Raw genomic sequence first — 144,179 nt, 5'->3', positions numbered from 1 at the left:
TATATATATATATATATATATATATATATATATATATACACCAAATCATGTACACATTTGAAATAGCCTAAGAGGTAAAAGCATAAATGGGACAATGCAAAACATGTAAGCAAAAGTAGGGCACTGTATAGTTTGAACAAAACTTAGGTTGAGAGAAGGATGTGTCAAGCTTCAATTGAGAAGCTATCTATATACACAGATTTTACCTTTGGTAGAAACTTTCCATCTTGAGTTTTATTCTTGAAATCCATGATTCTCCACTTCCAATGGTGCACCTGGATGCCATATGTCTCCTCGACCCCTTCACTATACCTCTTGAGTATGGTTGTATTGTGAAGGCCTACATAAATCATTTGCAGTCAATAGCAATCCCCACTATCATCTTGCACATTGTTGCATCTTAATGACTCTATAATGCTCTAGGGTTGACAAGCACCTAAAGAAGCCATGAAAGAAATGTAGCACACCCTACAAAAAAATTCAAGATTCGTTCATATACACGGTTATTCTTAGTGCAGCATAACTAACAATGCTAAGATGTATACAGTGATAGAAAATGAAACTGCTACAAATCTCTACCTAGAAGATGGAAACATAAACCAATATAGTGTGTAAAGTTATGAGAACATTAGAAATAGGTACAAAGCTCACTCCCCAATATATATGGTGAAAGAAGCATACTGATCTAAACAATGCTCTTCTGCCTAATCTTCAAAACAATGTTGATATATAAGGGTAGAACATTTCAAATCTAGATGATGATGAAGGACCAAGGAAGGTGTTTAGGAAGATACTCTAGAAGCATCCAGTGCTTCAGATCTAGAGGTTTATGCAAAGTTGTCAAGGTGAGGTTGGGTCCTCTATGGGGAGGGGAGGTTGGGTCATCTATGGAGAAGGGAGGTTTCAAACCTTTGTTGCAATAGGTATTTGGAGGGAAAAGTGGAATTGAAGAAGGAGATGTAGGTTTCATAGCTAGAGAGGAGAGAGGATATAGGTGGCAACCTTGGAGAGAGTAAAGAGGAGAGAGAGGATTGAAGAAAGAGATGCAAATCTCACAGCTGGAGGAGAGAGAAGATAGAGATAGCAGCCTTGCAGAGAGTAAAGAAGAGAGAGAGCCTTGAAGAAGGAGAAGGAGATGCAGATCTTATGGTTGGAGGGGAGAGAGGATAGAGATAGCATACTTGGAGAGAGTAAAGAGGAGAGAGAGAATGTTAGCATGTTTTTTGAAACACCCCCTTTTTGGGAGGGGGGGGGGATGAGTCAATAGTCTCTAGAGAGAGAAAGAGTAGAGTCTTACCCCAAATTTTTGGAAAAAGCTTCATTTTTGCAATTTTCTCCTTTCATTAATAAAGAAAAGACCCCTCCATCTTTAGGCCTATAAGTTTGACCACTCACTTTTAGAACCTGCCACACCCACCATTTTAGTCCACATGGCAATCCCCCATTTTCTCATTCCTTAATCTCATTTTAAATCCAATGGCAAAGAAAGAGGCCCTCCTACACCCCAGTCCCTTCCTAATGGTCAACGCCAAAAAGATATGGAAGAAGGCTTTGGGAGAAGATACTAGAAAGAAGAAACTCAATCAGCCAGAAACTTTATGAGATTAGGAGATGAAGCAAATTCTAGAAGGCAAGGGTAAAGAGCTAACAAAAATCAAATCCAAAAGATCCATGGCTAAGTGCAAGCCAGTCTAAAAAGAAATGGAAAACAACAGTCTTGCTAGAGCAGCTCTAGGGAAGAGTGCAGACACCAACTACGGTTAATGACCAGTGTAAGGGTACTTTCATTGTCGAGAAAGTAATTGACTTGGTCAGTACTCCACCAGAGGGCACGGTGGAAACAAATAAAACCAGTAGCAAGAACAAAGAAAGTTGACTAGTAAGTACAACCCATAGTCAGACAGTTATAGACAAGATTGCTAAAAAAGATAGTGTGCGTCTTGGGCTCAATTTGCGATAGTAGTGCACACACCGACTCAGTCGATTCAACTAGACAACTTACAAAGATTACAAAAATAGCCTTTGAAGGGAATATTGATTATGAAAAAAAGTAGATAGAACACTCACACTCCTATAATGAAACCAATCAGATTGACAGAAATACAATCACACATGGTTGTTTAGCTGCCATCCATTTAGGATGGAATATGACTGTGAATGCTATGGTCCAAATGATGGAGATATAGGGCTCAATCTCCACTTCAAAAATGGTTGCCCTGCAGGAGGAACTTCAAAGGACTAAGGCAAAAGCTGATGAACTAAAAAAATAAATAGTACAATTGAAGGAACGAGTGTTGCATTACCAAATAGAGTCGAACAAAGATGCACGGTTGATCACTTCCCTCCAAAGGAAGATAGAGCACTTAATGGCTGATAGTGCAGTCATGGAAAAATAAAAGAAGGTATTTGAGAAAACATCAGAAAAACTGAGGAGATTGTTGATAGAAAAAGAGCTGCATTTAGTACACTTAGTGAGATGCACAATGTTATGAAGAAGGCTATACTAGATAATTATATTTATCAATCAATAATAGATATCACTGAAGTAGATATCATTGAAGTAGATGGGGGGATTTGACTTTGAACTTGAGTGATCTACAAAAAATCATCAGATATATCCATCTTGACCTACAAGATAAAGCAAAAGAGTACACCATTACTCTGGTTAATAAAGAGTAAATGGAGTATATGAGGAATCAAGACCAAACTGATGAGGAGTATGAGAAAGATGAAGAGGAGGAGCCCAAGGATGATAGTGAGGGGTCCAACAGTAAAGGGTATGAGGATAAGGATGATGATGTTACACCACCCTCCCCTCCACCACCAGGCTTAGCAGCACGGGGGTCACAGACTAGTACAGGGTAGGAAACATATGAGAATAAAGACAAAAGAGCTAGAGCAGCACAAAAGACATATCAAATCTGATTTGATACATCCCACCAGTAGGACTATCATGACACACAAAAGCAGTTAAGGAAGGCACCAAATCGGTTCAGATTGGACAAAGGCAAACAAGTTATTGCAGATCTAGATTCAAATTTGGACATAGACCCAGACTTTTCTTTTGAATTTCTGACAATGATCAATAGTCCCTTGAACTTAATCAAACAAATCAATAGCTTCCACTAGAGGCCAGAAACACAACCAAATGGAATTATGAAGTTCTTAAACTTTGAAATCATCTTTAGAAAGAACATGAAAATGGAGAGCAATACAAGAAGCCCATCAGAGAATTGAAGGAGGATTGGAGTAATCAACTCCAATCTCAAGACTTAGAACAAAAATGTGGCAAGGTATCTAAAGAGGAAAACCATTGAATAGGAATAAACCCTTAGCTAAAAACAAGCAAGTTTTGAAATATTAAAAGCCACAAACAAGGCTAGGAAGAAAGTGCTATTGGATAAGTATATTCACCAATCACAGATTTTGAAAAGGCAACATAGCCTTGATTGTGAACAAGTTAAGAAGTTTGGTGGAGAATATCAAGAGTGACCTAGAAGACTCTACTTCCAGATACACTAGTGCATTGGCCAATCAAGCATTGATTGAACACTTACAGGTAATTCAAGTCAAATATTAAGAGGATGAAGAAGATGAAGAGAAAGATGAGGAGGATGGGGACAAGGAAGAATATAGATATAATGACACCACACAACCTAGCCTATATTCATTTACAAAGTCCAACAACAATGATGATGATGATACAAATGCTCTATACCAAAGAAGATCAACTAGAGGGGCTGAGAAAACACCAAACCAATCCAAGGGGAAGCCTAATTAGACTTTAGATAGTCAGCTTAATCATACTCCAAATAGTTAACCTTGGCAAACCCAAGAACTAGACTGACAACTAGTAAATTGATCATACTCAGCAATAGTATGCAAGGAAAAAGGAAAGTATATGCAAATAGAGTGAGATTTAGACTCTTAGTTTGAACCCCTTTGCTCAACACAACTTTTGAGTCTGAACAAGAAGATAAGGCAAGAAAAGAAGCTCCAAATTTAAACATATCTAGATATATGAGATGATGCTTACTCAATTTGGAGAAATTTGAAATGTTGTATATTGGATCCACGAGAATGGTGGCTTAGTGGAAAGCATAGCAACATCATGATCAAGAGGAATGTTGGCTACCCTTTCACCCTAATGTCATTCAAGTTTTGGACAAAATTCTAGAATATATGATTTCAAACATAGAAACACAAGGGAGTTCCTAGATCTAAAATCCAACACAACAATGAATACACAAATTTTGTGAATTCAATTGAAAGTCTATTGGGAAACCATATAGTTGCATGAAGGTAGGTAGGGAAAAAATGAAAGCCACACTTCACAAGTTACCAATTTACTAAAGGATACAAGATCAAAGGTTGGTTGCGCTATTGGAAAACAATGCATCAAGTAGTAGAGGTAGGGTGACTAGAATGACTGTGCGCAAGCAAGAACAAGTGCTCAAGAAATTGTTTCATGCAGTCTACGTCACAAGGATAATGATGGTGATAGAGAATGACATTGTACTTCACTAGAATAAAGCAGTGCCAAATTCCCCTATCTTGACGTATGTGTAAGGCCAAGGGTAAGTCAGACGGGCAGGGCCCCTAGAGCACATGAGCCTATAAAGGGATCAGGGCAGGTTGGGTGGAGTAGGCTATTTCCCATTACCCTCATGGCCTAAAACTGGTATCAAAGCTTCAATTGGAAAAGATACTTTGGGCATGGGTTTTGCATACATGCAACAAGGGGGAAGAATTCCATGGAGAGGAAGGTGTGTTGAGCACACACCGAAAAGGTCTCCTAAACACAGACACCCTATAGGGTGATCTCCATCAAATCCTTCTCTCTCTCGCTCAGTAGTTGTGTGCCAACCTCAGGGCTATTTTTTGTTTCTTGACCGCATGGTGTAGCCATTCATAGGGTGCTCTCTCTATCTTCTCCATTGCCCTTGTGCTTTGTAGCTTGCCATCACTCAAGTGAGAGGCCTTGGGTCCACACCCAAGGGCCATCTCGGAATTAATGTTTTTAGTTTTAGGATAGCCAAGGGTTGGCTCCCACAAAGCACAACCTCAGCTTCCACAACACACCATTTTGCAAGTTCAACAACAAGTTCTCTGCACAATCATTGTCAACAAGTTCTCCACATGGTCGTTGTCAATTAGAAAATTTGTAGGAAATTTTTTCATCAAAAATTGCAACGATTATATGCACATGAAATTTGCAAGGATTGGCAAAGATCTTGAGGAACTTTGCAAATCTTAAAGCTTCCTATTTTTCTTGAGGATATGATTTTCCCTTGTTAAGCAAGAAGAGGATTGAAAGGCGGTGGGTGTTTGGGAGTATTTAATGGAGATTTTGGAGAGTTGATAGCTTGTAAAATCCATTTCAACGGCTATTTTAAGCCAAAATTCTAAAGTAATCAATGCCGTTACCTTCAAATCATCTAGTGCGGTTTTGATTTTTGGCTCCAATTGAGCATGCGGCTTGGATTTGGAAAATCTTCTCAGCTTAGGGAATTGATTTGGCAGGGTCAATCAATCTCTTCATTTTGTGGTGATTGCTTGTTGCTTCTTGCACAGTGGTTAATTTTTACCAGGTATTACCTTTTCTTCTTATTTCATCACTACACCATGAATTTAGACATAGATATGCATCATCAGTTTGACTTTGAGCACCCTGCACACACCTGATGCATCTGCTCTTCTCTCACTTCCCATTACTCTCATGAAGGTTTTTTGTATGGCAGCAGGTATAGATGATAGTATAGTTTCTTGATTTGCAAGACTTTAGGACATTACAATCACGTATGTCTGTTACAGAAACAAATTTTGCATGAGTGAATGAAAATCTCACTAAGATATCTGATTTGGTAGTCCAATATGTACATCAATAGGCCATGGGCCTTGTAGATGAGAAGTATGGGGGTCTATCAAGCATTGTGCCTATAAATCCTACCCCTCTCATTTTGCATGAGTCCAATCTATATTTGTTCTCTAATCTTGCCTAGAAAGAAGTGGATAAGCTATATTGAAAAACACAAAACGACCAATCTTTCATGGGGAGGAAAAAGAACGCAACTATGATGCAGTGAATATCTTCCTAATTGAAATGGTATTTATGATCCACTTTAGACTTTGGATGCAGTCAAGCCACTTCAAACTAGTTTGATACAAGAAGATAAAGCTTATAAATGATAGATGTTGCTCAAGGAGAAGGACATCGTGCCGCATTCATGGGTTGCCTTCAAGGATGTGTTTAGAAAATAATTTTTCCCACTCATGAGAAGGAAAGAAATTGGATTTCATGGGATAAGGGCTCTATGCATCAACATAAAACACTGCTTGAGTACATTTCACACTATAAGGATGTTATTCTCAAGCTGGAGGGTTTAGATGCCTTCAAACAGGTGAGAGGATTCATTCGTGGGCTAAATCATGAGCTTAAAAAGCATGTTAAAACACAAGATCCCAAAATTCTTGAGGAAGAGAGTGTACAAGCTCATATCCATGATTATCCAAATGAAGAAAATTTGCATAGTATGCACACGCATGACACTATAGATGCACATGCATCTCATAATCATAATAAGAGAAAGTTTGTGGTTGCCTCATTTGATGCATCCAAAAAGCCAAAGGGGCCTCGCGGCCATCTGTCAATTGAGGATTTTTAAAAATATAAAAAAGATAAGTTGTCTTTTCATTGCTTGGGAAGTGAACATGGCTAAAAGGATTATCCCAAAGTGGACTCTACTACCCAAGGCAAAGAGAAATTTGTGCACATGGTGCAATTACTTCATCTAGAGTCCTCTTCTCACTAATCCAAGGTGGAGGTAACACACCCCAAAGGGGTGCACGAGTGCTATATAACAACCTCTATGTGTAAATTGTCTTTTGGTCCATATGAGATTGTGCAAATACATGGTTCTATCAAGGGTCACAAGGTGAGAATCTTGGTAGATGTCGGTGCATCTCACAATTTCATTGACTACTAGTTGGTGAAACGTCTCAATCTTCCACAAACCCCTAATACCCAATGTTACAAGGTAGCTATGATAAGACCATGATATTGAGGTGTAAGATACACAGCTTAAGGGGGTCCACTTGAGATCTAGGGGTATCTGTCGCCTTGGATTTTCAAGTTATGAATACGAATAGGGAAAATGTGGTTTTGAGTCACAAGTGGTTGCATGGATTAGGGTAGATATACTTGCGGTAGATTTTTTTCCCAAGTGCCAAGTAGATTGGTCATCTACTTTGGAACGATGTCAAATGTGCTAAAAGTGGATCCTGAGTAAAAGTCCAATGGACCAAAGATATCTCTCTTGAATAGAATCATAGTCAAGGAAAACTATGATCAAAAGATCTTCTAAAGAAGAATAATTATTAATACAAAGTCCTTTTGGAGAGGTGGTTGGATCCAAAAATTTTGTCCCTCAACTGGTGTCGAATTCTACTATCTCTCTTTCTTGCAGTTTTGGTACAAGTATGTGATGTGTGATTGAATCTAAGTTAATGCATGCTTTGCAATTTTCATGCTCAAATATTCTCAATGTTACACATTTGATTGATTACTCTAGTTAATCTAAAAATTTCACAGCTCTTTAAACCCATTTCTTTGACATCTCATCAAGGACGGCAAGTGTATATAGCCAAAATGTGGAAAAGTTGGAAAAATAGGTATGCAGATAATAAGCATGCTTATTAACTTCTTGCTCAAAATTGATCCAACTTCACAAAATTTTGATACAGCTTGTTACAACATGTGATCACAAGCCCACATACCAAATTTGAGTGAATTTGGACATCTAGTGTTCCCCCCTTTACACAAAAAGTCAAATCACCCTATATCTTACGTCAATGATCCAAATTCTTCCAAAAGCAAAAAAATACATCTTCATGATGCTCTTAACCTATGTATGAAGTCAAAGTCAAAAATTCATGCAAAAATTAAGCCCTAGATAATAAGCATGCTTATTGTCCTGCTTGATTTTTCTTTTGTCCAAATTGGTATTTTTTTGGGCTGCATCATGTTTGCATGGCTTTAGTAACATTCTTTAAGAATCAAAATAGAAAATGGAAATTTCAAGCTCTAATAAAAATGCTACACAAATATTTCCACTCTAAAGTGTACTTAACGGGTAAAATCGTGTTTTTGATTTACACGTTCAATGTAGACCTCCCCAAGCATAGCCCAAAGGAGCAATACATTGAAGCAGAGGCTAGAAGAGCTTTTAGACTACCAATTGGAAGAACGGTCCATCAAAGTGTCAAAGAAATCCTATGTATCTGAAGCCAAACTCAAAGAGCATGATGTTGCAATTTTCCATGGAAGGTTTGTGGGATGCATGTCTAACCTCACCATCCTATCTTATTGTAGTATTAGCGAAAACCATGATTAATTTGTCAAACCATGGGACGAAGCTGACTTGACTAGTGCATAGAGGCTACAAGAGATTGTCAATCTCTTGGAAAACAACTAACAACTCGCATCTAACTCAGGCTACACTCAAGTGACTGAAATCACCAAAAGCCAATCGCTCATCGGCAAGCAAATCACATCCGTTACAGCATCAAATGACATCCAAACGCAATGGAACTTCTAGGACAAGTTTATAAGACCTAAGCACACATGCCTATGGCCTCAAACCCCACTTTAGGTCAAGTTCCAAAATCGCGATTATTAACAGCAGTGGATTTTTGACCTAGTCGTTTTCGTCCCAGAATGCATCTAAATGCTTAGCAATGATGCCCCAATACCCCGTCTATGCTTAGTTTTCGTTTTAAAAGTGTAAATTCCTAGTTATGATGAAATTAGGCCGCGGGTCGACGACGCCAAAAGCTATGAAATACTGTGAATGGCTTACGTCAATGCGTAGAGCTCTTACCTGCGGTTGCAATGCAACAAACGCATTCGCAATGTGACAACTGGAGAGGGAGTAGGAAGCGTGAGAAGGAGAGAAGTGATCACCGTTAGCTCACGCTGTGTATTTCTTCTCCAAAAACTTATTAAAAACTTACAAAATTTGGTTTTTATACCTTAGCCAAGGTTTTTGGGTGGTCAAAAGTAATAATCACGAGTTCTACCAAAGCTCGGAATTGAATGGCTGATACAATCTGGAAGCTTGTAGCCCCGGCTCATTAATTACAAGGTTTATCAAGAAAACACGAGTTACAATATTCCCGATTTATCAAAATAATAATTGTTTTACAAGGAGAACTCCGAAAATTGGTGTCCACGCTAGCTTGCTGCTAACATTCCCCCCCTCCTCGCCTGTGTCGTCCCTTGACACATCTTTATGGGTTGAAGTAATCTTCGGGTTGACGGCGGGTGAGGCGGTCCTTCAGTGCTTCCAGTGCTTTTTCATATCTAATTTTGCGTTCTTTGTTTGGCATTTGCAAAAACTGCACAGTGACTTTGTTTTTTAGTTCCAGTATCGAGTAGCCTACAAATATTTCTGTGAGTTTGCTTATCACCGGCGCAAATATCTTCGTTCGCCAGGTGAAGAAGCCAGTGTAAAATGCCTCCTCAAAAGCTAGCATATTGTGTGAGGTCAGAAACATGCATCGGGCGTAAAAGCCATAAAGAACTTCTTCCGAGGGTTGCCCACTTATATCATAGCAGAGGCCCTTGTTTCCTTCCAAAAATGAGAGCCATGGGGGTCCTGTCTGCTCAGGATCATTGAAGACTTGTATGCAAGTAAGTAGCATCCTGAAAATTTTGTATAGCATTGCGTAGGAGAGATCTGGCAGACTTTTGAAGAATGTCATGGCGCTCGTTAGGGTTTTCACCATGTATTCTTCTGTTGCTTGGCCTCTCTGTGGAGCTGGCAGCCTAGGAAAATTCAGCCATGTTGGCCTCTTCTTCTGCAGTGCTTTGTGTGCTTGCCATGTCCTTACTCGCGGTACAAGACAAAATGTTGGATCTTTCTGTATGGCCGTAGGTGCTCTCGTGAACAGAATCAAGTATCTTGGATTCTTGTTCAGCCAGCTTAGCCTCCACTTTGGGTGGTCTTGATCTGCGCCATCTTTTTGCATATCTTGTATAATCTTTCCTTACTTGTAAGAGTTCAACCTTGATGAGAGGGTATGGCAGGGATTGTTGGTGCCATTGAGCATTGATTTGATTGGAAGTGAGCTATGTGACGTTGACAGAGTGTAAAACTCTCAACTCCCAATCCATAGCTGCCTTCCACTGCTCATCTACCTCCAAGGCGATCTTCTCCTTCAATGCATCTTCTTCAGCCTTTGACAGTTGGACCATCGGCACTGTGTCTTCCTCTGTGACTTGGATTTGAAAATCTTCTCCCCCACTTGGCTCTACTGTAGACTGCGTCTCAAATTTACTAAATGAGACCAAGGGAATTTCCACTTGGGGCGGCTCTAAAGTGCCTGCCTCTTCCTGTATATCTGGCCTTCCATCTCTGAGGATTTGGTTCACTCTTTTCAATTCTGCAATTTCTTTAAAGAGCTCCTCCTCTCTCTGGACCCGCATGAGTGCCAGGTCTCTGCGTTGTGACGCTCCAGCTTCAACTCCAGCTCTAAATCTTTGTTTTTCTTCTCAAGTGCTTTATACACCTCATCTGTTCCCTTGATCGAGGCCACGGCTGGATTTTCTCTTAATTGTCGCAAGAAAGTGGCCTGATCATTATTCTTTGTTCCGAATACTGTAGAGATGCGTTTGCTACATCTAATTGTACTTGAATCTTCTGAGCGGACAGAGAGGTGGTAAGAAGTTCAGTTGTCACCTCTGTCACAACTGCTCATCTTTCACTTTGCAGGCATCAGATAACTTAGTCAGGAGGTCTCCCAACTCTTCCATTTCCTTCTGTTGGCTGTCCCTGGCTATCTGATGCCATTCTGCTTCAGTCTTTAGCTCTTGTACTTGCCTTTGAAGATTAGTGATAGTAGCCATTCTGTCAGCGAGCTCGCCTTGAAGAGCATCGATGACCATTTCTAATTCTTTGGCTTTAGTACTGCGGTTAAAGGCTGCTGAGCGGAGTTTCTCCTTCATGATTTACATTTGCCTTGCATACTCATTCACTTGTAGAATGACTTCATCATTGGACTGCCACTCTTCCTGTCATGCTAGTTCAGATGTGACAGCAGCCTCTTGTGTCGCTTCTTGCTGTGTTGTTATTGCTGATGTTTCTATAGAGATGGTTGCTTTATCTTTGCCATCCTAAGGTTTTGAAACCTCGAGAGTTGCTGCCTGAGTGAAACAAGCTGTGTGGTCTCAACTTTTTATGTATCTTGCTCTTTATCAGTTTCATCCATCTCCTTGTGAGTATCCTCGGTTGTCTGCTCTGGTGCTGGTTCAGCTTCCTTTTCTTCATGTTTCTCGGTGTGGTCAATTTGTTGTGTAGCTTCCATTTGGTGGGTGAAATCAGACTCTTTTTCCTTGTCCTTCTCGGCCTCTTCAGTGGTCTCTTGGCCTGGTGGTGATGATGGTGGAGTGGGCATGGGCTGGTCCTTTTGTTTCGGCGGCAGTGAGGTTGGTCGGGGAGTTGCCTGGCCTTGCTCTTGAGTTGCTGCTTCCTCAGCTTTCTTAGCCGCTTCTTCGGCCTCTTTCAGCTTCAAGGCCTCTGCCTCTTGGTACATTCTTTCTAAATGATCCTTGGGATCCTCGGACTCTTTCCTTGAATGATGTTTCATTCGAAGTCCCTTCAAGCCGGTGGGTACCCACTTTTCTGGGTCTTTTCCCTACGCTTGCCTAGTGCACTGATACGCCTGTTTTTCTCTTTCAAATCTCGCTTGCTTTTGAGCTGGCTCCTCTTGGTGGGCAGCCACAGCTTTCCTCTTCATCTCTTCCCTCCTAGCTCTTTTTTCTTCATTGTCAGAGCTTTCATTGCTATGCTGCTCTGATGAACTGTCATCGGATTCATCACTTGATTTAAATGATCGCTTACCAGATCTGTAGATCTTGGAGAGGGTTGAGCTACCAAGATCCATGTGTTCTGATCGGGGCAGGTGGTAGGTTGTCATCCATGCTGATGGCATGATAGGCTATTCTGGTCAATACTTCCGGTGCGCCCAGGTATGTTATCTTTCCCTCCTTCTTGGTGGCCTTCAATGTTGTCAACACATACTGCGCGTGGTCCACAGGTTGTCTGGTGGTTGACTTCAGATCTTGTGTAAAAGTGGTGTCCACGGCGTGATTTGGTGTCGTGTACCTTGGTGGCCTTTTTGCCAAGAAATGGAAATGTTGGTGGTACAGACGGGGTGCCTCTTCCACCTGCTTGTGGATGAGATCAACAAATGTAGCCGCAGTTGTTTCCTTTGTAAACGTGTCCGTTGTTTTTCTATCTCTTGCCTGCATGGTCATCCCTTCAGTGGGCAATCTAAGTGCATCTGCTACTATTTCCTTTGTAATTACAACCTCTACCTTATTTCCTTGGTTGTCTGAGATTTGGGCAGTTCCATCTTCCTTGATGGTGGACAGAAGCTCATAAGCTTTCTGAAAGTCTACTCCGCAGGGCTCTTGTTCATAGAAGTGTCGGAGTCCCAACCTGCGGTTAGCCTCTTTGGTTTTTGGCTTTGCTGCGACATCATAAACCTCTTTCAGCAAGAGCTGCAACTCCACCGGATGTCATTCATCACTCTTAAACCTGTCAGACTGTGGTGTGGTGTTCGGGGTCTAGTTGATACGGGGAAAGCTCTTGCAGTTTCTCCTTTTGGTTTAACTTTTTCTTGGCTTTCTCCGCGGCTTGCATTGCTCTTGTTCAGTGTAGGCTTGCAGTATATGCCAATTACATGCTCTAAGTGAAATATGGGTTCATTTGGATGTACACGGTGAAAACGGTACTAGATTTTGGCTTTAGGTCTCTGAAATAGTAGATATAAAGATAATTTGAGATTTTGAAATCCAAATTGACTCAAAATTGGCTAGTGGGCTTATCACAACATGTACTTTGGATGTATGATGACAAATTTTCCAAATTGCCCCATTTTGGCCAAAAAGTAAATAATTGCAATTATTAACTTTTCTTCCAAAATTGACATTTTTTGGCATGGACTGGTTCTAGGCATGGTGTAGACCTTGGGTATGAATTATGAGGTGATTTGGATCAAGAAGAGTTGTCCATAACCCAAATTTTGTCTTACACAGACTTCTTTGCGTTTTCTGGCTATTTTGCCAGTAATGGGTGGTCATTTTGGCTCATACTTGATTTTTGGCATGTAATAGGTGTGTACACATGATAGGTGAGACGAATTGACAATTTCCATGCAAAAATGTTGCAAAAGTAAATAATCGCGATTATTTACAACAGTGACAAAAACTTTGCATTTCACATAAATTTTGACCTAGACGTGTTTCATACACCTAATACAAGTCCTAAATTGGATTTGGTCAAGTTTGGTCATGCCGGCATCACACTGTGCTCTGTGGACTCTGAAATCACCGTTTTTTGTGACTACTCTGTTTGTTGGGTTGGTCGGTCAACTTTGAGGCTTTGGACTTGTTCGTAACATCATCGTGAAGCTACGTGTCCAATTCTGGCTCATTTGGAGTCAGTTTGGCCTCGTATGTCGAATTTGACGCTTTGTAACCTTCGAGCCGTTTTCCGCTTTTCGAGGGCCTTACTTGATGGATTTCTCCAAACCAATCATATATATTGTATATGAACCTCATTAGCAAGCCATCTGTGGAGTCAGGTCGGAATTCTGGCCTTTCCCAAAAAACCCTAATTCTCTACTAAGGACCCTGTTGACCCCAGCCGGATGATCATCTGATGGTATGGAATGGTTCTATTATGTTAGGGCATGGTATGGTTCAAATCCCATCCGATTTGGTCAAGCTGGCAGGCCGCAATGGTCACTTTTAGGTCGTAGGTCTTCGTGCACTGCTCGGCTTCTAGGGTTTTTTCTAGGGATTTAGACTAGCTACCGGCCGTACAAAATGGATCATTGATTATTAAGGAACTTACCCCTCATGTCTCATGTGAGATGGCGCTGAGAAAGGTCAATTGTGGGCTCCGGAAATGACGCACGAAAGAAGCCAAAATACTCTCTCTACAAAGCTCCAAGTGGAAATGAGGTGGTTTTAGCCTACTCTGGCTATCTATACCCGGACTTCCCAAACCAAATTTCCCCAAATTCCCCCGTTAGTCCTATTAGGCCGTGAAGTCTATGCTAGGCTCAAAAATTTCCCAAATTGGATTCCTGTAGCTCATTCTGCAAAAATTTTGCAGAAGTAGGCTTGGTCGCCTAATTTAGGCTTTTCGCTTCCATCTTCTGATTTTGTTGAAAATTTTTGTGCTTGTCCATCTTGTCTTTTTTATCACCATCGTGTCTTTCTTTTTTCCATCTGAGCTTTCCTGCTAATTATTATTACTTTTTGACCTTTTTATTGAAAAAATCAAAGAAAATAGAAAAATGCTCTAAAAAAGCAAAGTGAAAATTCCAATAATTAAGAAAATCCCTTGAAAAACACAGCTTTATTATTTTTTGTCGGATTTCTCCATTTTTAAGCTTTCCTATCAGCAAAAATGATGAAAAATACCCAAAAAAGGACTATTTTTTATGATTTTCTGATAGTATATACACAATTTACACTCATCGGGAAGATATTATCAGTGACTTTTCCCCAAATGATGAATTTTAAGGGCATTATTAGGTAATTTTAAAAAAAAATTGCACGTTAACGTGAAACTTTTCCCTCCCTCTTCAAACATTGCCCTTAATTACTTAGTATTTAGTAGTATCCTTCCACCCCTCCTAGATGGCGTTCTCTGGGACGACTGTGTGCAGGGGTTGAACAATTGTGTATATGCATAGCCGTGATTGGCTCTACCATGATATGAAGATCAATGCAATTCAACTCAATATGATGTGCAAGAGTTGGGTCTTGAGTAAATAACTCAAGGGTTTCCGATGTCGAGGTTTGCTGCTGGTGTCTTCCAAAGAGCAAATCCTGTAGCCTTTGTGCTCTCTGCTTGATAGTACCACCAGGGTGTTTAAGCACGCTGATTGATTGAGCTGTTGGTAGCACTTTAGACGGTTGTCGAGCTTTTTCTCACCACCCATCGGTAGCTCGGTTTGCTTGGTGCATAGTGTTTGAGAGTCTGTTGAGACTTAACTCGCCACTATTTGATTGGTTTTATGTTGTGTGGAGAAGATAAGTTCTCCTTTTTCTTCCAATTTTTTTTCATGTTAGGTTCCTTATTCATAGATGCTCAATTTTGGGCTCGAATCCTTGGAACCGTCTTCTGTTTCTTTGGTGAAGTTTTAGGTACCCACATCTGATTTGGTTTATCCACAAGTTGTGCTTTTGGTACCCAAATTTTCCTGACTCCTTACATGCTACTTGTAGCATTTGTTTGTCGAGGGGATGGAGAAAATTTTCTTCGTGGATTGGTCCTCTGATTGCACCTTTTCCATTCCTCTTTGCTTGGTGCAATGGGAACAATGGGTTGTCCTCCTCTAAGTGATAGCTTTAGCTTATTTGTATCCCAATCTTTAGTGCTTTGTATGTTCACATCCAAGGAATACCAAGAATCATAGTCTCATTCATGTGTTCATCTGGCAAGCATACAAACTGATGAGGACAAGAGCATCCATGTACTACCATGTTCAAGTTGACCACTCCCAATGTTGGAGTCGGATTCTTGTTGCATCCTTTGATTGTCGTTATTCCTGCGGTCAATGCTTGACTTGTAGCTTTCTTTTATGTGGAATAACTGATTGCATTCACTCTAGCTTCTGTGTCTACCAAAGCATTGGTGCTATGATTATTGAGTTGTACTTTGATGCGCAGATCCATTCCATCTAACCAGTCATCATCTGTTGAAACTACATCTTTAGGTAATTCCTATTTTCGATCATCTATTTCCAAAGTGTTGATGGGAATCGGTATCTGCTGCTGATTCTCAAGAGCAGCTTTACGCTTGAGTACCCAAAGTCTAGCTTCCTCTTGGGCTTCATCAATAACCTACTGTCGCTTCATCTTCCTTAGTTTGGCTGCATGTATTCTCTCTAGCAATTCATTGGTTAGTGGCAAATTGTATTTCTTTAAACGACATCCACTAATCCAATTAGCCATTGGTTTACCATCCAAGGTTGACAATTTTACTGCTCCACTTGGAGATACATCTTCAATGATAAATGGTTCATTTTTGTTTTTCTTAAACTTGGAAATGTGTTGCTTAAGGGATAGACTAGAACTAAGTCCCCTTTCTTGAAAATTTTGGTGATTAAGTGGGAATCAAAAAACTGTTTTTGTTTCCGTTTTTGTGCATAGATATGAGCTACAGTAGTTAGCCTTTGCTTGTCTAGCTTTTCCAAATCTTCAAGTCTTTTTGACAATTCATGTCCAGTCTAGTCCACTCAAGAATTCTATTGGCATCAAGACCATAAACAAGATTAAAGGGTGTAGCATTTAAAGTTGTTTTGAATGAAACTCGATAAGCCCATAGAGCAACATGGAGATTCATTTCCCAGTCGGTCCTTCTTGAACTAACCACTTTGGTCAATACTAAGCTAAGAATTTTATTCATATGCTCAGCTTGTCCGTTTGCTTGTGGGTGATAGGGAGCTGATTTGTTATGGATAACCATAAACTTATTTAGCAGATACTCTATTACCTCGTTGAAGAAATGAGTTCCCCAATCACTGACAATCTCTATTGGCAGTCTATACCTTACAAATACATACTCATATAAGAATGCAACAATGGTTGTGGCATCATTCTTTTGAGTTGCTTTAGCCTCTTCCCATTTGTTAAATAGTCCGTAGCTACAATGATATATTGAGCTTGGGTTCTATAAGCAGATGGCTATATCGGTCCCACAAAATCTATACCCTATTTTGCGAAAGCTCTGGCCCCCATCATTGGTCTTAAGGGCATGCTGTCTACTCGTGTTGGCATTTTTTCTTGTTGACAAGCATCACACCTTTGAACATATTCTTTGGCATCTACAAAAAGTGTTGGCCACCATATGCCTGCCATCAATATTGCTCTTGCGGTGGTCTCACTAGAAAAGTGACCTCCAGCTAATCCAGCATGTGCTTGTTCTATAATTGGAATATACTTGTTTTCATTTGCACAAAGACGCAAATGTTGATCTTTACCTCGCCAATATAATTGGTTCCCAATAAGAGCATAGTCTCTTGCTTCCGTTTCAATTGCTCTTTGACGGCGTTTACTCATATCCTCAGGAAATGTTCGAGTTGATAAGTAAGTAACCAGATAGTTACTCCACTTAGGAACAGGTGACATTTGAAACAATGTTACTTGAGGAATGGGTTGTTGTTTCTGACATTGAGGGCAATCTCTTATAAAAAATCGAACATCTCTCCTCATAGTCGGCCAAAATACTCCAAGTCTTAAGATTCGTTGCATAGTTTGGTCTTCCGCAAAGTGAAGTCCCACTATGGTAACATGTGCTTGACTTAGGTATTGATCCCTTTCTTCAGGGTTAATGCATAAAAGCAATATCCCGTCTCGATTTCTTTTATATAGCCTTCCAGCTAGTAATTGATACGTAGGCGATTGCTCGATTAAATCAACTGTGATAGGGAGTGGTGAATCCACTTGAGCTATCGTCATTAATGACACAATTTTTTCTGACCATCTTGGTATCATTTCCACGGAGAACAAATAGGCACGTGGTAGACCATCATCTACCCCTTTAGGTGATTCCTCCGAAACAATCCTGGACAAATGATCTGCTCGTTGATGTATAGTGCCTTTTTTAACAACCACAGTGACATCAAATTCGAGAAGAATGATGAACCATCTCACTATTCTTCCTGTGCTGCATGGTTTGTTGACCAAATATAACAAAGCTTGGTGGTCCACAAAGAACACAAACTTGTTGGCCAATAGGTAATGTATATACTTTTTAACGGCATAGATCATTCCTAGTCCTTCTCTTTCAGTGGTGGTGTAATTTTTTCCTGCCATATTTAGCATAAGAAATAGGAAAGTCAATTTTTCCTTCTCCTGGCTGGGCTAGTATACAACCAATAGCAAAATTTGAGGCATCTACGTGTACGTGGAATACCTTATCCCAATCGGGTGCTTTCAATATTGGATTTGAGGTGAGAGCTTGCTTAAGCTTCATGAAGGATTCTTCACATGCCTCGGTCCATTCAAAGTGCGTAATCAAGCTATACATGGGTTTTGCAATTATAGCGTACATGTAGATGAACCGTCGGTAATATCCACAATGTCCCATGAAAGCTTGTACCCCTTTAACTGTTTTTGGTCTAGGCAAATTAGCAATGACATGAATCTTTTCAATATCGGTAGCATTGCCATTTTTAGACACTATATGTCCAAGAATTTTCCCTTGTCTTCCCATGAATGTGCACTTTTTAGGGTTTAAGCAAATCCTGTAAAGTCTACATTTCTCGAATACCTTTTTGAGGTGTTCAAAATGATCAGCTCGGATTGACGAATGTACACATAAATCATCCATGTATACCTCTAAGAATTTCTGAAGATACTCTTTGAAAGCATGGCTCATCAATCTCTGAAATGTGGCTGGAGAATTAATTAACCTAAACGGCATAACCCGATAGGCAAATATACCCCATTCTGTTGCAAAAGCAGTTTTGTGTTGATCTTTTGGGTCAACCAAAAGTTGATTGTATCCCAAAAACCATCTAGGAAGCTGTAAGCTTCTTTTCTTGCCACTCGTTCTAAAACGTGCTCAGTTTATCGAAAGAGAAAAGTTGTCTCTAATGGTAGCTGCATTCACTTCTTTTCCTGCCACTCGTTCTAAAACGTGCTCAGTTATCGGAAGTTGTCTTTAATGGTAGCTGCATTCACTTTTTTGAGATTAACACACACTCGTAATTTTCCATTCTTCTTAGGTACTACCACAATTGGGGACACCCAATCAGTGTGTTCAATTTCGTAAATGAATTCAGCTTCCTTTAGTTTTTCACTTTCTTCTTTGATCTTCCTGGCAAATGTTTCCTTATAAGTGTATGGTCTCTATCTACTTGGTTTCGCATCATCTCTCATGGGTATAGTATGTTGACAGATTTCTGGATCAACACCCTTGAGATCCTTGTAAGACCAAGCAAAGATATCCCTCTATTCCTTTAACAAACTTAACAAAAGCTTTTCTTCTTGTTCTGTTAGGTCATTTGCAATGTAGGTCGGTCTAGGCTCTTCTCCTAGTTCAGCCAAGTCTACCCTTTTAGCATTTTTAGGTCCTTTGTAAGACTCACCTTGTTTTTGTAGTTCCCTAACAGGTTGTTCGATTATGATTTTTTGATCTTGGAGAGTATACTTTTTGTAATGGGATGGAACATGCATTATATCCTTCCCATCCTCTTCCGTGGTTTCCATTTCGGTGGTGTATATCTCTCCTTTAGAGCTTTTCTCAACTCTTGATATATCTTTTTCCCCTCGACTCTGGTCATGAGTGGTTTTTTATCATGATGTTCTTCTTGAGTACCCTTCCTTGTTTTTCTCAATGTTTGAGACATTTTTGAGTCTCCGTTTGAAGGATATCTGCCAGTTATTTTATCCTTGACACAATCATTAGCATATATTTACATCAAGAATTGTGTTTTACTGGAGACTTATAGCATAGGCCGTGCTTTCACAATTTTAGTGTCCCTCTTTCTTCTATACCATTTTTGTCGTCTTGATTTCTGGTTTGGAAAGTCAAAAAACTTTTCCTCCCTTCCCCTTAAGAGTAGTTGAGCTCTCATATGTTCTTTTTCGGATCCCGAATCTTCGGAGGTAGCCGAGTGTTCATCCAACTCATCAATTGCATCGTAATAGAGGTCAGAAAAGACTTGTTGAGCTTTCATCAAGTCCTTTGTTTCCTTATCCTTGTTTTCAATGTTAAGGACTGACAGCATTTGGATGGGAGTTATGTCGTAGCCATCCTCATTGCAAAATTGAGTAGGCATAGACCTATTCACACATACATCCATTGTCGCTAAGATTTGAGTCCACTCGAATGGTTCAAATAAATGTTTTAGAAAGGGTTCTGGTATGTAGGCTTCGTCTGTACATTCCCTTTCTAAGATACATTCCTCTCATCTCAAGCTCCCATTTTCTGAGGCTCCGCACATTCAAATAGGAGTGTCTTTGTTTAGCCAAGATGGAAGTTTAGTTTCAGCCGAAGAGATTGAATCAAACTCCTAGATGGGTGTTTTCAAGACGTCTCTACAGGTGTGTTCCTTTAGATTGACTCTTGTTATAGATCCCACCTGCTTCAACTACAGATAGTCGTTTTCCCAATCTTGGATAAGTTGTACATGTCTCATGAAAGGTCTTCCCAATATGATTTCATAGTTGAGTTTTTTCCCAAAGTCTACTATGGCAAAAGTGTGTTGATAGTCAATTCCACAAGAGTTGACTATTACTTTTTCTAGTAGCCCTAATGGTCTTTCAATGTGTCCGTCAGCCAACTGTATTTCATTCACGTTTGTCTAATGGCTGGCTGTCCCCAGGATTCCCATATTGCTTTAGTTGCTATGGCTATGCCCGCTCCACTATCCAGTATTGCCATGGTTTCAATGTCATTATATTTCATTGGGCGGGTAGTGTTTCCTTCTTCCCCTTCATAATATTCCCCGACCTTGTTCATAGGAACTAATCGTATCTCTTTGTTTTCCATTCCATTTTTCAATTTTTCCAAATTCTTAGAGATTAACCCCGTTATCCCCACCTTTTCTAGGGTTTTCTATAAATCATTCCATAAGTATGGCCTGAGTTTCAACAGTTCTCCCAAAGTAAGCGTGCATTGGATAGGTGTAGACATGATTGCATGAATGTTGTCCACTTCTAGGGTCTGTTTGGCTCTTTTGACTTGAGTGGTTTTACAAATGATAGATTCATCTTCGTTATCTCCCAAGTAAGAAGGTAATGTTTTTAATGGCATTGGTTTAGATATTCCTGAAGTCTCTAATCCGCAATCCCCATACAAGGACTGTAAATCCATGTTCATATTAGATGGTAGGTTATCTAACCAGACTTCCTCTATAGGAGCTGACTTTAAAGTTAGGCTCCCATCATTGATCTCCCTTACCTTTTCCCATAAGTGTCCTAGACAGTCTTCCTCCATGAATGGAATTCCGTCTAAGGCATCTTCACTGTCCGGCACTATGAACACTGGTTCAAATGTTTCAAGGTGGGGTCCTGCCACCACATCGGATTTTGTTTTCGTTTCTTCTACCGCAAGCTCTTCCGGTTTTACAATACTTTCAAGCTTAGGTTTTGTTTATCCAACATTTCCTATATGATTCTTACCAAATTTTGATAAGCTTCTAGATTAGCTGCTTCCATGTCTGGGCATGGATAGTTTTTCCATTTGTTTTCTATGTTTTGGCCTACTTTAAGTCCGGCTTGGTAGACTTCCAAGTCAGCATTGATAGGCTCAAAAATTTTATCAAAACCAGAATGGATCCTCCAGATTTCACGGTTGTTTCCTTGAATTCACTGCCAGTTTCTTTCGACTTGTCTTGGGCTAGAATTTTTGCTTTCTCTTCGTTTTCAACCCGTTGTTTTTGTTTTCTCATCTCATATCTTTTGCTTCTGCTCCTTTTGATTCTTTGAGAAGAAACTTTCATGTTTTCCGAATCATGAGAGGAATTGTGTTTCTTTTTCTTTGCCTGGGCTCTAATGATTACCTTGATTGGAACAATCGGTTCGCTCTTTGATGAGCTACTAGGCATCACTTGGACTACGTTGACTACAGTTTTTCCCTTGTTCAAAGGATTCTCAAGAAAATCTTTCGGAAAGTGTCCTCCCTTTTTGCAACATTGTATGCAATAAGCTTCAATTGGTTCGAGGTTTTTGTCAAGCTCGGGACCTTCGTTCTTCCAATGGTCATCAGCACCACAGTTATGACAGTTTCCTGTTCTAGGTTTCATTATGGGTCTTCCCATGGGAGGTCTAACACCTTGATTAGCTACATAATATATTGGTGCAAGCTCTGGTGGAGCTTAATTCATGGTTTCCTCCATTGGTGGTGGTTGTGGGCTATACCAATCTCCCTCTACCATTACTGTAGATGGACTAGACTCTGCATAGGTTGTAACAGGCACTAGTGCTTGTTCTTTTATGACTCCTTCTGAGTGCATGTACTTTACAGGCACCGCATTATGTCCTAGATAAGGAGGTTGTTGTCCCAATACAGGTTGAGGTCTCTCCATACCCATTGGTGGTCTTTGAACTTGAGCCATATTATGCTGATATCTGTACATGGGTTGTCCTGGTGGCCTCATGGGCAAGTACTGAAAATTCCCATCATACTTTGGTCTCAAGTAGCACTCGTGGGTCTCGTGGTTGGTCCATTTACCCTTGATTGCACACCATTTTTGTGGCCTAATTGGTTGTCCTTGTGGAGATATCCCCTGTCCTGGTCCTCTCATAGGTGCTTTTTGCATATTGTTCATCATGTCATTCATCCTTTTTAGCATATCTTCTATGGCCAAGAGTAGTGTTGCAGCAGCCGTTCCCACTTGTGCTGGTTTTGTGGATGAAGTCTTCTCACTTTGGTAATCCTTAGGGACATCCTCTTCATTAAAGATCTCACAATTTCTCCTAAGTCGATAGCATCATACACACACGCCTCTAGGGTTGTATGCTTTTTACTATAGAGTATAGCATGAAGTTCTTTGTTTAGAAGTCCCTCCAGAAACAATGAGACAAGTTGCTCCTCTGCACGTATCTCCATCTCTGGGCATCTGGCAATGTATTGTTTCATTCGAGTTGCACAATCCCTAACAGACGCACCATGTTTCTGTTTGAAGCTGTAGATTTGAGCAATCGTATTATGTTTAATCCCCGTTTTAGAACAAACAAGAGCTACAAATCCTTGAGCTAATGTTATTCAAATCCATGATTGACCTTGGTGGAATGTTTTGGAACCATGTCAAAGATTTTCCTTCTAATGTCACTCCAAACCCCTCGAATTGAGTATGGAAGTCCAATATACGCTCTGCTCTTAGCACTTGCTTGAAGCTTGCTAAGTGGTCATATGGATCCCCTGATCCATTGTATTTTCCGACCCATTTTTGAAAATCAGCTGGTCTGACACGTCTATTTGGTTCAACTCCAGGTCTTCTAAGAGTTGGTCTTGTTCCGAGTCCTTCAAAACAGTCTGTTAGAAATAGTGACTCATGTATCCCTGGGTTGGCCTCAGTGTCACCCGTTTTTCTACTTTGAGGTGGTTTCTAGTTTCTTCACATTACTCTCAGATGATCTCTCACGATGTTCATCTCTTGGAGTGGTTTCTGGTCCTTGACCCAATATCCAATCCCGTATGGAATACCCTTGGTATTTGGTTTGTTCTACCTCCTTAGGAGTCATCATAACAAAGTTGTTGTTATAACAATCCCTAAACAAGTAAGTTGGTAGATCCGTAGATCCCTTATCTTTGATTTTGAAGATATAGATGATCTTCATGGCAGTTAATTGCCCTAGTCTAGCATGAGAAGTCCACAAAATATCTTTTATGTTTCTATCTTCCCAACAATAGACTCCGATCCTAGGATTATCTGTACTAAGCCGTTTCAAAGGCTTCAAGTCTACTTGATCGTATCCCTCGAATTCCAAAGTTGGTGGTCCTTCTTTTGCTGACATATCTGGGATTATAGTGTTTACTTCTAAGCCCCATTTGTCTATCACATTAGGATTTTCAACCTGTACATATTGAGTTCTGTTTCGATCCATGTACATTTGTCCTTGTTTGTTTGCTCAACCTCTTCTTCGAACTCAATACCATGATCATCAATGCGAATAGCATACTCTTCGTTAGGATCCAAGTAAACCTGGGCTCCATGACGATTAGTCTTGTAAAAAGAGAGTATATGCTTATAGCGCATTGTCGTTCCGATTTTCGAGTGAGTTGAGTAAGAAGACATTTCGGATGTTGAATCTGAAAAAGTGTTCGAGACTTCTTCAGGAATTGTGTGCAAGGAATTACCTTGATTCACGCTTTCTTCAGTGGATACTCTACTAGTGTTTTCCCCGAATAGGCCTTGATTTCCTATTACATGACCAGATCTAAGGTTCATATAGACGTATGAAGCCCTGGATAGAGTACTCACCTAGGATTGACTTGTCGTCGATGTCCACTTGATTCAATTGTAACTTTCTGTCAAGCCACTGATTCCTTGTCTGCAACCTGATTCCTGTACAAAATTTATCAAATTAGCTATTTTTCTATAAGGACATTAGAGCTCTTGAGAACTCCAGTGACTGGTCTCTGTATTTCACTTCAATTCGTGCTATGGAAGTCAAAAAAATTTTACTTTCAAATTCAGCTTAGCAAAATCAAAGGTCTAATTTGCAATCTCTAAACTGAGTGTATATGTACCAATTTTGATCCGATTGAACCCAAAATTTCCTTATGGCCTTATATTATGTTGGTTTAACACTGTATAAGCCCAAAGGTCAAAATTGAAGTCTCTGGATGGCAGAAGTAAATAATCGCGATTATTTACTTTTGTCACTTTTTTCCACTTTTTGGATTGGTTTGGCAAGTATACAACTTGTTATAGCCCTTGGGCAAGTTTCAACACGTTTGGACAAAATTTGATCAAGTTTACCCACTGTTCCGTCTTCGTAGACTCTGATTTCAAGAATCTGGCTTAAGTCTCACTTTTGTGGTCCAAATTTCACCAAAACTGATTTGTGGGGTCCAATTGATGTGCTTGACCTTGTGGTATACTCAATTTTGCAAAATCACCAAGTTTTGAAGCAAATGTAAATAATCGTGATTATTTACTCTTGACAATTTTTTGCAAATTTCTATCCCAACTTTGACACAGATCTCTTAAGCACCTTATGTTAAGGTCACTAGCCAATTTTCATTAAGTTTGGATAATTTTTTGTCAAGTGGTCATCATTTATCTGTTCGCAAACTAACTTTGTAATTTTTGTCATAGTTTTCACTCCAGTGATCCAAATCTTACCAAATTTGGTTTGCGGACTTATTACAACATGTAAAGCTAGTGGTGTGCCAACTTGGTCAAAAAAGTTCAAAAACAGGGCAGAAGTAAATAATCGTGATTATTTACTTTTATCAAAATTTTGCAAGTTTTTGGTCAATTGAGCATATACACATGTTTATCACATCAATATAAGCGTAAGAATCAATTTTCAACAAGTTTGGATAATTTTTTCCTCAATTCACACTCAAGATTCAAAAAGTCAGTACAAACTTTAGTTTTCACCCAGTCTGTTGCCAGTTTAGTGATCCAAATCTCTTGGGTCATTATAAAAGTTGTTTGTACTGTTACCATATACATGTGGTAGTAATGTGTGTGAACACACTAGGACCGCCGGGGCCCTTTTTCCCTCTTTAGGAGGTTTTTTCCCCCGTGCATTGTATATATGCCCATCACTCTAGGGCTATCTATCTTTCCATTGCACACTAAGTAATACACTCTCTATTGTGTGCCTTGAGCTTCCTTCATCTTCTCCAAGCTGTGTGCGTTTCTCTGCAACCCTAATTCCAACAATTGGTATCAGAGCAGGTTGCGTCCTCTCGGGCTTAGTCACCAGCTGCTCCAGTACACGCCTGCTCACTTTCTCCGATTTCAATGAGCTTTGGCGAGAGCGTTCGTAGGCTGACAAATATTTTGGGAGAACTCGTAGAGCTGGGTGTGCTCAGATTTTTCATTTAGGCTCATTTCGGCCTCCGTTTCCACTACAAGAAGTACTGCATAGGCTATTTCGTCATTTTGTGCAGAATTTTTGTCAGTGTCGTTTTCTGCATAACAGGTGCCTTATAGTCTTCTATGGTTTGTGCTATATAGAACGTGTTGTTCCCGCTCCGTTTTTCCTATTTTCGGGCAGTTTTCACATCAGGTACAGCATTTATCATCTCTGACAACAACAACACAGATGTGTTCAAGATGTTTGTTTTTGAGGACAAGTTGGATGGGGACAACTATCCTATGTGGGCTTATATGATGCAACATGTTCTTGTGTCAAAGGGCGTCTAGAACATTGTGCAAGGCATTGATGTATGTCCTGGTTCTGAGGATGTAGGCAATGTTGAGGATGTTGCGGGTCTTGCTACAAGGATTGATGCTGTTAGAGTTGTTTTGCCTACGCCAGAACAAGCTTGTTGGGATGTAAAGGATGCGCAGGCTCATGCATTGATTGTGTTGTCTATGAAGCGCACCATTGTTCCTCACATTCGTTCAGCAAAATCTGTAAAACAGGCTTGGGATATTCTAGCAGTTCTTTATGCAAGCCACAATGAGGCTAAAATTGCTTTGTTGTGTAAAGAGCTAGAGTCAAAGATTATGCATGAGGAAGATGATATGGACACTTTCCTTGCTAGTGTCAAGGATATCAATGAGCAACTTATCTCTGCAGGGTGAAGTCATTTCAGACAGTTCCCTTGTGCAGACTGTTCTTGATGCCTTACCAGATTCCTACCAGAATTTTGTTAGTACTTGGAGACTGATGACCCAAGGAAATCTTGAAGTTGTCAAGTTTGATGCATTATGCATATTTCTGTTGCAAGAGTCACTTCTAGAAAAAACAGGACTAGGCAGCGTGCAGTTGAACATGCTTTTATTGCTTCTCAAAGAAAGGGTGGTAGCAGTAATGCAGCCACTTCTTATGGTTCTGCTGTGAGTGGTAAAAATTCTATTCCTAATGCTTCTGCTAGAAGCAATTCATCTGGAAATTCTGGTGATAAGGGCAAAAAGAAGATGCATTATCATTATTGTAAAGCTAATGATCACTTGATCAAGTCATGTCCTAAGTTGAAGGCCAAAGAGGCTAAGAAGAAAGAGGGTGGTTCCGCTGCAAATGTTGGTTCCACTACAAATGCAGCCATTGTTGAGTCTTCTGTGAAAGGAGACTGTGTTGCTAATGTTGATGCAGAATGGGCTTTTAGCACAGAGTGCACTTACAATCCTGTTGTCCATGATGCATGCTTGTCAGTTGTTTGCTGCAGATTCACATGTGTGGTATTTCGACAGTGGTGCTACAAAGCACATTACCTCACATCGTGAATTGTTTACCTCTCGAGTCTGTCCCTCATGGAAATTCAGTCACTTGTGCCAACAATGCCTCTTATCCAGTTCAGGGAGTTGGAAAGATTGTGCTTACTGTTGCTAATGACAGTTCTTTCACACTTGTTGATGCACTTTATGTACCTGGGATCAAGAAGAATCTCTTGTCTGTATCCGCACCTGCTAGACTTGGACTTGTAGTCAAATTTGTGGATGACAGATGTACAGTTCATGAACTCAATTTTGGGGATGAAATTTTTGCATCTGGCCTTTTGTGCCGTGGGCTATATAAGCTCACTTTGTATGACAAGTGTGGACAAAATTTTTCAAATGCTGTTGCAAATTCAAGGGCTATTTCAGATGCAAACTTTGGTCATCTGAATTTTGTCAGTTTGTTGCTTTTGCAAAAATCTGATATGGTTGCTTCTTTACCGCCTCTTGAAGCACCTATCAAACATGTTTGTGAAGGTTGTATTTTGGGTAAGATGCAGCGTGATTACTCCAAGCATGCATGGGTATTTCCGCTTAAAGCGAAGTCCAAAGTTTTTATGTGCTTCAAACAATTTCTGGCTATGGCTGAAAATATCTCGAAATGTACTATGGGCACCCTCCGTTCCGATCGAGGGGGGGAGTATATGTCTCATGAATTTAATGCATTTCTGACTAGTCGTGGGATAAAACACCAATGTACAGTGCCTTATACACCTCAGCAAAATGGTGTTGCTGAGAGGAAAAACAGGTCACTGACGGAAATGGCACGATGTATGGTCAAAAGTCAAGATTTTCCGCATTCTTTTTGGCTTGATGCCATCATGTGTGCCACTTATGTACTCCACCTTGAATCCTACTTACCCTACTCCTAGTTTCTCATTCAATGGGGTTGTGAAAAGTGTCCACAAACACTCGTTTTCTTGTGTTTTTTATGTTTTTCAGAGTTTTGATCTTAAGACTTGTCTCGTCTACCAATCATTCTCCAAATCCTAATCTAAATCTACAATCCTACAATCCTAAAGGTACTCAGCAAGTACATTTACTTCCAAGCTACCTCTACATAGCAAAAGACGACAATCTTAAGCTATGCGGTTTCTAAAAAAGAGTTTTGAACTCTAGGCGAACCTAGAGGAAGTTAAAGGACAATTACACAAGAAGCTCGTGTTTTTCCCTAGTTTAGGTCTTTTCGATCCCCTGCAGCGGTGCCAAATGTGGGACGCATGTCTAACCTCACCATCCTATCTTATTGCAGTATTAGCGAGAACCACGATTAATTTGTCAAACCATGAGACGAAGCTGACTCGACTAGTGCATAGAGGCTACAAGAGGTTTTCAATCTCTTGGAAAAAAACTAACAACTCGCATCTAACTCAAGCTACACTCAAGTGACTGAAATCACCAAAAGCCAATCGCTCATTGGCAAGCAAATCACATCCGTTTTACAGCATCAAATGACATCCAAACTTAATGGAACTTCTAGGACAAGTTTATAAGACCTAAGCACACATGCCTATGGCCTCAAACCCCACTTTAGGTCAATTTCCAAAATCACGATTATTAACAGTAGTGGATTTTTGACCTAGTCGTTTTCAACCCAGCAATGCATCTAAATGCTTAGCAATGATACCCCAATACCCCGCCTATGCTTAGTTTTCATTTTAAAAGTGTAAATTCCTAGTTATGATGAAATTAGGCCGCGGATCGGCGACGCCAAAAGCTACGAAATATTGTGAATGGTTGGTCAATGTGTAGAGCTCTTACCTGTGGTTGCAATGCAACAAACGCATTCGCAATGTGACAACTGGAGAGGGAGTAAGAAGTGCGAGAAGGAGAGAAGTGAGCACCGTTAGCTCACGCTGTGTATTTCTTATCCAAAAACTTACAAAAATTTGCTTTTATACCTTAGCCAAGGTTTTTGGGTGGTCAAAAGTAATAATCTAGAGTTCTACCAAAGCTGGGAATTGAATGGCTGAAACAGTTTGGAAGCTTGTAGCCCCGGCTCATTAATTACAAGGTTTATCAAGAAAACAGGAGTTACAATATTCTCGATTTATCAAAATAATAATTGTTTTACAAGGAGAACTCTGAAAAATGGTGTCCACGCTAGCTTGCTGCTAACAAGGTTCAAGAATGCTAACAATTTGGCAATAGAGCTTCAACTTTTGCCAAAGGAGATATATGATGTGGCCAAGGATCCAAGCACAAGGGAAGCCAATTAGTATCTAGGGGTTACTACCATTCGACAAAATAGAGCTGTGTGGAATAGATTTGCAAAGATCTTATGAACTTTTGAACTCCATTCAAGAGATGGGATTGTGCACATTACAAATTTAACAAGGTAAGCTATTGAAGTCAATATCACCAAGGAAATTGTGCTTGAAGACTTAAATATCCCAATGGAAGGAATGTCATGAGATCAAAGGAAAAGAAACATATAGGGGTCTTCACCAAAAATTCGGTTGTAGCCACTTTTGCCGACATGATACACAAGCATGTTGAAGACCCTACTAGATTGTATCATCAACATTTTAATTTCATGTCAAAGAGACCATTGCAATATAATACACCCAACCATGCAGTGGCATCGGCCTTCAAAATGTTCTTTAAAGCCAAAGCAACCAATGTCGATTGACCATGCACAGTATGTGCTTGACACTTTGAAGAGAACAAAAAAGAATAACATTGTGTCCTACATAAGGTCCCGAAGGTACTTACACAAATAGCCAATCATGTTGTTGGGATGACCAACAATCTACTACCCACCCAAGATCAAAATGCTCGGTTGACAGCTGGTGTGACCAATGAAGGGAAGAGGAAGAGGAGACTAAAGCTACAAAATTCCCAACCACACAGTCAAAGAGGAAGTTGATAAAGTTCAGAGGAGGACAGAGATAAGGAAGATCATGACCATGACTCTAAAGCGGAAAGTCCAAGATGAAATGGAAGGCAAAGAGGTCCCCTCAAAGAGGGAAGAAGAGCAGCAAAAGAAAAAAAAAACTGGACAAGAGAAGAAGCAAAAGAGAAAGGGTACCACCACCTATGTGAATTGAAGAGCCCGCACAAAGAGTAGCTTGACTACAAAGGGAAAAAGAGGATTTTGTATTAGAAAGAGTACTTCAAGGAGATTTTGAAGAGTATTGGAAACCTAATCTAAGAAAGCTTTGAAAAAAGAACCCAATGTTTTGACATGCAAATGACCCATTGGTGGGGTTAGAATACCTCTATGGTCTAGAAGAAAGATTGATATCTCAAAAAATTAGTCAAAAAGAAGGAAAAATCAAACAAGCAAAGGTGTACACTACCAAGGATACCACACAAGAGTAAGGAACTACATTTGTGTTGATAGAGTCCCCAAAAGAAGACACCCTTGCATCTACCACTATAGAGAACAAACAAGGCAGCAAGCCCTATCACCTATACAAGAATTACCTATCAGAATGAGCTTCTTGCCAAGGAAAAACATAGACTTGGAGATGAAGTTGAAGATTGAACAAGTGGAGAGGAGAGAATTGGTGGTCAACTTTATGCAAAAAGACCAACCCTACGAATCAAAACTAGAGAATCTAAAGAATTTGCTTAAGGTTTCACTAGCCAGCAATGGGAGAAAAATGAAGATGTGTAGAGTTACCCATGGGTGACTTAGAGGCACTATAGTTTGTATAGTGTCTAATAGAGCAAAGCGGTGAATCTACATAGTTGCTTGAGATAATACCCACTGAAGTTGAAGTTGGTACCTCATCAATGCCCAACTTAACTGTTCTAGCAGCAGAGAGAGCTCAAGATATGGCACCGGAAGAGATAGAGCAAATATGGAAAGAATCCATGCAATGGTCACAAAGGGTATTGCAAGCCCTAAATGTCACCTTAATTACTCTTAGAAAAAAAGTTATTCAGTACCTACTTAGTCAAAGACACTCTAAAGAGAAGAAACCATTCAAGCAAAAATAAATGAGAAGAGGAATACAAATATACTAGAATGAAAAAGATGAATACATACTAATGGCTTCAAAAGAAATTTATTCACTACCTACTTACTTAAGACACTCTAAAAAGAAGAAAACATTCAAGGGAAAAAAAGGAAAAGAGGAACACAAATATACCAAAATGCTCTCGACCATCTCTTTTTAAGATGGACACAAAAGTATCTTGACTTTCTACCTTCATGTGGCTTTTCATTTCCTAAAATCGCCTTTCACTTATGCACTTAAGATGTTTTGAAAGGATTTTCATTTTTCCAAGATTGGGGGCCCTAATCCCAAGATGATTAACAAAGAGTGGAACAAGCAATCCCTCTCATACCTGCTAATCAAGTTCCAAATGCTCTCCATCAAAGAATGATTAGTGAAGGAGCAAGAAGACAATTTGACACCAACAAATCCTAATTGGAAAACAATCTGTATATCAAAGTATCCAAGGTACCTTACTCTTTATGCAAATGCTCATGAGGTTATCACAAAGGGTCCTACACAATGAATTGTACCATGTTGTAGAGCGGGGAGAGCCACAAGGTCTTCAAGAAGAAACACCCAACGTGGTTGAATTAATTGGACTAGCACTGCCCAAAGATGGTAAACCATTTGAAGATTATATGGTTTGAACACTCACGGAGGCAATGCAAATGTTCAAAATAATTCCATACGTAGCTTGTATCATGCTTATCAAGATAGCATGATTGTTGCAGACCTGCATTGAGACCTTTTAGAGGCCAAGTAGAATGGCATGGCTTGGATGTCATTCCTTGAAGGAAACAAGGGCTTATGCTATTATTTATCTAGACAACCTTTAGATGAAGTACTTTATGAATTCTATGCATGGTTGAATGTTTTTTCCGTCCTACTACATTAATGTTTGAAGAGGTATTCTACACAAGGTTCTTTACTTTTTGATCCAGAATCTCCAAGCAAGCTTTGTTTCCTACTCAACCATTGAGAAAAGAAAGAGGTCATCATGCAATTTATAACCAGTGCAGAGAAAGATCTCTACACCAAATATGAACAAACCTTGGAGAAGCTCCATAAGCACCATCAAGTGTAACAGCTAGAGCACTGCCTAAGTGAGTAGTTGTGTCACAGATGACCCACAATTAGGGGAGAAATGTTAATTGTGTAGCTAAACTATGAGCCTTTGTATCAGCTGATACTGTACTTTTCCATTCTTTTGAGCAATTTAGATGCATTCTTGTATCAACTGATACAATAATTTTCCATTCTTTCAAGCAATTTAGATGCATATAGTTACACACTTTTGTAATTTATTGATTATCAAGCCAAGCATGTAGAGTTAGCAAGTTATTCATTTTTTACCTAAAACCTTATGGCTGAGGTATAAAATCCAATTTCTATGAGAGGATTGAAAGTTAATGAGCATTGTGCATTCTCCTCTTTCTTCTCAATCTTGTAACTCTTTCATAAATTGTCTATTTAGAGAGTTGTTTGCTCCATTATGTTTGCGGGTGAAATATCTAGCGACATTGTAAGTTTCTTGAAATAAATCTATGATTTTGTTGTAGCTAATCCCCTTCTTATCTTGCTCTCATAGCTCAAGTTTTACGCATCTAAGTTGTATTTTATGCATAGGAGCGATATGAGGACAGCATTGTAAAGCTATAGAGTGCATTCTGACCAAAAATAGTTAGGTCAAATCTACCATGTGGATAATAAATGTGATTTTGATAAGTGGTCAAAAGGAGGATTTGACGGCATATGCATGTGTCTTTAGTCATTACATATCAATTCTACAAGTTTGGTCACATTTGGACTTTGTATGCTTGGTGAACCGTCAAGATATACTTGCAGTTGTTTCAGTTAGTTTTTGCTGCCTAACATGAGTGTAGCTTTGAGTAGATAATGATTGAATGTGTTTTCAGGTCCTGACAACCTCTTGTAGCCTCCACGCACTAGTCCAATTGATTTCATCCCACTATATGGCATTTATGTAAGTGGTTTTCACTATCTCTACCCACTTCAAAATTACCTTATGAGGTAATTACAAGGTATAAACTCAAGGTGGACCCCTTCAAGTATTTATATTTACCAGCAGCAGCAAGATTTAGTATAAGCACAAAAAATTCATAGTAATCCATGACAATAAATCTTTAAATGGTAAGGAATCATGGTGAACAACATCAGCCTTCTATATTTATCAGTTTAAATATAACATGAACCAAACTCAAACATGGCAGGAGAATAACTATTCGAGGCAATTACCCATAAGATAACACAGCCATCGGCTACAACCATAGCTTAAGAATAAGTATGAGAGTAGCTAGATACATTAATCACTATCAGATAAAGCTAATCAAGTGTGTGTGTGTGTGTGTGTGTGTGTGTGTGTGTGTGTGTGTGTGTGTAGTTTGATGAAGCAACCCAAGTCCAATGTAGTGACCAAGTGTGTGTGTGTGTGTGTGTGTGTGTGTGTGTGCGCGTGCATGCGCACGCGTGCACGTGCGTGTGTGCACCTACCCATACTTAGGCACCATACTCAATGTTAAGACAGTAGGCTCATTGAGTATGGGCCTACTGCCTCATCAAGTAGATGAGAGTAAAATAGTCAAGTATGAAGTTTAAGCAAAGTTGTAACATACCAAAATGTTTCTCAAGAAAGTAAAGCCGATCACATCAACACAATATTTGATAGTATCTTCAAGGAAGACTATACTCCATTAGGATTTTTAAGGCTTTAACAGCCAGTTAGAAAAAAGTATGGTTGTTGTTCATAGTCTTTAGATTATGTATTTCATGATTTTGCTTAGGATCACGGAAAAACCTCATACATGCAGTCTATTTAAAAGAGACATATTCTTGAAATCATCAAAATAAAGTAAATTAAGCATGGGTGAGTAGATTTAGACTAACTTGCAACCTAAAACCGGCTAAGCCAAAAGACTGCAATAGTCGTGAGCAAGAATCCAATCTATAGTCAAGGAGAGACCACCTAACACCTGTCAACCTAGCCAGGAATTGTAAACAGTGGGTCAATCAAAGCCTATAGACAAGAATAATATAAAGCCAACATCCTAGTCCACCAAGTTATCTAGCAGGGCCTTGTGTTATGGACGTGTGTGTTGCACTATTAAGTTAAATAGGCATACACACTAAAGCACATGACGTTCAAATGACGATTGGCTTTAGACGACTAGGCAAGGATTTGTACAGAAATGACTCAATCTTTAGTTCATTAATGCACAACATAATAAGAATGAGGTATCATTATAATGCTTTTATACAAAAGTAGAAAAATTGTTTAGGTATTTTGGTTGAATCATCAGAGGTCTTTAGAGTCAAACTGCAGCATGCTAAACATTTTTAAGTCAAGATAGAATTCTCACCTGCATCCATATAGACAAGTCAACCAATATGTTAGACTTGGCTACGTATGGCAGGCTTCAAAGAACCTATCAGTTGTTATCCATGTCAAACTTAAAAATTATTAGACTAGCTAATGTCCTAAACATTTCTTCAAAGTATGAGTAATTCTAACTTCTTTCAAAGTTGCAATGTCTAAGCCAAAGCTGCATATCCCAAATAGTACACATATTCTTTTGAAAGCATTCCTTTGTAATATCATTTAAAAATATTTAATCGTCCTTAAACTATCCATAAAATTTCAAAGTGTAGTAGGGTAACATTAGATCTAAAGTAGTCCAAAATAACTGCCAGGTCATACACACTTATCGCACTAGATGTCACTAAGTAGAAAGAACTATAGATCCAGCACCCATAGTAGAAATCGGTGTCCCTAATATGAGCTTTGTCAATACCATACGTCCCTAGTCCAAAAGAAAGAGAAAATTTTGCAAAGCCAGCTAACCATAGTAGAATTTAATGGTCAGTACAAGATCGCCTATAAATCTCAAATTACCCAAAAGTTTCAACAAAATAGGGGTTAATACTGAAGCAATTAGTCAAAGCCAAGTCCCAAATCACACTAAGTAGAGTTGCAACCAGTGGCAGCCATTAAATGGTAATCCTATTTTCTTACGAGTTGTAAAACCACATTAGTATCCATTTAGTATATAGAAGCTAGTCCTTATAGGGATTTATGTTGGTCAATCCAGGTTGGGGATTAAGCTTTCCAAGTCAAGTAAAGCATAGCCGACTGCTGTCCAACCACAAAGTTAGCACTAAATCTAGCCAATATTTATATATCAGTAAAAGAGTATACTAGAACTAGATAAATTACTGTTAGTAAATCAGCAGAACCCCAAACCTAAACCAAGAATAGGGGTCTCACATTTCCTATTCTAAAACAAGCTACAGCCCGGCAAATGTAAACTACCAGAATGAGTAATACCATAAGAAATCAGCATCCCCCATTTCAGATTTAGAGAACAAGCCACAGCTCGTTGAATGTAAGCTACCTGAATGAGTAATACCATAAGAAATTGCTTGAACCATCGGGTAAATGAATGCTAGATATAACTCAAGAAAACTGCCAGTATATGCAATCTTATAAACCAATATAAATCAATAAATCTTAATCCATGACTACTACTCAGAATTCTCTAAACTGCAATAACCATCTGAGAGGGTGACCCAAGCCAAAAAGTCTTAGCAAATCATATCAAGCAGAGAGAACAACAGTCTTCTTGAGGCTATCCGAATATAGTAAGCCAGTACAAGGCCAGCACATATTTAGGTCATAGCTTGCAATCACCAGTAAAACAACTAGTAGCAATCGAACGGGTTCAAATCTATTAATGTGAGTCTAGCAAAACCCCATTCAACCAAAACCATTAATGATAACATAAGCACATGGTCTTGCATTGCTTAGATCAGTATATCAAACCAGAAAGCAGCATAGTAAAGTAAACACACAACCCAATATATCAAGGCACAGTAAAGTGAACAGGCCAAGAATCAGCAAACCAAATAATAGCCTTTTAGAAAAAAGATCAGCAATAGGCAGAGAAAATCCTCCTCCTATTTTGTTCCCAAGTCTTCCCATTAATGTATACTTATAGCCCTCGGTGTTTCTAACCAGTATGTTACTCAAGCTAAAAACCAGAGATCTCATATGAGGAGCCCAGGTGTGTTAAGACAATATAGCAGAGCTCCCCCCCTTATTTTTTAACAAAACCTGGTGTCCGGTATTTCTACCCCCACATATTATAGATAAAAATAGCTAATCAAGGTTTTATGAGTAAAATGCAATCCCAATGAAATGTATTCATTACTAAAATAGAATTTGAAGATCTTCCATATCACTGAATTATTTCAAAAATTTCCATCGATCCCTCCTTTACTGGCAGAGAGAAAGGAAAAAGACCAAATCTGAGCAGAATCCAATGGACAGTAAAATAATCCCTCCTTTACTGGCAGAGAGAAAGGAAAAAGGCCAAGTCTGAGCAGAATCCAATGGACACTAAAATAAGGCACATGTGAAGGAGAAGTCTTCCCACTACACATCCAGGTAGGAAAAGTTGTTTAATGTAGAGCAAAGCCTTTTTCCACACACTCTCTCTCTCTCTTTTGAAACAAACCAAACCCAAGTCTAAGTGAGGGAGCATAAACCCCTCACCTTTATAAGTAGCATGCCGATATGTAGAGTCATAGCCCTAAGATGAGAACTGGATGGGCCCACCATCAAGCTCAGCATCATATAAAGATGTGTTCATTGTGAAGCAACATGAGTGAAAGGTGGAAGGAACCCATCGTGACAGAGAAGGAGTGCATTAACCACACATTGGAGAGTGCATCAGATTCACGCTAAAAGGAAACAATATGGGAAAAGGTAAACCCCTGCATTATGCACCCTTTATGGGTCAAGTTGTTAAGGGGTTGCTCCCACCTAACTTACTAAAAAATGGTCAAATTAAAGCATGCTCACTAGGATAGCCACATAAGCAATAATAAGTATCCAGAATCACTTCAAAATTACCTGATGAGGTAATTACAAGATATAAAGTCAAGGTGGACCCCTTTAAGTATATATATTACCAACAAGATTTAGTATAAGCACAAAAAATTCATATTAATCCCTGAGAATTAAATCTTTAAACGGTAAGGAATCATGGTGAACAACATCAGCCTTCTATATTTACCTCACTCTAAACCCATATGTTGAAAACACGTAGGATGACAGAGCCGAATTTTGAAAGTGCCCGAAACTAAAATTTATGAGTGCCTATGCGTAGCTTATGTCGCCACGATTCTATACACTACTAGCACGCAGAAAACAGACATCGTTTGATACACTTACGGCCACAAATAGCTCGTAGATGCGTCGGCGTGTGCGCTTCGTCTCGCGTGGAATGCTTGGCGTTGTCGCGTAGCTCTCCTTGAGCCTACAGCAATGGTGCAGTCGGATCTCCAATGTGTTGAGCGAGCCAGGCGTAGCGAGAGGATGAAGCTCACGCTCACTCTCTTTCTCTCTCCCACACAGTAGACGGCAGCGTTAAAGTTTGATTATGATTAAAAGTCCTTTTACAAAATGACCTAGGTACCTTATATACTAAGGCTACCTTAGGTTTAACCAAAAATGGGGTTGAAATGGTCAAATGGCTTTGTATTTACAATCTGGAAGTGCCATTGCACCCCGGCTTCTGAAACTAAAATAAGTACTCATTACAAATGACATTTATATCCATAATCCGGAGCATTTCATAACTCGCAAAAGATAAGACTTTGGTACGAAACTTGAGTTATGTTGTGTTGTTGACCCAGCGGTCAACATGCCCCCCTTCCGCGTTCATGTCGTCCCCGACATGACCTGATTGTCGATGGCGATGTGGTCTTTGCTGTTGTTTTGTTGTTGTAAAGAAAGTATAGACTATAGCCTTTGCAGTAGCTTGTCTTGTTCATCCAATCCGATGTACATAGGCTTCACATGATTCAAGAAAATCATAATTGATGACGAACTATATGTTTTTCACATCCACGCTTCGAGCTGCAGCATCTGTGTCTGTCATTATAGGCCTAATGCCAGATCTAAATTCAAAAAGAACCCAATGTCGTTTAACTTGACTCTTATCATCCTGGATAGAGAAAGCTCCATCCATCACTTGCTCCAGCAAATCTGTCAATTCGGAGTATTTGTGATTCTCAGAAACAACTTCTACAATCTGTAGAATTGAGTGATTGGCTTTTTGATCTTGTGAGCCAATGACAACTTTGTAAGGATTTTGTTCAAACTGTATGGCTAAACCCATAACTTCTTTAGGCCAAGTTGCACTCCAATGCAAAGTCTGTCTGTCAGGCCGAATCCAGGACTTAATAATTCTAATTTGAGGTTCAAAACCCTGTCGAGCATTCGATACGCATTATCAAGGACAAGCTTTTGAGATCCTCTGATTACCTTTATGTTTGCTCTTTGTCATTGAGGACTTCTTTGTTCTTGTGTTATCATGTTGTTAGTGTTGTTTGCAGCTTTGTCATTGTAGGCCATTCTTCGACTCGCCATTGAGGAGAAGTATGCTATGATCTGAATTTGGTGCTCCAATTCATTTTTCAATTGATTTGAGTAGCATTTCCTTATTGTTGATGTAGAAGGGATATGTACAAGAGGATGGTGATAGGTGTCCTTAGATTAGGGTCTAAAACCTGGATGACCAAAGGGAAAAAACCCGATGGGAAAAAAATTCCATTGGTATACGCTCTTATTGGAGTTTAGTAGTTGAACGTGAAGTACATGTTCATGAAAGGTGAGTGCTTGGGTGAAACACAGAAAAAGTGCCTGATGCAAGTGCCAATTATGCGACACTCTATATGCATATGAGAAATTTGTCAACAAAAGCATGCAATGTGAAAGAAGGAGATGATGGGTGTTTCGAGGAATAAATGTAGCACATGTGACATCAAAAGATGTCTCAATAGCTTCCACCTTTCCAAGAAGGGTTTTCGATGTAGAAGTTTCTCCACTCGTATCTCACTGTGCTCAGTATGTGAGTGTCTTTTGGACCTTCTCCTTCACTTCACCAGACTTAAGTACTTAGACTTCGACTCTTTTGCTCACCTATATCAGCATGAGCGACACAACGTAAATATGCTCAACTCTTCCAGCTTAAGCAGTACCTAGAATAGCTAAGACGCTTAGACCACAGAGAATATTACTTGAAGCTTTGGGACTAACACCTCACTAATTTTGTGGCTTAGCTACTCGACTCTGACTTTTATGACTTGTCGGTTGTATGTTGACACTGCTTTGTGACAAGTTCTTTAGTTGTTGTAGTGGTTGCTAAGACATACTTCGTGAAGTTTCATCATTTTCCTGTACCTTCTTCTCTTTGTAGTGCTCAAGCCTCTCGTCAGTCTTTTCTTCATGTGGATTATAGATTTTTTTTAATTTTTTCTTAATAATAAACAAAGAAAATCTTAAAACAACTCAACAAAAGAAAAATCATTCAAATAGAAAACTAAATGATTTTCTTTGTTTATTACAGGCTGGCATGTGATGATGATGCACATTTTTTCCTATTGATATAAATTCAAAAAATCAATTTCTTCATTGTGATCGACTGCATAAATTTAAAGTATTGGATTATGCTACTTGGTAGTCTGGTTGGTGATGAGATAACCTGCGACCTTGCAGGTTCTTTTCTTCTGATTTTGATTTTTGGTTCAAAAAATTTAGCACTTTGAACTTAATATTTGGTTCGTAGCCAATACTTAAAATCTGATTATGTTTTACTCTTTGGCGCAAGAAAATCTAATGAGGACCTCCTCTCTACTAAAAAAAAAACCTAAATCTATACTTCAATTGTAGGCTCTGATTCACATAAGTTGTCATCTAAGTCACTGGTCAATGGTTAGTTTATTTTTTTTTGAACATTGTGAATGGACCGCACTAATGGATTAGATATTAGCTGGTTGATTATCTTGCTTATAGCACATATAAATTTTAGGTCTACTTCTTGATCACAAAAACCAATGTAGATTGTAAGTAGCTTTAGAAAGTGGTTCATTGGGATAAAGAATTGGAACAGAAGGGGGTGATGGCCTTTTGACCAAAATTTAATATAATTATTATGTATAGTTTCCTTAAAAATTAGGGTTTACTAGATACTTTTTCAACCTTATATAATAATACCACTTGGAATAGAAGGGCTGATGGCCTTCTCATCTCAAGCCTAAAATGAATTTTATAAAATCTTTTTCAAACTCACATCTTCCCTAATATGGAGAAATAATGGTCTCCAAGCCTCACTATGACAGCATGATGACATTTTTTCGATATAGATACCTGGTGAATTAAACTCTTCATAGATGGTAGGTATAAGTTTAAAAATATTTTAAGTAGGACATGGATAACAACTGATAGGTTCATTGACACCGATAATACGTATTCAAGGCTAACGAATATGTTGTCTTGTTTATATGGATGCAAGTGAGGACTCTATCTTTACTTAAGATCTTTTTAGCTTTTCTACTATCCATCACCGTCAACTCCACCTTTAACACTTTAGTATGAGTTGTTCTTAACTATCTTATGTACATATAAATCACTAGAATGATTTCCCTTTTTCATTATGGTGTACAAAAGTGAATCAAAGACTGTGTCATTTTTGTGCTAGTCCATATGCTTTATCTAAAGCCGGCTCTCATTTAAAACAGCAACACACCAAGTTCTCCCAACTTGCTAGGTAACCAGGACGCTCGCTTTAGAGATCTTTTGTCTACAAGATTTGACTGACCCACTATCATTAATTTCTTTTTAAGTTGATAAATGTCAACACATGTAATATTTCCTTACCTTTAGATTTGATACCTACTCACAGCTACTGTAATCTTTGGCTCTACTAGTTTTAGGTTCAAAGTTAATCCAAAAGTACTTACCCTTGTTTAAGTAATTATTTTGATTCTTAAAATTTCAAAAATATTTCACCTATAAACAGACTACTCTTGGCTGGACGTTTCGTTTAAGAACTATCCATAGAAACTTTTAAAAGCTTCTACGATTAATGATGAACAATATCCATACTTTTTTCTATAGGCTATCAAAGCCTTAAAACTGGGACTGGTGTATAATCCTCTCCGTTATCATTAGCACTCTTTTGCTTGAATAAGACTTATGGTTTTTTTGACATGATACAACTATGTTACTTTAGACTTGACTTTTCTTCTCTCATCAACTTGATGAGGCAATAGGCCCATGCTCAATGAGCCTAGGTTTAGAATGGACGCACACACACACACACACACACACACACACACACACACACTTGGTTACTCCATTTGCTATGAATGCCTGTATCTTGAAGGAATTTTGATAGAAGCAGAATTTTTCTGATGAATATACAACTCTAGTTCCCTTGGGTCTGGCATACTTAACTTGGCCCTGATGCTTAAAACTTAAAACTTATTGCTCTTCTATGACCGGACTCTTTTTGGCTTATAGCTCTTTGGGTTGAATACATCATGTGAAATATACCATTTTGCATGGTTATATTGAGTCTCCACTCTGTGTGGGTGTGGATATCTTCCAAAAAGACGTACTCTTAATTAGTATAATTACCAGGTATAACATTATACTGACCATTTAAGGAGACCTCCCTCCCAAGAGTGATGGGCCACGCCATAATGGTTTCTCTCACCTTTACTTGTGTAGTTGACATGCCTCTACTCAGATACTGCATCCCCTACACCTTGACCATAAATACATGCTAGCATGTGATGATGATCCACATTTTTTTCTACGGATATAAATTCTAAATTCAGACTTTTCACTGTGGGTGACTGCATAAATTTGAAGTACTGGGTTATGCTACTTGCTACTCTGGTTAGTGATGATAACTCGCTGTCTTGTAGTTTCTTTTCTCCCGATGTTGATTGCTGGTTCAAAAAAGTTAGCACTTTGAACTTAAAATTTGGTTCATAGCCAATATTTAGATTTGATAATGTTTTACTCTTCGGTGCAAGAAAATCTAGTAATACAAATAAATTCAATGGATATAAATTCAAAAAATTAGTTTTTTCATTGTGGTCGAATACATAAATTTAAAAGTACCGGGTTATGTTACTTAGTATTCTGGTTGGTGATGATAACCCGCTGCCTTGCAGGTTCTTTTCTCCCGATATTGATTCTGGTTCAAGAAAGTTAGCACTTTGAACTTGATATTTGGTTTGTAGCCAATATTTAAATCTGATAATGTTTTACTCTTTGGTGCAAGAAAATCTAGTAAGGACCTCCTCTCTACTCAGAAAAAGACATAAATCTGTACTGGTTGATTTATTCAAGACTATTTAGAAAACTTGGTGACTCAGCCTGTATCATTGTTTTGTTTCACCTCTGTTGATCTTAAATCACCTAGGGCTAGTTAACCTTTTTGAAAGTGCATGACATGATTGGTGCTTTGAGTGCTTGGCTTGGCGGGCCTAAATACCTTGTTCATTTTTTACTGACCTCACTCATGGTTGTTGGGTTGAAACGTATACATGATTCTTCCACTGTCCACTTCATGTTGCTTTCAATAAAGATATAAATTGCAGTTATCTTCTAGTGCTATACTTATTATTACATGAGGTTTGAGGTTATGGGATTGATTGAGCAAATGCTAGCTCCTTCCCATAGATCCCTTTTGGATTTAGGTAAAAATTTTATACTTTTTAAAATTAAGTTTTTACTAATATAGTTCGGGTCTGCTTGAATCATTTACTCCCATAGGATGATATGGGTTGTTCTTGATTTGATACACCCCATCTCAGTACTTTTAAATAATGGAAAATTTTGTGATATTCTTCTCTCAAAATATATTGATTGATTGCTAGCTTGGAATGTTTTACCTAGTATCTAACTTACCCAGTCTACTTGTATTGCATACCTTAGGAAACAATTGTTTCATTACCTACCTTTGGTTGGGTTCACCATAGGAATCTGCTAGGAGTATTAGGACTTTGAAATAAATTGGACTGACGACTAGTATTGTCGTTTTTTGCATACATCGGGATCACTTACTTTGTGGGAAGTAAAATCTGCTCATCTGTTAAAAAAAAAGAGACATATTTGTTTAGATTATACTACAGTCTTAAAGATTTACTTTTATAATTGATTGCATGGATTAAGAATCTCTTTGATGGATTACTTCTAAATGGATTGAAAAATTAGGGCCTAACTATTGCACTATAATTATTTATTTTGCATTATAATTTAAATTTGACCCTAATGTTGGTTGATCTGATAACCTTAGACTGATACTCCTAGATCGTAAAACTAATATTAATCTTAGCCCATATTGACTTAAAACATCAATGGTTCATATTGCTCTCATATGATGGTCTGAAGCTTTTTGAACTTATGATCCTTTACCTCTAGTTCTTGGATCCTAATAGAGCTACACTAGGACAAACTGGCAATATTTGAGCGTAGTTTGTACTTGACTAGTCCATTTAGGTCTATAATATCATATGAAATCTTATTGTTTATCAGCCATGATAGGCTCCTTTATTGTGATTAATAATAATGGACTTACAGTGATGTAATAACTACTCTAGTATTCTCTTTACATTATGATTTGGTCCTTGAAACAAGATTGCTCGCTTGGTCTATTGTACCTATTTAGTAACACATCTAGCTCACCCGTGCCACATGCTTTAATGATGGGATTTTTATTAACTACTTAGTACCGGTCTTCCTTTGGTCTAATAGCTTCGGTTTGCATCTATCCTTTAATTCTGAAACTAATGGACCTATATGACTTGGTGATGCTTAGGCATCTGCTGGCTCAGAATGCCTAGCTGATACACTGCTATTAAGGTTTTCTACTTTTGATGTATGAAATACTAACACCCTATGATAGGTGTAATTGTGGTTTTCTTGAATCACCTACTCTCTTATGATCTCAGTTGAGTTGTGATACCTGGCTATTGATAATTGTTTTCATATTAAGTGACTTGTTTACAAAAACCACTATAAACTGTATGAAGGTTTTTTTCATTGTAATTGTAAGTCCCTTTACTATAAATACAGGCTGGTATGTGATCATGATGCACATTTGTTGCAATGGAGATAAGTTTAAAAATTAGTTTTTTCATTGTGGTCGACTACATAAATTTAAAAGTACCGGGTTATGCTACTTGGTACTTTGGTTGGTGGTGATAACCCACCACCTTGCAGGTTCTTTTCTCCCGATTTGAATTTCTTGTTCAAGAAAGTTAGCACTTTGAACTTAATATTTGGTTCGTAGCCAATATTTAAATCTGATAATCTTTTACTCTTTGGTGTAAAAAAATCTACTAAGGACCTCCTCTCTACTCAAAAAAAGACCTAAATTTGTATTAACTGATTTTTTCAAGACTATTTAGAAGTGCATGACATGATTGGTGCTTTGAGTGCTTGGCTTGGCGGGCCTAAATACCCCGTTCATTTTTTAATGACCTCACTCATGGTTGTTGGGTTGAAACTTATACATGATTCTTCCCCTCTCCATTTGATGTTGTTTTCAATAAAGGTATCAATTGCATTTATCTTCTAGTGCAACACTTAATATGTTGTTTGAGATTATGGGATTGATTGAGCAATTGCTAGCTCCATCCCATAGATCCCTTTTGGATTTAGGTAAAAAAATTTACTTTTTGAAACTAAGTTTTTACTGATATAGTTTGGGTCCACTTGGATAATTTACTCCCTTAGGAGATATGGATTGTTCTTGATTTGATACACCTCGTCTTAGTAGTTTTGAATAATAGAAAATTTTGTGATATTTTTCTCTCAAAATATACTGATTGATTGCAAGCTTGGAATGTTTCACGTGGTATCTAACTTACCCAACCTACTTGTCCATCACCGTCAACTCGGCCTTTGACACTTTAGTATGAGCTGTTCTTCACTATCTTATATACATTTAAATCACTAGAATGATATCTCATTCTCATTATGGTGTATAAAAATGAATCAAACACTTAGTATTTTTTGTGCTAGTCCCTGTGCTTTGTCTAAAGCCGGTTGTCTTTTGAATAGTTATGTTCTTTCGTGTATAAGTATTAGTTTAAATCCCAGGTTGGTAGGTGACCAGGATGCTCACTTTAGAGATCTTTTGTCTACAAGATTTGACTGGCCCACTTTCAAAATCCCGTTTTTAAGTTGATTGATGTTAACACAGGTGGTCTTCCTTGCCTTTAGATTGGATTCCTACTCACAGCTACTGTAGTTTTTGACTCTACTGGTTTTAGGTTGCACGCTAGTCCAAAAGTACTTACCCTTATTTATTTAATTATTTTGATTCTTAAATTTCAAGGACATTTCACCTATAAACAGACAGGCGTAATTTTTGGGGCGAGCAATTTTTAAGACTCGAGCGAGCAGATTCCCAAAAGAAGGGATAATCTACCCATCTATCTCTCTCTCTCTCTCTCTCTCTCTCTCTCTCTCTCTCTCTCTCTCTCTCTCTCTTTTGTTTCCTCTCTCTCTCTCTCTTCAACTAAAATTTGATTGTAGGTTCATGGCCAACTTACATTCAAACAAAAACCACCATGGATGCATTCAATACACTATTGATAAGACAAATAGAGTTCTTTACACACAATTATGGTCTATTTCATATAGCAAACGCCAAATCTATGTCCTCCATTGCATCAAAAGTAAATACATATACGGGGAGGGAATACATCATGGGTGAGGTGGATGAAAGAAGGGCGGTGGGGGGCCATATGCTCCGGGAGGAAAAAAAGGTAGTGCCAACGGGGGTAGTGCACCAAATGGTGGGGAAACTCCTCCAAATGGCAGAGGGTACGAACCATATGTGGGGGAGGATTGTAGGTAGTGAAAGAGGCAATGGATCAACTCCGGGCGGGGCCTCAGATGTGGAGGCAATGAATGCACTGGGAGATGGTCCAGTTAAACGCCATGCCAAAACTTGGGACGGTGAAAGTAGTATACGGAGCTGCTACTGCCCCGCCCTGACTACTGAGTGGTGTCAACAAAGGTGACCCAGCGGATGAAGCTGCTTTGTCACTTGCTTCAGATGCTCAGTTACCTGAGCTCTGTCACTCCTATGAAACATCAATGTTGATCCTAAATCAGAAGGTAAGCGCTAAGGTGGCTCTAGACAAGCACTGAAAACTGACGAATCCTTCTCACAACCAATGCAATGCCTGTGTAGTAGTAAACATTGTGCTGCCAATGTCTCCACTCCTACAAAACAATCCAACACAGCATCTCCCATTTTGTGAAGATACCTAGTAGCCATATACAAAACAACAAAAATCTTTAGATTTGTTATACCTCTAATTTTTTAGGAACATGAAGAAAAAACATCCAATAAGTTTCTAGCACCTGGCAAACACTAGACTCCTCTCAACACCTCTACGATAATGCATGCCCATACGATCAAGCATCGAATGTGTGGAGTTTGTACCTGGTAGCTCGATCGTACCTCGGAAGCTGACATCCACTGGTTCTAGGCGGTGAAAAAATGACTAGCAACAAAGTACCAACCTACGAATAACAATAAAACGTTGATATTTTGAAATGCGAACATCAAAGTTACTATTCAAAATCAAAACAAAAAATAACATACCCCTCCCCTCTACATAGTCCTGAACAATCATGCAACTAGACTCCGACAGCCATATGTACAATATTCTCAACGACTAGAAATGAGCATTGCTAGGTGGGTTGGAATTCTCTCTCTCTCTCTCTCTCTCTCTCTCTCTCTCTCTCTCTCTCTCTCGTACACACACACGCACATACACACATAAGTATTCAAGTTGTCGGTTACCCATTCTATCTGCCTCCATCAATCTTTATGTCCCTATGGACAATTGTAGGCTCATAGAGAGATGCAATTGTTTGTGTGTGTGTGTGTGTGTGTGTGTGTGAACGCACAAGTGAGAAGAGTGGATTGTAATCCCTCTACTCACTCCACAAAGATGAAAATCCTCTCTCTCTCTCTCTCTCTCTCTCTCTCTCTCTCTAATCTAGACCTTGAAAGTTGAGATCATGACTCATTGAGTAGATCTTTTATATCTATTCAGATTATTCTTATGACACTCTCCTTCCCTCTCTCTCTATCCCCTCTCTATGTCTTTGTCCCTCTCTCTCTCTCTCTCTCTCTCTCTCTCTCTCTCTCTCTCTCTCTCTCTCTCTCGCGCTAACACACACACAGATGCATGTTCACACACACACACACACACAGTTTTGAGTTCTAGATTTGTTGGCTAGATGTTTGGGATCTCTCTTAGTGAATAAGCATATGAAAAGATTGGTTATCACAATACTCTCTTAAGTACCATATTTTAAGTTCAAGAGATTTGAGGTCTCTTGATGTGTTCCTTTGGCATTAAAACCTCTCTCTCTCTCTCTCTCTCTCTCTCTCTCTCTCTCTCTCTCTCTCTCTCTACATTGCATGATGCATAGAAGCGTGGAGCACTCAGATTGCATTAAGCTCTTTAAGATGAAATATCAAAGTGGAGTCACCCATCAAATTTGAGGGCTCGATTTTCTTTATGGCCTTCAATAAGAAAAGTAGAGACACACTTTAAATGACACATGGATACCTCCATGGCTCATCTCTCTCTCTCTCTCTCTCTCTCTCTCTCTCTTTTTCACACACACGCACACACATCAGCTCCCCATGGAAGGTTGTAGTAGATTTTCAGTAGGTGTGCCCATCCTTTCTTGGCATAACATGTCCTCGAGGTGGTGAGAGAGTGATCGTGGATATACTGGGTATTCAACTTTTCTATATCTATTATGCTCTTCCATTTGGGGCTATTTGAAATTCCCAATCTTTGCAATAAACTAATGTTTAGTGTATTTTTACCACCCAAATAGTAAATTTTTTGCTAGATTTCAAGATTGCCTTGAAGAAAATTGGTAAAATTTTGTAAGTTTTAGTGTAAATATCCTCAATTCTTGAATTTCAACTTAAAATTCAAAAGATTTTTATTGTGCAATTTTGTATTTTAAGATTTTCTCGAGTAAAAAATTATTTTTTGGGAGGTCCTATTTGAGACCTCTCTCTCTCTCTCTCTCTCTCTCTCACACACACACACACACACACACACACACACACATACACATACACACCAATTCAACTCCGAGACATAGTCAAATGGTTTCGGAGTTGAATTGGTGCATTAAACACAATGTGCACATTATGTTCCTTTGACCATTAAACACAATATGTAGGCTCACCTAGCATGACCCCCATTGCCATTATGGATAGTCCGTCACAGGTGCAATTCGCTCAAAAGGAGTTAATAGATCTATGCACCCTGCCTCCAGCTTTGTTTCCAAATAGCTTCAAAACGAGTATAAGACAAGAACTCCTACATGCCAATAAGAAGGGCACATTGACAAAGATTTTAATGTAAATACAACAAGTGGAACAAGTTACAGAGATTTTAAGGTCTTACAATGGCGATCTTGTTTTAGAATTTCCACCTACCATAGGAAAGTTGCACCATATGGATGCAATGGAGCATAAGTATGATCCTCATTTGTGGTCGAAGCCACAAACTTCCAATATAGTTTTTCCAGGCGTAGTGTGCCTTAGTGATTGCATAGAATCTCTCAAGTGCATGAATGAACAATGTGCCCATTTGGTTAATTATCATATTCCCAATACAAGTCATTTCAACGGGTACATACAAAAGGCAACTGCACCCAAACAATATTGTAAGATTGGAAATAAGAGCCTTACATGCCACTTTTGTAAGGCAATTGCTTTTTGTATTGCAACATGTGATTGTGTAGTATACTATGTCATGCCATCCGATGAGACCGCCACTAGAGTCATGATTCATCATGGCACACATAGACACGATGTGCGCAGCGGCACACCCAAACTTGCACACATCTAAAACACTAATGGACAACACCAAGGTGATGGTGCAAAGAATTTTGACTGTTGACCCACACGCAAGAGCCATGAAGGTCCAAATGTGTTTAGCAAAAGAAATTATAAGTATAACACTTCTTTGCAACAACACCAACGAAGGAATTTTAGGTGAGCAATAGCTATTTGCAATCACTGAGGAGTTAGGGCCATTGGTGCAAGATAATGGTATGAGCATTTCCTATATTCTTATTTCGATGCAAAACTCTATGCTAAATTATTTTTCCTCTAAAGACTTTGAACATTGTTAGGTTTTGAAGGTCAGTATCTAGTTTACGAAGAGGGGTTGACAAAGACTTTTTCGGTATTGATGCACTTCTAAAGTTGAAGCGAGACTAGTCGCACATATGACTTTTTCCATGGAAGCCGATTTTCTGGTCAAGGTACGGAGGGGGAGAAATGTTATGTCTTCAAAATGTCTACAATTGGTCCAGTATCTAGTGTGGACCTGATGAACCAAATGAGACAAGATCGGGATGGCGATCTTCAACATGCGTGGATTAGTTTGATCACACTAGACGTGTTAACGAATGGGTGAATATGGCCTATCATGTCTATGATCCAAGGTACATGGCGCACCTTAACAGCTTTGTCGGTTGCCTTTCAGACTCTCTAAGACAATTTGTTTGCAGCATGCAGGACCTTTTGACTATTACAATTTGTGAAATGAAATAGAAAGAAAGACATGGAAATGCAATGTTTGTTTTGGGAGTGCCTCAATGATGTAATGATATCATGTGGGTGTGACAAAGCTAACTTCTTTGGCTTCATGGCGGATGAAGCTCAAGCAAATTGGAATGCAGTTCGAATTGTTTTCAATGGTGGTGACAAGACCAATACAAATGAGCGATTGAGAGCATTCTTGTCTTTTCCATTGGAAGCAAAGTTTGAATCAACACACAATAAAGTATGTGGCACGAGCTTCTCAACAGACACACAAAGAAATGGGTGAGAAGTGGAGGCAAGCACCAACAAAAGAGGCTCGTCTGATATACCAATGGTGGCATAACGGTCATTGCATAGACCGTAACATTTCATACATGGATTCATGGCTCACTTGGTGGGAAATTTGTATTGCACATTGGGGCGGCATTATGACGTGCATCGAAAGTAGCTCTGATGGACCAAACACTCCATGCACAAACGTTGTGGAGAGCAAGCATGGCAGCTGGCTAGCAGGGGAGGGTTTTCGTAAGTGCATTTCATTATATGATACATGTACAACCGACCTTGCAAATTCCATCTTACAAAGCACAAAGGCCATTTCATACCACCATGGAAAAAATTGCTTCGAAATACTACCACTTGCAAAACAAGGACATCTTAAAGTTTGAAAGTGGCATTGAGATAAAGACTTGAAATAGAAGGGAGTGATAGCCTTGAAACCATAATTTAATGTAGTTATTATATATAGTTTCCTTAAAAAATAGGATTTACTAGCTACTTTTGCAACCTAATATAATAATACCACTTGGATTAGAAGGGGTGATGGCCTTCTGATCTCAAGCTTAAAAATAAATTTTAAAAAATCTTTTTGAAATACATCTTACCTAATATGGAGAAATAATGGCCTACAAGCCTCACTATGACAGCATCATGACATTTTTTTGGATATAGATACTTGGCAAATTAAACTCTTCATGGATGGTAGGTATAAGTTTAAAAATATTTTAAGTAGAACATAAATAACAACTGATAGGTTCGTTGACACCGATGATACGTATTCAAGGCTAACGAATATATTGTCTTGTTTATATGGATGCAAGTGAGGATTGTATCTTTACTTAAGATCTTTCATTGGGATAAAGACTTGGAACAAAAGGGGGTGATGTCCTTTTGATCAAAATTTGATCTAATTATTATGTATAATTTCCTTAAAAATAGGGTTTAGTAGCTTCTTTTGCAACCTGATACAATAATACCACTTGGATTAGAACGGTTGATGGCCTTTTGATCTCAAGCCTGAAATGAAATTTAGAAAATATTTTTGAAACACACATCTTACCTAATATGCATTAGATGGTAGATATAAGTTTAAAAATATTTTAAGTAGGACATGGATAACAAGTCATAGGTTTGTTGACATTGAGAATACGTATTCAAGGCTAAAGAATACATTGTCTTCTTTATATGGATGCAAGTGATGAATCTATCTTTACTTAGGATCTTTTTGTTTTTGCTACTCTCCATCACTGTCAACTCAGCCTTCGACACTTTAATAAGAGTTGTTCTTAACTATCTTATGTACATTTAAATCACTAGAAAATATCTCATTCTAATTATGGTGTACAAAAATGAATCAAAGATTGAGTCTTTTTGGTGCTCGTCCCTGTGCTTTGTCTAAAGTTGGCTGTCTTTTGAACAATTATGTTCTTTTGTGTATAAGTATTAGTTTAAAAACAACAACAAACAAGGTTGTCCCAGCTTGCTATAGGTAACCAAGACTCTTGCTTTAGAGATCTTTTGTCTACATGATTTGACTGACCCATTGTCATTAATTTCTTTTTAAATTGATAGGTGCTAACACAGGTGGTCTTTCCTTGCCTTTAGATTGAATTCCTTCTCACAACTACTGTAGTCTTTGACTCTACTCGTTTTAGGTTGCAAATTAATCCAAAAGTACTTACCATTGTTTAATTAATAATTTTGATTTTAAAATTTCAAGAACATTTTATCTATAAATAGACTACTCTTGGTTGGACGTATCGTTTGAGGACTATCCGTAGAAACTTGTAAAGCCTCTATGACTGATTATGAACATCCATACTTTTTTCTACAGACTAACAAAGCCTTAAAACTTCGACTAGAGTATAATCCTCGTCGTTATCATTACCACTTTTTTGCTCCAATAATACTTATGGTTTTTTTTGTTTTTTTTGCTTTGCTACTGTTCATCACTGTCTTAACTATCTTTGACACTTTAGTATGAGCCGTTCTTAACTATCTTATGTATATTTAAATCACTAGAATGATATGTCATTCTCATTATGGTGGACAAAAATGAATCAAAGATTGAGTCTTTTTTGTGCTAGTCCCTGTGCTTTGTCTAAAGCCGGTTGTCTATTGAATAGTTATGTTCTTTTGTGTATAAGTATTAGTTTAAAAATAGGAACACACAAGGTTTTCCCAGCTTGTCAGGTAACCAGGACGCTCGGTTTAGAGATCTTTTGCCTAGAAGATTTCACTGACCCACTATTATTAATTCCTTTTTAAGTTGATAGGTGCTAACATAGGTGGTCTTTCCTTGCCTTTAGATTGGATTCCTACTCACAGCTACTGTAGTCTTTGACTCTACTGGTTTATGTTGCAAGTTAATCCAAAACTACTTATCCTTTTTTTAATTAATTATTTTGATACTTAAATTCTCAAGAATATTTTACCTATAAACAGACTTCTCTTTGCTGGACGTATCGCTTGAGGACTATCCATAGAAACCTGTAAAGCTTCTACGACTGATTATAAACAACATCCATACTTTTTATATGGAAGGAATTTTGATGGAAGCATAAATATGCTGAGAATATACAGCTCTAGCTCCCTTGGGTCTAGCATACTTGGATGGCTTACATAAATATGTATATTAGGGGCTAAATGTTACAAAGTTTGGAGTATACAGATACACATATCCTCTTATAATACGCTTTACTCATCTCATCATCTTTGGATTGGATATTGTGGCTTTAATTGTGGCATTTTATTTTCTTGGTAGTCCTTTGCATAGATCCCTTTTGGACTTAGGTAAAATTTTATACTTTATGAAACTAAGTTTTTACTGATATAGTTCGGGTCTGCTTGGATCATTTACTCCCTTAGGATGATGATATTGGTTGTTCTTGATTTGATACACCCTGTCTCAATAGTTTTGATTAATGGAAAACTTTGTGATATTTTTTTCTTAAAATATACTGATTGATTGCTAGCTTGGAATGTTTCACCTAGTATCTAACTTACCCAGCCTACTTGTATTGCATACCTTAGGAAACAGTTGTTTCATTACCTACCTTCGATTGGGTTCACCATAGGAATTTGCTAGGAGTATTACGACTTTGAAATAAATTGTACTAGCAACTGGTATTGTCATTTTTTGCATATACTGCAATCACTTACTTGTGGGTAGTAAAATTTGCTTATCTGTTAATTATTTATATTACACTATATACATACTTAAATATTTAATTTTATATTTGATTGGATGGATTAAGCATCTCTCTGATGGATTACTTATAAACGGATTGAAAAATTAGGGCCTAACTATTGCACTATCATTATTTATTTTGCATTATAATTTAAATTTGACCCTAATGTTGATTAATCTCATAACCTTGGTCTGATACTCCTAGATAGTCAAGCTAATATCAATCTTAGCCCATATTGACTTAAAACATCAATGGCTCATATTGCTCTCATATCATGATCTGAAGCTTTTTGGACTTGGGTGATGGCCTTCTGACCAGAATTTAATGTAATTATTATGTATAGTTTACTTAAAAAATAGGGTTTACTAGCTACTTGTGCAACCTAATATAATAATACCACTTGGATTAGAAGGGGCGAGTGGCCTTTCGGTCTCAAGCCTAAAATAAATTTTATAAAATCTTTTTGAGACACACATCTTACCTAATATGGAGAAATAATGGCCTCCAAGCCTCAATATGGCGGCATCATGATATTTTTGTGGATATAGTTACTTGGCAAATTAAACTCTTCATGGATGGTAGGTATAAATTTTAAAATATCTTAAGTAGGACATGGATAACAACTGATAGGTTCGTTGACACCGATGAAACGTATTCAAGGCTAATGAATATGTTGTCTTGTTTATATGGATGCAAGTGAGGACTCTACTTTACTTGAGATCTTTCTTGTCCATCACCGTCAACTCGGCTTTGACACTTTAGTATGAGTTGTTCTTAACTATCTTATGTACGTTCAAATCACTAGAATGGTTTCTCATTCTCAATATGGTGTACAAAAATGAATCAAGACTGAATCTATTTTTGTGCTAGTCCCTATGCTTTGCCTAAACTCGGCTCTCTTTTGAACAGTTATGTTATTTAGTGTATAAGTATTAGATTAAAAACAACAACACACAAGGTTCTCCCAGCTTGTGAGGTAACCAGGACGCTCGCTTTAGAGATCTTTTGTCTACAACATTTGACTGACTCATTGTCATTAATTCCTTTTTAAGTTGATAGGTGTTAACACAGGTGGTCTTTCCTTGCCTTTAGCCCGCTCACAGCTACTGTAGTCTTTAACTCTAATGATTTTGGGTTGCAAGTTAATCCAAGAGTACTTATAAATGGACTACTCTTTGCTGGATGTTTCGTTTGAGGACTATCCATAGAAACTTGTAAAGCTTCTACGATTGATCATGAACAACATGCGTACTTTTTTCTACATGCTAACAAAGCCTTAAAACTCTAACTAGAGTATAATCCTCTGCATTATCATTACCACTTTTTTGCTGCACTAATACTCCTGGTTTTTTTAATTAGATAGAGCTCTGTTACTTTAGACTTGACTGTTCTTCTCTCATCAACTTGATGATGCGATAGGCCTATACTCAATGGGCCTACTCCCGAGTCATCGAGTATGGTGTCTGGATTTAGGACCGATACACACACACACACACACACACACACACACACACTTGGCCACTCCATTTGCTATGTTACTTTAGACTTGACTATTCTTCTCTCATCAACTTGATGAGGCGATAGGCCTATACTCAATGGGCCTACTCCCGACTCATCAAGTATGGTGCCTGGATTTAGGACGGATACACACACACACACGATTCTTTTATTACCTCTAACTTTGATGGATCCATTTGGATGCCATCTTGAGAGATAATGTGACGTAAATACTGAATCTCTTACAAGAAAAATTCACTTTTCTTTCGACTAACATAAAGTTTATTCTCTACTAAAACTTGAAATATTACCTGGAGGTGTTGCTTGTGTTCGTCTAATGAATTAGAGTAGTTTGATAATATCATCAAAGAACACTCCAATGAAGGTTCGATGAGGCCTGAACAGCTTCTCCATCAAGGGGTTGAATGTGGCTGGTGCATTGGTCAAGCCAAAAGGCATGACAATGTATTCGTAAAGACCAAATGTGGTGCAAAATGCGGTCTTTACAATATCTTGATCAACTATCCTTATTTGATGATAGCCACTTTTTAGGTCAATCCTACTGAAGTAGGTTGATCCTTGTAGCTTATCAAATAGGTCTTCTACCCATGGAACGGGAAACCTATTCTTGATAGTGATCCTATTCAGTGCTCTATAGTCTACACACATACGATATGTGTCGTCTTTCTTTTGCACTGATAGCACAGGTGAGCAAAATGGAGATGAGCTAGGCCTAACCGTGCCTTCTCAACTAATTCAAGGAATTTAACATTGAAAGCCAGGCGATCAAACCATGGTGCCCCTAGAATTACATCCTCATGCTTGAGAGGAGAGATAAAGAAGTCCTCTTTGTCCACATAGCTTTGGACATGAAGCCTCAATTTCCCGATTAAGGGAGTGACTGAAGCTTCTTGCCCCTTGAAAGCACTGTCTGCATGCAGTCGATCATAATGAAGAAATTGATTTTTTATTATTTTATATCAACAGGAAAAAACGTGCATCATCATCACATGCCAGCTTGTATTTATGGTCAAGGTATAGGGGATGCAATATCTGAGTAGAGGCATGTCAACTACACAAGTAAAGGTGAGAGAAAACCATTATGGCGTGGCCCATCACCTTGGGAGGGGGGTCTCCTTAAATGGTCACTATAATGTTATACCTAGGTAATTATACTAATTGAAAGTACGTCTTTTTGGAAGATGTTCACACCAACACAGAGTGGAGACTCAATATAAGCATGCGAAAGGGTATATTCCACATGATGTATTCAACCCAAAGAGCTATAAGCAAAATAAAGTCCGGTCATAGAAGAGCAACAAGTTTCAAGTTTTAAGCGTCAGGGCCAAGTTAAGATTACTACTGTAAATCAAGAGTTTGATCAAGGGGCTACCACGAAAAGGAAAGGCCACAATTAAGCCACAATATCCAATCCAAAGATGATGAGATGAGTAAGGGTGTTGTAACATTTAATGGCCTAAAAACTTGTGTGTAGCGGAAATTAGCATGAACATAGTGGGCATTTCATTAGAATGGATTCCGAATGAGAATTGCAAGAGTGCTTGGGTGGAGAGAGCAACAAAAAGCATAACACCTAGTTAGATAGCATGAACAATACTTTCAAAAGAGAGATAAATTAAGCTATTGACAACAGTTGAGGACCGGATTTACATGGAGCCGGTCCCCCCTCCAAAAGGCTTTGTATTATGGTTTCTCCCATCAAGAGAGACGTTGTACAATACAATTCTTTGTGTTTCTTCAAGACTAGCTAGTGCAATGAAGATGAAAGCTTCATGCACTAAGCAAAACACTTATCAAACACAACATCAATTATCCCCGGTCTCAGACCCAAGACCTCACACACCTTTGAAGATTGAGAGGAAGAAGGAGTATTCTTACGAGAAAGATGTACATCTCCTCACATAATCACTCATATTAGCATAGCTTAGCTTAGTAATTAGCATGGTAGAGGAAGTGAACATGCATTGAAGCTTGGCTCTTGGTTGGATTTGCATCACAAAGCCAAGAGTTGTTGGTGTAGGCCTCCCTTCTCACAAGCTTGGAGTAGGTGGTAAACTTTCCATTAAAGTTTGAGAAGGAGAGAGAGTCTTCTTTACTTCACACATGAGATTATGTGTGTGTGTGTGTGTGTGTGTGTGATAATGCCTTGCAAAAATCAGCCCCCTCTCTCTCTTGGGCGACCCCTCTTGCTATCCTCTCATTGGACCTCCTATTGGATTTGTAAAGACAATTAAGCAGCACAAGTGATAGCCTTCTGACAAGTGTCCCCCTTTCTCCTTTTGTGAGAGATTTAGGTAATTTAATAATTCACTAAACTCTCATTGGATCCCTTTGCCTCCTGGCCAATAGGAATCAGGCAAGCCATTGGACTGTTGAATGCTCATTGGACCCCTTGGGACTGTCCAATAGTCTTCCAGAGGACTTAATTCTCATTGGTTCTTTTATTAAGTGTTTTTAAATTAATTAAACTAGATTTACTGTAGCCTAATTCTCATTGGTCCACCTCCAAGGCCATCCAATAGGAATTGGGTACACCTTGTGGGCATCTGGGCTAGGGAGCTGACATGTGTCCTTCATTCCCTTTGTGTAAACGGAGCTTGTGTGTCTGTGTGTGGCTTTCTCTCTCATACCCTACAAGCAAGGCTCGCTTCATCCTAAGTAGGGATTTGTAAAGACTTTTTTTGACACACACACAAAGCATCCAATTCCCCCATGGTTTACCTTTGGACACAACCTTTGAATTTTGGAACCTTAGCATTTTGGAAGTTTTAATGGACTGAACCTTAGGGTCTCTTTAGCCCATTGTTGCGCATGGCTCTTTTGTAGATGCCCCCCCCTTTGGATGCCTATTTTCTCTCCTTTGGATCCCTACTGTGGCCGGTCTGCTAGCTTAACCAATATTCTAGCTTTTTCTCCCCTGGCATTTCCCCATATTAAATGATCAGTTTAACATGAGAAAATCATTTAGGAGAATTAGATATTGATTATCATGACATTACCTCTCTCTTGAAATCATAGTCGTCCTCGACTATTCATGAGTCCTTTTCTTAGCGGATAGAGGATCCCTATGTTACCCTACGCCATCATTCCACAATGGATGACTAGTCCATTTGGTGCCATAGAGCATGAGGTTGTCGCAAGCATGCCTGCACATTAGTCCTACCAATCTTCCATAGTGGAGTGACGAGCTCTACTTGGTGTTTGGGAGACGTCGTCTCCACAGACTTGATCGAGCATGCATACTACATTTTTGTGCACAATAAAGAAAAAGAGAGTCTTATAAGACAAAAACTTTGTTCATTTTTAACATTTTGTACATTTGCTTACTCTTGGGAAGCATTGTAAGTATTGACAAGGTTTAGGTTATCCTTTAATTGTATGTCTTGCGTCCATCCAGCATCTTCAAAAGAATAATTCTTAAACTTAATAAGATATCGTCGGATAGTCTTACCGCCTCTTAGTACCTTGTCTTCATGTCGGAGAATGGACTCGGGTTGTAGCACCTCCTTTTGGTCCTCGATCTCCGGTGGGTCTTCAGTAGTTGGTTCTTGAGGTGGCTCTCCTTTGTAAGGCTTTAATAGGCTCACATGGAAAGCATTGTGTATGAGCCAATGCTTGGGCAATTTGAGTTGATAGGCCATCTCATTGATTGGCCTAAGAATCTAGAATGGACCATAGTACCTTTTTGCTAGTTTAGCATAGTACTTTTGGTGTCCCATAGGATTCTTGTCCGTCGTGTACCTTAATCGAGCCTTGCGGAATTTTAATAAAGCCCAATCATTTTCTTTAAAGGCTTGGGCTATTCTGTGCTTGTCAGCAGCAGCCTTTTGCCTTTGTTGTGAGATAGAGATAGCATCCTTAATCTTTTGAAAAGATTCTTGTAGGTCTCGGCTATACTCATCTGCAGCGAAGATCTTCCCATGTACCTTAAGTAGCAAGGGACTTTTTTATCTTCCCTCAATTATCTCGAAAGGTGCTTTTCCCATGGAAGTATGTACAGTGTTATTGTAAACATACTCCACTAAGGGTAAGTACTTCTCCCATTGGGATCTTTGATCTACTTCCATTACATAGGCTTTTAGTAGATCGAGAATTTTTAGGTTAGCTATTTGACTTTGGCCATCTGTTTGTGGATGATAGGCTGAAGAGAAGTTTAGCCTTGTCCCTAAATTCTCAAAGAGACCCTTCCAGAAGTTATTGGTCATTTTAGGATCTCCATCTGACACTATGGACATTGGCAAGCCATGGTACTTGAAAATTTGTGAAATGAAGAGGGTTGCCATTTGATGGGCTTTGATAGTCTTTTTGACAAGTATAAAATGAGCTTGTTTACTGAACATGTCTACTATCGTCCATATTCCCGTATTCCCATGGATAGACTTAGGCAATCCAAAGATAAAATCCATGGATATGCTCTCCCATTGTGAATTAGGGATTGGCAAGGGCTGAAGCAATCCAAGTTGCTTTCCTCTATCAAATTTTGTCTTTTGGCATACCACACATTTAGAAACATTTGTATGTTCACTTTCATTGGTAGGCCAATAGAAATATGTTTCAATTCCTTTTAAGGTAGACCGAATCCCTCTATGCCCCGCATAAGAAGGAGCATGAGATTCATACGTTGCTTTCTCACGTAGTGAGAAAGCAACGCATAGTCTATTGCCATAGAGAAGATAACCATCTTGTAAAGTAAATGGTTCTTCTTTCTTCCCTAATGCAAGGGCTGAAATCACATCTCTAAAATCGGAATCAATAGCATGCTCATCTATCATTGAAGATAGATCATTCTGAGTTGCTATGGAAACCGCATTCACTCTCGGTCGTCTTGAGAGTGCATCAGCTACTTGATTATGCTTGCCAGCAATGTGAGCAATATGAAAATGAAATTGCAAAAGGAAATTTGCCCACCTCATTTGTTTGTCGGAGAGCTTGGTCTGCGTCATGAAGTACTTAAGACTTTGGTGATCCGTTCGCAGAATGAAAGGAGTCCCCAATAAATAGTGCTTCCATGAGTCTAAGGCATGTAGAACTGCAAGGAGTTTCTTTTCATAAATGCCTAGAGCTTGCTCAACAGGGTCAAGCCTTCGACTTTCATAGCCTATGGCGTGGCCTTCTTGGAGCAAAGCAGCTCCAAGGCAATCCACAAGCATCACATTGGACCTCAGATGGTTTTGAGAGATCCGGTAGTGTAAGCACAGGTTGAGAAATAAGCTTTTCTTTAAGATTTTTGAAAGCATTGTTCTCCTTAGCAGACCATGTATACCTAACTCTTTTCTTTGTTAGGTCATGTAATGGTCCCGCAATTTGTGAGAACTTTTCTATGTAGCGTCTATAGTATGCACACATACCTATAAAGCTTCTTAGTTCATGAAGATTCTTTGGTTTAGGCGATTCTTTTATTACCTCTAACTTTGATGGATCCATTTGGATGCCATCTTGAGAGATAATGTGACGTAAATACTGAATCTCTTACAAGAAAAATTCACTTTTCTTTCGACTAACATAAAGTTTATTCTCTACTAAAACTTGAAATATTACCTGGAGGTGTTGCTTGTGTTCGTCTAATGAATTAGAGTAGTTTGATAATATCATCAAAGAACACTCCAATGAAGGTTCGATGAGGCCTGAACAGCTTCTCCATCAAGGGGTTGAATGTGGCTGGTGCATTGGTCAAGCCAAAAGGCATGACAATGTATTCGTAAAGACCAAATGTGGTGCAAAATGCGGTCTTTACAATATCTTGATCAACTATCCTTATTTGATGATAGCCACTTTTTAGGTCAATCCTACTGAAGTAGGTTGATCCTTGTAGCTTATCAAATAGGTCTTCTACCCATGGAACGGGAAACCTATTCTTGATAGTGATCCTATTCAGTGCTCTATAGTCTACACACATACGATATGTGTCGTCTTTCTTTTGCACTGATAGCACAGGTGAGCAAAATGGAGATGAGCTAGGCCTAACCGTGCCTTCTCAACTAATTCAAGGAATTTAACATTGAAAGCCAGGCGATCAAACCATGGTGCCCCTAGAATTACATCCTCATGCTTGAGAGGAGAGATAAAGAAGTCCTCTTTGTCCACATAGCTTTGGACATGAAGCCTCAATTTCCCGATTAAGGGAGTGACTGAAGCTTCTTGCCCCTTGAAAGCACTGTCTGCATGCAGTCGATCATAATGAAGAAATTGATTTTTTATTATTTTATATCAACAGGAAAAAACGTGCATCATCATCACATGCCAGCTTGTATTTATGGTCAAGGTATAGGGGATGCAATATCTGAGTAGAGGCATGTCAACTACACAAGTAAAGGTGAGAGAAAACCATTATGGCGTGGCCCATCACCTTGGGAGGGGGGTCTCCTTAAATGGTCACTATAATGTTATACCTAGGTAATTATACTAATTGAAAGTACGTCTTTTTGGAAGATGTTCACACCAACACAGAGTGGAGACTCAATATAAGCATGCGAAAGGGTATATTCCACATGATGTATTCAACCCAAAGAGCTATAAGCAAAATAAAGTCCGGTCATAGAAGAGCAACAAGTTTCAAGTTTTAAGCGTCAGGGCCAAGTTAAGATTACTACTGTAAATCAAGAGTTTGATCAAGGGGCTACCACGAAAAGGAAAGGCCACAATTAAGCCACAATATCCAATCCAAAGATGATGAGATGAGTAAGGGTGTTGTAACATTTAATGGCCTAAAAACTTGTGTGTAGCGGAAATTAGCATGAACATAGTGGGCATTTCATTAGAATGGATTCCGAATGAGAATTGCAAGAGTGCTTGGGTGGAGAGAGCAACAAAAAGCATAACACCTAGTTAGATAGCATGAACAATACTTTCAAAAGAGAGATAAATTAAGCTATTGACAACAGTTGAGGACCGGATTTACATGGAGCCGGTCCCCCCTCCAAAAGGCTTTGTATTATGGTTTCTCCCATCAAGAGAGACGTTGTACAATACAATTCTTTGTGTTTCTTCAAGACTAGCTAGTGCAATGAAGATGAAAGCTTCATGCACTAAGCAAAACACTTATCAAACACAACATCAATTATCCCCGGTCTCAGACCCAAGACCTCACACACCTTTGAAGATTGAGAGGAAGAAGGAGTATTCTTACGAGAAAGATGTACATCTCCTCACATAATCACTCATATTAGCATAGCTTAGCTTAGTAATTAGCATGGTAGAGGAAGTGAACATGCATTGAAGCTTGGCTCTTGGTTGGATTTGCATCACAAAGCCAAGAGTTGTTGGTGTAGGCCTCCCTTCTCACAAGCTTGGAGTAGGTGGTAAACTTTCCATTAAAGTTTGAGAAGGAGAGAGAGTCTTCTTTACTTCACACATGAGATTATGTGTGTGTGTGTGTGTGTGTGTGTGATAATGCCTTGCAAAAATCAGCCCCCTCTCTCTCTTGGGCGACCCCTCTTGCTATCCTCTCATTGGACCTCCTATTGGATTTGTAAAGACAATTAAGCAGCACAAGTGATAGCCTTCTGACAAGTGTCCCCCTTTCTCCTTTTGTGAGAGATTTAGGTAATTTAATAATTCACTAAACTCTCATTGGATCCCTTTGCCTCCTGGCCAATAGGAATCAGGCAAGCCATTGGACTGTTGAATGCTCATTGGACCCCTTGGGACTGTCCAATAGTCTTCCAGAGGACTTAATTCTCATTGGTTCTTTTATTAAGTGTTTTTAAATTAATTAAACTAGATTTACTGTAGCCTAATTCTCATTGGTCCACCTCCAAGGCCATCCAATAGGAATTGGGTACACCTTGTGGGCATCTGGGCTAGGGAGCTGACATGTGTCCTTCATTCCCTTTGTGTAAACGGAGCTTGTGTGTCTGTGTGTGGCTTTCTCTCTCATACCCTACAAGCAAGGCTCGCTTCGTCCTAAGTAGGGATTTGTAAAGACTTTTTTTGACACACACACAAAGCATCCAATTCCCCCATGGTTTACCTTTGGACACAACCTTTGAATTTTGGAACCTTAGCATTTTGGAAGTTTTAATGGACTGAACCTTAGGGTCTCTTTAGCCCATTGTTGCGCATGGCTCTTTTGTAGATGCCCCCCCCTTTGGATGCCTATTTTCTCTCCTTTGGATCCCTACTGTGGCCGGTCTGCTAGCTTAACCAATATTCTAGCTTTTTCTCCCCTGGCATTTCCCCATATTAAATGATCAGTTTAACATGAGAAAATCATTTAGGAGAATTAGATATTGATTATCATGACATTACCTCTCTCTTGAAATCATAGTCGTCCTCGACTATTCATGAGTCCTTTTCTTAGCGGATAGAGGATCCCTATGTTACCCTACGCCATCATTCCACAATGGATGACTAGTCCATTTGGTGCCATAGAGCATGAGGTTGTCGCAAGCATGCCTGCACATTAGTCCTACCAATCTTCCATAGTGGAGTGACGAGCTCTACTTGGTGTTTGGGAGACGTCGTCTCCACAGACTTGATCGAGCATGCATACTACATTTTTGTGCACAATAAAGAAAAAGAGAGTCTTATAAGACAAAAACTTTGTTCATTTTTAACATTTTGTACATTTGCTTACTCTTGGGAAGCATTGTAAGTATTGACAAGGTTTAGGTTATCCTTTAATTGTATGTCTTGCGTCCATCCAGCATCTTCAAAAGAATAATTCTTAAACTTAATAAGATATCGTCGGATAGTCTTACCGCCTCTTAGTACCTTGTCTTCATGTCGGAGAATGGACTCGGGTTGTAGCACCTCCTTTTGGTCCTCGATCTCCGGTGGGTCTTCAGTAGTTGGTTCTTGAGGTGGCTCTCCTTTGTAAGGCTTTAATAGGCTCACATGGAAAGCATTGTGTATGAGCCAATGCTTGGGCAATTTGAGTTGATAGGCCATCTCATTGATTGGCCTAAGAATCTAGAATGGACCATAGTACCTTTTTGCTAGTTTAGCATAGTACTTTTGGTGTCCCATAGGATTCTTGTCCGTCGTGTACCTTAATCGAGCCTTGCGGAATTTTAATAAAGCCCAATCATTTTCTTTAAAGGCTTGGGCTATTCTGTGCTTGTCAGCAGCAGCCTTTTGCCTTTGTTGTGAGATAGAGATAGCATCCTTAATCTTTTGAAAAGATTCTTGTAGGTCTCGGCTATACTCATCTGCAGCGAAGATCTTCCCATGTACCTTAAGTAGCAAGGGACTTTTTTATCTTCCCTCAATTATCTCGAAAGGTGCTTTTCCCATGGAAGTATGTACAGTGTTATTGTAAACATACTCCACTAAGGGTAAGTACTTCTCCCATTGGGATCTTTGATCTACTTCCATTACATAGGCTTTTAGTAGATCGAGAATTTTTAGGTTAGCTATTTGACTTTGGCCATCTGTTTGTGGATGATAGGCTGAAGAGAAGTTTAGCCTTGTCCCTAAATTCTCAAAGAGACCCTTCCAGAAGTTATTGGTCATTTTAGGATCTCCATCTGACACTATGGACATTGGCAAGCCATGGTACTTGAAAATTTGTGAAATGAAGAGGGTTGCCATTTGATGGGCTTTGATAGTCTTTTTGACAAGTATAAAATGAGCTTGTTTACTGAACATGTCTACTATCGTCCATATTCCCGTATTCCCATGGATAGACTTAGGCAATCCAAAGATAAAATCCATGGATATGCTCTCCCATTGTGAATTAGGGATTGGCAAGGGCTGAAGCAATCCAAGTTGCTTTCCTCTATCAAATTTTGTCTTTTGGCATACCACACATTTAGAAACATTTGTATGTTCACTTTCATTGGTAGGCCAATAGAAATATGTTTCAATTCCTTTTAAGGTAGACCGAATCCCTCTATGCCCCGCATAAGAAGGAGCATGAGATTCATACGTTGCTTTCTCACGTAGTGAGAAAGCAACGCATAGTCTATTGCCATAGAGAAGATAACCATCTTGTAAAGTAAATGGTTCTTCTTTCTTCCCTAATGCAAGGGCTGAAATCACATCTCTAAAATCGGAATCAATAGCATGCTCATCTATCATTGAAGATAGATCATTCTGAGTTGCTATGGAAACCGCATTCACTCTCGGTCGTCTTGAGAGTGCATCAGCTACTTGATTATGCTTGCCAGCAATGTGAGCAATATGAAAATGAAATTGCAAAAGGAAATTTGCCCACCTCATTTGTTTGTCGGAGAGCTTGGTCTGCGTCATGAAGTACTTAAGACTTTGGTGATCCGTTCGCAGAATGAAAGGAGTCCCCAATAAATAGTGCTTCCATGAGTCTAAGGCATGTAGAACTGCAAGGAGTTTCTTTTCATAAATGCCTAGAGCTTGCTCAACAGGGTCAAGCCTTCGACTTTCATAGCCTATGGCGTGGCCTTCTTGGAGCAAAGCAGCTCCAAGGCAATCCACAAGCATCACATTGGACCTCAGATGGTTTTGAGAGATCCGGTAGTGTAAGCACAGGTTGAGAAATAAGCTTTTCTTTAAGATTTTTGAAAGCATTGTTCTCCTTAGCAGACCATGTATACCTAACTCTTTTCTTTGTTAGGTCATGTAATGGTCCCGCAATTTGTGAGAACTTTTCTATGTAGCGTCTATAGTATGCACACATACCTATAAAGCTTCTTAGTTCATGAAGATTCTTTGGTTTAGGCGATTCTTTTATTACCTCTAACTTTGATGGATCCATTTGGATGCCATCTTGAGAGATAATGTGACGTAAATACTGAATCTCTTACAAGAAAAATTCACTTTTCTTTCGACTAACATAAAGTTTATTCTCTACTAAAACTTGAAATATTACCTGGAGGTGTTGCTTGTGTTCGTCTAATGAATTAGAGTAGTTTGATAATATCATCAAAGAACACTCCAATGAAGGTTCGATGAGGCCTGAACAGCTTCTCCATCAAGGGGTTGAATGTGGCTGGTGCATTGGTCAAGCCAAAAGGCATGACAATGTATTCGTAAAGACCAAATGTGGTGCAAAATGCGGTCTTTACAATATCTTGATCAACTATCCTTATTTGATGATAGCCACTTTTTAGGTCAATCCTACTGAAGTAGGTTGATCCTTGTAGCTTATCAAATAGGTCTTCTACCCATGGAACGGGAAACCTATTCTTGATAGTGATCCTATTCAGTGCTCTATAGTCTACACACATACGATATGTGTCGTCTTTCTTTTGCACTGATAGCACAGGTGAGCAAAATGGAGATGAGCTAGGCCTAACCGTGCCTTCTCAACTAATTCAAGGAATTTAACATTGAAAGCCAGGCGATCAAACCATGGTGCCCCTAGAATTACATCCTCATGCTTGAGAGGAGAGATAAAGAAGTCCTCTTTGTCCACATAGCTTTGGACATGAAGCCTCAATTTCCCGATTAAGGGAGTGACTGAAGCTTCTTGCCCCTTGAAAGCACTGTCTGCATGCAGTCGATCATAATGAAGAAATTGATTTTTTATTATTTTATATCAACAGGAAAAAACGTGCATCATCATCACATGCCAGCTTGTATTTATGGTCAAGGTATAGGGGATGCAATATCTGAGTAGAGGCATGTCAACTACACAAGTAAAGGTGAGAGAAAACCATTATGGCGTGGCCCATCACCTTGGGAGGGGGGTCTCCTTAAATGGTCACTATAATGTTATACCTAGGTAATTATACTAATTGAAAGTACGTCTTTTTGGAAGATGTTCACACCAACACAGAGTGGAGACTCAATATAAGCATGCGAAAGGGTATATTCCACATGATGTATTCAACCCAAAGAGCTATAAGCAAAATAAAGTCCGGTCATAGAAGAGCAACAAGTTTCAAGTTTTAAGCGTCAGGGCCAAGTTAAGATTACTACTGTAAATCAAGAGTTTGATCAAGGGGCTACCACGAAAAGGAAAGGCCACAATTAAGCCACAATATCCAATCCAAAGATGATGAGATGAGTAAGGGTGTTGTAACATTTAATGGCCTAAAAACTTGTGTGTAGCGGAAATTAGCATGAACATAGTGGGCATTTCATTAGAATGGATTCCGAATGAGAATTGCAAGAGTGCTTGGGTGGAGAGAGCAACAAAAAGCATAACACCTAGTTAGATAGCATGAACAATACTTTCAAAAGAGAGATAAATTAAGCTATTGACAACAGTTGAGGACCGGATTTACATGGAGCCGGTCCCCCCTCCAAAAGGCTTTGTATTATGGTTTCTCCCATCAAGAGAGACGTTGTACAATACAATTCTTTGTGTTTCTTCAAGACTAGCTAGTGCAATGAAGATGAAAGCTTCATGCACTAAGCAAAACACTTATCAAACACAACATCAATTATCCCCGGTCTCAGACCCAAGACCTCACACACCTTTGAAGATTGAGAGGAAGAAGGAGTATTCTTACGAGAAAGATGTACATCTCCTCACATAATCACTCATATTAGCATAGCTTAGCTTAGTAATTAGCATGGTAGAGGAAGTGAACATGCATTGAAGCTTGGCTCTTGGTTGGATTTGCATCACAAAGCCAAGAGTTGTTGGTGTAGGCCTCCCTTCTCACAAGCTTGGAGTAGGTGGTAAACTTTCCATTAAAGTTTGAGAAGGAGAGAGAGTCTTCTTTACTTCACACATGAGATTATGTGTGTGTGTGTGTGTGTGTGTGTGATAATGCCTTGCAAAAATCAGCCCCCTCTCTCTCTTGGGCGACCCCTCTTGCTATCCTCTCATTGGACCTCCTATTGGATTTGTAAAGACAATTAAGCAGCACAAGTGATAGCCTTCTGACAAGTGTCCCCCTTTCTCCTTTTGTGAGAGATTTAGGTAATTTAATAATTCACTAAACTCTCATTGGATCCCTTTGCCTCCTGGCCAATAGGAATCAGGCAAGCCATTGGACTGTTGAATGCTCATTGGACCCCTTGGGACTGTCCAATAGTCTTCCAGAGGACTTAATTCTCATTGGTTCTTTTATTAAGTGTTTTTAAATTAATTAAACTAGATTTACTGTAGCCTAATTCTCATTGGTCCACCTCCAAGGCCATCCAATAGGAATTGGGTACACCTTGTGGGCATCTGGGCTAGGGAGCTGACATGTGTCCTTCATTCCCTTTGTGTAAACGGAGCTTGTGTGTCTGTGTGTGGCTTTCTCTCTCATACCCTACAAGCAAGGCTCGCTTCGTCCTAAGTAGGGATTTGTAAAGACTTTTTTTGACACACACACAAAGCATCCAATTCCCCCATGGTTTACCTTTGGACACAACCTTTGAATTTTGGAACCTTAGCATTTTGGAAGTTTTAATGGACTGAACCTTAGGGTCTCTTTAGCCCATTGTTGCGCATGGCTCTTTTGTAGATGCCCCCCCCTTTGGATGCCTATTTTCTCTCCTTTGGATCCCTACTGTGGCCGGTCTGCTAGCTTAACCAATATTCTAGCTTTTTCTCCCCTGGCATTTCCCCATATTAAATGATCAGTTTAACATGAGAAAATCATTTAGGAGAATTAGATATTGATTATCATGACATTACCTCTCTCTTGAAATCATAGTCGTCCTCGACTATTCATGAGTCCTTTTCTTAGCGGATAGAGGATCCCTATGTTACCCTACGCCATCATTCCACAATGGATGACTAGTCCATTTGGTGCCATAGAGCATGAGGTTGTCGCAAGCATGCCTGCACATTAGTCCTACCAATCTTCCATAGTGGAGTGACGAGCTCTACTTGGTGTTTGGGAGACGTCGTCTCCACAGACTTGATCGAGCATGCATACTACATTTTTGTGCACAATAAAGAAAAAGAGAGTCTTATAAGACAAAAACTTTGTTCATTTTTAACATTTTGTACATTTGCTTACTCTTGGGAAGCATTGTAAGTATTGACAAGGTTTAGGTTATCCTTTAATTGTATGTCTTGCGTCCATCCAGCATCTTCAAAAGAATAATTCTTAAACTTAATAAGATATCGTCGGATAGTCTTACCGCCTCTTAGTACCTTGTCTTCATGTCGGAGAATGGACTCGGGTTGTAGCACCTCCTTTTGGTCCTCGATCTCCGGTGGGTCTTCAGTAGTTGGTTCTTGAGGTGGCTCTCCTTTGTAAGGCTTTAATAGGCTCACATGGAAAGCATTGTGTATGAGCCAATGCTTGGGCAATTTGAGTTGATAGGCCATCTCATTGATTGGCCTAAGAATCTAGAATGGACCATAGTACCTTTTTGCTAGTTTAGCATAGTACTTTTGGTGTCCCATAGGATTCTTGTCCGTCGTGTACCTTAATCGAGCCTTGCGGAATTTTAATAAAGCCCAATCATTTTCTTTAAAGGCTTGGGCTATTCTGTGCTTGTCAGCAGCAGCCTTTTGCCTTTGTTGTGAGATAGAGATAGCATCCTTAATCTTTTGAAAAGATTCTTGTAGGTCTCGGCTATACTCATCTGCAGCGAAGATCTTCCCATGTACCTTAAGTAGCAAGGGACTTTTTTATCTTCCCTCAATTATCTCGAAAGGTGCTTTTCCCATGGAAGTATGTACAGTGTTATTGTAAACATACTCCACTAAGGGTAAGTACTTCTCCCATTGGGATCTTTGATCTACTTCCATTACATAGGCTTTTAGTAGATCGAGAATTTTTAGGTTAGCTATTTGACTTTGGCCATCTGTTTGTGGATGATAGGCTGAAGAGAAGTTTAGCCTTGTCCCTAAATTCTCAAAGAGACCCTTCCAGAAGTTATTGGTCATTTTAGGATCTCCATCTGACACTATGGACATTGGCAAGCCATGGTACTTGAAAATTTGTGAAATGAAGAGGGTTGCCATTTGATGGGCTTTGATAGTCTTTTTGACAAGTATAAAATGAGCTTGTTTACTGAACATGTCTACTATCGTCCATATTCCCGTATTCCCATGGATAGACTTAGGCAATCCAAAGATAAAATCCATGGATATGCTCTCCCATTGTGAATTAGGGATTGGCAAGGGCTGAAGCAATCCAAGTTGCTTTCCTCTATCAAATTTTGTCTTTTGGCATACCACACATTTAGAAACATTTGTATGTTCACTTTCATTGGTAGGCCAATAGAAATATGTTTCAATTCCTTTTAAGGTAGACCGAATCCCTCTATGCCCCGCATAAGAAGGAGCATGAGATTCATACGTTGCTTTCTCACGTAGTGAGAAAGCAACGCATAGTCTATTGCCATAGAGAAGATAACCATCTTGTAAAGTAAATGGTTCTTCTTTCTTCCCTAATGCAAGGGCTGAAATCACATCTCTAAAATCGGAATCAATAGCATGCTCATCTATCATTGAAGATAGATCATTCTGAGTTGCTATGGAAACCGCATTCACTCTCGGTCGTCTTGAGAGTGCATCAGCTACTTGATTATGCTTGCCAGCAATGTGAGCAATATGAAAATGAAATTGCAAAAGGAAATTTGCCCACCTCATTTGTTTGTCGGAGAGCTTGGTCTGCGTCATGAAGTACTTAAGACTTTGGTGATCCGTTCGCAGAATGAAAGGAGTCCCCAATAAATAGTGCTTCCATGAGTCTAAGGCATGTAGAACTGCAAGGAGTTTCTTTTCATAAATGCCTAGAGCTTGCTCAACAGGGTCAAGCCTTCGACTTTCATAGCCTATGGCGTGGCCTTCTTGGAGCAAAGCAGCTCCAAGGCAATCCACAAGCATCACATTGGACCTCAGATGGTTTTGAGAGATCCGGTAGTGTAAGCACAGGTTGAGAAATAAGCTTTTCTTTAAGATTTTTGAAAGCATTGTTCTCCTTAGCAGACCATGTATACCTAACTCTTTTCTTTGTTAGGTCATGTAATGGTCCCGCAATTTGTGAGAACTTTTCTATGTAGCGTCTATAGTATGCACACATACCTATAAAGCTTCTTAGTTCATGAAGATTCTTTGGTTTAGGCGATTCTTTTATTACCTCTAACTTTGATGGATCCATTTGGATGCCATCTTGAGAGATAATGTGACGTAAATACTGAATCTCTTACAAGAAAAATTCACTTTTCTTTCGACTAACATAAAGTTTATTCTCTACTAAAACTTGAAATATTACCTGGAGGTGTTGCTTGTGTTCGTCTAATGAATTAGAGTAGTTTGATAATATCATCAAAGAACACTCCAATGAAGGTTCGATGAGGCCTGAACAGCTTCTCCATCAAGGGGTTGAATGTGGCTGGTGCATTGGTCAAGCCAAAAGGCATGACAATGTATTCGTAAAGACCAAATGTGGTGCAAAATGCGGTCTTTACAATATCTTGATCAACTATCCTTATTTGATGATAGCCACTTTTTAGGTCAATCCTACTGAAGTAGGTTGATCCTTGTAGCTTATCAAATAGGTCTTCTACCCATGGAACGGGAAACCTATTCTTGATAGTGATCCTATTCAGTGCTCTATAGTCTACACACATACGATATGTGTCGTCTTTCTTTTGCACTGATAGCACAGGTGAGCAAAATGGAGATGAGCTAGGCCTAACCGTGCCTTCTCAACTAATTCAAGGAATTTAACATTGAAAGCCAGGCGATCAAACCATGGTGCCCCTAGAATTACATCCTCATGCTTGAGAGGAGAGATAAAGAAGTCCTCTTTGTCCACATAGCTTTGGACATGAAGCCTCAATTTCCCGATTAAGGGAGTGACTGAAGCTTCTTGCCCCTTGAAAGCACTGTCTGCATGCAGTCGATCATAATGAAGAAATTGATTTTTTATTATTTTATATCAACAGGAAAAAACGTGCATCATCATCACATGCCAGCTTGTATTTATGGTCAAGGTATAGGGGATGCAATATCTGAGTAGAGGCATGTCAACTACACAAGTAAAGGTGAGAGAAAACCATTATGGCGTGGCCCATCACCTTGGGAGGGGGGTCTCCTTAAATGGTCACTATAATGTTATACCTAGGTAATTATACTAATTGAAAGTACGTCTTTTTGGAAGATGTTCACACCAACACAGAGTGGAGACTCAATATAAGCATGCGAAAGGGTATATTCCACATGATGTATTCAACCCAAAGAGCTATAAGCAAAATAAAGTCCGGTCATAGAAGAGCAACAAGTTTCAAGTTTTAAGCGTCAGGGCCAAGTTAAGATTACTACTGTAAATCAAGAGTTTGATCAAGGGGCTACCACGAAAAGGAAAGGCCACAATTAAGCCACAATATCCAATCCAAAGATGATGAGATGAGTAAGGGTGTTGTAACATTTAATGGCCTAAAAACTTGTGTGTAGCGGAAATTAGCATGAACATAGTGGGCATTTCATTAGAATGGATTCCGAATGAGAATTGCAAGAGTGCTTGGGTGGAGAGAGCAACAAAAAGCATAACACCTAGTTAGATAGCATGAACAATACTTTCAAAAGAGAGATAAATTAAGCTATTGACAACAGTTGAGGACCGGATTTACATGGAGCCGGTCCCCCCTCCAAAAGGCTTTGTATTATGGTTTCTCCCATCAAGAGAGACGTTGTACAATACAATTCTTTGTGTTTCTTCAAGACTAGCTAGTGCAATGAAGATGAAAGCTTCATGCACTAAGCAAAACACTTATCAAACACAACATCAATTATCCCCGGTCTCAGACCCAAGACCTCACACACCTTTGAAGATTGAGAGGAAGAAGGAGTATTCTTACGAGAAAGATGTACATCTCCTCACATAATCACTCATATTAGCATAGCTTAGCTTAGTAATTAGCATGGTAGAGGAAGTGAACATGCATTGAAGCTTGGCTCTTGGTTGGATTTGCATCACAAAGCCAAGAGTTGTTGGTGTAGGCCTCCCTTCTCACAAGCTTGGAGTAGGTGGTAAACTTTCCATTAAAGTTTGAGAAGGAGAGAGAGTCTTCTTTACTTCACACATGAGATTATGTGTGTGTGTGTGTGTGTGTGTGATAATGCCTTGCAAAAATCAGCCCCCTCTCTCTCTTGGGCGACCCCTCTTGCTATCCTCTCATTGGACCTCCTATTGGATTTGTAAAGACAATTAAGCAGCACAAGTGATAGCCTTCTGACAAGTGTCCCCCTTTCTCCTTTTGTGAGAGATTTAGGTAATTTAATAATTCACTAAACTCTCATTGGATCCCTTTGCCTCCTGGCCAATAGGAATCAGGCAAGCCATTGGACTGTTGAATGCTCATTGGACCCCTTGGGACTGTCCAATAGTCTTCCAGAGGACTTAATTCTCATTGGTTCTTTTATTAAGTGTTTTTAAATTAATTAAACTAGATTTACTGTAGCCTAATTCTCATTGGTCCACCTCCAAGGCCATCCAATAGGAATTGGGTACACCTTGTGGGCATCTGGGCTAGGGAGCTGACATGTGTCCTTCATTCCCTTTGTGTAAACGGAGCTTGTGTGTCTGTGTGTGGCTTTCTCTCTCATACCCTACAAGCAAGGCTCGCTTCGTCCTAAGTAGGGATTTGTAAAGACTTTTTTTGACACACACACAAAGCATCCAATTCCCCCATGGTTTACCTTTGGACACAACCTTTGAATTTTGGAACCTTAGCATTTTGGAAGTTTTAATGGACTGAACCTTAGGGTCTCTTTAGCCCATTGTTGCACATGGCTCTTTTGTAGATGCCCCCCCCTTTGGATGCCTATTTTCTCTCCTTTGGATCCCTACTGTGGCCGGTCTGCTAGCTTAACCAATATTCTAGCTTTTTCTCCCCTGGCATTTCCCCATATTAAATGATCAGTTTAACATGAGAAAATCATTTAGGAGAATTAGATATTGATTATCATGACATTACCTCTCTCTTGAAATCATAGTCGTCCTCGACTATTCATGAGTCCTTTTCTTAGCGGATAGAGGATCCCTATGTTACCCTACGCCATCATTCCACAATGGATGACTAGTCACCTCCTTTTGGTCCTCGATCTCCGGTGGGTCTTCAGTAGTTGGTTCTTGAGGTGGCTCTCCTTTGTAAGGCTTTAATAGGCTCACATGGAAAGCATTGTGTATGAGCCAATGCTTGGGCAATTTGAGTTGATAGGCCATCTCATTGATTGGCCTAAGAATCTAGAATGGACCATAGTACCTTTTTGCTAGTTTAGCATAGTACTTTTGGTGTCCCATAGGATTCTTGTCCGTCGTGTACCTTAATCGAGCCTTGCGGAATTTTAATAAAGCCCAATCATTTTCTTTAAAGGCTTGGGCTATTCTGTGCTTGTCAGCAGCAGCCTTTTGCCTTTGTTGTGAGATAGAGATAGCATCCTTAATCTTTTGAAAAGATTCTTGTAGGTCTCGGCTATACTCATCTGCAGCGAAGATCTTCCCATGTCCCTTAAGTAGCAAGGGACTTTTTTATCTTCCCTCAATTATCTCGAAAGGTGCTTTTCCCATGGAAGTATGTACAGTGTTATTGTAAACATACTCCACTAAGGGTAAGTACTTCTCCCATTGGGATCTTTGATCTACTTCCATTACATAGGCTTTTAGTAGATCGAGAATTTTTAGGTTAGCTATTTGACTTTGGCCATCTGTTTGTGGATGATAGGCTGAAGAGAAGTTTAGCCTTGTCCCTAAATTCTCAAAGAGACCCTTCCAGAAGTTATTGGTCATTTTAGGATCTCCATCTGACACTATGGACATTGGCAAGCCATGGTACTTGAAAATTTGTGAAATGAAGAGGGTTGCCATTTGATGGGCTTTGATAGTCTTTTTGACAAGTATAAAATGAGCTTGTTTACTGAACATGTCTACTATCGTCCATATTCCCGTATTCCCATGGATAGACTTAGGCAATCCAAAGATAAAATCCATGGATATGCTCTCCCATTGTGAATTAGGGATTGGCAAGGGCTGAAGCAATCCAAGTTGCTTTCCTCTATCAAATTTTGTCTTTTGGCATACCACACATTTAGAAACATTTGTATGTTCACTTTCATTGGTAGGCCAATAGAAATATGTTTCAATTCCTTTTAAGGTAGACCGAATCCCTCTATGCCCCGCATAAGAAGGAGCATGAGATTCATACGTTGCTTTCTCACGTAGTGAGAAAGCAACGCATAGTCTATTGCCATAGAGAAGATAACCATCTTGTAAAGTAAATGGTTCTTCTTTCTTCCCTAATGCAAGGGCTGAAATCACATCTCTAAAATCGGAATCAATAGCATGCTCATCTATCATTGAAGATAGATCATTCTGAGTTGCTATGGAAACCGCATTCACTCTCGGTCGTCTTGAGAGTGCATCAGCTACTTGATTATGCTTGCCAGCAATGTGAGCAATATGAAAATGAAATTGCAAAAGGAAATTTGCCCACCTCATTTGTTTGTCGGAGAGCTTGGTCTGCGTCATGAAGTACTTAAGACTTTGGTGATCCGTTCGCAGAATGAAAGGAGTCCCCAATAAATAGTGCTTCCATGAGTCTAAGGCATGTAGAACTGCAAGGAGTTTCTTTTCATAAATGCCTAGAGCTTGCTCAACAGGGTCAAGCCTTCGACTTTCATAGCCTATGGCGTGGCCTTCTTGGAGCAAAGCAGCTCCAAGGCAATCCACAAGCATCACATTGGACCTCAGATGGTTTTGAGAGATCCGGTAGTGTAAGCACAGGTTGAGAAATAAGCTTTTCTTTAAGATTTTTGAAAGCATTGTTCTCCTTAGCAGACCATGTATACCTAACTCTTTTCTTTGTTAGGTCATGTAATGGTCCCGCAATTTGTGAGAACTTTTCTATGTAGCGTCTATAGTATGCACACATACCTATAAAGCTTCTTAGTTCATGAAGATTCTTTGGTTTAGGCGATTCTTTTATTACCTCTAACTTTGATGGATCCATTTGGATGCCATCTTGAGAGATAATGTGACGTAAATACTGAATCTCTTACAAGAAAAATTCACTTTTCTTTCGACTAACATAAAGTTTATTCTCTACTAAAACTTGAAATATTACCTGGAGGTGTTGCTTGTGTTCGTCTAATGAATTAGAGTAGTTTGATAATATCATCAAAGAACACTCCAATGAAGGTTCGATGAGGCCTGAACAGCTTCTCCATCAAGGGGTTGAATGTGGCTGGTGCATTGGTCAAGCCAAAAGGCATGACAATGTATTCGTAAAGACCAAATGTGGTGCAAAATGCGGTCTTTACAATATCTTGATCAACTATCCTTATTTGATGATAGCCACTTTTTAGGTCAATCCTACTGAAGTAGGTTGATCCTTGTAGCTTATCAAATAGGTCTTCTACCCATGGAACGGGAAACCTATTCTTGATAGTGATCCTATTCAGTGCTCTATAGTCTACACACATACGATATGTGTCGTCTTTCTTTTGCACTGATAGCACAGGTGAGCAAAATGGAGATGAGCTAGGCCTAACCGTGCCTTCTCAACTAATTCAAGGAATTTAACATTGAAAGCCAGGCGATCAAACCATGGTGCCCCTAGAATTACATCCTCATGCTTGAGAGGAGAGATAAAGAAGTCCTCTTTGTCCACATAGCTTTGGACATGAAGCCTCAATTTCCCGATTAAGGGAGTGACTGAAGCTTCTTGCCCCTTGAAAGCACTGTCTGCATGCAGTCGATCATAATGAAGAAATTGATTTTTTATTATTTTATATCAACAGGAAAAAACGTGCATCATCATCACATGCCAGCTTGTATTTATGGTCAAGGTATAGGGGATGCAATATCTGAGTAGAGGCATGTCAACTACACAAGTAAAGGTGAGAGAAAACCATTATGGCGTGGCCCATCACCTTGGGAGGGGGGTCTCCTTAAATGGTCACTATAATGTTATACCTAGGTAATTATACTAATTGAAAGTACGTCTTTTTGGAAGATGTTCACACCAACACAGAGTGGAGACTCAATATAAGCATGCGAAAGGGTATATTCCACATGATGTATTCAACCCAAAGAGCTATAAGCAAAATAAAGTCCGGTCATAGAAGAGCAACAAGTTTCAAGTTTTAAGCGTCAGGGCCAAGTTAAGATTACTACTGTAAATCAAGAGTTTGATCAAGGGGCTACCACGAAAAGGAAAGGCCACAATTAAGCCACAATATCCAATCCAAAGATGATGAGATGAGTAAGGGTGTTGTAACATTTAATGGCCTAAAAACTTGTGTGTAGCGGAAATTAGCATGAACATAGTGGGCATTTCATTAGAATGGATTCCGAATGAGAATTGCAAGAGTGCTTGGGTGGAGAGAGCAACAAAAAGCATAACACCTAGTTAGATAGCATGAACAATACTTTCAAAAGAGAGATAAATTAAGCTATTGACAACAGTTGAGGACCGGATTTACATGGAGCCGGTCCCCCCTCCAAAAGGCTTTGTATTATGGTTTCTCCCATCAAGAGAGACGTTGTACAATACAATTCTTTGTGTTTCTTCAAGACTAGCTAGTGCAATGAAGATGAAAGCTTCATGCACTAAGCAAAACACTTATCAAACACAACATCAATTATCCCCGGTCTCAGACCCAAGACCTCACACACCTTTGAAGATTGAGAGGAAGAAGGAGTATTCTTACGAGAAAGATGTACATCTCCTCACATAATCACTCATATTAGCATAGCTTAGCTTAGTAATTAGCATGGTAGAGGAAGTGAACATGCATTGAAGCTTGGCTCTTGGTTGGATTTGCATCACAAAGCCAAGAGTTGTTGGTGTAGGCCTCCCTTCTCACAAGCTTGGAGTAGGTGGTAAACTTTCCATTAAAGTTTGAGAAGGAGAGAGAGTCTTCTTTACTTCACACATGAGATTATGTGTGTGTGTGTGTGTGTGTGTGATAATGCCTTGCAAAAATCAGCCCCCTCTCTCTCTTGGGCGACCCCTCTTGCTATCCTCTCATTGGACCTCCTATTGGATTTGTAAAGACAATTAAGCAGCACAAGTGATAGCCTTCTGACAAGTGTCCCCCTTTCTCCTTTTGTGAGAGATTTAGGTAATTTAATAATTCACTAAACTCTCATTGGATCCCTTTGCCTCCTGGCCAATAGGAATCAGGCAAGCCATTGGACTGTTGAATGCTCATTGGACCCCTTGGGACTGTCCAATAGTCTTCCAGAGGACTTAATTCTCATTGGTTCTTTTATTAAGTGTTTTTAAATTAATTAAACTAGATTTACTGTAGCCTAATTCTCATTGGTCCACCTCCAAGGCCATCCAATAGGAATTGGGTACACCTTGTGGGCATCTGGGCTAGGGAGCTGACATGTGTCCTTCATTCCCTTTGTGTAAACGGAGCTTGTGTGTCTGTGTGTGGCTTTCTCTCTCATACCCTACAAGCAAGGCTCGCTTCGTCCTAAGTAGGGATTTGTAAAGACTTTTTTTGACACACACACAAAGCATCCAATTCCCCATGGTTTACCTTTGGACACAACCTTTGAATTTTGGAACCTTAGCATTTTGGAAGTTTTAATGGACTGAACCTTAGGGTCTCTTTAGCCCATTGTTGCGCATGGCTCTTTTGTAGATGCCCCCCCCTTTGGATGCCTATTTTCTCTCCTTTGGATCCCTACTGTGGCCGGTCTGCTAGCTTAACCAATATTCTAGCTTTTTCTCCCCTGGCATTTCCCCATATTAAATGATCAGTTTAACATGAGAAAATCATTTAGGAGAATTAGATATTGATTATCATGACATTACCTCTCTCTTGAAATCATAGTCGTCCTCGACTATTCATGAGTCCTTTTCTTAGCGGATAGAGGATCCCTATGTTACCCTACGCCATCATTCCACAATGGATGACTAGTCCATTTGGTGCCATAGAGCATGAGGTTGTCGCAAGCATGCCTGCACATTAGTCCTACCAATCTTCCATAGTGGAGTGACGAGCTCTACTTGGTGTTTGGGAGACGTCGTCTCCACAGACTTGATCGAGCATGCATACTACATTTTTGTGCACAATAAAGAAAAAGAGAGTCTTATAAGACAAAAACTTTGTTCATTTTTAACATTTTGTACATTTGCTTACTCTTGGGAAGCATTGTAAGTATTGACAAGGTTTAGGTTATCCTTTAATTGTATGTCTTGCGTCCATCCAGCATCTTCAAAAGAATAATTCTTAAACTTAATAAGATATCGTCGGATAGTCTTACCGCCTCTTAGTACCTTGTCTTCATGTCGGAGAATGGACTCGGGTTGTAGCACCTCCTTTTGGTCCTCGATCTCCGGTGGGTCTTCAGTAGTTGGTTCTTGAGGTGGCTCTCCTTTGTAAGGCTTTAATAGGCTCACATGGAAAGCATTGTGTATGAGCCAATGCTTGGGCAATTTGAGTTGATAGGCCATCTCATTGATTGGCCTAAGAATCTAGAATGGACCATAGTACCTTTTTGCTAGTTTAGCATAGTACTTTTGGTGTCCCATAGGATTCTTGTCCGTCGTGTACCTTAATCGAGCCTTGCGGAATTTTAATAAAGCCCAATCATTTTCTTTAAAGGCTTGGGCTATTCTGTGCTTGTCAGCAGCAGCCTTTTGCCTTTGTTGTGAGATAGAGATAGCATCCTTAATCTTTTGAAAAGATTCTTGTAGGTCTCGGCTATACTCATCTGCAGCGAAGATCTTCCCATGTACCTTAAGTAGCAAGGGACTTTTTTATCTTCCCTCAATTATCTCGAAAGGTGCTTTTCCCATGGAAGTATGTACAGTGTTATTGTAAACATACTCCACTAAGGGTAAGTACTTCTCCCATTGGGATCTTTGATCTACTTCCATTACATAGGCTTTTAGTAGATCGAGAATTTTTAGGTTAGCTATTTGACTTTGGCCATCTGTTTGTGGATGATAGGCTGAAGAGAAGTTTAGCCTTGTCCCTAAATTCTCAAAGAGACCCTTCCAGAAGTTATTGGTCATTTTAGGATCTCCATCTGACACTATGGACATTGGCAAGCCATGGTACTTGAAAATTTGTGAAATGAAGAGGGTTGCCATTTGATGGGCTTTGATAGTCTTTTTGACAAGTATAAAATGAGCTTGTTTACTGAACATGTCTACTATCGTCCATATTCCCGTATTCCCATGGATAGACTTAGGCAATCCAAAGATAAAATCCATGGATATGCTCTCCCATTGTGAATTAGGGATTGGCAAGGGCTGAAGCAATCCAAGTTGCTTTCCTCTATCAAATTTTGTCTTTTGGCATACCACACATTTAGAAACATTTGTATGTTCACTTTCATTGGTAGGCCAATAGAAATATGTTTCAATTCCTTTTAAGGTAGACCGAATCCCTCTATGCCCCGCATAAGAAGGAGCATGAGATTCATACGTTGCTTTCTCACGTAGTGAGAAAGCAACGCATAGTCTATTGCCATAGAGAAGATAACCATCTTGTAAAGTAAATGGTTCTTCTTTCTTCCCTAATGCAAGGGCTGAAATCACATCTCTAAAATCGGAATCAATAGCATGCTCATCTATCATTGAAGATAGATCATTCTGAGTTGCTATGGAAACCGCATTCACTCTCGGTCGTCTTGAGAGTGCATCAGCTACTTGATTATGCTTGCCAGCAATGTGAGCAATATGAAAATGAAATTGCAAAAGGAAATTTGCCCACCTCATTTGTTTGTCGGAGAGCTTGGTCTGCGTCATGAAGTACTTAAGACTTTGGTGATCCGTTCGCAGAATGAAAGGAGTCCCCAATAAATAGTGCTTCCATGAGTCTAAGGCATGTAGAACTGCAAGGAGTTTCTTTTCATAAATGCCTAGAGCTTGCTCAACAGGGTCAAGCCTTCGACTTTCATAGCCTATGGCGTGGCCTTCTTGGAGCAAAGCAGCTCCAAGGCAATCCACAAGCATCACATTGGACCTCAGATGGTTTTGAGAGATCCGGTAGTGTAAGCACAGGTTGAGAAATAAGCTTTTCTTTAAGATTTTTGAAAGCATTGTTCTCCTTAGCAGACCATGTATACCTAACTCTTTTCTTTGTTAGGTCATGTAATGGTCCCGCAATTTGTGAGAACTTTTCTATGTAGCGTCTATAGTATGCACACATACCTATAAAGCTTCTTAGTTCATGAAGATTCTTTGGTTTAGGCGATTCTTTTATTACCTCTAACTTTGATGGATCCATTTGGATGCCATCTTGAGAGATAATGTGACGTAAATACTGAATCTCTTACAAGAAAAATTCACTTTTCTTTCGACTAACATAAAGTTTATTCTCTACTAAAACTTGAAATATTACCTGGAGGTGTTGCTTGTGTTCGTCTAATGAATTAGAGTAGTTTGATAATATCATCAAAGAACACTCCAATGAAGGTTCGATGAGGCCTGAACAGCTTCTCCATCAAGGGGTTGAATGTGGCTGGTGCATTGGTCAAGCCAAAAGGCATGACAATGTATTCGTAAAGACCAAATGTGGTGCAAAATGCGGTCTTTACAATATCTTGATCAACTATCCTTATTTGATGATAGCCACTTTTTAGGTCAATCCTACTGAAGTAGGTTGATCCTTGTAGCTTATCAAATAGGTCTTCTACCCATGGAACGGGAAACCTATTCTTGATAGTGATCCTATTCAGTGCTCTATAGTCTACACACATACGATATGTGTCGTCTTTCTTTTGCACTGATAGCACAGGTGAGCAAAATGGAGATGAGCTAGGCCTAACCGTGCCTTCTCAACTAATTCAAGGAATTTAACATTGAAAGCCAGGCGATCAAACCATGGTGCCCCTAGAATTACATCCTCATGCTTGAGAGGAGAGATAAAGAAGTCCTCTTTGTCCACATAGCTTTGGACATGAAGCCTCAATTTCCCGATTAAGGGAGTGACTGAAGCTTCTTGCCCCTTGAAAGCACTGTCTGCATGCAGTCGATCATAATGAAGAAATTGATTTTTTTTATTTTATATCAACAGGAAAAAACGTGCATCATCATCACATGCCAGCTTGTATTTATGGTCAAGGTATAGGGGATGCAATATCTGAGTAGAGGCATGTCAACTACACAAGTAAAGGTGAGAGAAAACCATTATGGCGTGGCCCATCACCTTGGGAGGGGGGTCTCCTTAAATGGTCACTATAATGTTATACCTAGGTAATTATACTAATTGAAAGTACGTCTTTTTGGAAGATGTTCACACCAACACAGAGTGGAGACTCAATATAAGCATGCGAAAGGGTATATTCCACATGATGTATTCAACCCAAAGAGCTATAAGCAAAATAAAGTCCGGTCATAGAAGAGCAACAAGTTTCAAGTTTTAAGCGTCAGGGCCAAGTTAAGATTACTACTGTAAATCAAGAGTTTGATCAAGGGGCTACCACGAAAAGGAAAGGCCACAATTAAGCCACAATATCCAATCCAAAGATGATGAGATGAGTAAGGGTGTTGTAACATTTAATGGCCTAAAAACTTGTGTGTAGCGGAAATTAGCATGAACATAGTGGGCATTTCATTAGAATGGATTCCGAATGAGAATTGCAAGAGTGCTTGGGTGGAGAGAGCAACAAAAAGCATAACACCTAGTTAGATAGCATGAACAATACTTTCAAAAGAGAGATAAATTAAGCTATTGACAACAGTTGAGGACCGGATTTACATGGAGCCGGTCCCCCTCCAAAAGGCTTTGTATTATGGTTTCTCCCATCAAGAGAGACGTTGTACAATACAATTCTTTGTGTTTCTTCAAGACTAGCTAGTGCAATGAAGATGAAAGCTTCATGCACTAAGCAAAACACTTATCAAACACAACATCAATTATCCCCGGTCTCAGACCCAAGACCTCACACACCTTTGAAGATTGAGAGGAAGAAGGAGTATTCTTACGAGAAAGATGTACATCTCCTCACATAATCACTCATATTAGCATAGCTTAGCTTAGTAATTAGCATGGTAGAGGAAGTGAACATGCATTGAAGCTTGGCTCTTGGTTGGATTTGCATCACAAAGCCAAGAGTTGTTGGTGTAGGCCTCCCTTCTCACAAGCTTGGAGTAGGTGGTAAACTTTCCATTAAAGTTTGAGAAGGAGAGAGAGTCTTCTTTACTTCACACATGAGATTATGTGTGTGTGTGTGTGTGTGTGTGTGATAATGCCTTGCAAAAATCAGCCCCCTCTCTCTCTTGGGCGACCCCTCTTGCTATCCTCTCATTGGACCTCCTATTGGATTTGTAAAGACAATTAAGCAGCACAAGTGATAGCCTTCTGACAAGTGTCCCCCTTTCTCCTTTTGTGAGAGATTTAGGTAATTTAATAATTCACTAAACTCTCATTGGATCCCTTTGCCTCCTGGCCAATAGGAATCAGGCAAGCCATTGGACTGTTGAATGCTCATTGGACCCCTTGGGACTGTCCAATAGTCTTCCAGAGGACTTAATTCTCATTGGTTCTTTTATTAAGTGTTTTTTAAATTAATTAAACTAGATTTACTGTAGCCTAATTCTCATTGGTCCACCTCCAAGGCCATCCAATAGGAATTGGGTACACCTTGTGGGCATCTGGGCTAGGGAGCTGACATGTGTCCTTCATTCCCTTTGTGTAAACGGAGCTTGTGTGTCTGTGTGTGGCTTTCTCTCTCATACCCTACAAGCAAGGCTCGCTTCGTCCTAAGTAGGGATTTGTAAAGACTTTTTTTGACACACACACAAAGCATCCAATTCCCCCATGGTTTACCTTTGGACACAACCTTTGAATTTTGGAACCTTAGCATTTTGGAAGTTTTAATGGACTGAACCTTAGGGTCTCTTTAGCCCATTGTTGCGCATGGCTCTTTTGTAGATGCCCCCCCCTTTGGATGCCTATTTTCTCTCCTTTGGATCCCTACTGTGGCCGGTCTGCTAGCTTAACCAATATTCTAGCTTTTTCTCCCCTGGCATTTCCCCATATTAAATGATCAGTTTAACATGAGAAAATCATTTAGGAGAATTAGATATTGATTATCATGACATTACCTCTCTCTTGAAATCATAGTCGTCCTCGACTATTCATGAGTCCTTTTCTTAGCGGATAGAGGATCCCTGTGTTACCCTACGCCATCATTCCACAATGGATGACTAGTCCATTTGGTGCCATAGAGCATGAGGTTGTCGCAAGCATGCCTGCACATTAGTCCTACCAATCTTCCATAGTGGAGTGACGAGCTCTACTTGGTGTTTGGGAGACGTCGTCTCCACAGACTTGATCGAGCATGCATACTACATTTTTGTGCACAATAAAAAAAGAGAGTCTTATAAGACAAAAACTTTGTTCATTTTTAACATTTTGTACATTTGCTTACTCTTGGGAAGCATTGTAAGTATTGACAAGGTTTAGGTTATCCTTTAATTGTATGTCTTGCGTCCATCCAGCATCTTCAAAAGAATAATTCTTAAACTTAATAAGATATCGTCGGATAGTCTTACCGCCTCTTAGTACCTTGTCTTCATGTCGGGAATGGACTCGGGTTGTAGCACCTCCTTTTGGTCCTCGATCTCCGGTGGGTTTCAGTAGTTGGTTCTTGAGGTGGCTCTCCTTTGTAAGGCTTTAATAGGCTCACATGGAAAGCATTGTGTATGAGCCAATGCTTGGGCAATTTGAGTTGATAGGCCATCTCATTGATTGGCCTAAGAATCTAGAATGGACCATAGTACCTTTTTGCTAGTTTAGCATAGTACTTTTGGTGTCCCATAGGATTCTTGTCCGTCGTGTACCTTAATCGAGCCTTGCGGAATTTTAATAAAGCCCAATCATTTTCTTTAAAGGCTTGGGCTATTCTGTGCTTGTCAGCAGCAGCCTTTTGCCTTTGTTGTGAGATAGAGATAGCATCCTTAATCTTTTGAAAAGATTCTTGTAGGTCTCGGCTATACTCATCTGCAGCGAAGATCTTCCCATGTACCTTAAGTAGCAAGGGACTTTTTTATCTTCCCTCAATTATCTCGAAAGGTGCTTTTCCCATGGAAGTATGTACAGTGTTATTGTAAACATACTCCACTAAGGGTAAGTACTTCTCCCATTGGGATCTTTGATCTACTTCCATTACATAGGCTTTTAGTAGATCGAGAATTTTTAGGTTAGCTATTTGACTTTGGCCATCTGTTTGTGGATGATAGGCTGAAGAGAAGTTTAGCCTTGTCCCTAAATTCTCAAAGAGACCCTTCCAGAAGTTATTGGTCATTTTAGGATCTCCATCTGACACTATGGACATTGGCAAGCCATGGTACTTGAAAATTTGTGAAATGAAGAGGGTTGCCATTTGATGGGCTTTGATAGTCTTTTTGACAAGTATAAAATGAGCTTGTTTACTGAACATGTCTACTATCGTCCATATTCCCGTATTCCCATGGATAGACTTAGGCAATCCAAAGATAAAATCCATGGATATGCTCTCCCATTGTGAATTAGGGATTGGCAAGGGCTGAAGCAATCCAAGTTGCTTTCCTCTATCAAATTTTGTCTTTTGGCATACCACAATTTAGAAACATTTGTATGTTCACTTTCATTGGTAGGCCAATAGAAATATGTTTCAATTCCTTTTAAGGTAGACCGAATCCCTCTATGCCCCGCATAAGAAGGAGCATGAGATTCATACGTTGCTTTCTCACGTAGTGAGAAAGCAACGCATAGTCTATTGCCATAGAGAAGATAACCATCTTGTAAAGTAAATGGTTCTTCTTTCTTCCTAATGCAAGGGCTGAAATCACATCTCTAAAATCGGAATCAATAGCATGCTCATCTATCATTGAAGATAGATCATTCTGAGTTGCTATGGAAACCGCATTCACTCTCGGTCGTCTTGAGAGTGCATCAGCTACTTGATTATGCTTGCCAGCAATGTGAGCAATATGAAAATGAAATTGCAAAAGGAAATTTGCCCACCTCATTTGTTTGTCGGAGAGCTTGGTCTGCGTCATGAAGTACTTAAGACTTTGGTGATCCGTTCGCAGAATGAAAGGAGTCCCCAATAAATAGTGCTTCCATGAGTCTAAGGCATGTAGAACTGCAAGGAGTTTCTTTTCATAAATGCCTAGAGCTTGCTCAACAGGGTCAAGCCTTCGACTTTCATAGCCTATGGCGTGGCCTTCTTGGAGCAAAGCAGCTCCAAGGCAATCCACAAGCATCACATTGGACCTCAGATGGTTTTGAGAGATCCGGTAGTGTAAGCACAGGTTGAGAAATAAGCTTTTCTTTAAGATTTTTGAAAGCATTGTTCTCCTTAGCAGACCATGTATACCTAACTCTTTTCTTTGTTAGGTCATGTAATGGTCCCGCAATTTGTGAGAACTTTTCTATGTAGCGTCTATAGTATGCACACATACCTATAAAGCTTCTTAGTTCATGAAGATTCTTTGGTTTAGGCGATTCTTTTATTACCTCTAACTTTGATGGATCCATTTGGATGCCATCTTGAGAGATAATGTGACGTAAATACTGAATCTCTTACAAGAAAAATTCACTTTTCTTTCGACTAACATAAAGTTTATTCTCTACTAAAACTTGAAATATTACCTGGAGGTGTTGTTGTGCTTGTGTTCGTCTAATGAATTAGAGTAGTTTGATAATATCATCAAAGAACACTCCAATGAAGGTTCGATGAGGCCTGAACAGCTTCTCCATCAAGGGGTTGAATGTGGCTGGTGCATTGGTCAAGCCAAAAGGCATGACAATGTATTCGTAAAGACCAAATGTGGTGCAAAATGCGGTCTTTACAATATCTTGATCAACTATCCTTATTTGATGATAGCCACTTTTAGGTCAATCCTACTGAAGTAGGTTGATCCTTGTAGCTTATCAAATAGGTCTTCTACCCATGGAACGGGAAACCTATTCTTGATAGTGATCCTATTCAGTGCTCTATAGTCTACACACATACGATATGTGTCGTCTTTCTTTTGCACTGATAGCACAGGTGAGCAAAATGGAGATGAGCTAGGCCTAACCGTGCCTTCTCAACTAATTCAAGGATTTTAACATTGAAAGCCAGGCGATCAAACCATGGGTGCCCCTAGAATTACATCCTCATGCTTGAGAGGAGAGATAAAGAAGTCTCTTTGTCCACATAGCTTTGGACATGAAGCCTCAATTTCCCGATTAAGGGAGTGACTGAAGCTTCTTGCCCCTTGAAAGCACTGTCTGCATGCAGTCGATCATAATGAAGACATGATGTTTTAATGTAAATTTTATTATCAACGGAATAAAAGGCATCATCTTTCACTTGCCAGCTTGTTTTTTTGGTCAAGGTATAGGGGTTGCAATATCTGAGTAGAGGCATGTCAACTACACAAGTAAAGGTGAGAGAAAACCATTATGGCGTGGCCATCACCTTGGGAGGGGGTCTCCTTAAATGGTCACTATAATGTTATACTAGGTAATTATTTAATTGAAAGTACGTCTTTTTGGAAGATGTTCACACCAACACAGAGTGGAGACTCAATATAAGCATGCGAAAGGGTATATCACATGATGTATTCAACCCAAAGAGCTATAAGCAAAATAAAGTCGGTCATAAGAAGAGCAACAAGTTTCAAGTTTTAAGCGTCAGGGCAAGTTAAGATTACTACTGTAAATCAAAGAGTTTGATCAAGGGGTACCACGAAAAGGAAAGGCCACAATAAGCCACAATATCCAATCAAAGATGATGAGATGAGTAAGGGTGTTGTAAACATTTAATGGCCTAAAAACTTTGTGTGTAGCGGAAAATTAGCATGAACTGTGGGCATTTCATTTAGATGGATTCCGAATGAGAATTGCAAGAGTGCTTGGGTGGGAGAGAGCAACAAAAAGCAAACACCTAGTTAGTAGCATGAACAATACTTTCAAAAGAGAGATAAATTAAGCTCTTGACAAACAGTTGAGGACCGGATTTATATGGAGCGGTCCCCACTCCAAAAGGCTTTGTATTAGGGTTTTCCCATCAAGAGAGAGTTGTAACAATAAATTTTATGTGATCTTCAAGACTAGCTAGTGCAATGAAGATGAAAGCTTCATGCACTAAGCAAAACACTTATCAAACACAACATCAATTATCCCCGGTCTCAGACCCAAGACCTCACACACCTTTGAAGATTGAGAGGAAGAAGGAGTATTCTTACGAGAAAGATGTACATCTCCTCACATAATCACTCATATTAGCATAGCTTAGCTTAGTAATTAGCATGGTAGAGGAAGTGAACATGCATTGAAGCTTGGCTCTTGGTTGGATTTGCATCACAAAGCCAAGAGTTGTTGGTGTAGGCCTCCCTTCTCACAAGCTTGGAGTAGGTGGTAAACTTTCCATTAAAGTTTGAGAAGGAGAGAGAGTCTTCTTTACTTCACACATGAGATTATGTGTGTGTGTGTGTGATAATGCCTTGCAAAAATCAGCCCCCTCTCTCTCTTGGGCGACCCCTCTTGCTATCCTCTCATTGGACCTCCTATTGGATTTGTAAAGACAATTAAGCAGCACAAGTGATAGCCTTCTGACAAGTGTCCCCCTTTCTCCTTTTGTGAGAGATTTAGGTAATTTAATAATTCACTAAACTCTCATTGGATCCCTTTGCCTCCTGGCCAATAGGAATCAGGCAAGCCATTGGACTGTTGAATGCTCATTGGACCCCTTGGGACTGTCCAATAGTCTTCCAGAGGACTTAATTCTCATTGGTTCTTTTATTAAGTGTTTTTAAATTAATTAAACTAGATTTACTGTAGCCTAATTCTCATTGGTCCACCTCCAAGGCCATCCAATAGGAATTGGGTACACCTTGTGGGCATCTGGGCTAGGGAGCTGACATGTGTCCTTCATTCCCTTTGTGTAAACGGAGCTTGTGTGTTGTGTGTGGCTTTCTCTCTCATACCCTACAAGCAAGGCTCGCTTCGTCCTAAGTAGGGATTTGTAAAGACTTTTTTTGACACACACACAAAGCATCAATTCCCCCATGGTTTACCTTTGGACACAACCTTTGAATTTTGGAACCTTAGCATTTTGGAAGTTTTAATGGACTGAACCTTAGGGTCTCTTTAGCCCATTGTTGCACATGGCTCTTTTGTAGATGCCCCCCTTTGGATGCCTATTTTCTCTCCTTTGGATCCCTACTGTGGCGGTCTGCTAGCTTAACCAATATTCTAGCTTTTTCTCCCCTGGCATTTCCCCATATTAAATGATCAGTTTTACATGAGAAAATCATTTTAGGAGAATTAGATATTGATTATCATGACATACCTCTCTCTTGAAATCATAGTCGTCCTCGACTATTCATGAGTCCTTTTCTTAGCGGATAGTGGATCCCTTTGTTACCCTACGCCATCATTCCACAATGGATGACTAGTCACCTCCTTTTGGTCCTCGATCTCCGGTGGGTCTTCAGTAGTTGGTTCTTGAGGTGGCTCTCCTTTGTAAGGCTTTAATAGGCTCACATGGAAGCATTGTGTATGAGCCAATGCTTGGGCAATTTGAGTTGATAGGCCATCTCATTGATTGGCCTAAGAATCTAGAATGGACCATAGTACCTTTTGCTAGTTTAGCATAGTACTTTTGGTGTCCCATAGGATTCTTGTCCGTCGTGTACCTTAATCGAGCCTTGCGGAATTTTAATAAAGCCCAATCATTTTCTTTAAAGGCTTGGGCTATTCTGTGCTTGTCAGCAGCAGCCTTTTGCCTTTGTTGTGAGATAGAGATAGCATCCTTAATCTTTTGAAAAGATTCTTGTAGGTCTCGGCTATATCATCTGCAGCGAAGATCTTCCCATGTACCTTAAGTAGCAAGGGACTTTTTATCTTCCCTCAATTATCTCGAAAGGTGCTTTTCCCATGGAAGTATGTACAGTGTTATTGTAAACATACTCCACTAAGGGTAAGTACTTCTCCCATTGGGATCTTTGATCTACTTCCATTACATAGGCTTTTAGTAGATCGAGAATTTTTAAGGTTAGCTATTTGAATTTGAGCCATATCTGTTTGTGGATGATAGGTGAGAGAGAAGTTTAGCCTTGTCCCTAAATTCTCCAGAGACCCTTCCAGAGTTATGTGTCATTTTAGGAATATCCATCTGAACTATGGACATTGGCAAGCCATGGTACTTGAAAATTTGTGAAATGAAGAGGGTTGCCAGTTGAATGAGCTTTGATTGTCTTTTTGACAATATAAAAATGAGCTTGTTTACTGAACATGTTCTACTATCGTCCATATGTAGGTCTCGGCTATACTCATCTGCAGCGAAGATCTTCCCATGTACCTTAAGTAGCAAGGGACTTTTTTATCTTCCCTCAATTATCTCGAAAGGTGCTTTTCCCATGGAAGTATGTACAGTGTTATTGTAAACATACACTAAGGGTAAGTACTTCTCCCATTGGGATCTTTGATCTACTTCCATTACATAGGCTTTTAGTAGATCGAGAATTTTTAGTTAGCTATTTGACTTTGGCCATCTGTTTGTGGATGATAGGCTGAAGAGAAGTTTAGCCTTGTCCCTAAATTCTCAAAGAGACCCTTCCAGAAGTTATTGGTCATTTTAGGATCTCCATCTGACACTATGGACATTGGCAAGCCATGGTACTTGAAAATTTGTGAAATGAAGAGGGTTGCCATTTGATGGGCTTTGATAGTCTTTTTGACAAGTATAAAATGAGCTTGTTTACTGAACATGTCTACTATCGTCCATATTCCCGTATTCCCATGGATAGACTTAGGCAATCCAAAGATAAAATCCATGGATATGCTCTCCCATTGTGAATTAGGGATTGGCAAGGGCTGAAGCAATCCAAGTTGCTTTCCTCTATCAAATTTTGTCTTTTTGGCATACCACACATTTAGAAACATTTGTATGTTCACTTTCATTGGTAGGCCAATAGAAATAGTTTCAATTCCTTTAAAGGTAGACCGAATCCCTCTATGCCCCGCATAAGAAGGAGCATGAGATTCATACGTTGCTTTCTCACGTAGTGAGAAAGCAACGCATAGTCCTATTGCCATAGAGAAGATAACCATCTTGTAAAGTAAATGGTTCTTCTTTCTTCCTAATGCAAGGGTGAAATCACATCTCTAAAATCGGAATCAATAGCATGCTCATCTATCATTGAAGATAGATCATTCTGAGTTGCTATGGAAACCGCATTCACTCTCGGTCGTCCTTGAGAGTGCATCAGCTACTTGATTATGCTTGCCAGCAATGTGACAATATGAAAATGAAATTGCAAAAGGAAATTTGCCCACCTCTTTTGTTTGTCGGAGAGCTTGGTCTGCGTCATGAAGTACTTAAGACTTTGGTGATCCGTTCGCAGAATGAAAGGAGTCCCCAATAAATAGTGCTTCCATGAGTCTAAGGCATGTAGAACTGCAAGGAGTTTCTTTTCATAAATGCCTAGAGCATGCTCAACATGGTCAAGCCTTCGACTTTCATAGCCTATGGCGTGGCCTTCTTGGAGCAAAGCAGCTCCAAGGCAATCCACAAGCATCACATTGGACCTCAGATGGTTTTGAGAGATCCGGTAGAGTAAGCACAGTTGAGAATAAGCTTTTCTTTAAATTTTTTGAAAGCCTTCTTGGAGCAAAGCAGCTCCAAGGCAATCCCAAAGCATCACATTGGACCTCAGATGGTTTTGAGAGATCCGGTAGTGTAAGCACAGGTGAAAAAAGCTTTTTCTTTAAGATTTTTTGAAAGCATTGTTCTCCTTAGCAGACCATGTATACCTAACTCTTTTCTTTGTTAGGTCATGTAATGGTCCCGCAATTTGTGAGAACTTTTCTATGTAGCGTCTATATAATGCACACATACCTATAAAGCTTCTTAGTTCATGAAGATTCTTTGGTTTAGGCGATTCTTTTATTACCTCTAACTTTGATGGATCCATTTGGATGCCATCTTGAGAGATAATGTGACGTAAATACTGAATCTCTTACAAGAAAAATTCACTTTTCTTTCGACTAACATAAAGTTTATTCTCTACTAAAACTTGAAATATTACCTGGAGGTGTTGCTTGTGTTCGTCTAATGAATTAGAGTAGTTTGATAATATCATCAAAGAACACTCCAATGAAGGTTCGATGAGGCCTGAACAGCTTCTCCATCAAGGGGTTGAATGTGGCTGGTGCATTGGTCAAGCCAAAAGGCATGACAATGTATTCGTAAAGACCAAATGTGGTGCAAAATGCGGTCTTTTACAATATCTTGATCAACTATCCTTATTTGATGATAGCCACTTTTTAGGTCAATCCTACTGAAGTAGGTTGATCCTTGTAGCTTATCAAATAGGTCTTCTACCCATGGAACGGGAAACCTATTCTTGATAGTGATCCTATTCAGTGCTCTATAGTCTACACACATACGATATGTGTCGTCTTTCTTTTGCACTGATAGCACATGTGAGCAAAATGGAGATGAGCTAGGCCTAACCGTGCCTTCTCAACTAATTCAAGGAATTTAACATTGAAAGCCAGGCGATCAAACCATGGTGCCCCTAGAATTACATCCTCATGCTTGAGAGGAGAGATAAAGAAGTCCTCTTTGTCCACATAGCTTTGGACATGAAGCCTCAATTTCCCGATTAAGGGAGTGACTGAAGCTTCTTGCCCCTTGAAAGCACTGTCTGCGGGTAGGACATCTCCCATTTCGTAGGCTTGTATGCTTAGCTTGGTGGCCAACTCTATAGATATAAAATTGTGAATAGAACCAGGTTCAAAGAGAATAAAAGCATCATGTTCTCTTACCTTTCCCCAAGCATGGCATAGAGGAGATCCTTTGTGGTGAGTCTCCTCCTCTTGGATTCTTTTTGATGGTTCAAAGGTTGCACCATCACTTTCTTCAGATGGTGAAGAATTTGAAGAAGGTGGAGAAGAGGGTGACCTCTTTCTCGCCTTTTTCTTGTCTTGATCTTCGTTGTCTTCACCATCACTTTCATAAGAGGAAGAGGATGAAGAAAATGGAGAAGAGGGTGTCCTCTTTCTCGCCTTTTTCTTCTCTTGCTTTTTATCATCCCTTTTTGAATTATGGCTACGAACCAGATATTAAGTTCAAAGTGCTAAATTTTTTGAACCAAAAATCAAAATCAGGAGAAAAGAACCTGCAAGGCGGCAGATTATCTCATCACCAACCAGACTACCAAGTAGCATAATCCCATACTTTTAAATTTATGCAGTCGATCATAATGAAGAAATTGATTTTTTTTAATTTTATATCAACAGGAAAAAACGTGCATCATCATCACATGCCAGCTTGTATTTATGGTCAAGGTATAGGGGATGCAATATCTGAGTAGAGGCATGTCAACTACACAAGTAAAGGTGAGAGAAAACCATTATGGCGTGGCCCATCACCTTGGGAGGGGGGTCTCCTTAAATGGTCACTATAATGTTATACCTAGGTAATTATACTAATTGAAAGTACGTCTTTTTGGAAGATGTTCACACCAACACAGAGTGGAGACTCAATATAAGCATGCGAAAGGGTATATTCCACATGATGTATTCAACCCAAAGAGCTATAAGCAAAATAAAGTCCGGTCATAGAAGAGCAACAAGTTTCAAGTTTTAAGCGTCAGGGCCAAGTTAAGATTACTACTGTAAATCAAGAGTTTGATCAAGGGGCTACCACGAAAAGGAAAGGCCACAATTAAGCCACAATATCCAATCCAAAGATGATGAGATGAGTAAGGGTGTTGTAACATTTAATGGCCTAAAAACTTGTGTGTAGCGGAAATTAGCATGAACATAGTGGGCATTTCATTAGAATGGATTCCGAATGAGAATTGCAAGAGTGCTTGGGTGGAGAGAGCAACAAAAAGCATAACACCTAGTTAGATAGCATGAACAATACTTTCAAAAGAGAGATAAATTAAGCTATTGACAACAGTTGAGGACCGGATTTACATGGAGCCGGTCCCCCCTCCAAAAGGCTTTGTATTATGGTTTCTCCCATCAAGAGAGACGTTGTACAATACAATTCTTTGTGTTTCTTCAAGACTAGCTAGTGCAATGAAGATGAAAGCTTCATGCACTAAGCAAAACACTTATCAAACACAACATCAATTATCCCCGGTCTCAGACCCAAGACCTCACACACCTTTGAAGATTGAGAGGAAGAAGGAGTATTCTTACGAGAAAGATGTACATCTCCTCACATAATCACTCATATTAGCATAGCTTAGCTTAGTAATTAGCATGGTAGAGGAAGTGAACATGCATTGAAGCTTGGCTCTTGGTTGGATTTGCATCACAAAGCCAAGAGTTGTTGGTGTAGGCCTCCCTTCTCACAAGCTTGGAGTAGGTGGTAAACTTTCCATTAAAGTTTGAGAAGGAGAGAGAGTCTTCTTTACTTCACACATGAGATTATGTGTGTGTGTGTGTGTGTGTGTGATAATGCCTTGCAAAAATCAGCCCCCTCTCTCTCTTGGGCGACCCCTCTTGCTATCCTCTCATTGGACCTCCTATTGGATTTGTAAAGACAATTAAGCAGCACAAGTGATAGCCTTCTGACAAGTGTCCCCCTTTCTCCTTTTGTGAGAGATTTAGGTAATTTAATAATTCACTAAACTCTCATTGGATCCCTTTGCCTCCTGGCCAATAGGAATCAGGCAAGCCATTGGACTGTTGAATGCTCATTGGACCCCTTGGGACTGTCCAATAGTCTTCCAGAGGACTTAATTCTCATTGGTTCTTTTATTAAGTGTTTTTAAATTAATTAAACTAGATTTATTGTAGCCTAATTCTCATTGGTCCACCTCCAAGGCCATCCAATAGGAATTGGGTACACCTTGTGGGCATCTGGGCTAGGGAGCTGACATGTGTCCTTCATTCCCTTTGTGTAAACGGAGCTTGTGTGTCTGTGTGTGGCTTTCTCTCTCATACCCTACAAGCAAGGCTCGCTTCGTCCTAAGTAGGGATTTGTAAAGACTTTTTTTGACACACACACAAAGCATCCAATTCCCCCATGGTTTACCTTTGGACACAACCTTTGAATTTTGGAACCTTAGCATTTTGGAAGTTTTAATGGACTGAACCTTAGGGTCTCTTTAGCCCATTGTTGCACATGGCTCTTTTGTAGATGCCCCCCCCTTTGGATGCCTATTTTCTCTCCTTTGGATCCCTACTGTGGCCGGTCTGCTAGCTTAACCAATATTCTAGCTTTTTCTCCCCTGGCATTTCCCCATATTAAATGATCAGTTTAACATGAGAAAATCATTTAGGAGAATTAGATATTGATTATCATGACATTACCTCTCTCTTGAAATCATAGTCGTCCTCGACTATTCATGAGTCCTTTTCTTAGCGGATAGAGGATCCCTATGTTACCCTACGCCATCATTCCACAATGGATGACTAGTCCATTTGGTGCCATAGAGCATGAGGTTGTCGCAAGCATGCCTGCACATTAGTCCTATCAATCTTCCATAGTGGAGTGACGAGCTCTACTTGGTGTTTGGGAGACGTCGTCTCCACAGACTTGATCGAGCATGCATACTACATTTTTGTGCACAATAAAGAAAAAGAGAGTCTTATAAGACAAAAACTTTGTTCATTTTTAACATTTTGTACATTTGCTTACTCTTGGGAAGCATTGTAAGTATTGACAAGGTTTAGGTTATCCTTTAATTGTATGTCTTGCGTCCATCCAGCATCTTCAAAAGAATAATTCTTAAACTTAATAAGATATCGTCGGATAGTCTTACCGCCTCTTAGTACCTTGTCTTCATGTCGGAGAATGGACTCGGGTTGTAGCACCTCCTTTTGGTCCTCGATCTCCGGTGGGTCTTCAGTAGTTGGTTCTTGAGGTGGCTCTCCTTTGTAAGGCTTTAATAGGCTCACATGGAAAGCATTGTGTATGAGCCAATGATTGGGCAATTTGAGTTGATAGGCCATCTCATTGATTGGCCTAAGAATCTAGAATGGACCATAGTACCTTTTTGCTAGTTTAGCATAGTACTTTTGGTGTCCCATAGGATTCTTGCCCGTCGTGTACCTTAATCGAGCCTTGCGGAATTTTAATAAAGCCCAATCATTTTCTTTAAAGGCTTGGGCTATTCTGTGCTTGTCAGCAGCAGCCTTTTGCCTTTGTTGTGAGATAGAGATAGCATCCTTAATCTTTTGAAAAGATTCTTGTAGGTCTCGGCTATACTCATCTGCAGCGAAGATCTTCCCATGTACCTTAAGTAGCAAGGGACTTTTTTATCTTCCCTCAATTATCTCGAAAGGTGCTTTTCCCATGGAAGTATGTACAGTGTTATTGTAAACATACTCCACTAAGGGTAAGTACTTCTCCCATTGGGATCTTTGATCTACTTCCATTACATAGGCTTTTAGTAGATCGAGAATTTTTAGGTTAGCTATTTGACTTTGGCCATCTGTTTGTGGATGATAGGCTGAAGAGAAGTTTAGCCTTGTCCCTAAATTCTCAAAGAGACCCTTCCAGAAGTTATTGGTCATTTTAGGATCTCCATCTGACACTATGGACATTGGCAAGCCATGGTACTTGAAAATTTGTGAAATGAAGAGGGTTGCCATTTGATGAGCTTTGATAGTCTTTTTGACAAGTATAAAATGAGCTTGTTTACTGAACATGTCTACTATCGTCCATATTCCCGTATTCCCATGGATAGACTTAGGCAATCCAAAGATAAAATCCATGGATATGCTCTCCCATTGTGAATTAGGGATTGGCAAGGGCTGAAGCAATCCAAGTTGCTTTCCTCTATCAAATTTTGTCTTTTGGCATACCACACATTTAGAAACATTTGTATGTTCACTTTCATTGGTAGGCCAATAGAAATATGTTTCAATTCCTTTTAAGGTAGACCGAATCCCTCTATGCCCCGCATAAGAAGGAGCATGAGATTCATACGTTGCTTTCTCACGTAGTGAGAAAGCAACGCATAGTCTATTGCCATAGAGAAGATAACCATCTTGTAAAGTAAATGGTTCTTCTTTCTTCCCTAATGCAAGGGCTGAAATCACATCTCTAAAATCGGAATCAATAGCATGCTCATCTATCATTGAAGATAGATCATTCTGAGTTGCTATGGAAACCGCATTCACTCTCGGTCGTCTTGAGAGTGCATCAGCTACTTGATTATGCTTGCCAGCAATGTGAGCAATATGAAAATGAAATTGCAAAAGGAAATTTGCCCACCTCATTTGTTTGTCGGAGAGCTTGGTCTGCGTCATGAAGTACTTAAGACTTTGGTGATCCGTTCGCAGAATGAAAGGAGTCCCCAATAAATAGTGCTTCCATGAGTCTAAGGCATGTAGAACTGCAAGGAGTTTCTTTTCATAAATGCCTAGAGCTTGCTCAACAGGGTCAAGCCTTCGACTTTCATAGCCTATGGCGTGGCCTTCTTGGAGCAAAGCAGCTCCAAGGCAATCCACAAGCATCACATTGGACCTCAGATGGTTTTGAGAGATCCGGTAGTGTAAGCACAGGTTGAGAAATAAGCTTTTCTTTAAGATTTTTGAAAGCATTGTTCTCCTTAGCAGACCATGTATACCTAACTCTTTTCTTTGTTAGGTCATGTAATGGTCCCGCAATTTGTGAGAACTTTTCTATGAAGCGTCTATAGTATGCACACATACCTATAAAGCTTCTTAGTTCATGAAGATTCTTTGGTTTAGGCGATTCTTTTATTACCTCTAACTTTGATGGATCCATTTGGATGCCATCTTGAGAGATAATGTGACGTAAATACTGAATCTCTTACAAGAAAAATTCACTTTTCTTTCGACTAACATAAAGTTTATTCTCTACTAAAACTTGAAATATTACCTGGAGGTGTTGCTTGTGTTCGTCTAATGAATTAGAGTAGTTTGATAATATCATCAAAGAACACTCCAATGAAGGTTCGATGAGGCCTGAACAGCTTCTCCATCAAGGGGTTGAATGTGGCTGGTGCATTGGTCAAGCCAAAAGGCATGACAATGTATTCGTAAAGACCAAATGTAGTGCAAAATGCGGTCTTTACAATATCTTGATCAACTATCCTTATTTGATGATAGCCACTTTTTAAGTCAATCCTACTGAAGTAGGTTGATCCTTGTAGCTTATCAAATAGGTCTTCTACCCATGGAACGGGAAACCTATTCTTGATAGTGATCCTATTCAGTGCTCTATAGTCTACACACATACGATATGTGTCGTCTTTCTTTTGCACTGATAGCACAGGTGAGCAAAATGGAGATGAGCTAGGCCTAACCGTGCCTTCTCAACTAATTCAAGGAATTTAACATTGAAAGCCAGGCGATCAAACCATGGTGCCCCTAGAATTACATCCTCATGCTTGAGAGGAGAGATAAAGAAGTCCTCTTTGTCCACATAGCTTTGGACATGAAGCCTCAATTTCCCGATTAAGGGAGTGACTGAAGCTTCTTGCCCCTTGAAAGCACTGTCTGCGGGTAGGACATCTCCCATTTCGTAGGCTTGTATGCTTAGCTTGGTGGCCAACTCTATAGATATAAAATTGTGAATAGAACCAGGTTCAAAGAGAATAAAAGCATCATGTTCTCTTACCTTTCCCCAAGCATGGCATAGAGGAGATCCTTTGTGGTGAGTCTCCTCCTCTTGGATTCTTTTTTATGGTTCAAAGGTTGCACCATCACTTTCTTCAGATGGTGAAGAATTTGAAGAAGGTGGAGAAGAGGGTGACCTCTTTCTCGCCTTTTTCTTGTCTTGATCTTCGTTGTCTTCACCATCACTTTCATAAGAGGAAGAGGATGAAGAAAATGGAGAAGAGGGTGTCCTCTTTCTCGCCTTTTTCTTCTCTTGCTTTTTATCATCCCTTTTTGAATTATGGCTACGAACCAGATATTAAGTTCAAAGTGCTAAATTTTTTGAACCAAAAATCAAAATCAGGAGAAAAGAACCTGCAAGGCGGCAGATTATCTCATCACCAACCAGACTACCAAGTAGCATAATCCCATACTTTTAAATTTATACAGTCGATCATAATGAAGAAATTGATTTTTTTTAATTTTATATCAACAGGAAAAAACGTGCATCATCATCACATGCCAGCTTGTATTTATGGTCAAGGTATAGGGGATGCAATATCTGAGTAGAGGCATGTTCTCACAAGCTTGGAGTAGGTGGTAAACTTTCCATTAAAGTTTGAGAAGGAGAGAGAGTCTTCTTTACTTCACACATGAGATTATGTGTTTGTGTGTGTGTGTGTGTGTGTGTGTGTGTGTGTGTGTGTGTGTGTGTGATAATGCCTTGCAAAAATCAGCCCCCTCTCTCTCTTGGGCGACCCCTCTTGCTATCCTCTCATTGGACCTCCTATTGGATTTGTAAAGACAATTAAGCAGCATAAGTGATAGCCTTCTGACATGTGTCCCGCTTTCTCCTTTTGTGAGAGATTTAGGTAATTTAATAATTCACTAAACTCTCATTGGATCCCTTTGCCTCCTGGCCAATAGGAATCAGGCAAGCCATTGGACTGTTGAATGCTCATTGGACCCCTTGGGACTGTCCAATAGTCTTCCAGAGGACTTAATTCTCATTGGTTCTTTTATTAAGTGTTTTTAAATTAATTAAACTAGATTTACTGTAGCCTAATTCTCATTGGTCCACCTCCAAGGCCATCCAATAGGAATTGGGTACACCTTGTGGGCATCTGGGCTAGGGAGCTGACATGTGTCCTTCATTCCCTTTGTGTAAACGGAGCTTGTGTGTCTGTGTGTGGCTTTCTCTCTCATACCCTACAAGCAAGGCTTGCTTCGTCCTAAGTAGGGATTTGTAAAGACTTTTTTTGACACACACACAAAGCATCCAATTCCCCCATGGTTTACCTTTGGACACAACCTTTGAATTTTGAAACCTTAGCATTTTGGAAGTTTTAATGGACTGAACCTTAGGGTCTCTTTAGCCCATTGTTGCGCATGGCTCTTTTGTAGATGCCCCCTCCTTTGGATGCCTATTTTCTCTCCTTTGGATCCCTACTGTGGCCGGTCTGCTAGCTTAACCAATATTCTAGCTTTTTCTCCCCTGGCATTTCCCCATATTAAATGATCAGTTTAACATGAGAAAATCATTTAGGAGAATTAGATATTTATTATTATGAAAGGTGTTTTGCTAGAGAATATGTGTATATATACTCTCCAAACATTGTAACATTTAGATCCCAATAGGCATATTTATGTAAGCCATCCTAGTATGCCAGACCCAAGGGAGCTAGAGCTGTGTATTTGTCAGCAAAATTATGCTTCTATCAAAATTCCTTCAAGATACAAGCATAAGCTAGCCCCTAATTAGAAAAAAAATAATTAGCTACCTATCCTAGTAGCTCAGGTTTAAGTGTGTAGTTAGGTGGAAAATTCATAGCAAATGGAGTGACCAAGTGTGTGTGTGTGTGTGTGTGTGTGTGCGTGCACCCGTCCTAAACCCAAGCACTAAATGAGTCGGTATTAGGCCCATTGAGTATGGGCATATTGCCTTATCAAGTTGATGAGAGAAGAATAGTCAACTCTAAAGTAAGGTTTGTTACCCTATAAAAAAAAGAATGGATGTCGTTCATAATTAATCGTAGAAGCTTTTAAAAGTTTTTATGGATAGTCCGCAAACAAAACGTCCAGCCAAGAGTAGTCCGTTTATAGGTGAAATATTCTTGAAATTATAAGAATCAAAATAATTAATTAAACAAGGGTAAGTACTTTTGGATTAACTTGCAACCTAAAACTAGTAGAGTCAAAGACTACCGTAGCTGTGAGCAGGAATCAAATCTAAAGGCAAGGAAAGACCACCTGGGTTAATACCTATCAACTTAAAAAGGAATTAATAACAGTGGGTCAATCAAATGTTGTAGACAAAAGACCTCTAAAGCAAGCGTCCTGGTTACTTAGCAAGCTTAGAGAACCTTGTGTATTGCTATTTTTAAACTAATACTTATACACAAAAGAACATAACTGTTCAAAATAAAGTCGGCTTTAGACAAAGCACAAGGACTAGCACAAAAAAGACTTAGTTTTTTATTCATTTTTGTACACCATAATGAGAATAAGATATCATTCTATTGATTTAAATGTACATAAGATAGTTAAGAACAACTCATGCTCAAGTGTCAAAGGCCGAGTTGACGGTGATGGACAGTAGCAAAGCCAAAAAGATCCTAAGTAAAGATAGAGTCCTCATTTGCATGCATATAAGGAAGACAATATATTCGTTCGCCTTGAATACGTATTATCAATGTCAATGAACCTATTAGTCACAATATTTTTAAACTTATACCTACCATCAATGAAGAGTAAATTTAATTCACCAAGTATCTATATCCAAAATAATGTCATGATATCGTCCGTGTGAGGCTTGGAGGCCATTATTTCTCCATATTAGGTAGGATGTGTGTTTCAAAAATATTTTATAAAATTCATTTTAGACTTGAGATCAGAATGCCATCACCGCTTCTAATCCAAGTGGTATTATTATATTAGGTTGCAAAAGTAGGTAGTAAAATCTATTTTTAAAGAAAATTAAACATAATAAATAGATTAAATTCTAATTAAAGGCCATCACCCCCTTTTGATCCAAGTCTTTATCCCAATGAACCACTTTCAAACCTTAAGATGTTCTTATTTTGCAAGTGATAGTATTTCGAAGCAATCTTATTTATAAAGCTACTTACAATCTACATTGGTTTTTGTAATCAATAAGAAGAGCTAAAATTTATATGTGTTATAAGCAAGGTAATCAACTAATATCAAATCTATTAATGTGGTCCACAATGTTCAAAAAAAGATAAGCTAACCATTTACTAGTAACTTAGATGACAGTTTATGCCAAACAGAGCCTACAATTGAAGTAAAAATTTCTTGATAGAGTCAGTAAAACCATATGCTAATGTCTAGCATGCATTGCTTTCAATAAGCCTTATAGCCAAACCACATAAAATTTATAGTGGTTTCTATAAACAAGTCACTTAATATAAAAACAATTATCCATAGGTATATATCACAACTCAATTGAGATCATGAGGAAGTAGGTGATTCAAGAAAACCACTATTACACCTATCATAGGGTAATATATTTCAAAGCTCAGAAGTAGGAAAGATTAATAGCAGTGTATCAACTAGGCATTCTGAGCCAGCAGATGCCTAAGCACTGTCGGGTCATGTAGGTCCATTAGTTTCAGAAGTAAAGGATAGATTGAAAATTGAAGCTATTAGACCAAAGGCAGACCGGTACTAGGTATTTAATGAAAATCCAATCATTAAAGCATGTGGCACGGGTGAGGTAGGTGTGTAAGTAAGTAGGTACACTAGACCAAGCCAACAATCTTGTTTCAAGGACCAAATCATAATATAAAGAGAATACCAAAGTAGTTATCACATGTTTGTAAGTCTATAAACATTAATCACATTAAAGGAGCCTATCATGGCTGATAAACAACAAGATCTGTAAAGCAAGCGTCCTGGTTACCTAGCAAGCTGAGAGAGCCGTGTGTATTGCAAGCTGAGAGAACTATGTGTATTGCTTCATAAGAAGGTCGGCTTTAGACAAAGCACAGGGAGTAGCACAAAAAAGACTCAGTCTTTGATTCATTTTTGTACACCATAATGAGAATGAGATATCATTCTAGTGATCTAAATGTACATAAGATAGTTAAGAACAACTCGTACTAAAGTATCAAAGACCGAGTTGATGGTGATGGACAGTAGCAAAGCCAAAAAGATCCTAAGTAAAGATAGAGTCCTCCCTTGCATCCATATAAACAAGACAAAATACTTGCTAGCCCTGAATACGTATTACCGGTATCAATGAACCTATCATCTAACATATTTTTAAACCTATACCTACCATCTATGAAGAGTTTAATTCACCAAGTATCTATATCCAAAAAAATATCATAATGCCCTCATAGTGAAGCTTGCAGGCCATTATTTTTCCATATTAGATAAGAAGTGTGTTTCAAACAGATTTTTAAGAATTCATTTTAGGCTTGAGATCAAAAGGTTATCACCCCTTCTAATCCAAGTGGTATTATTATATTAAGCTGAAAAAGTAGCTAGTAAACCCTATTTTTTAAGGAAACTATACATAATAATTAGAGTCAATTCTAATTAGAAGGCCATCACCCCCTTTTGATCCAAGTCTTTATCCCAATGAACCACTTTCAAACTTTCAAATGTTCTTATTTTGCAAGTAGCAATGTTCCAAAGCATTCTTATTTCTAAAGCTACTTACAGTCTACATTGGTTTTTGTAATCAACCAGCTATTATCCAATCTATTAGTGTGGTCCATTCACAATGTTCAAAGAAAGATACGCTAACCATTGACTACTGACTTAGAGGACAATTTATGCCAAGCAGAGCCTACAATTGCAGTAGAAATTTCTTGATAGAGTCGGTAAAATCATATGCTAACATCCAACATGCATTGCTTCCAATGAGCCTTATAGCCAAACCGCTTACCATTTATAGTGGTTTTTGTAAAAAGTCACTAAATATGAAAACAATTATCAATAGCCAAGTAAGAGAGTAGGTGATTCAAGAAAACCACAATTACAACTATTGTAGGTTGTTAGTATTTCAATGCTCATAAGTAGGAAAGCATAATAGCACTGTATCAACTAGGCATTCTGACCCAGCAGATGCCTAAGCACCGCCAGGTCATGTAGGTCCATTAGTTTCATAAGTAAAGGATAGATTGCAAATCGAAGCTATTAGACAAAGGAAGACTTGTACTAGGTAGTTAATGAAAATACCATCATTAAAGCATGTGGCATGGGTGAGCTAGGTGTGTAGTAAGTAGGTACAATAGACCAAGCTAGCAATCTTTTTTCGAAGACCAAATCATAAGGTAAAGAGAATACCAGAGTAGTTATCGCCTGACTACAAGTCCATCATTAGTAATCCTAGTGTAGCTCTATTAGGATCCAAGAACTAGAGGTAAACATTTAGAAGTCCAAAAAGATTCAGACCATTATATGAGAGCAATATGAGCCATTGATGTTTTGAGTCAATATGGGCTAAGATTAATATTAGTTTTACTATCTAGGAGTATTAGTCTGAGCTTATCAGATCAATCAACATTAGGGTCCTAATTTTTCTATCCGTTTAGATGTAATCCATCAGAGATATGCTTAATCCATGCAATCAATTATAAAAGTAAAGCTTTAAGACTATAGTATAATCTTAACAAATAGGTCTCATTTTCTAACAAATGAGTATATTTTTCTACCCCCAAAGTAACTGCAAAAAATGACAATACCAATCGCTAGTCCAATTTATTTCAAAGTCCTAATACTCCTAGTAGGTTCCTATGGTGAACCCAACCGAAGGTAGATAATGAAAACAACTGTTTCCTAAGGTATGCAATACAAGTAGGTTGGGTAAGTTAGATACCAGGTGAAACATTCCAAGCTAGCAATCAATCAGTATATTTAGAGAGAAAAATATCACAAAAATTTTTCATTATTCAGAACTGCTTAGAACAACCCATATCATCCTAAGGGAATAAATGATCAGACCCGAACTATATCAATAAAAACCTAGTTTCAAAAACTATAAAATTTTACCTAAATCCAAAAGCGATCTATAGGAAAGAGCTAGCATTTGCTCAATCAATCCCATAACCTCAAAATCCCACATCATAATAAGTGTAGCACTAGAAGCTAACTGCAATTTATATCTTTATTGAAAACAACATGAAGTGGATAGTGGAAGAATCATGTATAAGTTTCAACCCAACAACCATGAGTGAGATCAGTAAAAAATGAACAGGGTATTTAGGCCCGCCAAACCAAGCACTCAAAGCACCGATCATGTCATGGACTTCCAAAAAGCTAACCCGACCCTAGGTGATTTAAGATCAATAGAGGTAAAACAAAACAGTGATACATGCATGCTCAGTCACCAAATGTTCTAAATAGTCTTAAACAAATAAATCAATACAAATTTAGGTCTTTTTCTGAGTAGAGAGCCTCGAGGTCCTTAGTAGATTTTCTTCCACCAAAGTGTAAAATATTATCAGATTTAAATATTGGCTACGAACCAAATATTAAGTTCAAAGTGCTAAATTTCTTGAACCAAAAATCAAAATCAGGAGAAAAGAACCTGCAAGGTAGTAGGTTATCATCACCAACCAGAGTACTTTCAAATTTATGCAGTCGCCTACAATGAAAAAACCGATCTTTTGAATTTATATCCATAGAAAAAAACGTGCATCATCATCACATGCCAACCTGTATTTATGGTTAAGGTGTAGGAGATGTAGTATCTGAGTAGAGGCATATCAACTACACAAGTAAAGGTGAGAGAAAACCATTATGTCACGGCCTATCACACTTGGGAGGAGGGTATCCTTAAATGGTCGATATAATGTTATACCTGGGTAATTATACTAATTGAAAGTAGGTCTTTTAGGAAGATATTCACATCAGCACAAAGTGGAGACTCAATATAAGCATGAGAAAGAGTATATTCCACATGATGTATTCAACCCAAAGAGCTTTTTAAGCCAAAAAGAGTGTGGTCGTAGAAGAGTAATAAGTTTTAAGTTTTAAGCATCAGGGCCAAGTTAAGACTACTACTATAAATCAAGAGTTTTAAGTTTTAAGCATTAGGGCCAAGTTAAGACTACTACTATAAATCAAGAGTTTGATCAAGCAGCTACCAAAAAAAGGAATGGCCACAATTAAGCCACAGTATCCAATCCAAAGAAGATGAGATGAGTAAGGTGTATTGCTAGAGGATATGTATATATATATATATATATATATATATATATATATATATATATATATATATATATATATATATATATATATATGTATACTCCAAACATTGTAACATTTTAAGCCCCTAATAGGCATATTTATGTAAGCCATCCAAGTATGCCATACCCAAGGGAGCTAGAGCTGTATATTCATCAGCAAAATTATGCTTCCATCAAAATTCCTTTAAGATACAAGCATAAGATAGCCCCTTATAAGTGGAAAAGATCATAACCTATCCTAGTTTCTCAGGTTTAAGTGTGTAGCTAGGTGAAAAATTCATAGCAAGTAGAGTGAAAAAGCGTGTGTGTGTGTGTGTGTGTGCGCGCGCACCCGTCTTAAACCCAGGCACCATACTCAATAACTTGGCAATAGGCCCATTGGGTATGGGCCTATTGCCTCATCAAGTTGATGAGAGGAGAATTGTCAAGTCTAAGGTAACAGAGCTGTATCATGTCAAAAAGCCCATAAATCTTATTGGAGCAAAAATGTGGTAATGATATCAGAGTGGATTATACTCTAGCCGGAGTTTTAACGCTTTGTTAACCTGTAGAAAAAAGTATAGATGTTGATGGTCATAGAAGCTTTTACAAGTTTCTATGGATAGTCCTCAAAGGAAACGTCCAACCAAGAATAGTCCGTTTATAGGTAAAATGTTCTTGAAATTATAAGAACCAAAATAATTGGTTAAATAAGGATAAGTACTTTTGGATTAACTTGCAATCTAAAACCAGTAGAGGCAAGAAAAGACCACGTGTGTTAACACCTATCAACTTTAAAATGAATTAATGACAATGGGTTAGTCAAATTTTTTAGACAAGAATCTTCAAAGCGAGCGTCCTGGTTACCTAGCAAGCTGGGAGAACCTTGTGTGTTGCTGTTTTTAAATTATTACTTATGTACAAAAGAACATACCTGTTCAAAAGACAGCCAGCTTTAGACAAAGCACAGGGACTAGCACAAAAAAGACTCAGTCTTTGATTCATTTTTGTACACCATAATGAGAATGAGATATCATTCCAGTGATTTCAATGTACATAAGATAGAGGTTATTCTTTAATTGTATGTCTTGCATCCATCTAGCTTCTTCAAAAGGATAACTCTTAAACTTGATAAGATACCGTCGAATAGTCTTACCGCCTCTTAATACCTTGTCTTCATGTCAAAAAATGGACTCGGGCTGGAGCACCTCTTCTTGGTCTTTCCTCAATTACCTTGAAATGTGCTTTTCCTCTTTGTCCACATAGGTTTGGACATGGAGCCTCAATTTCTCGATTAAGGGAGTGACTGAAGCTTCTTGCCCCTTGAAAGCACCATCGGCGGGTAGGACATCTCCTATCTCATAGGCTTGGATGCCTAGCTTAGTGGTGGCCAACTTTGTGGATATGAAATTATGAGTAGAACCAGGGTCAAAGAGAATAAAAGCATCATGTTCTCTTACCTTTCCCCAAGCATGGCATAGAGGAGATCCTTTGTGGTGAACTTCTTCTTCTTGGAATTCAACCAAGGTAGATCTAGGAGGCTCATGGCGGGTGTTCTTTTGGGGGGCAAGCACGGTAAGCATGCCCTTGCTCGTCGCATTTGAAACAACGGTTATCCTTGCAATAATGCTCTAGCTCTTCAGGAGAGAGTTTGTTTTTGCCTTTGTAAACTCCCTTCTCCTTAGCTTTGTTGTTATTGGAATTGCCCTTAGGAGACTTTTGGACATTATCCTTCCCCTTAGGCTCATTAGAACCCTTCTTCTCTGTGGGCTTAGGATTTCTCTTAGCCCATGTTTGGAAATTGATTCGTGAAGCCATCATGGTATGGTGTATGACTGCAGATATGGTGCGTGGCCTTTGGGAGTTAACATACTCCACCATTTCTTCAGTTAATTTCGCACGAAATTGTTGTTTTTGCTCTCCAAAATCCATCTTTTTGAAGACAGTGGCTTTGAGATGTAAGTCTCAAAACTTATTTACATATTTGTGAATGGATTCATAGGAAGAGAGCTTCAAGCTTCACCATTCTATGAGTACTTTGTCTTTGGCATCGGTGGCCAAAAACTACTTCATAATAGAAGCTCTTAAAGATTTCCATGTTCATGGAGCTTCACCGTTTGCCTGTAGGCTAGACCACCATTTTTTGGCGGACTTTTGAAAATGATAGCAACATGGCATAGCTTAGAGGACTCTGTGAAGCCCTCATCTCCAAACGCCGCATCAAATTGTTGGTTGTCCGTAGCACCAAAGAGAGAGATCCTCTTTTCTCCCTCTTTGAACTTCGTGAGCTTGGACGATCTCTTCCACGAGGCATAGGATTTTCTATGGCCTCTTCTTTTTGATGGTTCAAAGGTTGCACCATCACTTTCTTCAGAAGATGAAGAATTTGAGGAAGATGGAGAAGAGGGTTACCTCTTTCTCACCTTTTTCTTGCCTTTGTCCTCCTTGTCTGCACCATCATTTTCTTCAGAAGAGAAAGAGGATGAAGAAGATGGAGAAGAGGGTGACCTCTTTCTCACCTTTTTCTTCTCTTGTTTTCTGTCATCCCTCTTTGAATTATGGTGTGGAGAAGTGTGCGATGGTCTTCTCCATTTAGGAGGTGATGGAGAGCATTTTGCCCACTCTCTTTATGGAGCCATTTCCACCGAGGTGGCAAAAGACTCACTTCTTTCTTGTTCTTTTGGTGCGGGCTCTTGAGTTCTCCTTTGGGAAGGAGATGCATCATGAAGAAGTAAATTTTTGAACCCTTCGTATATGGATCCTCTTCTTCTTCTCAAATCAGAGAGAGGCCTATTTTGGAAGTCTCACAAGGAGGATTCCTAGGTACTCTCTTCTCATGGTGGGGGGCTTGGAGAATCCCATGAGCACGAAGCTGCCATTGCACTTCACTTTGGAGGGGTGGATTGCCCATGGCTTATTGAAGTCTAGAAACAAGGTAATTAACAAGCATAGTGGCATCATTAGTAGCCTGTTCATTAGCAAAATCAAAGCTATCAACATTAATTTCACTCTCTTTACTATTATGAGCCATTCTAACAACTTTTAGGTGTAAAACTTTTTAGGTGTACTTTGGTACTTCAAGCCCTAGTTGCTACTCCTCTTTACTCCTTTAGAAAAGCACTCAAGCTCCTATACCCGTGGCTTGAATATCATTAATTGCAATGAATAGAAGAGAGGAGTCAAGCTTCTGTCAATACCGGCTCCTGTCAAGCTTCTAATAGCTCAATAGTGGTTAAGCCGTAGGCAAGCCCCATAGAACTCCACTATTAAGATGATAGCTCTCGACAATGATGTGCCATTATCTGCATGAAGGCAGGTGCACTACAAGGCTGAAAAATCCCTATTCTACTTACTCAATTGCAATTAATAATACCAACCATTTATAGCTGGCTTGAGGACCTCCCTTCTTGAGCAAAAAAAGAGAAACCTTGTGCGCTGATACCAATGTAACATTTAATGGCCTAGTAACTTGTGTGTAGCGAAAATTAGCATAGTCATAGTGAGCATTTCATTAGAATAGATTCCTAATGAGCATAGCAAGAGTACCTGGATAGAGAGAATAACAAAAAGCAAAACACCTAGTTAGATAGGCATGAACAATACTTCAAAAGAGAGACAAATTAAGCTATTGACAATAGGTGAGGACCAAATTTACATGGAGCCGATCCCCCCTCCAAAGGCTTTGTATTATAGGTTCCCCCATCAAGTGAAACATTTTACGATACAATACTTTGTGTTCCTTCAATAAATTAATGGTGCAATGAAGATGGAAGCTTCAAGCACCATGCACACAGTTATAAAACACAACATCAATTCCCTCGGTCTCAGATCCAAGACCTCACACACCTTCGAAGATGGTGAGAGCTAGCCGGGTATGACAGTAGATTGAGAGGAAGAAGGAGTAGTCTCACAAGAAGGAAGTACATCTCCTCACATAATCACTCATAATAGCTTAGCATAGCTTAGTAATTAGCATGGGAGAGGAGATGAGCATGAATTGAAGCTTGGCTCTTGGTTGGATTGGCATCACAAAGCCAAGAGTTTTTGATGTAGGCCTCCCTTCTCACAAGCTTGGAGTAGGTGATGAGCTAGAATATTTGTTGCAAAATTTGAGCATAGTTTGTACTTGAATAGTCCAATCAGGTCTATAATACAATGGAAAATCTTGTCATTTATCAGCCATGATAGACTTTATTAATGTGATTAATAATGATGGACTGATAGTTAGGTGATAAGTTCTTTGGTATGCTCTTTACATTATGATTCGGTCCTCAAATCAAGATTGCTGGCTGGTTTGAGCAGGAGACTGGAGGACCGCTTCATTATGAGTTTGCTTCGGTCTTGGGAGCATTTGCGATAAGGCCTGAGCAGCGATAACCTACTTGCACAAAGGAGCGCCTACAACAGTCCCTTGTTTCCATGGTTAGCACTCAGAGAGGCCACTTGGTTGGTAGTCGGCCTCATGTTTCCTGGGGTCCATGGCAGCAGGTCCAACACGCTCTTTAGGTGACTAGTTAGAGATTTTAGGCTTGTTAGAGGAGCTGCAAGTTTTCCAGTTACAGGGCATGAGAGGGGTGCAAAGCAAGTGCCATGACATCTCAGAGGCAGTTCCAGTTGAGTGGCTCACACCTCTCGAGCCAATTGCACCCATATGGATGGGAGCCTTCACGTGACTAGAGGTTCTCCTTTCAGTTTGGGCCTACTCAGAGACTGTTCCCTCCCTATTTTTTGAGTTACAGGGTGAGGGACGCTTATAGCGAGTTGCAGTAGAGGCTGTGCATGTGGCAAAGTGCTGCTTCCAAAGGATCCGAGTAGTGGGAATCTGTGGGAGGACTTGTGTCATCGATCTTGACCCAGTAGCTCTTGAGACTGGACATTGGAGACTGTGGTCTTGGGAGTATTGTCCACTGACACGAGTACAGTGGGATCGTACATAGTGGATTTGGAGGGACCCTTTCTCTTCTGCAAACCACCCAGGTGTCCCTTTATTTTAGTACATTGTTTGACTGGGATGTCACATACTGGCAGCACAGAGAGAAGCTCACCTTGTTGCAACATCTCATTGGTAGGAGGAGGGTCTCACAGTTGAGTTCTTGGCAGCTTTTTGGGAGAGGTTGTGGGAGTCTAGATAGCCGAGGCGAGTCACCTTGTTTCAGTGGCTGGTCGCACATAGAGCTACAACAGTTGATAGCTGGCTTGTGCATAGTGGTGTCTCGGTCGCATGTGCAGCTTGTGACCATCTTGTGGAGAGTCAGCGTCACTGTCTTTGGGATTTTCCTTTGGCACAACAGGTGTTGCTTCGTGTTCTTCAACTAATGCCTAATCTTTCCACGGCTCAGTTGCTAACTCTAAGCATGCATTGCTTCCAATAAGCCTTATAGCCAAACCACTTACAATTTAGAGATGTTTCTATAAACAAGTCACTTAATATGGAAACAATTTTCAATAGCCAGGTATCACAACTCAACTGAGATCATAAGAGAGTAGGTGATTCATGAAAACCACAACTAGACCTATCGTAGGGTGTTAGTATTTCAAATCTCAGAAACAGGAAAACTTAATAGCACTGTATCAGCTAGGCATTCTCAGACAACACATGCCTAAGCACCACCAGGTCATATAGATCCATTAGTTTCAGAAGTAAAGGATAGATCACAAACCGAAGCTATTAGACCAAAGGAAAATATGTACTAGGTAGTTAATGAAAATCCCATCATTAAAGCATGTGGCACAAGTGAGCTAGGTGTGTTAGTAAGTAGTAATCTTGTTTCGAGGACCAAATCATAATGTAAAGAGAATACCAGAGTAGTTATCACCTGACTGTAACTCCATCATGATTAATCACATTAAAGGAGCCTATCATGGCTGATAAAAAAACAAGATTTTCCATGGTATTATAGACCTAAATGGACTAGTCAAGTACAAACTACTCTCAAATTTTGCCTGACCATCCTAGTGTAGCTCCATTAGGATCCAAGAACTAGAGGTAAAGGATCAATAGTCCAAAAAGCTTCAGATGATGATATGAGAGCAATATGAGCCATTGATGTTTTAAGTCAATATGGGCTAAGATTAATATTAGTTTTACTATTTAGGAGTATCAGTCCGAGGTTATCAGATTAGTCAACTTTAGGGTCAAATTTATATTATAATGCAAAATAAATAATTATACTGCAATAATTAGGTCCTAATTTTGCAATCAGTTTAGAAGTAATCCATAAGAGAGATGATTAATCCATGCAATCAATTATAAAAGTAAATCTTTAAGACTTTAGTATAATCTAAACAAATATGTCTCATTTTTTAACATATGAGCATATTTTACTACCCACAAAGTATGTGATCCCGGTATATGCAAAAAACAACAATACTAGTCATTAGTCCAATTTATTTCAAAGTCCTAATACTCGTAGCAAATTCCTATGGTGAACCCAACCAAAGGTAGGTAATGAAACAACTGTTTCCTAATTTATGCAATCCAAGTAAGTTAGATAGCAGATGAAACATTCCAAGCTAGCAATCAAAAAGTATGACATTTTACCTAAATCCAAAAGGCATCTACGGGAAGGAGCTAGCATTTGCTCAATCAATCCCATAACCTCAAATCCCAAGTCATAATAAGTGTAGCACTAGAAGATAACCGACATGTATACCTATATTGAAAACAACTTCAAGTGGACAGTGGAAGAATCATATATAAGTTTCAACCCAACAACCATGAGTGAGATTATTAAAAAATGAACAAGGTATTTAGGCCCACCAAGACAAGCACTTAAAGCACCGATCATGTCATGCACTTCCAGAAAGCTAACCTAACCCTAGGTGATTTAAGATCAAAACAAGTGAAACAAAACATGATACATGCTCAGTCACCAAATGTTCTAAATAGTCTTAAACAAATCAATCAGTACAAATTTAGGTCTTTTTCTAAGTAGAGAGGATGTCCTTAGTAGATTTTCTTGCACCAAACAGTAAAACATTATCAGATTTAAATATTGGCTCCGAACCAAATATTAAGCTGAAACAGCTAACTTTCTTGAACTAGAAATCAAAATAAAAAGAAAAGAACCTGCAAAGCGATGGGTTATCATCACCAACTAGAGTACCAAGCAGCATAACCCACTACTTTCAAATTTATGCAGTCGACCACAAATGACTGATTTTTTGAATTTATATCCATAGAAAAAAACATGCATCATCATCACATGCCAGATTGTATTTACGGTCAAGGTGTAGGGGATATAGTATCTGATTAGAGGCATGTCAACTACACAAGTAAAGGTGAGAGAAACACTTTATAGTGTGGCCCATCACTCTCAGGAGAGGAGTCTTCTTAAATGGTAAGTATAATGTTATACCTAGGTAATTAGACTAATTGAGAGTCCATATTTTAGGAAGATATTCACATCAAGATAGGGTGGAAACTCAATATAAGCATACGAAAGGGTATATTCCACATGATGTATTCAACCCAGAGACCTATAAGCCGAAAAGAGTCCGTTCCTAGAAGACCAACAAGTTTTAAGTTCTAAGCATCAGGGCCAAGTTAAGACTACTACTGTACATCAAGAGTTTGATCAAGGGTCCACCAAGAAAAGGAAAGACCACAATTAAGCCACATTATCCAATTTACAGATAATGAGATGAGTTAGGTGTATTGCTAAGGGGTCTACCAAGAAAAGGAAAGACCACCATTAAGCCACAGTATCCAATTTTCAAATAATGAGATGAGTTAGGTGTATTGCTAGAGGATATGTGTATATGTATACTCCAAACATGGTAACCTTTAGCCCCTAATAGGCTTATTTATGTAAGCCATCCAATTATGCCAGACCGAAGGGAGCTAGAGCTGTATATTCATCAGCAAAATTATGCTTCCATCAAAATTCCTTCAAGATATAGGCCTAAGATAGCCCCTTATAAGATTAAAAAAAATCATTAGCTATCCCAGTAGCTCAGGTTTAAGTGTATAGCTAGGTGGAATATTCATAGCAAATGGAGTGACCCCGTGTGTGTGTGTGTGTGTGTGTGTGTGCGTCCGTCCTTCACCCAGGCACCATACTCAATGAGTCGGTAGTAGGATCGTTAAGTATGGGCCTATTGCCTCATCAAGCTGATGAGAGAAGAATAGTCAATTCAAAAGTAACAGAGCTCTATCATGCAAAAAAAAAACCATAAATTTTATTGGAGCAAAAAAGTGGTAATTATAACGAAGAGGATTATACTTTAGTCGCAGTTTTAATTAAGGCTTTGTTAGCCTGTAGAAAAAGGTATGGATATTGTTTATAATCAGTTGTAGAAGCTTTAAAAGTTTCTATGGATAGTTCTCAAACGATACGTCTAGCCAAGAGTAGTCTGTTTATAGGTAAAATATTCTTCAAATTATAAGAATCAAAATATTATTAAACAAGGATAAGTAGTAGCCGTGAGAAGGAATCCAATCTGAAGGCAAGGAAAGATCACCTGTGTTAGCCTATCAATTTAAAAAGAAATTAATGACAATGGGTTAGTAAAATCTTGTAGACAAAAGATCTATAAAGCGAGAGTCTTGGTTACCTACCAAGTTGGGAGAACCTTGTGTATTGCTATTTTTAAACTAATATAGAAAAGAACATAACTATTCAAAAGACAGTCGGCCTTAGACAAAGTATAGGGAATAGCATCAAAAAGACTTAATCTTTGATTCATTTTTGTACACCATAATGAGAATGAGATGTCATTCTAGTGATTTAAATATACATAAGATAGTTAAGAATAACTCATACTAAAGTGTCAAAGGCCGAGTTGACGGTGATGGACAGTAGCAAAGACAAAAAGATCCTAAGTAAAGATAGAGTCCTCACTTGCATCCATATAAACAAGACAACATATTCATTAGCCTTGAATACGTATTATTGATGTCAACAAACCTATGAGTTGTTATCCATGTCCTACACAAAATATTTGTAAACTTATACCTACCATCCATGAAGAGTTTAATTCACCAAGTATCTATATCCAAAAGAACATAACTATTCAAAAGACAGTCGGCCTTAAACTAATATAGAAAAGAACAACTGTTTTTAAACTAATATAGAAAAGAACATAACTATTCAAAAGACAGTCGGCCTTAGACAAAGTAGCTAGTAAACCCTATTTTTTTTAAAACCTATACGTAATAATTAGATTACATTCTGATCAGAAGGCCATCACCCCCTTCTGATCTATGTTTTTATCCAAATGAACCACTTTCAAACTTTAAGATGTTCTTGTTTTGCAAGTGACAGTATTTTGAAGCAATCTTATTTCTAAAGCTACTTATAGTCTACATTGGTTTTTGTAATCAATAAGTAGACCTAAAATATGTATCTGCTATAAGCTGGATAATCAACCAGCTACTATCCAATCCATTACTGCAGTCCATTCACATTGGTTTTTGTAATCAAGAAGGAGACCTAAAATATATATTTGCTATAAGCGAGATAATCAACTAGCTAATAATATCCAATCCATTAGTGTAGTCCATTCACAATGTTCAAAAAAAGATAAGCTAACCGTTGACTGGTGACTAAGATGACAGTTTATGCCAAGCATAGCCTACAATTGAAGTAGAAATTTCTTGATAGAGTTAGTAAAACTAGATGCTAACGTTAAGCATGTATTGTTTCGAATAAGCCTTATAGACAAACCACTTACAATTTAGAGATGTTTCCATCAACAAGTCACTTAATATGAAAACAATTTTCAATAGCCAAGTATCACAACTCAACTAGGAGTATTTCAAATCTTAGAAGTAGGAAAGCTTAATACCAGTGTATTAGCTAGGCATTTTGAGACAGCACATGCCTAAGCAACACTAGGTCATATAGGTCCATTAGTTTCAAAAGTAAAGGATAGATCCCAAACAGAAGCTATTAGACCAAAGAAAAATAGGTACTAGGTAGTTAATGAAAATCCCATCATGTGGCACGGGTGAGCTAGGGTGTGTTAGTAAGTAGCAATCTTGTTTCGAGGACCAAATCATAATGTAAAGAGTATACCAGAGTAGTTATCACCTGACTGTAAGTCCATCATTATTAATCACATTAAAGGAGTCTATCATGGCTGATAAATAAAAAGATTTCCCATGGTATTATAGACCTAAATGGACTAGTCAAGTACAAGCTACTCCCAAATTTTTCCAGATCGTCTTAGTGTAGCTCTATTAGGATCCAAGAACTAGAGGTAAAGGATCAGAAGTCTAAAAAGCTTCAGACCATGATATGAGAGCAATATGAGCCATTGATGTTTTAGGTCAATATGGGCTAAGATTAATATTAGTTTTACTATCTAGGAGTATCAGTCTGAGGTTACCAGATAAATCAACATTAGGGTCAAATTTAAATTATAATTCAAAATAAATAATTATAGTGCAATAGTCAGGTCCTAATTTTTAAATCCATTTAAAAGTAATCCATCAGAGAGATGATTAATCCATGCAATCAATATAAAAGTAAATCTTTAAGACTCTAGTATAATCTAAACAAATATGTCTCATTTTTTAACAGATGAGAAGATTTTACTACCCACAAAGTAAGTGATCTCGGTATATGCAAAAAACAACAATACTAGTCACTAGTCCAATTTATTTGAAAGTCCTAATACTCCTAGTAGATTCGTATGGTGAACCCAACTGAAGGTAGGTAATGAAACAACTGTTTCCTAATTTATGCAATACGAGTAAGCTGGGTAAGTTAGATACCAGGTGAAACATTTCAAGCTAGTAATCAATCAATAGTTTCAAAAAGTATAAGATTTTACCTAAATCCAAAAGGGATCTATGGGAAGGAGCTGGCATTTGCTCAATCAATCCCATAACCTCAAATCCCACGTCATAATAAGTGTAGCACTAGAAGATGACTTCAATTTATACCTTTATTGAAAACCACAGTAAGTGGAAAGTGGAAGAATCAAGTATAAGTTTCAACCCAACAATCATGAGTGAGATCAGTAAAAAATGAATAGGGTATTTACGCCCACCAAGTCAAGCACTCAAAGCACCAATCATGTCATGCACTTCCAGAAAGTTAACCTAACCTTAGGTGATTTAAGATCATTTGAGATGAAACAAAAGAGTGATACATGCTCAGTCACCAAATGTTCTAAATAGTCTTGAAGAAATCAGTCAATATAGATTTATGTCGTTTTTTGAGTAGAGAGGGTCCTTAGTAGATTTTCCTGAACCAAAGAGTAAAACATTATCAGATTTAAATATTGGCTATGAACCAAATATAAAGCTGAAAGTGCTAAATTGCTTGAACCAGAAATCCAAATCACGAGAAAAGAACTTGCAAGGGGGCAGGTTATCATCACCAACCAAAGTACCAAGTAGCATAACCCAGTACTTTCAAACTTATGCAGTTGACTACAATGAGAGAACTGATTTTTTGAATTTATATCCATTGAAAAACACGTGCATCATCATCACATGCCAGATTGTATTTATGGTCAAGGTGTAGGGGATGTAGTATATAAGCAGAGGTATGTCAACTACACAAGTAAAGGTGAGAGAAAACCATTATGGTGCGGCCCATCACGCTTGGGACGGGAGTCTCATTAGATTTTCGGTATAATATTATACCTAGGTTATTATACTAATTGAGAGTACATATTTTAGAAAGATATTCAGACCAACACAGGGTGGAGACTCAATATAAGCATACAAAAGGGTATATTCCACATGATATTTTCAACCCAAAGAGCTATAAGCCGAAAGAGTCCAGTCCTAGAAGAGCAACAAGTTTTAAGTTCTAAGCATCAGAGCCAAGTTAAGACTACTAATGTATATCAAGAGTTTGATCAAGGGGCTACCAAGAAAAGGAAACGCCACCATTAAGCCACAGTATCCAATCCAAAGATAATGAGATGAGTAATGTGTATTGCTAGAGGATATGTGTATATGTATACTCCAAACATTGTAACATTTAGCCCCTAATAGGAATATTTACGTAAGCCATTCAATTATGCTAGACCCAAGGAAGCTAGTCTAAGAGCTGTATATTCATCAGTAAAATTATGCTTCCATCAAAATTCCTTCAAGATATAGGCCTAAGATAGCCCCTTATAAGAGAAAAAGATCATTAGCTATCCTAGTAGCTCAGGTTTAAGTGTAGCTAGGTGGAATATTCATAGCAAATGGAGTGATCAAGTGTGTGAGTGCGTCTGTCTTTAACCCAGGCACCATACTCAATGAGTCGATAGTAGGCTCATTGAGTATGGGCCTATTGCCTCATCAAGCTGATGAAGAAGAATAGTCAAGTCTAAACTAACAAAGCTGTATCATGTCAAAAAAACCATAACTCTTATTGGAGCAAAAAAGTAGTAATGATAACGAAGAGGATTATACTACAGTCGGCTTTGTTAGCCTGTAAGAAAATATGGATATTGTTCATAATTTGTTCATAGAAGCTTTACAAGTTTCTATGCATAGTCCACAAACGATACATATAACCAAGAGTAGTCTGTTTATAATACAAAAGTAGCAATCCAAAACGAGTAGAGTCAAAGACTACAATAGCAATGAGCAAGAATCCAATCTAAAGGCAAGCAAAGACCACCTGTGTTAGCACTTATCAAGTTAAAAAGGAATTTGTGAGAGTGGGTCAGTCAAATATTGTAGACAAAAGATCTCTAAAGTGAGCATCCTGGTTATACCTAGCAAGGTGCGAGAATCTTTTGTGTGTTGCTATTTTTAAACTAATATTTATACACAAAAGAACATAATTGTTCAAAAGACAGCTGGGTTTTAGACAAAGCGCAAGGACTAGCACAAAAAAGACTTAATCTTTCATTCATTTTTGTACACCATAATGAGAATAAGATATCATTCTATTGATTTAAATGTAAATAACATAGTTAAGAACGGCTCATACTAAATTGTCAAAGGCCGAGTTGACGGTGATGAATAGAAGCAAAGCAAAAGAAAACCATAAGTCTTATTGGAGCAAAAAAGTGGTAATGATAACGGAGAGGATTACACTCCAGTTGGAGTTTTTAAGGCTTTGTTAGCCTGTAGAAAAAAGTATGGATGTCTTTTATAATATCTGTAGAAGGTTTACAAGTTTTGGATAGTCTTCAAACGATCATTCCAACCAAGAGTAGTCTATTTATAGGTAAAATATTATTGAAATTTTAAGAACCACAATAGAGATGAGAAGGAATCCAATCTAAAGGCAAGGAAAGACCACATGTGTTAGCACCTTGAAAAGGAATAATGACAATGAGACAGTCAAATCTTGTAGATTAAAAGATCTCTAAAGCGAGAGTCCTGGTTATCTAGCAAGCTGGGAGAACCTTGTGTGTTGCTGTTTTTAAACTAATACTTATACACAAAAGAACAGAACTGTTCAAAAGACGACTGGCTTTAGACAAAGCACAGTGACTAGCACCAAAAAGACTCAATCTTTGATTCATTTTTGTACATCATAATGAGAATGAGATATCATTCTAGTGATTTAAATGTACATAAGATAGTTAAGAACAGGTCATACTAAAGTGTCAAAGGTCAAGTTGACGGCGATGGACAATAGCAAGAAAAAAAGATCCTAAGTAAAGAGAGAGTCCTCACCTGCATCCATATAAACAAGACAACATATTCCTCACTTGTATTTATATAAACAAAACATCATATTTGTTAGCCTTGAATATGTATTATTGATGTCAACAAACTTATGAGTGCTTATCAATGTCCTACTTAAAATATTTGTAAACTTATACCTACCATCCATGAAGAGTTTAATTCACCAAGTATCTAGGTCCAAAAAATTGTCATGATTCCCTCATAGTGAGGCTTGGAGGCCATTATTTTGCCATATTAGGATGTGTGTTTCAAAAATATTTTATAAATTTCATTTCAGGCTTAAGGTCAAAAGGCCATCACCTGTTCTAATCCAAGTGGTATTATTATATCAGGTTGCAAAAGTAGCTAGTAAACCTTATTTTTAAGGAAATTATACATGATAATTTGATCAAATTTTGATCAAAAGGCCATCACCCTTTTTGTTCCAATTCTTTATCCCAATGAACCACTTTCAAACTTTAAGAGGTTCTTGTTTTGCAAGTGACAGTATTTCCAAGCAATCTTATTTCTATAGCTACTTATAGTTTACATTGGTTTTTCTAATCAAGAAGTAGACCTAAACTATATATGTGCTATAAGCAAGATAATCAACCAGCTAATATCCAACCCATTAGTACGGTCCATTCACAATGTTCAAAAAAAGATAAGCTAACCTTTGATTAGTGACTTAGATGACAGTTTATGCCAAGCATAGCCTACAATTGAAGTAGAAATTTCTTGGGTAGAGGTAGTAAAACCAGATGCTAACATTAAGCATGCATTGCTTCCAATAAGCTAGGCATTCTGAGACAACACATGCCTAAGCACCACCAGGTCATATATGTCCATTTAGTTTTAGAAGTAAAGGATAGATCGCAAACCGAAGCTATTAGACCAAAGGAAAATAGGTACTAGGTAGTTAATGATAATCCCATTTTTAAAGCATATGGCATGGGTGAGCTAGGTGTGTTACTAAGTAGCAATCTTGTTTTGAGGACAAAATGATAATGTAAAGAGAATACCAAAGTAGTTATCACCTGACTGTAAGTCCATGATTATTAATCACATTAAAGGAGCTTATCATGGTTGATAAACAACAAGATTTCCCATGGTATTATAGACCTAAATGGACTAGTCAAGTACAAACTACTCTCAAATTTTACCAGATCCTCCTAGTGTAGCTCTATTAGGATCCAAGAACTAGAGGTAAAGGATCAGAAGCTCAAAAAGCCTTGAACCATGATATGAGAGCAATATGAGACATTGATGTTTTAAGTGATTTTGGACTAAGATTAATATTACTTTTACAATCTAGGAATATCAGTCCGAGGTTATTAGATTAATCATTAAAAGGGTCAAATTCAAATTATAATGCAAAATAAATAATTATAGTGCAATAGTTAGGTCCGAATTTTTGAATCCTTTTAGAAGTATTCAATCTTAGAGATGCTTAATCCATGCAATCAATTATACAAATAAATCTTTTAGACTCTAGTATAATCTAAACAAATATGTCTCATTTTTTAACAGATGAGCAGATTTTACTACCCACAAAGTAAGTGATCTCGGTATATGCAAAAAACAACAATACCAGTGGCTAGTCCAATTCATTTCCAAGTCCTAAAACTCCTAGCAGATTCCTATGGTAAACCCAGGTAATGAAACAACTGTTTTCTAAGGTATGCAATACAAGTAGGTTGGGTAAGTTAGATACCAAGTGAAACATTCCAAGCTAGCAATCAATCAATAGTTTCAAAAAGTATAAAATTTTACCTAAATCCAAAAGGGATCAATGGGAAGGAGCTAGCGTTTGCTCAATCAATCCCATAACCTGAAATCCCACGTCATAATAAGTGTAGCACTAGAAGATAACTGCAATTTATACCTTTATTGAAAACAACATCAAGTGGATAGTGGAAGAATCATGTAAAAGTTTCAACCCAACAACCATGAGTGAGATCAGTAAAAAATGAACAGGGTATTTAGGTCCACCAAGCCAAGCACTCAAAGCACCAATCATGTCATGCCCTTATAGAAAGCTAACCTAACCCTAGGTGATTTTAGAGCAATAGAGGTGAAACAAAACAGTGATAAATGCTCACTCACCAAATGTTCTAAATAGTTTTAAACAAATAAGTCAGTATAGATTTAGGTCTTTTTCTGAGTAGAGAGAAGGTCCTTAGTAGATTTTCTTGCACTAAAGAGTAAAACATTATCAGATTTAAATATTGGCTATGAACCAGATATTAAGCTCAAAGTGCTAACTTTCTTGAACCAAAAATCAAAATTAGGAGAAAAGAACCTACAAGGCAGTGGGTTATCATCACCAACCAGAGTACCAAGTATCATAACCCATTACTTTTAACATTTAATGGATTTTTTGAATTTATATGCATAGAAAAAAAAACATGCATCATCATCACATGCCAGCATGTATTTATGGTCAAGGTGTAGGGAATGTAGTATCTGATTAGAGGCTGTCAACTACACAAATAAAGGTGAGAGAAAACCATTATGGTGTGGCCCATCACGTTCGGGAGGGGAGTCTCCTTAAATGGTCGTTATAATGCTATACCAAGGTAATTAGAATAATTTAGAGTACGTATTTTAGAAAGATATTCACACCAACACAGGGTGGAGACTCAATATAAGCATACAAAAGGGTATATTCTACATGATGTATTCAACCCAAACATCTATAAGCGAAAAGAGTCTAGTCCTAGAAGAGCAACAAGTTTTAAGCTTTAAGTGTCAGGGCCAAGTTAAGGTTACTACTGTATATCAAGAGTTTGATCAGGGCTACCAGGAAAGGAAAGACCACAATTAAGTCACATATCCAATCCAAAGATAATGAGATGAGTAAGTGTATTGGTAGAGGATGTGTATATGTATACTCCAAACATTGTAACATTTAGCCCCTAAAATGCATATTTATGTAAGTCATCCAATTATGCCAGACCCACGAGATGTAGAGCTGTATATTCATTAGCAACATTATACTTCCATCAAATTTTTTTCAAGATATAGACCTAAAATAGCCCCTTATAACAGAAAAACATCATTAGCTATCCTAATAATTCAGGTTTAAGTGTGTAGCTATGTGGAATACTCATAGCAAATGGAGTGACCAAGCGTGTGTATGTGTGTGTGTGTGTCCGTCCTTAACGCAGGCATCATACTCAATAAGTCGGTAGTAGGCTCATTGAGTATGGGCCTATTGCCTCATCAAGTTGATGAGAGAAGAATAGTCAAGTTGAAAGTAATAGAGCTGTATCATGTCAAAAAAACCATAAGTTTTATTGGAGCAAAAAAGTGGTAATAATAACGGAGTGGATTATACTCCAGTTAGAGTTTTAAGGCTTTGTTAGCTTGTAGAAAAAAGTATGGATGTTGTTTATAATCAGTCGTAGAAGGTTCTATGTAGCCTGTTTATAGGTAAAATGTACTTGAAATTTTAAGAATCAAAATGAATAATTAAACAAGGTGAAGTAGTTTTGGACTAGCTGGTAACCTAAAACCTGTAGAGTCAAAGACTACAGTAGCTGTGAGAAGGAATCTAATCTAAAGGCAAGGAAAGACTACCTGTGTTAGCACCTATCAACTTAAAAAGGAATTAATGACAGTGAGTTAATTAAATCTTATAGACAAAAGATCTCTAAAACAAGCGTCCTGGTTACCTAGCAAGCTGGGAGAACCTTGTCTGTTGCTGTTTTTAAACTAATACTTATACACAAAAGAACATAAGTGTTCAAAATACAACTGGCTTTAGACAAAGCACAGGGACTAGTACAAAAAAGACTCAATCTTTGATTCATCTAGTGATTTAAATGTACATAAGATAGTTAAGAACAGCTCCTACTAAAGTGTCAAAGGTCGAGTTGACGGTGATAGACACTAGCAAAAACAAAAAGAGACTAAGTAAAGATAGAGTCCTCACTTGCATCCATATAAATAAGAGAACATATTCATTAGCTTTGAATACGTTTATTGATGGCTACCTACCATCCATGAACTTATACCTACCATCCATGAAGAGTTTAATTCACCAAGTATCTATATCCAAAAAAATGTCATGATGTCGTCATAGTGAGGTTTGGAGGCCATTATTCTCCATATTAGGTAGTTTGTTTCAAAAATATTTTATAGATTTCATTTTAGGATTGAGATCAAAAGGCCATTACCCGTTCTAATCCAATTGGTATTATTATATCAAGTTGCAAAAGTAGCTAGTAAACCCTATTTTTTAAAGGAAACTATACATAATAATTAGATCAAACTTTGTTTAGAAGGCCATCACCCCCTTGTGTTCCAAGTCTTTATCCCAATGAATCACTTTCAAACTTTAAGATAATCTTGTTTTGCAAGTGACAGTATTTTGAAGCAATCTTATTTCTAAAGGTACTTACAGTCTACATGGTTTTTTTAATCAAGAAGTAGCTAGTGGTATAATAACTCATATCTAATTCTCCAAATCAATTAGTCATCCATTTTGGAACAATGTTGTAGGGTAAGATATGGATTGTTTACCCGCTAGAAAAAGGAATGATCAATAGGCTTTATCTTCTCTACCCCATAGTCAAGGATGACTATGATTTCAAGAGAAAGGTAATGTCATAATAACTAATATCTAATTCTCTTAAATGATTTTCTCATGTTAAATTGATCATTTAATATGGGAAAGTACTAAGGGAGAAGAAGCTAGAATATTGGTTAAGCTGGCAGATCTGCCACAATAGGGATCCAAAGGGGAGGCCATCTGCAAGACAACAATGTGCAACAATGGGCTCCAAAGACCTTAGAGTTCAATCCATTAAGACTTCCAAAATGCTAAGGTTCCAAAATTCAAAGGTAAGTTCAAGTGGTTGATCAAGTTTAGTGGAATGGGATACTTTGTGTGTGTAAAAAAAGTCTTCAAGACTCCTACATAGGAGGGGGCGAGCTCTGTAGGTAGGGGATGAGAGAGAAGCACACACACTCACAAGCTTCCTTTACACAAAGGGAATGAGGGACACATGTCAGCTCCCTAGCCAAGATGCCCACAAGGTGCATTCAAATCCAAAGTACACCTAAAAAAGATGCCCACAAGGCCAAAGTACACCTAAAAAAGTTTACACCTAAAAGTTGTTAGAATGACTAACAATAGTAAAGAGAGTGAAATTAATGCTGATCGCTTTGATTTTGCTAATGAACAACCTACTAATGATTCCCCTATGCGTGTTAACTACCTTGTTTCTAGGCTTCAACAAGCCATAGGCAATCCATCCCTCCAAAGTGAAGTGCAATGGTAGCTTCGTGCTCATGGGATTCTCCAAGCTCCCCACCATGACACGAGAGTACCTAGGAAGCCTCCTTGTGAGACTTCCAAAAGAGGCCTCTTTCCAATTCGAAAAGAAGAAGAGGATCCATATGAAGGGCTCAAAAATATGCTTCTTGATGACGCATCTTCTTCCCAAAGGAGAACTCAAGAGCCCCCACCAAAGGAACGAGAAAGAAGTGAGTCTCTTGCCACCTCGATGGAGATGATGGCTCCACAAAGACAACGGACAAAAACACACTCCACACCATAATTCAAAGAGGCATGATAAGAAGCAAGACAAGAAAAAGGCAAGAAAGAGTTCACCCTCTTCTCCATCTTCTTCATCCTCTCCCTCTTATGAAGAAATTCATCGCTGGTGCATTCATCGATGGTGCAGACAAGGAGGACAAAGGCAAGAAAAAGGCGAGAAAGAGTCAGTCTCTTATCCATCTCCTCAAATTCTTCATCTTTTGAAGAAAGTGATGGTGCAACTTTTGAACCATAAAAAAGTAGAGGACATAGGAAATCCTATGCCGCATGGAAGAGATCATCCAAGCTCAAGAAGTTCAAAGAAGGAGGAAAGAGCATCTCTTTTCTTACCTACAATGGCACCTTTGGTGCTATAGACAAAGTTTTGTCTTTCATCCAACAAATAGGTGCAACGTTTGGAGATGGGGAATTCAAAAACTCCTCTACAACATGTACCTATGCACTTTCAAAAGTTCGCCAAGCAATGGTTATCTAGCCCACGGGCAAACGGTGAAGCTCCACGAACATGGAAATCTTTAAGAGCTTCCATTATGAAGAAGTTTTTGGTCACCGATGCCAAAGACAAAGTACTCACCAAATGGCAAAGCTTGAAGCTCACTCCCTACGAATCCATTCACAAATATGTAGACAAGTTTTAGGACTTACATCTCAAAGCCACTGTCTTCAAAAAGATAGATTTTGGAGAGCAAAAACAACAATTTTGTTTGGGCTTAGCTGAAGAAATGGCGGAGTATGTTAACTTCCAAAGGCCATGCACCATATCTGCGATCATACGCCATACTATGGTGGCTTCTTGAATCAATTTCCAAACCAAGGCTAAGAGAAATCTTAAGCCCACTGAAAACAAGGGTTCCAATGAGCCTAAGGGGAGGGACAATATCCAAAAGTCTCCTATGGGCAAATTCAATAACAACAAAGCTAAGGAGAAGGGAGCTTACAAAGGCAAAAACAAACTCTCTCATGAAGAGCTTGAGTGTTATCGCAAGGATAATCATTGTTTCAAATACTCTGAGCAAGGGCATGCATACCGTGCTTGCCCCCAAAAGAACACCCACCATGAGCCTCCTAGAGCTACCTTGGTAAAAAATCCAAGAACACGAAGCTCACCACAAGGGATCTCCTCTAAGCCATGCTTGGGGAAAGGTAAGAGAACATGATGATTTTATTCTCTTTGACCTTGGTTCTACTCACAATTTCATATCCACAGAGTTGGCCACCAAGTTAGGTATCCAAGCCTATGAGATGGGAGATTTTCTACCCGCAGATGGTGCTTTCAAGGGACAAGAAGCTTCAATCATTGAGGCTCCATGTCCAAAGATATGTGGACAAAGAGGACTTCTTTATCTCTCTCTCAAGCATGAGGATGTAATCCTAGGGGCACCATGGTTTGATCGCATGGCTGCCAATGTTAAATTCCCTGAAATAAAAATCTACTTTAGGTTCAGGGAAAAGATACATATGTACATAAATGCCAGGGAGTTGGGGTAAAACCATACCCATTGTACGTACGCAAGCTTCCATTAAGTCAATAAAGAGCTCTATTTCCGTGTACATGATTTATATCAAAAGTAAGACCAAATGGTCAAGTTTAGTGGAATTGGATTCTTTGTGTGTGTACAAAAAAGTATCCAAGACTCCTACATAGGAGGGGACGAGCCCTATTAGTAGGGGATGAGAGAGAAACAAACACACACACACACACACACACACACAATCACAAACTTCCTTTACACAAAGGAAATGAGGGACAGATATCAGCTCCTTAACTTAGATGTCCACAAGGTGCACTCAAATCCTTTTGGATGGCCATGGAGGTGGACCAATGAGAATTAGGCTAGAGTAAATCTAGTTTAGTTCATTTAAAAACACTTAATAAAAGAACCATAAGAATTAAGCTCTCTAGAAAAATATTGGACAGTCTCCTAAGGGGTCCAATGAGCATTCAACAGTCCAATGGCTTGCCTGATTCCCATTGGCCAGGAGACAAAGGGGTCCAATGAGAGTTTAGTAGCATTAATTAATTACCTAAAGCTCTCACAAAGGGGAAAGGGGGACATATGTCAGAAGGCTATCACTTATGCTTCTCAAATCCTATTGGCTAAGCCTGGAGAGGTCCAATGAGGTGCCAGCAAGAGGTGTCGACCAAGAGAGAAAGAGGGGACTGAATTTTCAAAGGATTATCACAAAAACTCTCTCTCTCTCTCTCTCTCTCTCTCTCTCTCTCTCAAGATAATGTGTGAAGCAAGAAGACTCTCTCTCTCTCTCTCTTTCTCTCGTTCTCAAGATTTAATGGAAAGCTTATCACCTATTCCAAGCTTGTGAGAAGGGAAGCCTACACAAAAAACTCTTGGCTTTGTGATGCAAATCCAACCAAGAGCCAAGCTTCAGTGCATGCTCATCTTCTCTAACATACTAATTACTAAGCTATGCTATGTTCATATGAGTGATTATGTGAGGATATATACATCTTTCTCATAAGACTACTTCTTGCTCTCAATCTACTCTCATATCTCGCTAGCTCTCACCATCTATTAGCAGCAAGTTAATACGGATACCATTTTTTAAAGTTCTCATTGTAAAGTACTTATTATTTTGATAAATTGAGAATATTTTAACTCCTATTTTCTCGAATAAACTTTGTAATTAATGAGCCGGCCGACGGCTACAAGCTTCCAGATTGTATCAACCTGTCATTATACATCTTTGGTAGAACTCGCAGATTATTAATTTTGACCACCAAAAACCTTGTCTAAGGTATAAAAGTAAATTTTTATAAGTTGTTATTAAGTTTTGGACAATAAAATATACAGCGTGAGCTAACGGTGCTCCCTCCTCGGCTGTCACATTGCAGTCGCGTTTATTGCATTGCAACCGCAAGTAAGAGCTCTATGCATTGACATAAACACCTCACAGTAATTTATAGCTTTTGGCATTGCCGATGATTCGTGGCCTAATTTCATTATAACTAAAAATTTACACTTTCGAATAAAAAACTAAGCATAGGCGGGTTAATGGGACATCATTGCTAAACATTTAGATGCATACATTTAGGTCAAAAATCCACTACTGTTAATAATCACGATTTTGGAACTTGACTTAAAGTGGGATTTGAAACCATAAGCATGTGTGCTTAGGTCTTATAAATATGTACTAGAAGTTTTACTACTTTTGGATGTCATTTGATGCTGTAAAGAATGTAATTTGTTTGCCGATGAGTGATTGGCTTTTGGTGATTTTAGTCACTTAAGTGTAGCTTAAGTTAGATGCGAGTTGTTAGTTGTTTTTCGAGAGATTGACAACCTCTTGTAGCCTCTTGGACTAGTCAAGTTAGCTTCATCCCATGGATTGATAATTCAATCGTGGTTCTCGCTAATACTACAATAAGATATGATGGTGAGGTTAGACATGCGTCCCACATTTGGCGTCGCTGTCGGGGATCGAAGAGACATAAACTAAGGAAAAACATGAGAGTCTTGTGAAGTTATCCTTTAACTTCCTGTAGGATCGCATAGAGTCAAAACTTTCTTTTAGAAATCGCATAGCCTAAGATTGTCGTCTTTTACTGTGTAGAGATAGCTTAGAAGTAATCGTACTTGCTGAGTGCCTTTAGGATTGTAGGATTGTTGAAATAGATTAGGATTTTGGGGATGATTGGTAGACGAGACAAGTCTTAAGATCAATGCTGAGAAAACCATAAAAGACAAGAAAACGAGTGTTTGTGGACACTTTCCACAACCTTATTGCATGAGAATCTAAGAGGAGGGTAAGTAGGATCCGAGGTGGATTTCAGAACATTGCTCTCTCTGAAAGAATCAAGTGTGAGTTGTTATTGGAAGTTACAAAATTTTAGGCCTACGGCTAGAAATAGCACGAAAAGACTCGAAACCACTTAACCCGACTGGAGAGTAAGTATAAAAGTTGTATGAACCAATGGGTAAGCTCAAGGACACTTCGAGGTAAATTTCAAGAGTTGGCCAAAACTCAGATTATTTACATTTTTTTGACATTTTAGGCCAAAGTAAGTTTTGACTTGATTCATAGGCTTAAAATAGCTCATGTAAAGACTGTCTTTAAAAAAATTGCAAAAAAGTGTTCATTTTAAGCCTGAAGTTAATAATCACGATTATTAACTTTTAGCTCAGATTTGACCAAGGTTCATACCATTGACTCATTGCATGTGTAGAAACAAATTTTGTAAAGGCACAAAAGATTTGGATCACTAAACTGACAAAAAACTAGGTAAAAACTAAAGTTTGTACTGACTTTCTGAATCTTAAGTGTGAATTTGGGAAAAAAATGTCCAAACTTGTTGAAATTTGATTCATAGGCTTATATTGATGTGATAAACATGTGTACATGCTCAATTGACCAAAAAGATGCAAAAAGTTGTCAGTTGTAAATAATCACGATTATTTACATCTGTCCCATTTTTCAACTTTTTTTATCAAGTCAGCATACCACTAGTTTTACCATGTTGTAATAAGACCACAAACCAAATTTGTTAAGAATTGGATCACTGGAGTAAAAATTGTGACCAAATTTGAAAAGTTAGCCTACGAACAAGAAATTGATGACCGTTTGACCAAAAATTATCCAAACTTGTTGAAACTTGGCTAGGGACCTACAAAAAATTAGCTGGAGTAAATAATCGCTATTATTTACGTCTGCTTCAAAACTTGAAAATATTACAACTTTCAGTATACCACAAGGTCAAGCATATCAAGTAGACCCCACAAATCAATTTTAGTGAAATTTGGATCACAAAAGTGAGACTTAAGCCAGATTCTTGAAATCAAAGTCTACGGACGCAAAACAGTTCATAAATTTGATCAGATTTTATCCAAACTTGTTGAAACTTATCCAGGGACTTTAACAGGTTGTATACTTGCCAAACCAAGCCAAAAAGTGCAAAAAACTAGCAAAAGTAAATAATCACAATTATTTACTCCTGCTAGTTAGGGACATCAATTTTGACTTTTGAACTTGTAAAGTGTTAAACTAACATAATACAAAGCCACCACGCAATTTTGGGTTCAATCGGAGGTACATGTTCACTCAGTTTCCAGGTTGCAGGTTAATCCTTTGATTTTTGCTGAAGTCAAATATGAAAGTCAATTGCTGACTCCCGTAGCTCGATTTGAAGTGATACACATAGACCAATCACGATAGTTAGCAAAAACTAAATTGTCTTTATAGAAGAATAGCTAACTTGATCAAATTTATACAGGAATCGGGTTGCAGACGAGGAATCGGCAATTCAGCAGAGGTTGCAATCAAGTCAAGTGGAAATTGACAACAAGTTAATCCACAGGTAAGTACTCTATCCATGGTGGTTAGTCTTATAAAAAGAGAGTATATGCTTATAGTGCATTGTCGTTCCGGTTTCCGAGTGAGTCGAGTAAGAAAACATTTTAGATGTTGAATCTGAAAAAGTGTCTGAGACTTCTTCAAGAATTGTGTGCAAAGAATTGCCTTGATTCACACTTTCTTGGGTGGATATTCTACTAGACGTTTCTTCGAGTATGCCGTGATTTCCTAGTACACGACCATATCTAAGGTTCATATAAACTCAGGTTTACATGGACCCTAACGAGGAGTATGCTATCGAAATTGATGACCATGGTATTGAGTTTGAAGAAGAGATTAGGACAAACAAACAAGGAAACATATACATGGACAAAAACTGTTACGAGACTGGGCATCCTCCTGTTGTAGTGGCTAGCTGCGATTGGGATAGCTGGCGTAATGGTTAATTATGTGTTGTCTATTTATTTTATTAATTGAGTTGATAATGATTTTGTAGAGTGGAATGCGGGGAGTTGATGAAGAGGCGACGGCAATGACTCTTGGCCATTTTATATTTGCACATTATCTTAAAACATCATTTCAATAAGCCACTATGGCTCCTTAAATAGTTGTAGTGGGAACTCCCCTTATGGATCATGCAAGAACTAATGAGCTTCATTCATTTACAAAAGTGAAGTGGTTGTAAAAAGAAGGGCCTCAATTTTTGGCACCTTAAACTCAAAAATAATATATTAAATACCAATTGGCTCCACAAGAGAGGTGCCGTGGAGTTTGGAGCTAGATTTAGACCTTTCTCTTGCAGATTCTCTTCTCTACTCTCTTAAGCTATGGTTATTTTCTATGTACTCTCTAATCTAATCTCCATCTCTTACACTGTCTTACAAGCATGACTATGTCAATTTTATGTTTACTGTGTGTGTGTGTGTGTGTGTGTGTGTGTGATAGTCTAGGTGTGAGTGTGTGTGCTTGGAAATTAGAAGAAGAGGTGGACAGGTTGATGGTGATTGCTTGGAAGCTTGTGTTGAATAGTTTAAGCGGTCGATCTCCCCCTCTTCTCCCAACAGTGGTATCAGAGCCTCAGGTTCGAGGATAAATTGGCACCAGATTTCAATCTTAAGAAGGAGTTCCTCTAATCGACAAAATCCCAATTGCAATTCATCGACCTTGCAATTCAAGGATTCAAGGACTCGTGAAAATTCAAAGTATAATTGATCAAATTTACAAAAAAAGATTCTAGGTCCACCACTTGTACAAGCTAGCTCCATTGAAGCAATGATAGAAGAAAAGCTCCACCACCTATCTCAGCTCCACCACTTGGCCAACCTAGGATTCGTTGAATCTAGGACAAATGCAGGCTTTACCATACTTCTAGACTTGGCTCCATTAGAACATATGGAACCCATGCTATGTTGTACATTGAGTTTTTTTGCATGAAGGGCCACCACTTGATAGATAGTGGACGGTTTAAACTAATAGTCCACAATGTGCCTATCCTTAGAAATACAAGGTATATCACTTGTCTAAGATGAACTTGGAAAAATAGTAATTGGTTTACCACTTGTCCATCCTAGGTGTAACGTCCACACTCGTTTTCACTACTATTGTAAATCAAGAGTTTGATCAAGGGGCTGCCAGGAAAAAGAAAGGCCACAATTAAGTCATAGTATCCAATCCAAACATAATGAGATGAGTAAGGTGTGTTGCTAGAGGATATGTGTATATGTACACTCCAAAAATTGTAACATTTAGCCCTTAATAGGTATATTCATGTGAGCCATCTACTTATGCCAGACCCAAGGGAGTTATAGTTGTATATCCACCCTAAACCCAAGCACCATACTCAATGAGTCGACAATAGGCCCATTGAGCATGGGTCTATTTCCTTATCAAGTTGATAAGAGAGGAATAGTCAAGTCTAAAGTAACAGAGTTGTATCATGTCAACAAAAACCATAAGTCTTAATGGAGCAAATGAGTGGTAATGATAACGGAGAGGATTATACTCCAGTTTGAGTTTTAAGGCACTGTTAGCCTATCGAAAAAAGTATGAATGTTGTTCATAATCAGTTGTAGAAGCTTTACCAAGTTTCTATGGATAATCCTCAAACAAAATGTCCAGCCAAGAGTAGTCTGTTTTATAGGTAAAATATTCTTGAAATTATATAAATCAAAATAATTAATTAAACAAGGGTAAGTACTTTTGGAATCACCTGCAACCTAAAACCAGTAGAGTCAAAGACCACAATACTTGTAAGTAGGAATCCAATCTAAAGGCAAGGAAAGACCACCTGTGTTAACACCTATCAACTTAAAAAGGAATTAATGATAGTGGATCAATCAATCTTCTAGACAAAAGATCTCTAAAGCCAACGTTCTGGTTACCTAACCAGCTGGGAGAACCTTGTGTGTTGTTGTTTTTAAACTAATACATATACACAAAAGAACATAATTACTCAAAAGACAGTCGGCTTCATACAAAGCATAGGGATTAGCACAGAAAAGACTCAATCTCTGATTCATATTTGTACACCATAATAAGAATGAGATATCAATCTAGTGATTTAATTGTACATAAGATAGTTAAGAACAGCTCATACTAAAGTGTCAAAGATTGAGTTGACGGTGATGGACAGTAGCAAAGCCAAAAAGATCCTCACTTGCATCCATATAAACAAAACAACATATTTGTTAGCGTTGAATACATATTATTGGTGTCAATGAACCTATCAATTGTTATCCATGTCCTACTTAAACTATTTTTAATCTTATATAAACCTACCATACATGAAGAGTTTAATTCACCAAGTATCTATATCCAAAAAAATATCATGATGCTGTCATAGTGAGGGTTGGAGGCCATTCTCCATATCATGTAAGATTTGTGTTTCAAAAAGATTTTATGAAATTCATTTTAGGCTTGAGATCAGAAGGCCATCACCCCTTCTAATCCAAGTGGTATTATTATATTAGGTTGCAAAAGTAGCTAGTAAACCCTATTTTCTAAGGAAACTATACTTAATAATTAGACTTAAATCTTATCATAAGGCCACCATCACTCCCTTTTGATCTAAGTCTCTATCCCAATGAACCAATTTCAAACTTTAAGATGTTCTTGTTTTGCAAGTGGTAGTCTTTTGAAGCAATCTTATTTCTAAAGCTACTTACAGTTTACATTGGTTTTTGTAATCAAGAAGTAGACCTAAATTTTATATGTGCTATAAACAAGATAATCAACCAGCTAATACCCAATCTATTAGTGCGGTCCATTTACAATGTTCAAAAAAAGATAAGCTAACCATTGACCAGTGACTTAGATGACAGTTTGTGTCAAGCAGAGCCTACAATTGAAGTAAAAACTTCTTGATAGAGTCAGTAAATCCATATGCTAACATCCAACATGCATTGCTTCCAATAAGCCTTATATCTAAACCATTTACAGTTTGTAGTTGTTTTGTAAACAAGTCACTTATATATGAAAACAATTATGAATAGCCAGGCATCACAACTCAACTGAGAGAGAGTAGGTGATTCAAGAAAACCACAATTACACCTATTGTAGGGTGTTAGTATTCAAAGCCCAAAAGTAGGAAAGCTTAATCGCACTATATCAACTAGGCATTTTAAGCGAGCAGATACCTAAACACAACAAGGTCATATAGGTCCATTAGTTTCAGAAGTAAACAATGGATCGTAAACTGAAGCTATTACACGAAAGGAAGAGCAATGCTAGGTAGTTAATGAAAATCCCAGCATTAAAGCATGTGGCATGGGTGAGCTAGGTGTGCTAGTAAGTAGGTACAATAACCCAAGTCAACAGTCTTGTTTAGAGGACTAAATCATAATGTAAATATAATACTAGAGTAGCTATCCCCTGATTGTAAGTCCATCATTATTAACCACATTAAAGGAGCCTATCATGGATGATAAACAACAAGATTTCCCATGGTATTATAGACCTAAATGGACTAGTCAAGTATAAGCTACGCTCGAATATTTCCAGGCCGTCCCAGACTGTAAGTAGCTTTAAAAATAAGATCTCTTTGAAATACAATCACTTGCAAAACAAGAACATCATAAAGCTTGAAAGTGGTTCATTGGGATCAGAAGGGGGTGATGGACTTTTAATCAAAATTTAATCTAATAACTATGTATAGTTTCCTTTAAAAATTGGGTTTACTAGCTACTTTTGCAACCTAATATAATAATACCACTCGGATTAGAAGGGGTGATGGCCTTCTGATCTCAGCTCTAAAATGAATTTCATAAAAACTTTTTGAAACACACATTTTTTTTTTATATGGAGAAATAATGGTCTCCAAGCCTCAGTGTGACGGCATCATGACTTTTTACTGGATATAGATACTTGGTGAATTAAACTCTTCATGGATAGTAGGTATAAGTTTAAAAAGATTTTAAGACGGACATGGAGAACAACTGATAGGTTCATTGACCATGATAACATACCGTATTCAAGGCTAACAAACCTGTTGTCTTTTTTATGTGGATGCAAGTTTTTTTATATGGAGCAAGTGAGGACTCTATCTTTACTTAGGAGCTTTTTGGCTTTTCTACTGTTCATCACTGTCGTCAACTCGGCATTTGTCACTTTAGTATGAGTTGTTCTTAACTATCTTATGTATATTAAAATTGCTAGAATGATACCTCATTCTCATAATTTTTTATGGTTAGCTTTTTTTTTTTTTGAACATTGTGAATGGACCACACTAATCGGTTGAATATTAGCTGGTTGATTATCTTACTTATAACACATATAGATTTTAGGTCTACTTTTTTATTACAAAAATGAATGTGGACTATAAGTAGCTTTAGAAATAAGATTGCTTTGAAATACTGCCACTTGCAAAACAAGAACGTCTTAAATTTTTAAAGTGGTTCATTAGGATAAAAAATTTGTGAAGACACTTGGATCAAAAGCAACTTCTGATCAAAATTTAATCGAATTACTATAGTTTCCTAAAAAAATTGGGTTTACTAGCTACTTTTGCAACGTAATATAATAATATCACTTGGATTAGAAGGGGTGATGGCCACTTGAAACACACATCTTACGTAATATGGAGAAATAATGGCCTCCAAGCCTCATTGTGACGGCATCATGACTTTTTCTTGGATATAGATACTTGGTGAATTAAACTCTTCATGCATGGTAGGTATAAGTTTAAAAAGGTTTTAAGTAGGACATGGATATCAATTGATAGGTTCATTGACCACAATAATACGTATTCAAGGCTCACTAATCTATTGTCTTTTTTATATGGATGCAAGTGAGGACTCTATCTTTACTTATTAACTATCTTATGTATATTTAAATCATTAAAATGATACCTCATTTTCATTATGGTATACAAAAATGAATCAAAGATTGAGTCACTTTTGTGCTAGGCCTTGTCCTTTGTCTAAAGCTAACTGTCTTTTGAATTGTTGTGTTCTCCTAGCTTACTAAGTAGCCAAGACACTGGCTTTAGAGATTTTTTGTATGCAGGCTTCGATTGACCGGTGGTGAAGTGAGCAACTTTCTATCTTCTAACTGTATTGTAATCATAGAAGAAATTGAAAGAATTCAAGCGATGGTGCGATGATGATCATTTAATTGGTTTCCTTTGGGACCCATTGTCATTAAATGTTTTTGGTCGTCAGGTGTTGGGTGGTATTTTCTTGCCTTTAGATTGAATTCCTGCTCACAACTATTGTAGTCTTTGACTTTGTTGGTTTCAGGCCACACGATAATTCAAAAGTACTTATCCTAAGAGGAAAAGATCATCAGCTATCCTACTAGTAGCTCAGGTTTAAGTGTGTAGCTAGGTGGAATATTCATAGCAAACGGATTGACTAAGTGTGTGTGTGTGTGTGTGCACGCATACATCCGTCCTAAACCCAGGCACCATACTCAATAAGTCGACAGTAGGCCCATTGAGTATGGGCCTATTGCCTCATCAAGTTGATGAGAGAAGAATAGTCAAGTCTAAAGTAACAGAGCTATATCATGCCAAAAAAAACCATACATCTTATTGGAGCAAAAAAGTGGTAATGATAATGGAGAGGATTATACTCCAGTGGGAGTCTTAAGTCTTTGTTAGCCTGTAGAAAAATATATGGATGTTGTTCATTATTAGTCGTAGAAGCTTTACAAGTTTCTACGAATAGTCCTCAAATGAAACGTCCAGCCAAGAGTAGTCCGTTTATAAGTACTTTTGGATTAACTTGCAACCTAAAACAAGTAGAGTCAAAGGGCTACAGTAGTTGTGAGCAAGAATCCAATCTAAAGGCAAGGAAAGACCACCTGTGTTAACACCTATCAACTCAAAAAAGAATTAATGACAGTGGGTCAGTCAAATCTTGTAGACAAAAGATCTCTAAAGCGAGCGTCCTGGCTACTTAGCAAGCTGGGAGAACCTTGTGTGTTGCTGTTTTGAAACTAATACTAGTACATAAAAGAACAAAACTGTTCAAACGAGAGCCAGCTTAAGACAAAGCACAGGGACTAGCAAAAAAAAGACTCAGTCTTTCATTCATTTTGTGCATCATAACGAGAATGAGAAATCATTCTAGTGATTTAAATGTACATAAGATAGTTAAGAACAGCTCATACTAAACTGTCAAAGGCCGAGTTGATGGTGATGGACAGTAGCAAAGCCAAAAAGATCTTAAGTAAAGATAGAGCCCTCACTTGCATCCATATAAACAAGACAACATATTCATTAGCTTGGAATAAATATTATCGGCATCAAACAACCTATCAGTTGTTATCCATGTCCTACTTAAAATATTTGTAAAGTTATACGTACCATCCATGAAGAGTTTAATTCACCAAGTAATTATAGCTAAAAAAATGTCTCAATTCCGTCATAATGAGGCTTGGAGGCCAATATTTCTCCATATAAGGTATGATGTGTGTTTCAAAAAGATTTTATAAAATTTATTGTAGGCTTGATATCAGAAGGCCATCACCCCTTCTAATCCAAGTGGTATTATTATAGTAGGTTGCAAAAGTAGCTAGTAAACCCTATTTTTTAAGGAAACTATACATAATAATTAAATTAAATTCTAGTCAGAAGGCCTTCACCTCCTTTTGTTCCAAGTCTTTCTTGTTTTGCAAGTGGTAGTATTTGGAAGCAATCTTATTTCTAAAGCTACTTACAGTCTACATTGGTTTTTGTAATCAAGAAGTCGACCTAAAACTTATATGTGCTATAAGCAAGATAATCAACCAGCTAATACCCAATCCATTAATGCGGTCCATTTACAATGTTCAACAAAAGATACGCTAACCATTGACTAGTGACTTAGATGACAACTTATGCCAAGCAGAGCCTACAATTGAAGTAGAAATTTGTTGATAGAGTCAGTAAAGCCATTTGCTAACATCCAGCATGTATTGCTTCCAATAAGTCTTATAGCCAAACCACTTACATTTTATAGTGGTTTTTGTAAACAAGTCACTTAACATAAAAACAATTATCAATAGCCACATATCACAACTCAACTGAGATTATAAGAGAGTAGGTGATTCAAGAAAACCACAATTACACCTATCATAGGGTGTTAGTATTTCAAAGCTCAAAAGTAGGAAAGCTTAATAGCAATGTATCAGCTAGGCATTTTGAGCTAGCAGATGCCTAAGCACCACCAAGTCATATAGATCTATTAATTTTAGAAGTAAAGGATAGATTGCAAACCGAAGCTATTAGACCGAAGGAAGACCAGTACTAGGTATTTAAAGAAAATCCCATCATTAAAGCATGTGGCATGGGTGAGCTAGGTGTGTTAATAAGTAGGTACAATAGACCAAACCAGCAATCTTGTTTCGAGGACCCAAATCATAATGTAAAGAGATTACTAGAGTAGTTATCACCTGATTGTAAGTCCATCATTATCAATCACATTCAAGGAGCCTATCGTGGCTAATAAAGAACAAGATTTCACATGGTATTATAGACCTAAATGGGTTAGTCAGGTACAAACTACACTCAAATATTGCCAGTTTGTCCTAGTGTAGCTATTTTAGGATCCAAGAACTAGAGGTAAAGGATCAGAAGTTCAAAAAGCTTCAGATCATGATATGAGAGCAATATGAGCCATTGATGTTATGAGTCAATATGGGCTAAGATTAATATTAGTTTTACTATCGAGGAGTATTAGTCCAAGGTTATCAAATCAATCAACATTAGGGGCAAATTTAAATTATAATGCCAAATAAATAATTATAGTGCAATAGTTAGGCCCTAATTTTTCAATCCGTTTAGAAGTAATCCATCAAAAAGATGATTATTCCATGCAATATGATAAAACGAAATCTTTAAGGCTGTAGTATAATCTAAACAAATATATGTCTCTTGTTAAGAGATCATAAGATTTTACTACCCACAAAGTAAGTGATCGTGCTATATGAAGAAAACGACAATGCCAGTCGCTAGTACAATTTATTACAAAGTTCTAGTACTCCTAGCAGATTCCTATGGTGTACCCATTCTGAGGTAGGTAATGAAACAATTGTTTCCTATGGTATGCAATACAAGTAGGCTGGGTAAGTTAGATACCAGGTGAAACATTCCAAGCTAGCAATCAATCTATATAGTTTGCGAGAAAAATATGACAAAATTTTCTATCATTCAGAACTATTGAGACAGGGTGTATCAAATCAAGAGAAATCCAGTGCTAACTTTCTTGAACGAGAAATCAACATCGGGAGAAAAGAACCTGCAAGGCAACGAGTTATCATGACCAACAAAAGTACCAAGTAGCATAACCCAGTACTTTCAATTTTATGCACTGGACCACAATGAAAAAACTCATTTTTTGAATTTATACCCATAGAAAAAAATGTACATCCATATCACATGCCAGCCTGTATTTATGGTCAAGGTATAGGGGATGGATGATGTAGTATCTGAGTAGAGGCATGTCAACTACACAAGTAATGGTGAGAGAAAACCATTATGGTGTGGCCCATCGCGCTCGGGAGGGGGGTCTCCTTAAATGGTCGGTATAATGTTATATCTGGGTAATTATACTAATTAAGAGTACATCTTGTAGGAAGATAATCACACCAACACAGAGTGGAGACTCAATATAAGCATGCAAAAGTGTATATTTCACATGTGTATTCAACCCAAAGAGCTATAAGCCAAAAAGAGTCCGATCATAGAAGAACTACAAGTTTTAAGTTTTAAGCATCAGGCCAAGTTAAGACTACTACCGTAAATCAAGAGTTTGATCGAGGAGCTACCAAGAAAAGGAAAGGCCACAATTAAGCCACAGTATCCAATCCAAAGATAATGAGATGAGTAAGGTGTATTGCTAGAGGATATGATATATATATACTCCAAACATTGTAACATTTAGCCCCTAATAGGCATATTTATGTAAGTCATCTAAGTATGCCAGACCCAAGAGAGCTAGAGCTGTATATTCGGCAGCAAAATTATGCTTTCATCAAATTTCCTTCAAGATATAGGCAAAAGATAGCCCCTTATAAGAGAAAAAGATCATTAGCTATCCTAGTAGCTCAGGTTTAAGTGTGTAGCTAGGTGGAACATTCATAGCATATTGAGTGACCACGTGTATCTATATGTGTGTGCATCCGTCCTAAACCAAGGTACCACACTCAATGAGTCGGCAATAGGACCATTGAGTATAGATCTATTACCTCATCAAGTTGATGATAGAAGAATAGTCAAGTCTAAAGTAATAGAGATGTATCATGTCAAAAATACCATAAGTATTAGTGGAGCAAAAAAGTATTAAGGCAAAAAAGTACCAGTCGAAGTTTTAAGGCTTTGTTAGCCTGTAGAAAAAAGTATAGATGTTGTTCATGATCAGACGTAGAAGCTTTACAAGTTTCTATGGATAGTCCTCAACCGAAATGTACAGCCAAGAGTAACCCGTTTATAAGTACTTTTGGATTACCTTGCAACCTAAAACCAGTAGAGTCAAAGACTACAGTACCTGTGAGCAGGAATCCAATCTAAAGGCAAGGAAAGACTACCTGTGTTAACACCTATCAACTTAAAAAGGAATTAATGACAATGGGTCGGTCAAATGTTGTAGACAAAAGAACTCTAAAGCAAGCAACCTGGTTACCTAGCAAGCTGGGAGAACCTTGTCTGTTGCTGTTTTTAATCTAATACTTATACACAAAATAACATAACTATTCAAAAGAGAGCCGGATTTAGGCAAAGCACAGGGACTAGCACAAAAAAGACTCAGTCTTTGATTCATTATGTACACTGTAATGAGAATGAGAAATCATTCTAGTGATTTGAATGTACATAAGATAATTCAGAACATCTCATACCAAAGTGTCAAAGGCCGAGTTGACGGTGATGGACCATAGCAAAGCCTAAAAGATCTTGAGTAAAGATAGAGTCCTCACTTGCATCCATATAAACAAGACAACATATTCGTTAGCTTTGAATACGTATCATCGGTGTCAACAAACCTATCTGTTGTTATTCATGTCCTATTTAAAATAATTTTAAACTTATACCTACCATCCATGAAGAGTTTAATTCGCCAAGTATCTATATCTAAAAAAATGTCATGATGCCATCATAGTGAGGCTTGGAGGCCATTATTTCTCCATATTAGGTAAGATGTGTGTTTCAAAAAGATTATATAAAAAGTAATTTTAGGCTTGAGATCAGAAGGCCATTGCCCCTTCTAATCCAAGTGGTATTATTATATTAAGTTGCAAAATTAGCTAGTATACCCTATTTTTTTAAGGAAACTATATATAATAATTATATTAAATTCTGGTCATAAACCCATCACCCTCTTCTGTTCCAAGTCTTTATCCCAATGAACCACTTTCAAACTTTAAGATGTTCTTGTTTTGCAAGTGGTAGTATTTTGAAGCAATCTTATTTCTAAAGCTACTTACAGTCTACATTGTTTTTTGTAATCAAGAAGTAGACCTAAAACATATATGTGCTATAACCGAGATAATCAACCAACTAATATCCAATCCATTAGTGTGGTCCATTCACAATGTTCAAAAAAAGATAAGCTAACCATTGACTAGTGATTGAGATGACAACTTATGCCAAGTAGAGCCTACAATTGAAGTAGAAATTTCTTGATAAAGTCAGTAAAACAATATGCTTAGATGTAGCATGCATTGCTTCCAATAAGCCTTATTGCCAAACCACTTACACTTTATAGTGCTTTTTGTAAACAAGTCACTTAACATAAAAACAATTATCGGTAGCCAGGGATCACAACTCAACTGAGATCATAAGAGTGTAGGTGATTCAAGAAAACCTACAATTACACCTATCATAGGGAATTAGTATTTCAAAGCTCAAACTAGGAAAGCATAATAGCAATGTATCAGCTAGGCATTTTGAGCTAGTAGATGCCTAAGCACCACCAGGTCATATAGATGTATTAGTTTTAGAAGTAAAGGATAGATTGTAAACCGAAGCTATTAGACCAAAGGAAGACCTCTACTAGGTAGTTAATGAAAATCCCATCATTAAAGCATGTGGCACGAGTGAGCTAGGTGTGCTAGTAAGTAGGTACAATAGACCAAGCCAGCAATCTTGTTTCGAGGACCAAATCATAATGTAAAGAGATTACCAAAGTAGTTATCACCTGATTGTAAGTCCATCCTTATTAATCAAATTAAAAGAGTCTATCATGGCTCAGAAACAACAAGATTTCCCATGCTATTACATACTTAAATGGACTAGTCAAGTACAAAGTACATTCAAATATTGCCAGTTCATCCTAGTGTAGTTGTATTAGGATCGGAAGTTTAAAAAGCTTCAGACCATGATATTAGAGCAATATGAGCCATTGATGTTTTAAGTCAATATGGGCTAAGATAAATATTAGTTTTACTATCTAGGAGTATCAGTCCAAGACTATCAAATCAATCAACATTAGGGTCAAATTTAAATTATAATGCCAAATAAATAATAATAGTGCTATAGTTAGGCCCTAATTTTTCAATCTGTTTAGAAGTAATCCATCAAAGAGATGCTTAATCCATGCAATCAATTATAAAATTAGACTTTAAGGTTGTAGTATAATCTAAACAAATATGTCTCTCTTTTTAACAGATGAGAAGATTACCACCCACAAGGTAAGTGATCGTGGTAAATACAAAAAAACGACAATACCAGTCGCTAGTACAATTTATTTCAAAGTTCTAATACTCCTAGCAGATTCGTATGGTGAACCCAACCAAATGTAGGTAATGAAACAACTATTTCCTACGGTATGTAATACAAGTAGGCTGGGTAAGGTAGATACCAGGTGAACCATTTGAGGCCAACAATCAATCAGTATATTAGAGAGAAAAATATAACAAAATTTTCCATCATTTAGAACTACTGAGACAAGGACAACCCATATCATCCTAAGGGAGTAAATGATCCAAGCGGACCCGAGCTATATCAGTAAAAACTTAGTTTCAAAAAGTATAAAATTTTACCTAAATCCAAAAGGGATCTATGGAAGGAGCTAACAATGGCTCAATCAATCCCATAACCTAAAACCCCATGTCATAATAAGTGCAGCACTAGTAGATAACTACAATTTATACCTTTATTGAAAACAAAATCAAGTGGACAGTGAAAGCATCATGTATACTCTACCCAACAACCATTAACGAGGTCAGTAAAAAATAAGCAGGGAATTTAGGCCCGCCAACCCAAGCACTCAAAGCACTAATCATGTCATGCATTTCTAGAAAGCTAACCTAACCCTAGGTGAGTTAAGATCAACAGAGGTGAAACAAAACAGTCATACACGCTCAGTCACCAAATGTTCTAAATAGTATTGAACAAATTAGTCAATACAAATTTAGGTCTTTTTCTGAGTAGACAAGAGGTCCTTAGTAGATTTTCTTGAACTAAAGAGTAAAATATTATCAGATTAATATATTGTCTACGAACCAAATATTAAATTCAAAGTGCTAACTTTCTTGAACCAGAAATCAACATCGGGAGAAAAGAACCTGGAAGGCGGCGGGTTATCATCACCAACAAGAGCACCAAGTAGCATAATCCAGCACTTTCAAATTAATGCACTGGACCACAATGAAAAAACTCATTTTTTGAATTTATATCCATAGGAAAAAAACGTGCATTCGATGGTCAAGGTATAGGGGATGATGCAATATCTGAGTAGAGGCAGGTCAACTACACAAGTAATGGTGAGACAAAACCATTATGGAATGGCCAATCACGCTCGGGAGGGGGTCTCCTTAAATGGTCGGATAATGTTATATCTGGGTATTTATATGAATTAAGAGTACGTCTTTTATGAAGATATCCACACCAACATAGAGTGGAGATTCAATACAAGCATGCAAAAGGGTATATTCCCCATGATGTATTCAACCCAAAGAGCTATAAGCCGAAAAGAGTCCGGTCATAGAAGAGCAACAAGTTTTAAGTTTTAAGAGTCAGGGCCAAGTTAGGACTACTACTGTAAAACAAGAGTTTGATCAAGGAAAGAAATGCCACAATTAAGCCACACTATCCAATCCAAAGATAATGAGATGAGTAAGGTGTATTGCTAGAGGATATGTGTATATATATACTTCAAACATTGTAACATTTAGCCCCTAATAGGCATATTTATGTAACCCATCCAAGTATGCCAGACCCAAGAGAGCTAGAGCTGTATATTCGTCAGCAAAATTATTCCATTAGCCATCCTAGCAGCTCAGGTTTAAGTATATAGCTAGATGGAACATTCATAGCAAATGGAGTGACCAAGTGTGTGTGTGTGTGTGTGTGTGTGTGTGTGCACATCCGTCCTAAATCCAGGGACCATACTTAATGAGTCGGCAATAAGCCCATTGAGTATAGGCTATTAATAGCCTCTTCAAGTTGATGAGAGATGAATAGTCAAGTCTAAAGTAACAGAGCTGTATCATGTCAAAAAAACCATAAGTATTAGTGGAGCAAAAAAGTGGTAATGATAATGCAGAGGATTATACTCCAGTCGGAGTTTTAAGGCTTTGATAGCTTGTAGAAAAAAGTATGGATATTGTTCATGATCAGTCGTAGAAGCTTTACAAGTTTCTATGGATAGTCATCAAACAAAACGTCCAACCAAAAGGTAGTTCATTTATAAGTACTTTTGGATTAACTTGCAACCTAAACCAATAGAGTCAATGACTACAGTAGTTGTGAGCAGGAATCCAATCTAAAGGCAAGGAAAGACCACCTTTGTTAACACCTATCAACTTAAAAAGGGAATTAATGACAGTGGGTCAATCAAATGTTGTAGACAAAAGATCTCTAAAGCGAGCATCTTGGTTACCTAGGAAGCTGGGAAAACCTTGTGTGTTGTTGTTTTTAATCTAATACTTATACACAAAATAACAAAATTGTTCAAAAGAGAGCTGGCTTGAGGAAAAGCATAGGGACTAGCACAAAAAAGACTCAGTCTTTGATTCATTTTTGTACACCATAATGAGAATGAGAAACCGTTCTAGTGATTTGAATGTACATAAGATAGTTAAGAGCAGCTCATACTAAAGTGTCAAAGGCCGACTTGACGGTGATGGACAAAAAAGATCTTAAGTAAAGATAGAGTCCTCAATTGCATCCATATAAAGAAGACAACATATTCGTTATCCTTGAATACGTATCATCGGTGTCATCGAACGTATCAGTTGTTATCCATGTCCTACTTAAGATATTTTTAAACTTATACCTACCATCCATGAAGAGTTAATTTGCGGAGTATCTATATCTAGAAAAATATCATCATGCCGTCATAGTGAGGCTTTGGAGGCCATTATTTCTCTATATTAGGTAAGATGTGTGTTTCAAATTTTTTTAAAAAATTTATTTTAGGCTTGAGATCAGAAGGCCATCGCCCCTTC

Source organism: Adiantum capillus-veneris, chromosome 6, assembly GCF_014529385.1.
Source record: "Adiantum capillus-veneris isolate H3 chromosome 6, ASM1452938v2, whole genome shotgun sequence".
Taxonomy (NCBI): Eukaryota; Viridiplantae; Streptophyta; class Polypodiopsida; order Polypodiales; family Pteridaceae; genus Adiantum; species Adiantum capillus-veneris.
Note: the sequence above shows the minus strand (reverse complement) of the source record.